At 41.0% G+C, this 144,179-nt stretch overlaps 3 protein-coding genes across 8 annotated transcripts; 2 read left to right on the top strand and 1 right to left on the bottom strand.

Moving 5' to 3' along the window:
- Positions 1 to 34,929: 34,929 nt before the first annotated feature.
- On the top strand, positions 34,930 to 97,486 carry SPIN1 (spindlin 1). 6 transcript variants are annotated; one of them, XM_068423745.1, is made up of 7 exons: positions 35,264 to 35,498; positions 54,594 to 54,837; positions 68,198 to 68,423; positions 84,077 to 84,125; positions 89,503 to 89,756; positions 90,908 to 91,141; positions 93,747 to 97,486. In XM_068423745.1, exons 3-7 carry the CDS (start codon positions 68,372 to 68,374, stop codon positions 93,944 to 93,946), a joined length of 789 nt encoding a protein of 262 aa, XP_068279846.1. In that variant the 5' UTR covers positions 35,264 to 35,498; positions 54,594 to 54,837; positions 68,198 to 68,371; the 3' UTR covers positions 93,947 to 97,486. The 6 variants fall into 6 exon arrangements, with proteins under 6 accessions (XP_068279843.1, XP_068279846.1, XP_068279842.1 ...); XM_068423746.1 differs by lacking the exons at positions 35,264 to 35,498; positions 54,594 to 54,837 and adding exons at positions 36,473 to 36,667; positions 39,310 to 39,341; XM_068423742.1 differs by lacking the exons at positions 35,264 to 35,498; positions 54,594 to 54,837 and adding an exon at positions 34,930 to 35,011.
- On the bottom strand, positions 45,608 to 47,269 carry LOC137676251 (endogenous retrovirus group K member 24 Gag polyprotein-like). Its single transcript, XM_068422948.1, has one exon. It carries the CDS (start codon positions 47,267 to 47,269, stop codon positions 45,608 to 45,610), a length of 1,662 nt encoding a protein of 553 aa, XP_068279049.1.
- Positions 97,487 to 114,494: 17,008 nt separating the features above from the next.
- On the top strand, positions 114,495 to 123,663 carry NXNL2 (nucleoredoxin like 2). The gene is made up of 2 exons (XM_068423651.1): positions 114,495 to 114,969; positions 123,095 to 123,663. The coding sequence occupies exons 1-2, from the start codon at positions 114,668 to 114,670 to the stop codon at positions 123,261 to 123,263; spliced, it is 471 nt and encodes a 156-aa protein (XP_068279752.1). The 5' UTR covers positions 114,495 to 114,667; the 3' UTR covers positions 123,264 to 123,663.
- Positions 123,664 to 144,179: the final 20,516 nt, after the last annotated feature.

The following is a 144,179-nucleotide window of genomic DNA, read 5'->3' as shown; positions in this document are numbered from 1 at the left end:
CAATCCCTAACATTCTGTGATTCTGTGCAAGGGACCTTAAAGATCATCTAGTTCCAACCCCCCTGCCACAGGCAGGGACACCTTTCCTCTAGACCAGGTTGCTCAAAGCCTCATCCAGCCTGACCTTAAACACGGCCAGGGAGGGGGCAGCCACAACTTCTCTGGGCAACCTGTTAACGTGTCTCACCACTCTCACAGTATAAAGAATTTCTTCCTAATATTTAATCTAAATCTACCCTCTTTCAGTTTAAAACCATTCCCCCTCATACTATCACTACATGCCCTTGTAAAAAGCCCCTCTCGCACTTTCCTGTAGGCCCCCTTCAGGTACTGGAAGGCTTCTAGAAAGTCTCCCCAGAGCCTTCTCTTCTCCAGGCTGAACAGCCCCAACTCTCAGCCTGTCTTCATAGGAGAGGTGCTGCAGCCCTCTGATCATCTTCGTGGCCCTCCTCTGGACTCGTTCCAACAGCTCCATGTCCTTCTTACACTGGGTACCCCAGAGCTGGACGCAGTACTCCAGGTGGGATCTCATGAGAGCAGAGTAGAGGGGCAGAATCACCTCCCTCAACCTGCTGGCCATGCTTCTTATGATGCAGCCCAGGATAAGGTTGGCCTTCTGGGCTGCAAGCATGTACTGCTGGCTCATGTTGAGCTTCTCGTCAAGCATCACACCCAAGTCCTTCTCCTCAGGGCTGCTCTCAATCCCTTCTCCGCCCAGCCTGTATTTGTGCTTGGGATTGCCCTGACCCACATGCAGGAACTTGGACTTGGCCTTGCTGAATTTCGTACAGTTTGCACAGGCCCAGCTCTCAAGTCTGTCAAGGTCCCTCTGGGTGGCATCTCTTCCCTCCAGCGTGTCGACCACACCACACAGCTTGGTGTTGTCGGCGAACTTGCTGAGGGAGCACTCAATCCCACTGTCCATGTCACCGACAAAGATGTTAAACAGCACCGGTCCCAATACCGACCCCTGAGGAACGCCACTCATCACTGGTGTCCACTTGGACTTCGAGCCGTTGACTGCAACCCTTTAAGTGCGACCATCCAGCCAATTCCTTATCCACTGAGTGGTCCATCCATCAAGGCCATGCCTCTCCAATTTAGAGACGATTTAGGTTGCAGCTGCATGTTTGTCAGTAGTGGGGCTTAAGCTATTGCTACCTCCCTCTTTGCAGGTTGTTCTCGTCTTCTCACCACCTCATACACAGTATTTGCACAGTGGCTTATGAATAGCATCAGGACTGCTGCAGGTTGCACACAGATGAGAATGCATGCATGCATACATACATACTGGAGAAGTGTGGGGCCAGCGACTGTGCCAACTAGCGCCATTGCTGGAAAGTCTTGACAAATGACTCATCATTTAGCTAGACGTAGAGAAATTTAATAGAAAGGTTTAGGTTGGTATCAATGGGAGTGTTGGTGTGGAAGCACCAGGGCAACAAAAAGCAGCAGGGGAGACGCAGGCATGGAACGTGTTGATGACACCTAGATTAGGAAATCATCGAGATCCCATGAAGTCTATGTGCATCTTCACAGGTCACCCAGATTGGGAGTCAAAGGACAATCGGTAAATTCCAGTGATTCAGAGAGGTGGGACAAGATGAAGGGACTAATCATTATCATCTCCTAAGAGGATAAAAAAGGCATGTCCAAAATCAGCATTTCACCAGTAACCTAAAAAGGGACATAGGAGAAGTGCTGAGGATCGATAGTCTGCATACCTTGTCCTTTGTATCATCGAGGAAGTCTGAATGCTGGGAAGATGCCTGGCTGTGCACTTGGTGGCACCTGATGCTTGACAGACCTCTTGGGCACACACTTCTTGGTGCTTGTGAGTATGTGGATATGATAGTATGGGTGAAATCAATTTTACTGTAAAATAAAACCACCTTTCCTTTCTGTAAGGTCTCATTTTGAGCTTGGCTGCCAGTGTTGCAATATTATTTCCTATATAGAGATCTATGTAGCAAAGGGAATATTGCAACCTGAAAGAACATAAGAGGAAACAAGGCTATAAGTAAATAAATTGCAGGCCTCTTTTATGAGGATGTCTGTTACTTCAACAACAGTGTTAAAAAAGGGGTGCTGACTGAGCACAAAAGGGTAGTTGTGGTTAAAGTCTCTTATTTCACCAGAAACAGAGGCAGATCATGTAATCTAGCCACAAGATATCTATGTACTTTAGATAAGGCCTGTGATAAGTTGTCAAATTCTTTATACCAACGTATGCCTATTGCAGCATAACTAGCTTCTTGAAAATTTTCTTTAGCTGATCATAATGGAAATGCCAAATATGTGGGAACAATTATATTAAGAAGAGTCACTTTTGGCAGCTGAGGTAAATACAACATGATTTACAGGTCACCTATTCTTTTCCTTCACAAGTGTCATCTTTTTTTTGCCATCTGTATATGTATTGTTTTAATTACGTGATATCTAAACTTGCACTTTATGCTCCAGTAAGCAGTTTTCTTCAGGATGGATGGGCATACTGTAGTTTTAACCAGCCAATCACTTCTCAGAGGTGCATGGCAAAAGGACAGGAGGCAGCAGTCATAAATTACAGCAGTGAAAATTCTGACTGGATATAAAGAACAACTTGCTCCTGGTGCAAGGGCTCAGGCCCTGGAACGAGCTGCCTGGAGACTGTGGAATTTCCATCTTCAGAGATTTTCAAAACTCAGCTGGACAAGTCCCTGAGCAAGCCCATCTAACTATGAAGTTAGCTCTGCTTTGATCAAGTAATTGGTCTACGTGACCTTCAAAGGTCCCTTCCAACCTAATTTTTTCTATGATCCTGATAAGAAAGTCCTAGTTCTTCAATGTCTTCATCCTGTCTCAGGCCTGAGCGTACTTCTCTGTGGAGGCAATTCTGACCTTTCCTAAACAACTGTTGAAAACAGCTCATATAAGCATATGAGGCAGAAACATTATAAATCAAGCAAGATCAGGGAAATGTCACCCTAGTTTTCTAGTAAAGTCAAAACAGTGCTAAAAATAAAAAGAGTATAAAGACAGGAAAGCTGTTATCTACACTGTAATTAGCTAACGTGTACAAAATATCTTGTCCAGAAATATTTCAGAGGATTAGACTGGACTCTCCCATGAATACAATCAAGATGTAACATTCATTTGCTTCTGCAGACAGCTGTTCCTTTCTTCTGCATGTTTCTAGGAAAGTGCTCACACCAGCAGGCTCTAGGACCAAGCAAAAGTAAGCCTCCTGCTATAGGCAACCACATTGTCAGTTGGCAGCGGCGGCGGCAGCAGCGGCAGCGACTGAGGTGAGTGCGGGCGAGGGTGAGATCAGGCTGTACCGGGCGGGTTCTGGACTCGGGGCCACCCGAGAAGCAGCCCCGAGTCCCGCCTGGACCCGGAAGTTCCCAGCAGCGAATCAGGCGAGGAGGGGGCGTAGCTGGAGGCACCGCGGGAGATTTGAAGGGCCTCTGGGGAGCGCGAGTGACCCGGAGTGGGCGAACAGGAGGGCGCAAATGAACAGGACTGTGCAAACAAACAGGAGCGCAGCAATTTGCGCGGCAGTTCGCGCAGGCAGGGCGAGCAGAGTAGGCGGGCAGGAAGGTATGGTTTCCACTCGGCAGGGCCCTAAGTCCTCTGCGGGTGCCAGAAAGGACATGGCAACACAAACGGAGCTGCCGCAGAAGCATGCGGAGGTGCAGGTGTCAGGCTGCAGGGAGTGCCAGAGCCTGGCCCTGGCACTCGAGGGTAACGGAGACCTCACCTGTGTGAGGTGTGAACAGGTCGACGACCTGATCTCCTTGGTGGCCCAACTCAAGGAGGAGGTAGAAAGGTTAAGGAGCACAAGAGCATCCCAGGACGAGGTTGGAGGGCAGTGCTGTTCCCTGCCTGTCCTGGGAAAAATGGACGGGCCTAATGCTCCCCGGGTAGTGGAGGATCCTCTTCCTCCTCCACAAGGAGCAGGAGGAGACCTAGGGGATGGGGGACAATGGAGGCAGGTCCCTGCTCGGGGTGGCAGGCGAATCCCATCCCGACCTTCCTCGCCTCCCCACGTCCCCCTGAAGAACAGGTATGAGGTGCTGGAGCCTGAGCGTCTTCCTGAGTGTCAGGAAGACACGAATCTAGGTGAAAGACCTTCTACGGGGCTACGTAAACAGAAGCAACCAAGTAAGAGGGTTGCAACCAGCTCCAAAAAGGAGAAAAGAAAAGTAATTGTTATAGGCGACTCCCGGCTAAGGGGAACGGAGGGCCCCATATGCAGGCCAGACCCAACTCACAGGGAAGTCTGCTGCCTCCCTGGGGCTCGGGTAAGGGATGTTGCCAGGAGGATTCCTGAACTGGTGAGGCCCTCTGACTACTACCCACTATTAGTATTGCAGGTGGGTAGGGATGAGATTGAAGAGAAAAGACCCAGGGCAATCAAAAGGGACTTCAGGGCCCTGGGGCGTTTGGTGAAGGGGGGTAGGTGCACAGGTTATATTCTCCTCAATTCCTTTGGTGCTAGGTGAAAATAGGGAAAGGACTATGAAAATACAACAGATGAATATGTGGCTAAGAGAATGGTGCCGTAGGTGGGATTTTGGGTTCGTTGACCACGGGGCAGCTTTCATGGCACCGGGCCTGCTTATGCCGGATGGGGAACAGCTGAGTCAGAAGGGGAAAAGGGTTATGGCCCAGAAGGTGGCAGGGCTGGTCAAGAGGTCTTTAAACTAGGTTCGATGGGGGAGGGAGATAAGACCAGGGCAGCCACAAATGAACCTAGGGGCGACAGGCCTGTGTCGGGGGCAAGGCCGCTAGCCCAGCTGAGGTGTGTTTACACCAATGCACGCAGTATGGGCAACAAACAGGAAGAGCTAGAAGCCACTGTACAGCAGGAAGGTTATGATGGGGTTGCCATCACAGAAACGTGGTGGGATGACTCTCATGACTGGAGTGCTGCTATGGATGGCTATAAGCTCTTTAAGAGGGACAGGTGAAGCAGGAGAGGCAGTGGGGTAGCGCTGTATGTTAGGGAGTGCTTGGACTGTGTCGAAATTGAGGAACATGGTGAGGATGACAAGGTTGAATGTCTATGGGTAAAGATCAGGGGGAAGGTCGTCAGGGGGGACATTACAGTGGGAGTCTGTTATAGACCACCCAACCAAGATGAGCAGGCAGACAAGGTGTTTTACAAGCGGCTGTCAGAAGCTGCCCGGTCACCGGCCCTTGTACTCATGGGCGACTTCAACTTGCCGGATGTCTGCTGGAAATACAACATGGCAGAGAGGAAGCAATCTAGGAGGTTCCTAGAATGTGTGGCGGACAACTTCCTCATGCAAGTGGTAAATGAGTCCACTAGAGGTGGGGCCCTGCTTGACCTGTTGTTTGTGAACAGAGAAGGACTAGTGGGAGATGTGAGGGTTGGTGGCCATCTTGGGAATAGTGACCATGAAATGTTAGAGTTTTCAATAGTGGTGGAAGTAAGGAGGGGCAAGAGCAGAACTTCTGCCTTAGATTTCTGCTGGGCAGACTTTAGCCTGTTTAAGAGGTTGGTGGACCGAGTCCCTTGGGAGTCAGTCCTGAAGGGCAAAGGAGTCCAGGAAGGCTGGACATGCTTCAAAAGGGAATTGCTAAATATTCAGGAGCAGGCTATCCTGGTGTGTAGGAAGACAAGCCATCAGGGAAAAAGACCGGCCTGGTTAAACAGAGAACTTAGGATAGAACTTAAGGAAAAAAAGAGAGCCTACTTGCTCTGGAATAAGGGTCGGGTAACTTGGGAGGTCTATAGGGACGTGGCCAGCTTGTGTAGGGAGAAGATTAGAAGGGCCAAAGCTCAATTAGAGCTTGATTTGGCTGCTACGGTCAAAGACAACAAAAAAAAGCTTCTACAAATACATTAACAGCCAAAGGAGGGTCAAGGACAGCCTCCACCACTTGCTGAATGAGGAGGGTAGTGTAGTGTCAGGGGATGAGGAAAAGGCAGAGCTGCTCAATGCCTTCTTTGCCTCGGTCTTTAACGTCAAGACCGGTTGTCCTCAGGAGACTCAGCCCCCAGAGCCTGAAGTTAGGGACAGGGGGCTGTATGAAGCCCCCATAATTCAGGAGGAGACGGTGAGTGACCTGCTGTGCCAGCTGGACACCCACAAGGCTATTGGCCTGGATGGGATTCACCCCAGAGTAATGAAGGAACTGGCAAATGAACTTGCCAAACCACTCTCTATTATCTACCGGCAGTCCTGGTTAACTGGAGAAGTTCCAGCTGACTGGAAATTAGCAAATGTAACGCCCATCTACAAGAAGGGTCGGAAGGATGATCCAGGGAACTATAGGCCTGTCAGCCTGACCTCGATGCCAGGCAAGGTGATGGAAGAGATCATCCTGAGTGCCATTATATGGCACATGTAGGACAGTCGGGGCATCGGGGCCAGCCAACATGGATTCATGAAAGGCAGGTCCTGCTTGACCAACCTGGTCTCCTTCTATGACAAAGTGACCCACTTAGTAGATGAGGGCAGGGCTGTGGATGTAGTCTATCTAGACTTCAGTAAGGCATTCGACACTGTCTCCCACAGCATCCTCCTAGACAAACTGGCTGCCCAGGGCTTGGATGAGTGGACTCTTCAATGGGTTAAAAACGGGCTGGATGGTCGAGCCCAGAGAGTGGTGGTGAATGGGGCAAAGTCCAACTGGCGGCCAGTCACTAGCGGTGTTCCCCAGGGCTCAGTTCTGGGGCCGGTGCTGTTCAATATCTTTATAGGTGATCTAGACGTAGGGATTGAGTGCACCCTCAGTAAATTTGCAGATGACACCAAGCTGGGTGGCAGTGTCGATCTGCTGGAGGGTAGGAAGGCCCTACAGAGGGATCTGGACAGGTTAGATAGATGGGCCAAGACCAACGGCATGAGGTTCAACAAGAACAACTGCCGGGTCTTACGCTTCGGCCACAACAACCCCATGCAGCTCTACAGGCTGGGGGAAGAGTGGTTAGAGAGGAGCCCAGCGGAAAGAGACCTGGGGGTGCTGATTCAAAGCCGGCTAAACATGAGCCAGCAGTGTGCCCAGGTGGCCAAGAAGGCCAATGGCATCCTGGCCTCTATTAGGAATAGTGTAGCCAGCCGGTCTACGGAAGTGATCGTCCCTCTGTACTCAGCACTGGTGAGGCCGCACCTTGAATACTGTGTCCAGTTCTGGGCCCCGCACTTCAAGAAAGATGTTGAGGTGTTGGAGCGAGTCCAGTGGAGGGCGACCAAGCTGGTGAAGGGTCTGGAGGGTCTGACCTACGAGGATGGCTGAGGGAGCTGGGGTTGTTTAGCCTGGAGAAGAGGAGGCTCAGACGTGACCTTATTGCAGTCTACAACTACCTGAAGGGAGGTTGTAGTGAAGTGGGAGTTGGCCTCTTCTCCTGGGCAACTAGCGATAGGACAAGAGGACATAGCCTCAAGCTTCACCAGGGGAGGTTCAGGTTGGACATCAGGAAAAATTTCTTTTCAGAAAGGGTTATCAGACATTGGAATGGGCTGCCCAGGGAGGTGGTGGAGTCACCATCTCTGGATGTGTTTAAGAAAAGACTGGACATGGCACTTAGTGCCAGGGTCTAGTTGACATGGTGGTGTCAGGGCAACGGTTGGACTCGATGATCCCTGAGGTCTCTTCCAACCTGGCTGATTCTGTGATTCTGTGATTCTGTGATTAGTTGATGAGGAAAGTAAAGTCTTCCATTACATACCACCTCTTTTCAACATGAATGTGGGGACCAGTTTCATTATTCTGCTCTGAGCTGCATGAAGCTGAGGGTTTGGGTTCACCTCAACTGGTAGCATAGCATGAGATACAGGGGAAAATAAGAACTAATACAATTAATTATACAGGCATTTTTAAAGATACAGGGCTAATGCAGTTAATCTGCATATGTTAAAGTAACTAATTATTTTGTTACTGGTAGGATATAATTTCGAAGTCACAGCACAAGCCTGTTGAAGTCTCAATATCTAAACTAGTAAGAGTTCACAATTATTTGTGAATGCCATCCAGAACCTGTTATTAACACTTACGTACAAGGAATTATATTCTCCCGAAGTCCTTGACTTCAAAATCATCATAATCCTGTGATAAACAGGGTTTAGTAAATACACCAAGTCAGACAATTCTCACGCGAGTCTGAATGATTTCAGATTTTCGTGACATACATGTTGCTGGCAGTGCAGGAAAGTTTACATTTTTATGGTGCTACTATGTTGCTTAAGATTCAGTGAAAGAAGTGTGAATTGGCCACACAACTCTAAAGCGAAAGGAGCAGAAAACAACAGGTTAATTGACACTTTGTCATAGAATACCAGGTTGGAAGGGACCTCAAGGATCATCTGGTCCAACCTTTCTTGGCAAAAGCATGGTCTAGACAAGGCGGCCCAGCACCTCATCCAGCTGGATCTTAGAAGTGTCCAATGTTGGGGAATCCACCACTTCCCTGGGGAGATTATTCCAACGGCTGATTGTTCTCATTGTGAAAAATGTTCTTCTTGTGTCCAAACAGAATCTCCCCAGGATTAACTTCTACCCATTACCCCTCATCTTTTCATGTAAAAAGGGAGTCTCCATCTTCTTTGTAGCCACCCTTTAAGCACTGGAACATGGTGATAAGGTCTCCGCTAAGCCTTCTTTTCTCAAGGCTGAACAAACACAGTTCTCTCAGCCTTTCCTCACATGGCAGGCTTCCCCCTCCTTTGATCATCTTTGTGGCCCTTCTCTGAACTCTCCCCAGCCTGTCCACACCTTTTTTGTATAGTGGGACCAGAACTGAACACAGTATTCCAGGTTCTGTATTTGTATAATTTTTAATTGTTTGGTTTATGTGGCTCAGTAGCGAACATGGAATGGAAGAAAGGGACAAAACATTATTTAAAGGATGGGATGGAGACCACTTGTCTGGTTTAAAAACTCCTTTGTTATGCTCAGTATAACACAATATACCTATTATCTTACAGAAAAGAAGGACATAAACTGGTAGTAAAACTGGATTGTAATGTCTCTTGAGTATCAACCTGAAAATAAATGCTTTTTACATACAGACACACATACGCACACACAGGGTTAATGGATAAAAAAACTTTCAAGCATCACGTAAGCAGGTGTGACTGATACTGGAGAAGGATATCACTTAAATGACTTGAGTGAATAGATTTGAAGGGCACTGAGTACATCCAGATGGGGAAAACTTAAAAGCATTTCACTGGGCCCGGACTCCACCCCAACAGAATGAGACCTGATGGGATTGTTCTGAGTACCCTGGATTCTTTCGTGGTGCAAAATCTGTGTAGTCGGGTAGGAGGAAGCCAGCTATATTTTTGTGTCTCCTGTGGTCTGGACGACTAGTGAACCAGAACTCTAGAATAGCCTACAAAGTACATCTGTTGGTATTTATAAACACTGGAAACAGATTTACGATGGCCATACACAATGTCTTTCCAGTCTTTTCAAGTGGCTTGCCTAGGAAGTACTCCTACTCTTCCAAATCTGAGGGTGGATAGAGTTATGCTCCAGGGGTCTTCAATGAAAAAATAACCTCTTTGGAGATACGGTTGTCACTACATTCTTCCATACCTTGACGTTCAGAATTACTGATTTTGTCTATGAAACGCCTGGCAGCCCGAGGGCAGGGCCAAAAGAGCCTACAGCTACCTCTCGTCTGCCTTCTCATGTTCCACGTACAGAGAACCAATTTTGTGAATATTGTTTATTAGAAGTGGTAACTTACTGTGTCCTTAACAGTTCTTAGATGGAGAGCTGTGGGTCTCTCTCTTATCAAAAGCAAAATCAGCAAAGGACATAACCTTTACAATTAGGTATTATTGGACATTTAAAAGTTTGTTTTTCAAATTATGAGATTGACGGTATTAGATACAGTACAGTTTAGAGGTTTCCACTATAGAGCAAACCAGATAAACCTTCTTTGTTTTTCTTTTTAAAGTCTTTCCTGACTAAATTTTGCATCTACATTACCTTGACTTTGATATTTGCAGTGTAAGACATGCCCTTGTTTTACATGGTGGTGTGACTTTTTTAGAGCTTTCTATCAACAATAATCAAGGACCCTATTGACTCTATAATTGTTTGTATTGCTGATTAAATGGGATGAGTAAAAAAAAAGGGTGGTGGAAACAATGCAGGTAATGACCTGTATGCATAAGCAAAATGTTGGGTTTAGATACAAAATGACTATGGCTCTACTGTTTTATTCTACACCCACTCCACCCCCCGTTTGGTGTTTCTTATAATGGATAGTGTTATGAGGAAATTAAGCTAGATGGTAATAAATAGAAGCTATTCATATTTATACCTATCTCAAAGAATCATATACTTTTCTGTATAAAAAAAGGCAAGTTGAAGAGCACAATCAAAGACACACCTTTGGAAGCATAGTAATTAGCAGATCTATTTGCATGAATAAATAGATATCCACATGGATTTGCTATCTTGATAACAAGGACTACTACTTAAAGTGATTCAGAAGGTGAAGTAAAGAAGAGCTATTCTGTGTGCAGTATTATTACAATAAGAAGATTAATATAAAATGAAGAACCATCCAATGTAAAGTGTGTTAGGAGGTGCATGACAAGTTTAAACAGGGAATTGACTGATCAGGAGCAAAAAGTGGGTGCCACAGTCTTCCAGTGTACCAGTCACCAAATTTCAAAGCTCTGTAAAGCAAAGAGCCTGAAAATTTGCACGCTTCACCTTTTTGCTTACACAACCAGAATATGCAGGATTTAAAATATGTAATTGTCTTCATTTAGCCTGTACCCAGGGCTAAACAATAACAGTTCTTCTCTCACCCGATGTCCCTTCCCCAACTGAGGAAGGAAATTGGGAAAAAGAGGGAGGCTCGTGGGTTAAAATTGAACAGATTTAATAAAATAAACCAATATCAATGATAACACAAAACACACAAAAGTATACTTCGCTACAGGGTTGCAGCAGGTTGTTCCAGGAATACCAGTCATTGGGGGAATGAGGAAAAGAGAGTGGAGGAGAGCAAAAAGAGCCCCACCTCTCCCTGGCAAGCCCTCCGTTTTATAGTGAACTTGATGTCAGTGATAGAGAATACACCTGTGGGCCAGCCAGGGTCAGCTGCACTGGATTTACCTGATAAGGGCCTTGATCACCATGGCTGGCCACAAACTGAAACCAAATCCCAATGAAACCAGGACAGTAATATAGCTAACATTGTTAAACTAAGATCACGCTATTAAATAGTTACGTGTTGCAGAAAAGAGGTTTGTGATACTGCAAGAAAAATAGTTTGGAATCACTTAGTATTACAAAATAGATATGATGGTATTACAAGAAAGAGGAAGGTGGGAAACTGATAGTGGAGGCTTGGGATGAAGAGTAAATAAAATGATGGAGGTCTGTACACTACTTTTCAAGAGTACTTACGGAAATATTCAGTCTTCCTTTGAGTCACAAATGGATTGACACATACAATAAATACATTCAAGTGATACCACAGTTAAAAGTGGCACTAAGAATATAAGCTACTATGTACTGCAAAAGAAGATGTGTATTAATGTGTTTTACACATGGCTATTAAAATAGAACCTAGAAATGTCAAAGGTAAGAGAGAGCCATAGGAAGATATGAACTACATAGTATGGCAGGAGTATATATCATGATTTTCCTAATTTGGCAGATAACTAATATTTCACTAGAGATGTTCTTTTACTTCAGTTTAATCTCACTAGCTGAATATTTACATTTCTTCAGACAGTATGGCTTGTACGGTGTGCTTCACGAATAACAGTGGAGGGATGTATTCCTGCTTTGCAACTCTACTGTTGTCTGAGAAATGGGGAACTTGCCTCAGCATGGTATATATGAGTTGTGAAACACAAAGATATATCTTTCTGTTGCACTTCTACTCTGCCAGCTGCCCAGCTGGCCAAAATAGCTCAATTCTGAAAACACACTTTTGAGTCATTTTATGTGTATATTCTGGTATCAACAGGACTATTCATGGTATAGCATTTGTAGGATTGGGGGCTGTAATTTTATGTGAAGCAATACGATATGCTTGCTCCAAGTAACTCTTGTTGACTTTGGACGTTTTTCCTGAAAGCAAGATCAGGCGCCGATTCCCCCCGCCCACATTAACTAATGCCTTTTTCTGCGTTTCTCTAATATTAGCTAGGTCTCCAATAGGGAGTTCAAGAAATCATTCTGTAAGAGGTAAATCTTGTCTTCAACAAAAAGGTTTTTTTCTTGTTTACAGTGAGAAGTGTTCTTCCATGACTCATGATGCAGGCTTTATTTTTTTAAGGATTTGAAATCAACACCTCAAATATTTATTACTTGCAACAATAGAGCAAAATAGTAGTTTTCTGGGTCTGGGAAATTTGGGTCAAGAATTAAGGAAGTCCTGTCTGATGAAACAGTTGAAATTTTACTGCTGTTTCACATGGACATTTGTTACAAAGAAAATCTGAGAGAATCATATTCCCCTTGTGTGAAACAAAATAGTACTAAGTTGTCGCAGTCGTAATATTTAAAACCACAGTGTTTTTTGTTCACCTCACCTAACTGTAACACTATGGAAATCAACAATCTCATGGATGTATTTCAGTGATTTTCAAGAAGTGGCAGAACACAAAATATCCCTGATACTAGTGTCTCAAAAAGATTCTGTGGATAAAAGTCCACCCCAGGCAGAGAGTGTGCAGAGGATCTCCACAGTCCTTAAGCAGCCCAAGAAATGAACAGAAAGAAAAAGAAAACAGTAACAAAAAGAAGTAATGGATTTCTCAAAACTTGATCTACTACAAAGGCTTTATGACGAAAGCACTTTCATACAAGATTTTTCCTTTTGCTTTTATATTCTTCTACAGTGCTGTTTTACAGTACTGAGGTGTTACTAGAGCGGCTTTAAACTGCAAGAGGGTAGATTTAGATTAGATATTAGGAAGAAATCCTTTCCTGTGAGGGTGGTGAGACACTGGAACAGGTTTTCCAGAGAAGCTGTGGATGCCCCTCCCTGACCGTGTTTAAGGCCAGGTTGGATGGGGCTTTGAGCAACCTGGTCTAGTGGAAGGTGTCCCTGCCTGTGGCAGGGGGGTTGGAACTAGATGATCTTTAAGGTCCCTTCCAACTGAAACTGTTCAATGATTCTGATTCTATAAATCCCATTTGGCGTTTCCTCCTCCTGCTCAAGGGTGCATGTTAATATTGCTACTTGGCCAGTCCATGTTACTTGTCTCCTCTGATTCGTTAGTTGTCTACACAAGAAAGAAAGATTTATTTTCTACCTACCTGAGGGAAAAGATACATTTGGATTTTCTGGAACCACATGTAGAAAACTTCAAGGATCACCTTTGTCACTCTGGATACAGTATACAAGAACCATGTCTTAAAACCTAAGATATTCAGATACTATAATGTTGCAAAGACTGATAATTTCTGCAAGAAGTTAAGACTGCATTGCACGGTAAGCTTTTCTGCAAGTTAATTCTAAACATCTCCTAACAGCAGAAACTTATAATGTATTTTGCTTTCCTAATGAAAACAAGTCCAGTCTGGATCAAAAATTAACAGGAACAATTTGCCTCGGTATTTTTCAAACAATTTTCTTTCTGCTGTGTCATTACTGGGAGGCTGGTTACCTTATTTCAGATTCATTTAATTAATTAAAAAGTCAAGCCAGAACTCTTTGAGGCAACTTTCCTATATTTTTCAATATTGATACAATTTCCATGGGATATTATTTATTCTTCCCAATGATCACCTGACTTCAGATTATATAATTTTTTTATCACTGTAGAGGAGAGTTAAAATAAAACTTTCACAAAATATTAAAGTGAAATTCTAGTTCTGCTTAGACAGGACTATGTTTTCCTCAACGAAACAGTTGAACAAAAATCCTTCAGGTTTGTTTAAAACACAATAGACTGTTTTGTAACCATCTATATTAAAGGGTCTGCAGGGTGTAGAAAATAGTATAAAAGAGTAAACTGATCGACTCTGTGTCATGAAATGTGTGTCCAGATTACAAATTCATGTTAGAGCTGAAACAGCACACTGAAGTCTTGTTGATCATTGCTCAGTACAGGCCAAAAACAGATGTTCAGGGAAGACCACCAGAAAATGCATTTTAGAGCCATTCACTTACCTATGAGATGTTCATGTGAATCTTCGTTTAAAAATAAACAGTATATGGAAACATTGAAGATGTGTAAAAGGCAAAGGTAACCCACAGAAATGAATGGAAGAAACTGTTGACCTGCAATTATAGTGACCACCAAATTCTATCACTTTGAGGTTGGGGTGAATGTTAACAATCTAGTTTCTTGATTTGAAACCTAAATGCTAGATATATTTCTCCTCCAAATTAAGAAAGAAGTAAAAGATTTAACATACAGGTGCTGAGAATCTCTGTAAGTTAATGAGCTCTCTTAATCCACATCAAGATTTACAATGTGATCTTTATACTCCATATTAACTGTATGTTAGAAATATATGTTGTCTGGCTGCTGTGTGTTGGCTCCAGACTATGGAAGAGTGCTCAGGCTGACTACTCCAATAGCGTTATTAAATATAAACAGGCTGAAAAGACTTATTTTTAGACCGTAGATTAAAGAATTTCATTACATGAATAGTGAGTATGTGTGGTAGTCCAGTTCAGTCTGGCACAGGGTGCATGGGAAAGCCTCAACAGTCTTCATCTAGGCACTTATGCCCACAAGAATGTTCAGTCACAGTGTCGTGGTTTGACCCGGCAGGCAGTTAAATACCACGCAGCTGCTTGCTCACTCTCCCCCTGCCCCCTGGGGAATGAGGGAGAGGATCAGAAAGGTTAAAGATATAAACAGTTTAATTATTGAAATAAAATAATGATAATAATAATAGAGTATACAAACAAGGGATGCACTTGCAGATGCAACTGCTCACTACCCACTGACCAGTGCCCAGCCCATCCCTGGAGAGTGATCCCAGAGGAGAGAAACCCCAAACTACAGTCTCGGAAGAGAGGGTCCCCGACTTCCTGGCCAGCCCTCATCTATATACTGAGCATGACGCTGCATGGTATGGAATATCCCCTTAGCCAGTTTGGATCCATTGCTCTGGCTATGCTCCCTCCCAGCTTCTTGTGCACCTGCACCCTAGCAAAGCATGGGAAGCTGAAAAGTGCTTGATTTTGAGCAGCAACTGAAAACATCAGTACATTATCAACACTCCTCTCATATCAAATCCCATACTAAATCCAAAACACAAGACTCTTCTAGCTACTAAGAAGAAAATTAGCTCTATCCCAGCTGAAACCAGGACACAGTAACAGTAACAGATATTTATATACAAAGTAATTTCTGCTATTGCATCTACCAGCATAACAGGGAGTAGGAAGAGAAACCAAACCAGATGAACTTTTAAGTTCTTTTGAGAAATAAAACAGAAATAGCACATGCCAAGCTAAGAACATTTACTCTAAGTTTAACTGAATTGTACTAATCAACATAAAAAATCAGAGAAAAAACAAAAACCCTCAGCACCAAGGGTCTGGCAAACGTTAGCAAGGGAGGGAGTAAAAGTGAGTGCTAGTAGTGAATATCTGCAGTGAAATTTTAGATCATGCATATAGAGAGAAACATGTCAAAATCCAGTATTTTTGTTCAATTTAGTTAGGGATTTTTAGTCCCCTTGTGTGAATATTTGCTCCCAAATTTGGTTTTGAAGGTATTTTTTTTCTAATCTCCACAGAACAAAAAGACTAAGGCACAAAGGATAGTAATTTTTTGAAAAATACACTACTATTCAACAGGAGTCTCCATCCTTCATTGGCTGGTTCAATACTGACAAGCAGTGTTTGCTCATTTTAACCCACACTGTTTCCATGAAGACATAGGATGGATGAAATGGAGTATATCACATTCTGCTAAGTGCATATATAGAATTCCTATATTTTGATGGTTCAGCTGTGGAAGGCACCTGTTGAAATGGTTGCGAAGATCTGCGGCTAAGTCTTTTATCCATTGCTCTGGTGCAATCTGGTTCCATTTGTTGTATGGTCTCCCGGAAGCCTGGCCGTGACGAGCCTCATTGGGCTGTGAGAAAATGGGGTTTATGCGACATCCAAACCTTCTTTAAACATACTTACTGAATTCTCACCGAATTTTCAAAACAGAGTTGTATAAAATAACTGTATGAATTATCACTTCATATTGTATTAATTCTATGTAGGTGTTTTTGTCTTTTTCTTGCAGTGCTGAGCCTCTCAAACTATATTTTCCTTGTGTCACACTTATTTCATGAATTCCTTTTAAGGTTGTGTTGCAAGTGCAGCTGTGTATAAAGTAACTGAGGCTTTTATGCAAGCATATGTTGTAGATGGCTGCTGGTTTTATGAAGGTGGATGTGTTAATGTATGGGTTTAAGCGCACCTAGTAGTCTAGAGGTTACTACTTCTTTTTATGATCATCATCCTACTCGAAGCTCACTGGATAATTATCACTGTAAAAGCAGCCTAATTTGTATCCTTAGACCATCACAGCTGAGACCACTAAAATACAGTAAATCATTCTACTAAGTTACATACATACTCCATCTTCAGTACCAACACAGAACAAAGTAAAGCTTAATTTTCTTTTTATACAACCCATGCATAAGAACTAGCAAATGTATCTAAACTGGAAGTGACATGACTGTAATTAAAGCAAAAAAAGTAATGAAGACATTATACATAAAAAGTGAATGAACAACAAATCAAAATAATAAATACAAAGTAAAAGTTATGTAAATACTCTGGAAAATCAAAACAGAATGAGGCATTATGCTCATTATGTAACTTTAAAATAGTCTGTAATATTTGCTAATTAATCCAACATTACTGGAAGCAAAATCACACAAGATTATCGTATTTTCCATCTTGTATGGATATAAACTTGGCTTCCTTAGAAAACAGATCAGTATTTTATCTTTTTTTCCTCTCCTCTCAGTGCTAAATCTTTGAAAGACCAGAGTTTTCCTATCTTCTTCAAAAGCTATTAATAAGTTGGGATGCCATGCCTTTTTTTCCAAGGTTTCTCACAGTGGTTTTTTTTTTCCTGCTGTGTACTTTTTTATATTATTCTTTGGTTCCCATGGAAAGCTTGAAAGCATATTACACAGACAGCACATGTGTCTCAAATGCTTCTGTACCTCCTTTAACACAAAAATTGTCAGGACGGAAATGAATGTCATGTATTTGCAAATTAAGTTGTTCATCAAGCGTCTCATGTTTCAAAGTTCATCTAAAGGAAATAATGAAGAAAAGGTATATTTTGGAGTATGTATCTTGTCTGTCATAGAGATTTCCTCTACCTACATGGAAATTTTCATGGGAAAAATCTGCTATACTTTGTCTACCAAAAGGCTGAGGACTACTGCTTTTGTGTGTGTGTGTGAAAGTGAGGAGGGAAGATACAAGAGTGGGAGGAGAAGGGTTTAAATTTCTGCAATAGCAGTATGATTCATTTGGTATTCTCTCTTGCTGTGACCAAAGTAAGTCTGTGAAGAAGGGTCTCATCTTACATGACAGAAAATCGTATCTGTTTTAAAGGAACGTCAGGTTAATACCTGTGACTCTACTCTCCAAGCACATTAGACTCTCCTTCCCCTTCAGTAGTTTATCATTCCTTGACACATAGTAATAGATCATTTGCTTATAAAATGGACATAACTCCACTGGTAAAAATGAAGACTTTTGTTGATAGGAAGAAAAATCGAATAATGAATTTAGACTGAGCTATGAAAAAAATAATTAATTGTGTCACAAAAATTTCCCCATCAAACGTCTAAAACTTCAGGTTTTGGATTTTGCTCAAATTGAAGTACTGATTGAATTTATTTTAAACACAGTTTTTTTCATTTACGTTTTACATATGTTTCAATTCTAAGCAGGTTCATTGTAAGCCTGCTCCTAGAAGTTAAATACATTGATCAGAAGTCACTCTGTGAGCAGAAGGCAGAAATACCTGGTAGATCTTGAGTTTTAGTTCAGTAGTAATTGGAGCATTTCCCTTAAAAGCTGAGCTTTATTCACCCCTCCCTGATGTATGCAAAGATTCACTTAAAAAAAAAACCCACAAATTTTAATGCAGATCACCTAAATTTGAAGCTTATTACTGTTTTACTGCAATTGTTAAAAGATAGACGTTTGGTTCCTGTAGGCATGATATTTCATAAATGTTGCAACCATGTCATTCAGCAAACACATTGGAAAGAGGCCTCTGTTTCTCTTAATTTTAAATAATTTCTGTATTAGCTTTATAGCAACTTGCTTAGAAAAGACAAATTGGCCAGGGAGCCAATTAAAGTTACAGAATCACAGAATGGCTGGGGTTGGAAGGGACCTCAAAAGATCATCTAGTCCAACTCCCTGCCAAGGCAGGTTCACCTAGAGCGCATTGCACAGCGTCGCGTCCAGGCAGGTTTTGAATATCTCCAGAGAAGGAGACTCCACAACCTCCCTGGGCAGTCTGTGCCAGTGCTCTGTCACCCTCAAAGTAAAGAATTTTTTCTCATATTTAGATGGAACTTCCCATATTTCAGTCTGTGCCCATTGTCTCTTGTCCTGTCACTGGGCACCACTGAGAAGACTCTGGCCCCATCTTCTTGACACCTGCCCCTAAGTTATTTGTAAGCATTGATAAGATCCCCTGTCTTGTCTTCTCAAGGCTAAATAGACCCAGCTCTCTCAGCCTCTCCACCTAAAAGAGATGCTCCCGTCCTCTGATCATCTTCGTAGCCCTCCTCTGGACTCTCTTCCAATAGTTCCTTGCCTTTCTTGAACTGGGGGCCCAGAAATGGACACAGTACTCCAGGTGTGGCCTCACTAGGGCAGTGTAGAAGAGCAGGATAACTTCCCTCGACCTGCTGGCCAGACTCTTCCTAATGCACCCCAGAATACCATTGGCCTTCCTGGCCACAAGGTCACATTGCTGGCTCATGATGAACTTGTCCACCAGGACTCCCAGGTCCTTCTCTGCAGAGCTGCTTTCCAGCAGATCAACCCCCAGCCTGTACTGGGGGTGCATGGGGTTATTCCTACCCAGGTGCAGGTCCCTACACTTGCCTTTGTTGAACTTCAGTAGGTTCCTCTCCGCCCAGCTCTCCAGCCTGTCCAGGTCTCACTGAATGGCAGCACAGCCTTCTGGTGTATCGGCCACTCCTCCCAGTTCTGTGTCATCAGCAAACTTGCTGAGTGTACACTCTGTCCCTTTCTCCAGGTCATTGACGAATAAGTTAAACAGGACTGGACCCAGTGCTGACCCCTAGGGAACACAACTAGCTACAGGCCTCCAACTAGACACTGTGCCACTGATCACAACACTCTGAGCTCTGCCATTCAGCCAGTTCTCAATCCACCTCACAGTGCACTCATCTAACCCACACTTCCTGAGCTTTCCTATGAGAATGTTGTGGGAGACAGTGTCAAAAGCCTTGCTGAAGTCAAAGTAGAAAACCTCCACTGCTCTCCCCTCATCTACCCAGCTGGTCATGTCCTCATAGAAGGCCATCAGATTGGTCAAGCGTGATTTCCCCTTGGTGAATCCAAGTTGACTACTCCTGACAACCTTCTTTTCCCCCATGTGCTTGGAGATGGCATCCAGAATGAGCTGTTCCCTCACCTTTCCAGGGATGGAGGTGAGGCTGACCAGCCTGTAGCTTCCTGGGCCCTCCTTCTCGCCCTTTTGAAGACTGGAGTGACATTGGCCTTCCTTCAGTCCTCAGGCACCTCTCCTGTTCTCCATGACCTTTCAAAGATGATGGAGAGTGGCTTGGCAACATCTGCCAGCTCCCTCAGCACTCGTGGATGCATCCCATCGGGGCCCATAGATTTGTGGGTGTCCAGTTTGTCTAAACGATCTCTACCTTGATCCTTCCCAACCAAGGGAAAGTCTTCCTTTCTCCAGACTTTCTCTCACACCTCCAGGGCCTGGGATTCCTGAAGGCCAGCCTTAGCAGTACAGACTGTGACAAAGAAGGCATTCAGTAACTCTGCCTTCTCTGTATCCTCTGTCATCAGTTACCCTTTAATAAAGTAATAAAGTTCCCTTAATTACTTAATCAAGTTAAAGCAGAACTGGCTGATTGATCCCAACATTTGAAGATGTTTGTTATCAATCACCTAGTGCTTATTGTTACCTAGTGCTTATTGCTGAGTTAAAACTTAACCATAGCTTTTACAGGTGAATTAATCAAGAAAACAATAAACAATTACTAAGTTCAGGTGTGCTAATAAAGAAAGACTATACACAATTGCTAAGGAAAGGCCAAGAATAGGTATATTGAGTTCTGCAACATCAAATTCAGAACAAAGACATAAGATTTCTTATGCAGGTGGTGAACTTGGCAAAGAAAGGAAAAATTTAAGTATCCTTAGTTGAACTACCTTCGTTATAGTACTAAAAATCACACCCAGAGGTCAAAAAGACCCTTCCCCAGGTGAAGACCCTTCCCCTGAGCATGTGCAGATAGTATGACTAAGCGTTTACGTTAATTGTAATCAGATATATTGACCAATGAAAAGTACATTATGCTAATAGAAGGCTGATTTCATGTAATCCTTTGTGTATAAAAAGGTGTTGGGGTTTGCAACAGGTGTGCTTGATTTCTGGATGATTCCACCAAGCCCCCTGCACAGAATAAAATACAGTATCTCTCCTGAGCGTGTGAGATTTCTTTATTGCACACCGGGCACGAATCCGCTTTTTAGACAACATTGTGGTGGAAAATCAGGCTCAAAGGCAAAAATGTCCTTCAAATTCAGATCAAGCAAAGACCTTTCCACTGGGATTTTGAGGGTTCTTGATTTTACCATCGAGTCAAGAGGGCTCTGGCCCTTCAGTAGTTAAGGCTGATTCTTATTAGGCTGGGCGGATGTTGGAAAGGTTAGCAATCGGGAAGAAAACTCATCCACACATAGCAGATAAACAGGCACTTCTTTATTGCAGCACTGGGGACACGGGGGATAGCTCCACCATACGTGTCCACCCAAACATTAAAATCCATCAGTTTTTATACACTTTTTCTGTCCAGTCATTATTATATAAGATCTTTTACATAAAAATGCATAGTATGCTCTTAAATTTAACCTTGGTTCCATTAATTATATAACCTTATCAATATTCTTACCCTAAAACAATCATTAGTTAGTTCTACTCTACTGATTGGAAACTATCCCTGATATTCAAGTCAGGATGGGAAGGGTAAGGGGGTTTCCAAGCAGCATAACTGGTGTCCGTGACAGTCTCCTTAGTTTCTTAAACAAAACATAGAAAAATCCAGTAACTTCCTGGTGAGGTTTCTGTGGTTACCTGTTTCAAACATAACAATGCAATTATTTCTATAATTACCTATTTCAAACCTGATTCTTCTATACGATCAAATCTTGATTATTTTATCAGAGTATTTGCAACAGAAAGAAAAAGTTTTTTGGAACTGGAGGGAACCTGATTCCCACTCAAAGCATCCCAATAGCCTTCAAAGCTTGTGCAAGAGTTCAGCCATTCTGTTCCCAGACAAACTAGGTAGCACTTAAAGCATTCCCAAATTCTAGGAAGTTTATGTACAGCACTCTTTTTTTAAACATTGGTAAGTTAAAAGACAGATCACATGATACTATTAATTAGGTTAAATTGCATTTTGATTTCAGAATATGATGGCCTCCAATCAAACTCTTCTTGACTCTTAAGGTACAGGAAGCCAAATGACGAGTGTTTTATGGCTGTCTTCATGCATTAAAGTTTCTTTGTCTTACGATGTTGTAACAGGAAAAGTTCTATATCGTGTCACGCTATACTTGCAAAGATCTAATGGAAGGCTTGCCAGCCTAATGGAAGCTAAAAGCTAGAAGCACCACAGACAAACCATCAAGACTGTGTAAAGAACTTGTAGACAGTGGTCAGCAGGGATTTTTGAAGTGTTCCCCCACCCTCTTTTTTGTTTCCCTGTTCCATACATGACAAGGAGGGCACATTTTTAAAGGAATCCTTTTGAAGGAACTATTTCTCCTCTATCCCAAGAAATAATGCTGTCTCTCTTCCATAAAGAAGACGATTTAGCACAAAATGCAGACTTTGGCTTGTCTTTTACTAACATCTGAGGGACTCTATTAGTTACAAACACTTTGCCTAGTCACATGAAATGCTATTTAGCTGTCAGGTAGCTGCATGCTCATGGGCTTCTCTGTACAAACACGACCACTGACACTTCGTCAGATAACCTGAATGAACATCATTTATGGGTAGTGTAATGCAGAGCTCCAAGCTTGTGCTCAGGCAGTCCACTGACTCACAGAGTCTGGCTGAAGCAGGTCAGATCCAAAGCTGCAAGGGTTAAGCAGTTAGGTTTGCCCTACCATGCTTACAGGGGAGTCAGGCAGAAGCTGTTAGCAGTTTAGAAGAACAAATGGCCTTGATGGGCAATCAATCTCAAAAGCTTCTCAATCAAATAGATGCTCTCCCATTCCAGCTCAGGGATCACCACACCTGTGATGGGCATGGGATGGGAATGCATGATCATGCATTTCTCCTTCCAGGCATGAAAATGCAGTCTCCTTCTGTGGACAATTCCCAGTACCCACAGAGAACTAGGAAGAGTGGTTAGCTCTGGAAAGAGTTGTTAGTACTTGATGATCCTGCTCTTAGAGGGTTTTCCAAGGTAATGGCTCTCTGGAACCTCACTTTGTTCCCAGGAGAAGACATCTACAACAAACCTGATTAACAGTAGTTAAATTTCCCCTTTTAAGTTGCCCCGCCCCCCTCCAACAGCATAAAGGAACTATACAGTGAGTAGGAGTGTAGGACTGATTGCAGTCCTTGTTCCTGGGCACAGACATCCCTCCTGAAATTACTCTTCCTTGACTTCACATTTGGTCTGACAACTTCAGGAAAAACAAGACAACACCTGGTTGGACTCAAACAGTATTTCATTCAAGAAGCAGACACATCCGATTTTTGTTTTGTGGCCTGTAAACTGAGATACAAGCCCTGTGGTAAAATTGGAAGGCTTGTGAGGGTGGTAACTGCAGTTACCAGCAGCACACATTTTGGTCTGGATGCTCAGAAACAACTGAACTCTGAAGTAGAGTGTATCTGGAATTGGTTCTTACAGAAAACAATGTAATTTTAACAGTCTTGTAATTTAGCCTGTTGGGGGAACAAAATTCTTGATAGTGTTTGTGTAAAGGCAGTATGGGAAGTGCACAAGATAAACCATACCATGCAGGTTGTGCTAAAAAATATGCTAAAGAGGAAGTGGATGTTGTCAACCTCAAGCCTGTGACTAAACAAAGGAAATACCCTTGGAGTATTGGCTGTTTTAAAGCAGCAGATCCCATCTTTGCTGCCTGTGAAGTATACATTAGTCATTGCAAATCAATGCAAATCATAGCAAAATTGAAAGGCAGTAAAAACAAAACTTGTGAAATGGTTGGGGGCCCAAGAACAAGGAGGATGTTGTAAATACCTTAATTATTCAACTATCCTGGGTGCTCAACTAAACAAAGGAAAGCCTTTGAATTTGGAGAGTGGTAATGGCTGTAAGATAAGGAGGCTCCCGGATGTTCTCACTTCAGATGGCTGGGTCTTGGAGGGGCGGATGCAGGGGAACACAGAGATAAGGGAATTGCAACAAAAGCCTCGAAGGACATGGCCTACAGGGCCTACGTGATCCCCAGACTGAGTTTGCGCAGAAGCAAAGGCCAGTCAGAAGATACAGTGAGGAAGACTACAAGCCTTCATCTGAAGACCCCCTGACAACCACCAGGGAAGATGACTGCGCATGCGGAACGAACATTTGCATATCTCATTGTTATGTAATTCCCGGAAATCCTATGACTATGTATAACTTTATGGTATATATTCTCTGAAAATCTGCCAAATCGGCGGAGCACTCATGGTGGATAATCCCCAGTGCTGCCCAGCGCTGCAATAAAGAATGACGTGTGGAAAAGAGACTCCACAACCGGCAAGGTTGTAAAGTAGGTATGTTTATTCAGCGCTGGGCAGCACAGGGGGTAGTCCCACCAAAATCGTGCGCTCCTTCGCGGTAATTCAGCTTGTATTTATGTACCAAAGTATTACATATTCATCATTTCAAGGACGCCTATATATATTCATGACTTTCCCCGAGAAGGCAGTCTTTATTATAATAAGTTCCTCCTGGTGGTCGTGGGCCGTGGTCTCAGGGATGAAGGCAGTATGTCTCCCTCGCTGTGTACTTCTCACCTTTTCTTCTTGCACAGGCGTAGTAACATCTTGCTCAAACCGCAAGACCAGTTCTCGATGGGTTTTGTATAACCTTAATGTTCTGCTACTTGTTCTGTTGAGATATGCTTAGGCAGTTAATTTACACATCAGGCTGATAAGATAAAGAATTAAAGAATTTCTCAACCCCTAGGATAGCTCACAGGCAAAGAATTTCTCAACCCCCAGGACAGCTCACACCCAGATCAAATAGCAAGTAAAAAAAAGGAAAACGAGTTATGTCCCTTATCAGAATGCCTGCTTAATAACACTCTGGTGTTATTTTCTTTTGGACTCTTTACCCAGCCACACCTAGCTTCCCACTTCGGTGAGGAAAGTTAGAAAGCAAGGGGGTTTGGAGAGCTCCGATTTTTGTATCACTTGGGAACTCGGAAAAAATGGCCCCAATTATTAACAGACACAGGAGTATCCATGAACATTCTTGAGATGTCTATGGTAAACTCAGGCAGAAAAACTCAAGTGCGGGTCACTCTAAGTAGTTAGGGTGGAGCGCACCAACAGGCCTCAGTTTGGGAAAACATTCCCTTTCAAAAATAGCGTAATTAAAGGGAGTAATGCATAGTGCCCTTAGCAAGAGCCCAGAAGGAGGAATTTTACGTGTATTACTTCTAAAGCAAAATCATCCTACAGTGGATTTGGAAAAAATCCATGTTGAGGGTATGTTGAGGGAGGACCGTCAGTCATTTCTGCTGTGCATAGTTGGGCTGCACTCAAGGTACAAGACCACAACTGATGATGCATCGGCAGGAAATCCATGAAAGCTTAGGACAGACGAGATCGAGTGTGGTAGGACTGAAGCAGATACGATGATCTTGTAAATGAAGGTGTTCTTATAGAGATGCTGTCTATCCATAATGCTCCCCTATGGCCTGTGGGCAAAGCAGATCAGATTTGGAGGCTTACAGTGGACTACAGAGCTCTGAATGCCTGTAAAACCCTGGAAGCACTTGTGATTGCCAAATACAAGGAAGTTGTGGCAGCAGCTGCACCAGGGTCATGTTGACACAGTGTGACAGATGTGGTCAATGCTTGTTTTCTGTACTGCTGAATCAAGCTTGCTGGTAGAAACTTGCTTCTTCCTTTTCAGGAACTAACTTTGCCTTCACTTGTACCCTCAAGGTTACCACTCTTCCCTCAGTATTTATCATACGCATATATCACATATGACAGAAAAATTGTAACCAGACTCCAGAAAGCATGTGGTCATAATTGGATGACATGTTAATCCAGTCACTCACCAAGGAGAGAAAAAAAAAGAACCTGTGGAAGAAGTATTGCCTTTCCTAATTGAAACAGGACTTAAACCCAGTAGGTAAAAGGGTCAGTTAGTTCAAAACTAAGTCAAATACATAGGGATGTCCTTGGACGAAAATGGGTCAATCCCTGCATGTTCAGATTGGAAATACTGTAAAATTTCAGCCCCAACCAATGCTCACTCATTATGGTAATTTTTAGGCTAAATTAATTTTCCCCAAGACTTTATTAAATCCTTTGCAAAAAACCACAAGCCTCTATATTGGCTCCTTAACAAAAAATGTAAATTAATGTGGGGAAAGGAACAGACTGAAGCACTCACAACATAAAAGATTTACATAGGGCCACTGCATTAGCCCACTCAGACCTTTCTCCTCCCTCTTACTTTCAGTTAGCTGGTTCTCCTGAAAGTGACCCATTCTTTCTCAAATTCAAGCAGGGAAATCAAGGGTTACTGCATATGCATCCAGACTTTGGGATGCAAGTTCAGCCCATGTGCAAGGGTTTGCCTTGCCCTAGTATGGAGCCTGAAGCATTGTGATTATGTAATTGGAAGGTCCAAAGGGACTACAGAACTGCACGCTCCTCTCTAAGATAATTTCAGGTAAAATCAAGGACAGTCATGTTAGCAACCCCATAATTGCACAGTAGACTCCAGCTTTAGCAAATTACAGCATCAGCTTCAAAACTGCACCCCAAGAATCTGTAGCCCCATATGAGTTGCTGATGGAGAGAGAAGTACACACTTTTCCCTTCTCCAAGGTAGAGAAAGTCTCTTGGCCTGCAAAATGCAGTGAATCACGAGGGGAAGCTGTAAAAAAGGGTTTCACCATCTGCTACACAGATGGGTCTCCGTTTTATGACAAAGGTATTACCAAAACAGGATACAAAGCGGTTATGTGCTAGATGGTAGAGTACTGTCTGGTCCAGCATGTCCTCAATCTGCATAAACTTCAGAGCTGCAGGCAGTGTTGGAGGTTTTGAGATTTGAATCGCCAAATGTCCTTCTGGCAGTTTATATGGACTCAGGCTGGACCACGTCTGGTAACAGTCTGGCGTCCTGTTTGGTTAGCAAGAAATCTGGAGTCCTCAGATGGCAAACCAGTAGCACACAATGATAAATGGCAACAAATACTTAATTTAACCTAGACCACAAAAGGAATAATCTGGATCACACACACTCCTGCCCATAGTGAAGAGCAAATGGCAGCAGCATACTGTAATAACACATATGGCTGAGATAATGTGGCCAAGCAAGCTGTATACAAGTCTGAGCCCAGCACAGAGCACAATCTTGACTCTGTCCCTGTTGCAGCTGTTATAATGTAGGCTCAGGGCAGAACTGAAAGAGTCATCATAGATTTAAGTACCTTCCAGAAAGGAGATGCAGAGATTAAAGAACTGGCTGTCGTGGTTTGACCCGGCAGGCAGTTAAATACCACGCAGCCGCTCGCTCGCTCTCCCCCCGCCCCCTGGGGAATGAGGGAGAGGATCAGAAAGGTAAACGTAAAGAAACTCGTGGGCTGAGATAAAAACAATTTAGTTATTGAAATAAACTAGAATAATGATAATGATAATAATAATATAATATACAAACAAGGAATGCACTTGCAGATGCAACTGCTCCCAACTCACTCACCAATACCCAGCCCACCCATGGGTAGCAATCCCGGCAGAAAGAAACCCTGAAACCACAATCCCAGAAGAGAGAGAGCAAGAATTCACAGCCAACTCTCATCTATATACTGAGCATGACGCTGCATGGTATGGAATATCCCCTTAGCCAGTTTGGATCCATTGCTCTGGCTATGCTCCCTCCCAGCTTCTCGTGCACCTGCACCCTAGCAAAGCATGGGAAGCTGAAAAGTCCTGATTTCTGAGCAACAACTGAAAACATCAGTATATTATCAACATTCTTCTCATACCAAAATCACAGAACCACAGAATCACAGAATCACAGAATCACAGAATGTTAGGGATTGGAAGGGACCTCGAAAGATCATCTAGTCCAATCCCCCTGCCGGAGCAGGATTACCTAGACCATATCACACAGGAACGCATCCAGGCGGGTTTTGAATGTCGCCAGAGAAGGAGACTCCACAACCTCTCTGGGCAGCCTGTTCCAGTGTTCGGTCACCCTCACCATAAAGAAGTTTTTCCTCATATTCATGTGGAACCTCCTGTGTTCCAGCTTGCACCCATTGCCCCTTGTCCTGTTAAGGGATGTCACTGAGAAGAGCCTGGCTCCATCCTCATGACAAAATCCCATCCTAAATCCAAAACGCAACACTATTGTAGCTACTAAGAGGAAAACTAGCTCTGTCCCAGCCAAACAAGGACAGGCTGAAGCAGGAAAAGACCGGTCAGGTCAATTCACCACAGTATAGGAAATAAATAGCTACTGGGCTGCAGCTGCACAAGACAGTAAGCACTGGGTTCTGTTTCACAACACACACTATCATCTAAACCAATTCATATATTAACAAGGCCATAGAGCTAAAGTAAACACTGAGCAGAGTGAAGGACACTGGCTGGTGCCCTAATAGGAGGAAGGATGTAGATAGCTAGCATGAGAATCACCTTTCTTCTTGCACAACCAATGCAGATTATGCTGGAGTAAATGCCCCGATACCAATGTATTAAATGCCCATGACTGCAGATTGACTTCGTGGGACATCTGTCAGTGACAGCTGAAAACAACAAACACATCTTGTAGTACTAGATCCTTTCAGAAAAAAAATAATACTGCAGCCACCACTGCAAAGCTGTTACTTAAAATATTTTCATGATGGCATATGTTCTGTACCATAGATTCTGATCATGGCACCTGCCTTGTCTGAACAGTTACACATGAGCTGTGCAAAGCCCTAGGAATAAAGCAGAGGTTCCACACTACGCGGCACCCCACATCTTCACATTTACTGCAACACATAAACCACACACAGTTAAGGAAGATTTAAGAAAATGGTGCAAAGCTAACAGCAAGAACTGGGATGAGAAATTCTACATTGTTTTCACAACATTGTGAGGATCTAAAGCAACTCATGGTTATACTCCCTTCCAAGTTATGACACAATGACAAATGAGAATGCTTGAGTCCTCCTGGTGGTTTGGGGTAGAGTTACCCAGCCCTTGGGAACACAAAGTAGTTACAGATGAGTGCGTAGAAACATAGGTGGAATACCCAAGGCTCACCAATACATAGGAAGACACCTGGGGACAGCCTAAGTGGATGTGGACAAAACGTTAGGATGTGATAGCAAACCAGTTATATGGAGTGTACATCAGCCCGTAATTTATACAAAATTCCCTGTGAACAAACATTCTCTGACACATTGGTGGGATGGACCAGCCTATATTATGGATAAAGTTAGTCCTGCTGTTTATCAGGTTGAAATTTCACAGAGCAAGCATGGCAGGCCATGGAGAAAATACTTCCATGCTTTTCAATTGAAGGAATAGAAACCTGAACCTTCAGGCACCACAGATAGTTGAATTTCCAGAACTGGCTTGAGTAACACTAATTTCATCCTTTCACAGCATGGTAACAGGTGTTTGAACAGAAAAATAGTTCCAAACACTTTTGTTATAACTTTATCCTTTACCCGTGAGTGAGGGTGGGGGACGGGGTTGGCAGTAACATCTTTCTCTAGTTCTATTCTTCACAGGAAAAATGCAATCATATATATGCAGCTGGTTGATATATGCAATGAGAGCAACAACAGTCAAGACCATTCAATCCACTGATAAGCAACTGAAACCTGTGCCTCTAACAGTCTGGAGCTGCTAAATGAAGTAGTCCTGTGTTGGACTGTCTTATGCAATGGTTCAACAGTCACAAGAGTGAAACATACCAACACTCCCATGTTTTCCATACACTGAGATGGACTGAAAGTACCCAGCATCCCTCTGGAGATTTGCTATGCTTTTGTCATAGCACCCATACTTCAGCAGGTGATCAAAAGGGAATTATTGTGGCTTGCAGAATTACGCAGGGGAAAACCCAGATGAAGCATCACCCATGATGTTTATAATGAGACTTGTGAGGTAGTGCTGTCAGCTATTGCTTAGGCTCCAAGTTCTCCTTTCAGTCTTGCTATTCTAACAGGGCCTCAAGTCTTAAAAAAGCCAAACAATGAACTGTACCTTCGTTTGATCAACCCCACCAGGCTGAAGACCATGAAAGTCATTGCAGAATGATTTCTGCAATGACTTTCATTTAACTGGACAATTAAACACAGAGTTTTGAATAAGAAAGGTCCTGCACTGCCTCATCCCGCTGAATGGAACTACACCTAGTAAAGCTATGTCAGTTATCCACTTCAAAAACTTTCGGAAAATGTCACTTAATGTTAGGGAGGATCTGGAAGGGAATTATACATTGGTTTTAGGAAGAAAGAATCAAACAATGCATGTGTTTTATCCTTTCATCATTAATGAAATGACCTTCTATGACTTAAAATATCCCACTATTGGTCCCCATGTACTTAAAACTAGATCAACCTACTAAAACCCTCAGAAACTCAAAAACTTCTCTTAAAGAAGTCCAAGTGCAATTAGATGGCTTGAACATCTCCATAACCATACCCCAGTGTGCTTCCTGCTTAAAAATACGCCAACAGAGAGGAATGAAATGGACCAACCCAGAGCATTCAGAAACACCCAAATTCAAGTTTAAGAGGTTGGAAGGTCCACATAGGTCTTAATGGAGCATGTTTGTCTCCTATTAATGCTGCAGAATTAAGTCATCACTAATAAGCTTTCTTATGCTACCAAAAATTAGGAAAACTGGATGTACCCCATGCCAATTCTTTCGACCAAGTGGGCACCAGACAGCAAGACATCAGTAAAAATCTTCCAACATGGGAAAATATTATAGAAAATTATGAATAGCTCATATATTACAAGTATTCAATATCTTGAATCAGGGAAAATAACATATCTATGGCTATAGCATATATGCAAGCTCAAAACATATTACAGACTATAATCATTGGCATGATTAGACAAGCTAGAACGGGTAACATTCTTACAGAGGTAGTATCATTGATCAAACCTCCACTGACCATGAATGAAATTTCTCTAATTGAATGCAGCAAATTGCTAAGTGCTACTTATCACCCAAACATAAATCAACTATGATTATTCATAATCTTAGTTTCAGATGCTGACAGATATATTGAATGTCTATCCTGTGATCTGCTCAGGTTTGCAAGCAAAGTAGGATTTAGTAATGTATTCTAGGGAGATGAACCACCTTCACACTGAGAAAGAAACAGCTTTTAAATTGTGAATGTTGAAGGTTGTCACAAACATGACTCTTGGATCAAAGGTCAGAGTCACAATCCTTGTTTGTTGCCACACCCCACTGATTGTTCCTCCTGTACATTTGATTTAGTTAAGCAGAATAACTCCTCTATAGTTTATGTTGGTACAGGTCATTTGTGTGTCAGAACTGCTTGTACTTAGGTTCTTAATTCTTTGGACGAGCTCGAGAAGTAAGCACACATGAACTTCATGAGGTTCAAGAAGGCCAAGTGCAAGGTCCTGCACCTGGGTCAGGGCAACCCCCGGTATCAGTACAGGCTGGGGGAGGAAAGGATTGAGAGCAGCCTTGCAGATAAGGACTTGGGGGTACTTGCAGATGAAAATCTGGACATGAGCTGACAATGTGTGCTCACAGCCCAGAAAGCCAACCGTGTCCTGGGCTGCATCAAAAGAAGCATGGCCAGCAGCTCAAGGGAGGTGATTCTGCCCCTCTGCTCTGGTGAGACCCCACCTGCAGTACTGCATCCAGCTCTGGAGAACTCAGCACAGAAAGGACATGGACCTGTTGGAGCAGGAGGAGGGCCACAAAAATGATCAAAGGGCTGGAACAATTCTCCTGTGAAGAAGAGAGTTGGGGTTGTTCAGCCTGGAGAAGAGAAGGCTCCGGGGAGACCTTATTGCAGCCTTTCAGTACCTGAAGGAGGCCTATGAGAAAGATGGGGACAGACTTTTTAGTAGGACCCGTAGCGACAGGGCAAGGGGTAATGATTTTAAACTCGAAGAGGGTAGATTCAGACTAGATGTAAGGAAGACATTTTTTACAATGAGGGTGGGGAAACACTGGAACAGGTTGCCCAGAGAAGCGGTACAAGCCCTATTGCTGGAAACATTCAAGGTCAGGTTGCAGGGGGCTCTGAGCAACCTGATCTGGTTGAAGATGTTCCTGCTCATTGCTGCGGGGTTGGACTAGATGACCTTTAAAGGTCCCTTCCAACCCAAACTGTTCTATGATTCTTTTCATTTCAGGAAAATTCAACCAATGGTTGCTTATCTCAACAGCTGTCTTGTAATATCTCAGTGATATACACGTGGTTACTAACTTTACAACTCTGCTTGGACAGTTTAGCGTTATTAAGGTGTACCCTCATCTTTACCAATATTTTTCCCTATTTCATTAGGTATAGGTCTCACCTTCCTAAAAACCTTACTCACTCACCCCAGCTTACACCAAAAGTTAGATCAGTTAAAGCAAATGAGAGAAACGGCATTCTTCAAAGTTTTCCAAACGACCAACAAATTTCTAGCATCACTGCTAAAGTAGGCAGGGCAGGCAATCTTGTGTGGCGGGAGACTGCTCTGTTGGTCACTCTCAGCTAATCAGATACTCTCAATTGTGCTTCATCTCATAATAAAAATTTTAATATTTCAAATACTCAGTTATTTCAATATTATGGCTGGCTTGTTGGAAGAAATGAAAACTTGTACAGCTTGAGACAGAGTTTTTGTCACTCAGTTATTCTGCCGGCAAAATTCCGTAAAAGGTGCTCAACCAACACAGAGCAAGGAGTGTAACCCAGAGCTCCAAGCTTGCACTCAGACAATCCACTGACTCACAGAGTCTGGCTGAAGCAGGTCAGATCCAAAGCTGCAAGGGTTAAGCAGTTAGGTTTGCCCTGCTGTGGTTACAGGGGAGTCAGGCAGAAGCTGTTAGCAGTTTAGAAGAACAAATGGCCTTGATGGGCAATCAATCTCAAAAGCTTCTCAATCAAATAGATGCTCTCCCATTCCAGCTCAGGGATCACCACACCTGTGATGGGCATGGGATGGGAATGCATGATCATGCATTTCTCCTTCCAGGCATGAAAATGCAGTCTCCTTCTGTGGACAATTCCCAGTACCCACAGAGAACTAGGAAGAGTGGTTAGCTCTGGAAAGAGTTGTTAGCACTTGATGATCCTGCTCTGGGAGGGTTTTGGCTGTCTGGAACCTCCCTTTGTTCCCTAGGTAAGAGGACATCTACAACTCCCCTAACTCAGCCCAGGATTAACAGCAATCTTTTATTCTCTGCTGGTACTGCCACAAACAGAGCTTTTAAGGCCCTTGTTTTCTTAATATATGTAAATCTTAAAATACTCGGTAAGAATCATTGCAAGTTTTTCAAATAACTATGGGGTCTGCATATAACAAGAGGGAAGCAGAAGGAAGGAAGGAAAGTGAGAAGGTCCAAACCAGACAGCAGGGCTTTTGACCCCACTCACTACAAAACTTAAAGACAGGTACAGTTCCCCCACTTCACTCCCATGAGAAAGTGTAGTTCTCTTTTTTATGTTTTCTCTCTCTTCCCACCCCCTTTTCCTAATGCTCTCAGAAATGTCTCTCTTTAGTCAGTCATCCTTGTTCTAGGTTTCTTTAAATTGGAAACGGATAATCTCCCATATTCTGGGGAACCCCTTTGTCAGAGGAATTACGGGGGATACAGTCCCTCTTTGACAAAACTGAGTTGTGAAACTAAGAAAGGGCTGACTAAAGACACAAGTCTTTGTTCTCCTGTTTTGTCAGTAATAATTTTAAGGAAAGTATGTATGCCTGTACATTCATGTTCCTGTATTTTATTTTATGTCAAAGACTCTGAATTTATGAATGACATGATTTGTGAGCATGAACTGGGAATTTGGGTCTTACCCTGTGTATTTGCTACTGTCAAACTTAAGAATTCCCAAATGTGTACCCATCCTTTGAACCAAATCATCCTTTCCCCAAATCAATTTTATTTTTTGGACTCCAAGTCTACATGGGGCTCTTAGCCACATGCAAGAGCCCTGCACATTACAATACTTCACAGCTCCCTTAATGAATGGAAGTTTGTCTTATGATGTTGTAACAGAAAAAGTCGTATCAGGTCACAATACCATGGCAAGCTCTACTTCGGAAAAAGTACCTATTTGATCTGTAAAGGCAGACCAGGCTCCAGTTGTTTACCTGTTTTCATTGTTAAGCAAATTACTTTGTCAGAGGAGAGCATAATCTTACTTACTGATGTTTCCCATTTTGTTGTCAGTCTGAAGCTATGAATGGCTCTTGGAAGTCTATGCTTGAATGATGTACCAAACTGATGGACTAGGATGTGATGACACTATATTCTATTTCCATCAGAACGTGTACAGATGATTTTACTCTCTTCTTTCCTATGATTAAGGGCTTACACACAGTTTCATCTGAAAATTTCTGGTATGGCTTACTGAATTTCCTCCTTGTGTTCAACTCCATCTAGATCGTGCACATTTCATTAATTAGTAAATGCTCTCCATGACAAGTAAGAAGCTTGCTGCTTCTCTTCAAGATGTCCCAGGATCTAACACTAATGGTTCAGAAGATGACACTTACCTGTGGTCTGGCAATTGCTGAACAGTCTTGACCACTTGCAGGTTTTCCATCAACTGCCCTCTCAGTATTTTTTGTCAGCCTAATAGAAGCCAAAAGCTGGGAGCACCCAGGACAGTCCATCAAGACTGTGTAAAGAACTTGTAACCAGTGCTTTTGTTTAGCAGGGATTTTTGAAGTGTTCCCCCACCCCCTTTTTCGTTTTTCTGTTCCACGGACAACAAACACATTCCTTATTAAAGGAATTCCTTATTAAAGAAATCAAGTTCTGAAGGAACTACTCCTTCTCCATCCCAATAACATTGCCTCTCTTGCAACGAGAAGGCAATTTAGTGCAAAATGCAGTGTTTTCTTTCAGAGATCACGCTATACTCAGCACATCCGAGAGCCTCTGTTACTTACACACACTTTGCCTAGCCAGGTGAAATGCTAGTCAGCCTTCAGGTACCTGCACACTCTCTGGCTTGTCTGTACAAACACAACCACCACGACTTTCCCAGACCACCTAAACATTGTCTGAGTGTTGAAAGATGACCAGGCACACCGCAGAAACCCGCTGGAAAATGCTGCGCACCATCAGCACCCTGGACGCTGCCAGCCACGGCCCTTGCCCTCAGGCAGGCCGCGGCCCCAAGGCCTGCCTGGGGAGGAGCCGCTGCTGTTGAGCGGCACCGCCGCCACGGACCACTGCGGCCCGCCCGTGAGGCGGCGCTGGGCGCGCTGCGGAGAGCGAGCGGGCGGGCGGGGCGGGGCGAAGGCTGCCTGCTGCTCCAGGGCCGAGTAGGCCGCGTTTCGAGGCGGCCCGGCAGTCGGCCGCCCATCGGAGGGCTCCGCGAGCTGCCCGCGGCACGGCCGGGACGGTGAGCACCGGGCAGGGCGAAACAGCGGCAGCAGAGCGGCGCGCGGCGGCCGCGACCGCGCAGGCGCGCTGGGCTCAGCGAAGGCAGGCAGGACGGGGGAGCGCGCGCTCGGCTCCTGTCGCAGTTTGGGAGCCGCAGTGCGCCTGCGCGCCGGCGGGGGGGGGCCGGGCGGGGGATGAGGGCGGGGCCCGGCCCTGTGTTTTGAACGGCTCGATGCGGGTGGCTCACTATTTGGCAGGAAGGTGAGGAGGCCTCTATCCTGGCAGCGGAGCTCGCTTAGGGAGAGGGGGATCCAAATGTGGCAGAGGCGAGCAGGAGGCAGCGGCGGCGGTGGAGGGGGGCAAACGAGACAAGGGGAGCGGCCGTCCCCGCTGCCGCCGCGGAGGAGCTGAGCGGCCCGCCAAGGCAGGGGGCTGCGGCAGCGGCTGCAGCGCTGGCACCCCCGGGCCGCCCGCCTGGCACCCCCGGGCGCCCGTCCCGCCGGCAGGTGAGCGAGCGGGGAAGGCGGGGGAGGGGAGGCGAGGGGGAAGGGGGGGAGAGCGGAGCCCGTCGCGCCGCCCTTGGCCTGGCCCGGCCCAGTACCGGGCAGAGCCGGAGGGAGTCGCTGTGGGGGGAGCCGGAGCCACTGCGCCCAGCCCAGCCTCGCCTCCCCTCCCCCGCGGCTGGCATTATGCATCCACCCGCGGCGTCCCGGCCCCGCGCCCCCTCCTCCACCGTGGTCCGGCGTCCCTGCTGTCCCGTACCGCCCCCGCCGCCCGCATTAGCGGCCCGCCCGGAAGCCGCGGAAGGCGGGCGGCAGCGGGGCCGCGGGGGCCCCAAGTTGCCGTCTCTGCCTTCCCTTCCTCCGCAGCGCCCCGGGTGCCTGGCAGCCCCCAGCCACCCTTCCGGGCTCCGGGGGGCTGCAGTCCTCCCCTGGCACGGGCGCCGCTCGGCAGCCACCCTCCGTCCCCTGCCGGAGGGGAGGGGTCGCGGCCATTCCCCCCCCCCCGCGGAGCTATTGTATGTGGGCTGGGGCCCGCCGAGGGGCTGACGGCAGATAAGCCTCCCCCTCGATAGCGCACGCTGGGGGAGGCGGGGGGAAGCGTGCCCCGACGCCCCCACCCCCGCCCCGTGGGAAAGCGGGGCGAAGGGGGCGTGAGTGCGGTGGCGGCGGGGCCGGACCGCGCCGCGGCAGCTGTAGGGGGAGCCGCCGCCCCGGGCTGGCAGTGGCTGGGTTGCGGGCCGCGCTGCGGTGGTGTGAGGCACCCCGAGCGCGGGTGTGTGTGCGCTGCGCTGGGGCTGCGCGGGGATCCTTTGTCTGCTGCTGCCGCCTTCCCCTCCTCCGTCCCTCCCTCTCTCCCTTCCCTCCCTCTCTCCTTGTGCCTGCCTCTCCTCCCTCCTCGCCTTTCTGTCTCCCTCCCTTCGTTCCCCGCTCTCCCAGACTCCAAGCGCTGCTGCAGCTGCAGGTTTGTAAATACTGGACCAACACACACAACATGGCTGACGCTCGCCCTGCTCCTCCACCAGGGTCTCCGCCTTCTCCCTCTGTCTCCGCCGCTTAGCCGCTTCTCCGTTTAGGCTTTTGTTTCTTCCCCCTCCCCCCTCATCTCCCATCCAAAAAAAAAAAGAGGAAAAACAATTCACCCTCCTTATTGCGCGCATGGCGGGATTTCAAGGGTAAGGATCCTCGCTTTGGACGCTTTCTCCTTTCGTTTTGCTGTTTGCAACAAAATGAAACCTAAAATCAGAGGGGATTTGGGAACCTGGCAGGGCCTGGGGTGAGGGAGGAAGGGAGGGAAGGAGGGGGGAACTGGGTGAGCCCCGCTAAGAGAGGCTTGATTGGAATGTGCGTATCTTTTTCTCCTCTCGGGTGGGGGGAGGCTGATGCACCAAAGTGCTAGCAGAGATAAAATACTCAAATTACACTTGAAGAATGATCTAGGGCCGTTTCTTTAATTTCAGGAGGTGGTTCGGTATGAGGTATCAACTCAGCACAGTCACATCAAAAAGACCTGAACTAGTTATGTCAGAATAGGCATTGTGTAGGTAAAAACCGTGGCATAGGCTTTTGGAATCTCTTTGCATTCCCTGTGTCTCCTTGTCCGTATCTTAAACTGCTTGCAAATCATGGGCTACAAAACTGGAATTAACACTTGCCAGGTCTTTGTGTTGCTAGTTTTTTGTCACAGATTAATTTGCCCTTGTGATGACAATAGCACAACCAAAGCATTTCCCTTTTGCTAAAAGGAGCATTCCTGCTTTTCAGATTCCTTTTTTGTAAAAAAGGCATGTCAGTGTGAACTTAAGTGAGCTCCCAAACTAAAGCAAGACAGCATGCTTCTGACCTCTCCTAACACAAGGCAAATGCTCAGTTCAGTACCCCCCACCGCAGTTATTCAGAGCACCCCCTTCTGGCTTCAGTGAACATGGCTTAATTTTTTACTTGCTTATGACATAAAACCAAAATAACGTTTGAAGGTAGTTTGTTGCGCATATCTAAAGTGTTCTGCCTTGGAACACATTTATATCTAGGTTGTAACTTAAGGGTGAATCCTGGAGAGACAAAAACATGATGCTTTATACTGCTTTCTAGAGACGTTACTGTAATTCATAGTAAATGTTTCATTTTTCAAAGATTGTATTTAAAGACACGCTCTTTATTCAGCCATATACATACGGATAGCCAGGGCTTCTGTTAATGCTGAGCACTGCCCTAAAATAACAAATGTCCTCGCTCCGTCGTCTTTGTCTGCTTTTGCTTTGGAAGCTTCTAGTGGAGAAGCACTGGCATGGCATAATCGTACAGCTTTTATGGAGCTAGACATAAATACTACACTTCAGTGCTAGAATTAAATATCATATATTAATGCTTTTTTTTCTGCTGCTCTTTCGATCCCCGTTAACAAGCGTTGATTAACCAGAGGTGAGGAGAAAATAATTTATAATAATGAGTTTACAACAACATAAAACTTGAGTGGAGTCATCCAAGTTACAAGATCATTTTGGAATGTGTATGTCATGGCTCCTGAGCCAGCTGTACTACTTCTAGATGGAAAAGTCCAAGCAAAAGTCTGTAACTTGATACATCAGTAGATTCCTGCAGTAGTCAGTTACTTTTTTTTTTTTACGTTTAACAACCTGAAGGCAATATTGACAGAGCCACTAGAAGAGTTTACCAGTTGTAGCTAATTAGCCATTCATTATGATAGCCACCAAATCTTGAAATTACTGCACTCTCACTAAAAGCATGCAATGTACTGAGGTATGCAGCTCCTCCCTCAAAATAGGCCTTTGGATACTCAAGCTGATTCTTAGGCTGAAGAGCAAAATAAAAATAGGCCATCTGCAACACATGTGTTTAAATATTGGGTCACTTAAAAATAGTCATGTTTCTTAGGTCTGGTACATTGTAGTTTTGTTGCAGAATTATTTTACAGAATAAAATTCAGCTCTACTTCATTAGCTTTGCGAAGTTTCTTGTTTATAGCACATTTGCTATAGCTTGCAATTGTGTTCTTTTCTATGACACCTAGAAGAATTTTCTTTGTGTCTTGGTTGTGTTGATGGCTTGGTCAAAAATCCATATTGTGGGTCTCAGTGTGACATGAGGAGCTGATCTAGTTGAAGAATTGGCCAAATCTTTGTGTCTTTGGTACCACTAAATGAAGACACTCCAGTGTTTTTTTGCCATTGCGGGTAATGCTAGTCTGTGTTTAACCAAATTAAAAAACAGGTACTAGTAAAATCTTTTCCAAAGTTTTTCATACTGGGAAGTGAGACTGAGGAAAAAGAAGAATGCAAGAAATGCCGTCTCAGTGGTCAGCGTGCTGGAAGATGTTAGAAATTAACTAATTTCTTTTAAGAAGAAATACTTTTCAGTCAATCTTTGATCACGTAAATCATGACTCAGTGTAGTTCTAAATATTTATGAAATTACCAATTAAAATATAAAGTCTTAAAGGTAATAAACACTTTTAGTTGATCTTATACTTAGATCGAGAAAATATACAATAAGTATTTGAGTAGTATTCTTCCGTCAACTTCTTACCCTGTATCTTTGCTTGCTATCTGTTGCCAAGCTGCACTCTTTGACCTGTTCAGTTCTGTAAACATATAGCTGATGCGATAGCTGTTTTAAAGTGTTTTTTAATATAATGCATAACTTGGTTAATATTTAATAAATTAAAGAATTTCAGTAAGATTTTATTTTCTGAAGAAAAGAAACTGCTTTTATTTTTTTTTTTAAATGAAGCCTGTTGCTGTAAACTTTTCATGCTTTCATTTTGGTTTTCCTTGCCTCCTTTCCTTTCTTTCCCCAGGTATTAGAAAGATCAAACTTGACTTCTTGATGGTATGTCATGAGAATATGTTTTCGTAGATTACTAAAACCAATTCAACAAAGTGGTTTAAAAGCCATCTTTTGAAAGCTGTTCACTGAAGCTGAACTGAGAGAGAATCGCTATTATGGAAAGTTATTTCCTGTTGTATGGTTAGCATGTTTCTCATACCAGGTGTGAGAGATTTTTTTGGTTTGTTTGGTTTTTTTTATTTTCTCACTTTCCTTCTCATACTTCTCTTCAGAGTTTGGTGGTTTTATGATTGGAAGGCACATGTTGATCTTTCTTGACACTAGTTTTCCTAGTGAGTACTTTCTGTATATCAAGATGTGTCCCACTTGGTATCCAGATATTACCTAGATGTCAGCATACCACATGACTGGAAGGAATGGGGAGTGAGACCTTCCTTGTGTAAATGTGCAGGCTGCTTCCATCCGGATCTCTGACACAGATAAGTGAGTTCCTTGAAACAGTGTTGTTAACTTATTTGCGTTTGTATATGAACAGTTGATTCTACTGACAAAGGGACTCCACCACTGATCCATTTCAAACAATGGTGAAATAATTTAGTTCAAGCTTACTCTTTTTTACCATGTGGTGGTTGCAGTTAACTTTCCATTGTAGTGTAAAATGGGAATTTGCTGATGGCATGTGGAATTCAGGAGGTAAATTGGTTTGGCTATCAGGTTGTGCAGAATGGTTCTACAAATGCAGGTAACCTTTTTGTTTCTTTCCTGTTGTAATGTATGTTGAGCACCTGCCGTAAATCTATGCTATGTGAGGTATTGTTTGATTCACTTGCAAACTGTACTGAAATGGTTCCACAAAATGCTGAAATACATAGAAATTATTTTGATTACCTGTGGTGTCTACTAGCCTTAACTATTACCTAATCATATTCTAATCTTTGCAGTGATTGCAAGGTGGTTGAGATGTTGTTGAAGTATCTTCTGATTATTTCTTTTTTTTGAAATCTGTTTGCAGAGTAAGAGTTACTGACAGTGTGCTTTGAGCACTTAAAAGAAGGTTTTTATAGTCTTTTTGATAAGACTGTAAAGCTTATGAACCCCTAAGAGCTGATTAACTCTTGGTTTCGTTCTTTTGTTTGCTCAGTTGGTTGGTTTGGTTTTTGTTTTGTTTTGTTTTTTAATGTTATTGTTGAATGTTTCAATATGGTGTTTGAGTTCTGTACCTACAAGTACTAGTGAGAGTAGATACTTATTTCAAGAGCAGTTCTGTGGATTTCAATGATTTAGTACTTACACAGAGTGACTGCTGAACTGCATACCTTCGGTTCCCTATGGTAGTTTGAACAAAATGGAATTGTATCATTTTGATTACTCCTTTGTTCTTGTGTTTTCCACTAGTTTTCCAGTCATTCTCACGTTGCCTTGCATAGGGAGTACATTTTTATCATGGCGATCAACTTTGAGTCCACTTGCCATCTTTGGAGTAATCTCTTCATTTTCGCTTTAGCACTTCGGGCCTAGCTGTATGCGGGGCCTGTTCTCTGACTGTGCTGTAGCCAGTGGTCCCCTTCTAACAGGGCCCACTACCTCAGCTGAAGGGCCCTGCGTTCAGTCACTGCGGCTGCCTTTCCTGAGTGATTGGTGGTGTGTGGTAACCGAACTGTTCTTAATGCTAGTTTCCAGAGTTGTTTGTTTTTGTGTCATAGTGTTGGGGAGCCCGTCTGGTGAAGTCAAAGACTGCTTGTATCTGCAAGTTTGGAAGTGCTTTAGAATTAAAGTGCTCCCGTAAAATGTGTTGCTTTCTTTAAGGTCACTGATGGATCTTCCATCCTTTCCAGAAAGTCATCCTAATGGTTTAGAGGTAGTCTTGATTCCCGAGATCCCAGTCTTGGCAAAGTAACTATGTAACTTTGGGAGTAGCCTATTAAGATGACAGTTCCCTCTGAATGTGTATCTCAGAGGCTTTTTTTTTTCCCTATCCATTGTGTTGCCTTGTTTTCTCTTGTAGATTCTTGTTAGAGGAGAACAATTAATGAATACAGGGAATATTTGTAACTTTATAATCTGTTTTAAGATTACTATGCTAGCTAGGTTGCAAAGTGTAACATTACCTGCCAATTTAATGTCCACTGTTATAGACGCTCATGATAAATCGGGAGAGCCAATCTATATTAATCACAAGAAATTTTATTAACATGAATTTAGCAAGCGATAAGTGAGCAAAACAGCGCTGGGCGACCGGGGGGGGAGTCACAGCTCCGCCAGCGGTTCGTGCCGAATCATATGGGAAACATCAATTTATTAGGTAAGGCTTACATATTCATTAATATGGGTTGGGTTATTATAATTACTTTTGGGAGTGGGTGTGATTATGTTAATTAATTTCAGGAACTCATTATCATAAGTCTCCTCCTTTTAGCACTTGCGCAGTGTCACCTGGTGGTCGTTTATAGGGGTCTTCAGGATGAAGGCGGTAGTCTCCCTCACTGTGTTCGCTGATTGACCTCGCTTCTGCACAAGCGTGGCTGATGCCTTGCAAAGTTGTTGCATATGTAGGCTGGCCCCAAGGAAAAGACACTATCCAGCCCCCGCAGGACTTATCTCTTTCCTCAGCCAGAGTTGTAAGTCACAACAATTAAGGCACAGCAGGGGTATTGGTGGTTTTTTTTTGTTCCCAAGGCCCAGGCATATGCATCCTGGCGCTTCCTTATCTATGCATTTGCTGTTTGTTGGTTGCGTTGGTATTTCCTTATCTAGTTACAAGCTTAGCATATGTTATTCTAAACCTACTATCCTACATAACAGGATGTTTGTTGCAGTAAAGCCTTTACATCTACGTGCGATTTCATGAACAAAGTTAACCCGTCCATTACATCCACCACGGATGCTGCTTCTGAGAGAGATACTACTCTAACCAGATGTGGGCAGTCATATATAAAATGAAAAAGTAATAAGCTTGACTTTTTTTCCAGTGATGTTCTTTGACTTATTATAAATCATAGTAAACTGTTCTAGTTAGTCTATGCCATCATGCTGAGGTCTGTAAAGTTTCACCTATATGGACTTTAATTTGACCCCCTTTCAAAAAAAAACCTTTTTTTCTTCTGAACTTGTATTAATCCAATTTAAATGCAAAAATGAACTTTGTTAGATCATAATCTCTTATACTAAGTGGGTAAGAAATGAAAGACTTATTAGAGGTTAGACTTCTGGTCTGGTATTTATTAAAATCAAATCATTATTTCTGTTGCAAAACTCATTTTCCTAATTTAGTATTTGTTTCCCTGTGCAGAATTCTTCCCTCGTATGCTGAACAAAGGTAGCTTAAGTCCAGTGTATAGTCTTGTGTTTGCTGTTGAGATTTTTAAATACGGAAATTTCCAGCTTTCTAAATTTAATGCAAGCGTTGTGAGCTGAGTAGCATAGGAGAAGGCATGTTCTAGGATAGTTCCATGGTGATGTTTGTGTTAAGTTTTCTCGGTAACCTTTTCCAAATGCCTTGACAGACATGTCTGCTAAAACACAGTACAGTGCTTAGGCTTCTAGTATGCAAAGGTGTTGACGCGGAGGTTACAGGACACTGCTACACAACCAATGTGATCAAGCAAATGCCGTTTATTTACGTATCTGAGGGTACATTTATACTATTCTATTGAGGATACATTTATACTATTCTATTTTTGTGCACACTCTGGGTAGGTATCATTTCTATTATGATTGGTGATTAGTAGTTATCATGCTCCCTGACGTCTACTCGTACATCCTCTTTGGTGTTCTGATCCAAGTCATGTACACAGTTTTTTCTTCCTCTCGTACCAGTTCTTTCCAGTCGACTCAACCGCAAACAACCTTCACGTTCCTTCTTCAAGGTCAGTCCATAGGCCCCTGCTACATGATTCTTGTCATGCAGCCAGGTCCTCATTTCCTGCAGCCTTTTACATCTGGCTCAGGAGGTGACCATTCTCTTCCAGAAACCCCTCCACAATTCCCCCTTTCTTTTCTTGAGCCAGAAAGGCTGTGTTTATCATCCGCTGCAGGGCCTTTTGCAAGCAGGAGAACAGACACGGCAATACCAGCAAGATAATACAAATCACAAACAATCCCATTAACAACATTTTAATCAATCCAACCAGCCACCCTCCAATTCCCAATTTCTCAAGCCAATCATCCAAAAACCCATGTCGTTCCCATATTTTTTGTGTTGCGTCCATGAGCTCTTTGATCTGTTTATGAATTGATTTTGATCGATCATTCAGACCCATACAACACATCCCATCAAAATCCTGACATCCATGACCATGTGCTAACAACAAAAAATCTATAGCAGCTCTATTTTGTAAGGTAGCATGTCTGATACTATCCACATCATTGGCTAATGCTTCTAAAATTCTAGAGGTTTGGTTAGCTCTTTTTGCAACCCAGCAAGCTAAGTTTCGCAACTGTGTTAATCCTCGAGCTACAGCGACACCTGGGGTGAAAAAGGAAAAGAGAACTACCTCAGTTCTAGACCATAGGTCAGCCTCATCTTTACAATCGCTCCCCAGGGTAGTGATGCTTCTTTTCTGCTTAATCTTATGTAGGTGAGTGTGATTTAGTATAAGCTTTTGCGAAGGCATTAGTAAGCTTAACTTGCCTATGGTACACGGGCCTCCCACTTTTCTGCTGGGTAGCCCAGGCCAAGCCCTATCTCCATAGATTAGAAACAATCCTTTCGGTAATTTCCTGGGCATGGCCAGATCTGGTACGGGCCGCGCTCGACTGCGTCCTAGGTGTGCACACCAGATCGATTCATTTTTCCACAACGGATTACTGGGTGTAACATCTTGCAATCCCAACTCTTTACTCTGATAAATGTCTGCATGTGGGTTGCTGTACCCAAAAAATACACAGGATTCTGCTCCTAGAGTTCCCAGTATGTCAAGTTCTTGGGGTTCTAGAGGACTGACAGGTAAGTTATCATCCCACGAATCCCAATGCTCACCACATTTTACTGCATTCTCACAGAGGTTCTGTTTCAGCCTACTCAACCCTGCTGCTATCTCTTTACTTTCAGATCCGTTTAGGGGAACCCCCACTAAATAAGTGTGAAAGGGTTGTTCAGGCTGAGCCAGGGAGGCACAAAAATGCGTCTGGTTTAGGCTCCGCATCAGAGTCACCCAAACGTTGTGACTTCCCTCCCACGGTGTTGGGGGAAGGACTATCGGTGGATGTCCTAAACCTGTTACCATCAGGAGGATGATGATGATGCATCCTGTTGTCCATCGTGTTCTCTCCATGACTTCACCCATCGGCTAGGAACCCACCCCGGTCCTTCCTCTGTTAAAACACAAGCATATCCTCGGCCAGTCATTTTTACCTCAACAGGACCTTTCCATTCTCCCGTTCGCAAATCCCGATACTGTACCTTTACCTGTTCACATTTTTGTAGGCCGGATTGCAATGACATGTGATGCACAACAATCGGGGGCGACTCTGTCCCCAGTGAGTCTTAGATAATTTAATACATAACGCGCTTTTGCAAGCCTGTCAGAGGGTACTAATTCTCCCCCTTTCTGTTTTTGCAAAAGTGATTTGAGGGTAGCATGTGCCCGCTCAACAATGGCCTGCCCTGTGGGGAAATGTGGAATGCCGGTAAGGCGGCGGACACCCCACAGTTGACAAAAGCGAGCAAACGTTTTGTGAAATATATGCTGGTCCATTGTCCATCTTGATTTCAAGAGGGACACCCAAAACAGCAATGGAAGCATGCATATGTCGCACAACATGTTTCGCAGTTTCACCTGTTTGTGCAGTAGCCCATATGGTGTGTGAGAACGTGTCAATACTGACATGGACATATTTGAAGCGACCAAATTCTGGTATGTGAGTAACGTCCATTTGCCACAATTGTAATGCACGCAAGCCTCGAGGATTCACTCCCAGGCCAAGGCCGAATCCAGTTTTCTGACAAGCGGGGCAAGACTGAACAATGCCACGCGCATCAGAAATCTTCAGGTTAAACTGTTGGGCTAACATCTTTGCAGATTGGTGAAGGAAATCATGAGAAAGCGGGCTTGCTCAAACAGGTTGACCGCAGGGTTTTGCCAAGCGGTAGCTACCAGATTGTCAGCTGCATTGTTACCAATTGAAAGACCGAATTGAAACTGATGACTGCGAACGTGGGTAATGAAATAGGATGTTTGGTGCTGATCCAATAAAAATAACAATTGTATTAACAACATATATAAGGTTTGATTTTTCACAGATTTAACCATGGCGCGTTCAAGGCTCAAGACGGTACCCCACGACAAACAATGAATCAGAGACCACATTCACTGGGTCTGTTGGAGTGACGATCTCACTGCAGCTCCAACTGCAGCTGCCATAACTGTAGCATTATCTTGGGCCAGCATCCGTTCGGCTGCCTCTATTAGAGTAGCAGTACTTGACCCTCGCGACAGCAAACTGAGGGCTTTTTTCGCTTTTTCATTGGCATTATCAAATGCTAAAAGATCCAAAAATCGGACTTTCATGTCATCATTCAAATCCGGATGCAATTGGATGGCATCATGCAGCCTATCAATGAATTTTCCATAAGGCTCTGTTGGTCCTTGTTTTACATTAGTAAAAGCTGGTGCCGCTTTCTCATCATGTATGCTAGAAAGCGCCCTAAAAGCCAAATCTTGACTGAGTTGTAACGCAGCTGCGGGAAGCTGCAGCTGTACAACTGTGCTTGCGTAATCGCCCGTCCCTATCAGTACTTCTGCCCGAATCCCAAATAATGGGTCGTTGTGTTGACTGGGGATTACTGCAGCGGCCTTGCAAGCAGAATGCCAGTGCTGAAAAAACTGTATTTGTTGGGAAGGTGTTAATAGTGCAGTAATTAGCATCTTTGTATCATAAGGGGTTAACAAGTGAGCAGAAAAAATATGTTGTAAAATTGATTGAGCATAAGGAGATTTTAACCCATATTGCGTTAGCGCAGTTTTCGCCTCTTTTATCATTTTCCAATCTAAGGCCTCCCACATATTATCACCATTTTGATCTATGACAACGGAGAATGCCATTGGATTAATCGTTTGAAACTGCCCTTCTATTATTACACCCCGCCACCTACGCCTCGGGTCTACAGGAGAACCAGATCCGCACAACCCTGTGTCCACATCTCCTCCTCCCACCGCCCCCATCCCCGGTACCACAGTCATGGGTGGTCGCTGTTGTTGCTCCGGTTGCGAAGAGTCCGGAAGAAAAGGATTTCGCGATCCGGTGTCTGGCGGTCTTGGAGCCTCAGTCTTCGCCTTGAGCGATTCCAATTTATGCAGGAGCTCTTGTAGCTGGGAGTCTCCCAAGCCGCTCACACCAGCCTTGGTGCAGGGTGTTGGGGGAGTTGATGGAGACAGAGGTGGGTACGGCCGTGGTGTCAGCGACGCTGAGCGAGACAGCACCTTCTCTAGTTCTGGTGGCGGTGGTGGGAAGTCTTCCTCTTCTTCTTTTTGTGGAGGTAACGGGGGTGCCATAGGTTGAGAGGAGCCAGGCTTTTCCTGATGATCCTGCAGCAGAGCTTGTCCCCCCGCTACTACTTTTGTTGGGGCAGATGGAAAAGTGGGCCCCAAAAAAAGGAGCGCTGTGGCCGAAGTAGCGTCCTTTGATTTTGATTCAGTTTGATTCTCGGGCGTCAGGGCTGCAAAAGCTGACGAAGCAGCCAAACGCTCGGCTTTCATACTCTTTAAGGTTTCAGTAACTACTCTCCACACAGTGGGGATTTTGCCTGTATCCTTGGAACCCAACGTAATTTCATCCCACAGCTTTGCACCCATATTTTCCCAGGTGGCAGCATCGAAAGCCGCACTGACTGTGGGGATTAATGCTCTTTCTTTTGCCCATAGCAATAGAGCCTTCAAGGTAGTCAGGTCATATTTTAAGCCTCTCGTGGAGAGAATATGTTGGAGGAGTTTCACGACTGCCTCTTCTTCTTTAGACAGCGTATTTCCCATTCCTCCCCGACCGCTCGCCTGGCCAGGGCGAGTTTCCACAAATTCATCTATTTAGGTGCCCAGAGCACTCACCATCGGTCAGCTTCTCCGTCCCCTTCAATTTCATCGGTTTCGTTGATCTTCTCAACGCCGATCTGAGGGTCCCTGTTCGGGCGCCACTTGTTGACGCGGAGGTTACAGGACACTGCTACACAACCAATGTGATCAAGCAAATGCCGTTTATTTACGTATCTGAGGGTACATTTATACTATTCTATTGAGGATACATTTATACTATTCTATTTTTGTGCACACTCTGTGTAGGTATCATTTCTATTATGATTGGTGATTAGTAGTTATCATGCTCCCTTGACGTCTACTCGTACATCCTCTTTGGTGTTCTGATCCAAGTCATGTACACAGTTTTTTCTTCCTCTCGTACCAGTTCTTTCCAGTCGACTCAACCGCAAACAACCTTCACGTTCCTTCTTCAAGGTCAGTCCATAGGCCCCTGCTACATGATTCTTGTCATGCAGCCAGGTCCTCATTTCCTGCAGCCTTTTACATCTGGCTCAGGAGGTGACCATTCTCTTCCAGAAACCCCTCCACACAAATGTAAGTACCTATCATATACCAGCAAGTATTGCGTCTGTTCTTCTGCATGTCTGTAACTTATCTCTGGTCTTCAACTTGAACTGTAAAAATGTTTGCAGATTAGACTGTCTTTATTCAATTTTCTAGGAGTGCTAAAAAACAAATAATAATAACACTTGGAGGATGTAGGTCGTGTAACTATACTTGGAAGACAGTTGGCTATGTCTCTATGATTCTGGACAATTGCTTGCCTGTCCTGTTTTATAACCACCAGTGTTTTAGGCAATTATCTGAACACAAAAGTGAAATCAGAATGGGAGCAGGTGTGTTAGAGATTAATTTACTACTTCCTTCTCAAAACCTTCCAGTTGCAGAGAGCTTTATTAAGTGGACATAATGACTTTTTTGTTCATAAAGCCCCTTCAGAAGATCTTTTTCTTAGTGGTGAAAGATAACACACAAATTCATTAATGGTTGTTTTGCCGTCAGTGAAGCTGCAGTTTTGTGAGATGTGATTGGTCGAAATCCGTGCTTTCACAAGAGTATATTAAAAAAATAGCTTAACAGTAAGTTCTGCCTTTCATGTGCCTCCATAGCAATCTAACTCTCAAGTGGTTTTAGGGTTAAGGAATATGCAGGTGTTTGATATAACTGGAAACCACAGATTGTTGGCTGCTTATGTGGTTGACATCATGTTGGTAGAGGAAAGGAGCATTCACAGTGGCTGAAGGGAGGAAGAAAAGGCTTCTTTAGGAGTGAATAAGGATAGGAATCTTTTTTAGCCCCTAGACTGCCAGGAGTGCACCTCCGGTGAGTTACATCTCTCCATCTTCTGCACCTCCATTTTGTCAATAAAAGCATACTTTATTGTTAGGTGCCAGCTATAAGACAGAGAGGACAAGCAAATTGTCTTCTGGTTCATGTGCTCTCCTAACTGTTGAAGTTGTGGGGAAGATTCACTCCTACCCTCAGTTATACCTGTGTGTACACCTGTGGCTTGTATGGAGAGAGATGAGACAAATTTGTATTATTTCACATCACTAGGGACACATGGCTGTATTAATAATGAATTAAAAGTACATTTTTAAATGGTAACGTCTTGCTGTGACCTTGATGGGGAACCAGGGGTGAAGGAAGCATTGCATTACAGATGGTTTTAGGCTAGATGTTTAAAGAACTGAATTTATATGGATTCATTTGAGGTAGGGGTTTTTTTTTGTTTTTCCCCATATGTATAAAATTAATTGAAGGAGGAAAAGTGATGGGGGGGGCAAACTTTGTTGTGAATAAACTTCCTAGTTTTCAGTCACACTCTAACCATATTTCTAAGAGACTATGTTTGGGTAGGGGTGGTGAAAGGTTAAATAGGAAGCAGGGATCAGTGTAAAAGGGAGAGGTGTGATTGTTCTTGTTTGTGCTCTGTTTATCTGTAGGACAGACTTCTAGAAAGTCTCACCTGCTGTTATGGGGAAGTATGTCTTACTTTTGCATTTCATTTCCATTCATGCTACATGCACAGTGAAGTAATTTCAAAGAAGGGTTTTTGATCAGAGCTTATTATCAAAGTCTAAGAAAGGAAAACATGTTTGCTATGGGACAAGCAAGGTGGGGTAGGGAACAAGTGATTCCAAGGTGGTCCTCATTCTTAAAGTCTTGACTTCCTTCTTGCCATCATTTTGTCACCTTTCTGCTCCTACAGAAAGAAGAAAAGAAGAGGAAAAGGAAAGAGGAATTCAGTGTTCTAAGGCAGCTGTTTCTGAGCAAAAATTGTCATATACTCAAACTCGTGCAGGTGTTCTCTTAAAGTACATTTTTTCACAGTCCAATAAATAACTTTTCAGAATAACGTGAAACAGTTTTCCGTCCTCTTAAATACTTCCAAGATCTTCTGATTAGTTTCATGATGCAGATACCATACCCGTTTCATAACTAGTCCTAGTACTTTATGCCTTTTTCTTCCATGTTTTAAAAAGCACCAATAGTATGAGGAATTGTCTGTTCTGATGTCTCCACTGCTTTTAGGGAGAGTCACTGGTTTCACAGCTTAATTATTTTTTTTCTCCCTATTGTCCCACCCCTCTTGCCCCCTCCCGACTTTTACTTATGCAGGATGTTGTGTTTTCCACCAAAAATATGAAAGACCTGTATGTAAGCAAAGAAAATACCATGTAATGTTACAATGCTGGTGGTTCTCATCTTTTATAGAAAAAGTAGTATGATCAGTTTAATGTTATCGTTGTCCTTGCTGACGAATCCAGTGTTGACTGCAGTATTTAAATTATTAATATTACAAATCTCTATCCTTGCTCTACAGCTATACAATTCTTCTATAAGTAACAATTTTTGTTTTAAAGTAGCGTTCTTTCACTACCCCTCCAAATTTATCATAAACAGCGTAGTTAGCTGTAGTTAGCTCATAATACAGTGCTGAATTTTGTTTTCAGTGCCTTGCTGTTACTACATATTACAACTTTGACATCTATTGCAGCTATGTACTATTTAAAGCTGATAATCTCTTTAGGTTGAGATTCATATTAACGTGGTAGACAGCGAGTGAAAATTCTGCAGTTGATCTGGAAAAACGGAAGATCTCGTTGGTTAGTAACCATGGCAAGAGACTTGCCATTCTTAACAGCAAATGCTTTCGCTTAATTGTTTTATGTTTCTAGTGTAAATAGTTACCTGAATGCATTTGTATGAGACCTGCTTTAATCTAAGCTGAAAAGGCTGAAGGTGAAGAAAATAGGCAAGACAATTCAGTTCATGACTGGTTGCTCACGTTTTTTCCAAGGTGCAGATTAAAGGCAAGAGATCATTTTCCCTGAGTCCTCTTTTCGGGATGTTTTTTTCTGATCATTGCAAATATGGGATGAAAATTACTACTGACTTAAATTGTCTAATCATGTTGAAAGAAAAAGTTGAGTCTGTAGGGAGAAGTTTTTCTATGCTTTGAGTATAGGCTTAGGATCTTTGGTGTGGCCGTGCTTCAGTTTGCAAAATGTTACTGTTTACTCTTTCTTTGCAGTAATTCCTAAAAAAATTATTTGTTCATTTTCTTGTGACTAGAGGGGGCCTTAATTTGCCCAATAACTTCACTCTTAATTCCTCCCCCTACTCACAGCTGGTTTAAGGAAGAGAAGTGCATTTTTATCGAAGTAGAGGCAGTCAGTATCTGTGTCCAGCAGAGACCCAAGTTAATACCTCTGATTCATTAAACAGTCAGATATGATTGTAGTTACTATGGTGTTGATTATGGGAGAAATTTAGACAAATGAGTCTCAAGTCCATGGATAAATGGACTCATAGTACAGCTTGTCATAGTTTTGGTTGTATACAGAGCTAATGTGGGTAACTATTTTCTAACCTGGTCTCTCTGAGTATTTTGTGGCCCTGCTTTTTTTGTTGGTTTGTTGTTGTTTTGGGAGTTTTTTTAAGTGCTGAATTACTACTTATTTGTCAATATCCTTATTGGTTACTTAGATTGAGGTTCATAACAATTACATTTTGACTGTCTAATCAATGCTGTGAATAATAGCTTGTCTTAATAAGAATTTTGAATGCTCATGTGTTTTGTGCGACAGCAACTACCTACCAGTTTTAAAAGGAGACAAGTCTTAAGTATTGATGTATAATTACTTGGCTTACTTTCCTCCCACGCTGTTTTTGTGGTCTTCTGGCCCTCTCCCCCAAATTGGTGGCGTGGCACTGCTCGTCTTGAAGCCAAATAGTGATTATGTCATGATTAAGTTGTAAAGCAGCTGCAGAAATTGGATGTAAACCGTAAGAATCAATGACTGTTAAAGCATGAACTGTTATCCCTCACTGCAGGAAACAAAATGTGTTCTTTACTGTGGGCCCTCTTGAATAAAGTTGTAGAAGCCTGCTGCGTTAGAGAGAAAAAAATGCTTCAAGTATGTCAGCAAAATATTTGCTCTTGCAAAACTAACTGATGTCACAAATTCTTAAGCTTGGTTTAGGAAAATATTTTAATTATGCTTATTTTCAATTTAGTGTTGCAGTGGCATCTTCTCTGTGAACTAGGTTCTGAGGTCTCAGAACACATGTCCAAAAATAATTTGTTATTTATGACCCACGGGATTACTGGTGAGCTAAAAAGCTTGAAAGTAGTCTGTCGAATGGCAGGGTTTTTTATTTTTTTTCCCTTTCTCTTTAAGATACGATATGAAACTTACATTCCCTCAGTGTTGGAAGGTGTGTGTAGCAGTGTTACTAGCCTGGATTGTTGAGAACTGGCTGTTGTACACTTAAAATTTCACTTGGAAATATCGGCCAGCCTCCCGAAGAGATGTAAACCCAAGAGTTTGATTTGCCATGATTAATTAACCTAACAGACTTAGCTAAGTGCAGTAACTTACCACTCAGTTACCTTCTAACAGCAGGGTTAGGTATGTTTGCCCTGGGCTTGCCCTTCCAGAATGTTTGGGTGATCCACTTGACTTTGGAACAATGTTTCTCAGACTAACACAATAGCAATTAAACCTAGTCTTCCACAAAGGGTGATGACCTAAGTATCCCCTATGAGGAGACACATAAGCAGAGAACAGAGAAATGTCTTTTTCAAATAGACATTTGCCTCTCTAGTTTCCAGAGACCTGTCTTTTGTAACTGTTACCAAACAAAACTGAGTAAACTTGCTTACAATTATAATAAATTATTTGAGTCAACTCCATCTGTAACGACAAAATACTTGCATTATACACTTAAAATTTCACTTGCATTTACCATAGAACGGTAGCAAGCATATGGCTTGTGCAATAATAAGGTGCTGCTGTTTTATCCTGGTTATTTATAACCTGTCAGTGGTTATTTTTGTGCATATGTTTTTTGGATTCAGGGGAAGAGGAAGATAGCTACCTATCAACAAGGAGAAGCTAAGCTGTTTCATATTTGCCACGATGCAGAAGTGTGCAACTTCAAGCAATTAGACCAGCCTGTGACAATTTGTTACCCTGGTGTCTGTGCATGTTCTTGCCCTGTGGTTAAATATAAGATAATTTGCTCTAGACTGAACAATTAGGAACGAGTTAAAATGTACCTTTGGATAAAAGGATGTCGGGATAGTTCTCCTGGCTTTGAATAAATACTAGATCTCTTCAGATTTTTTTATAAAAGCATTACCTTCTGAGATTGCTTTAAGCACGGAAGGCTGTGCATTTATTAAATGATCAGTCAGTAAGTTGGAACATACACAAGGTTTAGTCAGCAAGTAGTTTTGCATTGCATGTAAGAGGAATTATGTGGATACTTTAAAAAGTTGTTGTGCTTCCGAGTCCTGGTGTATTGTGTAAAGTCACAGGAAGAATCGTAGCAATGTGGTGAACAGAAATAAATAGATCTTAATATTACTGAGTGATAAACTAGCACTGTTTTTAAAGCTGTTTGGCTAAACTCTTAGCTGTTTATGATGGTTCCATAGTAGCAGGACGGAAGAATACCAGAATTGAACTAGGCCTTCTGTTGGCATAGGCAAATCATTCTAGAATAAACAGAAGAGGTTGTGCTTATCCATGCTGCTTGAGGGACGAGTAGAGTAGAGCTCTAAAACAACTCTTTAAAAATGTTCTATGCATATGTCTTTATTGTTCTTGTACTGAAGTTGTGTATAATATTGCAGTAATGGGCAATTTTTTTTTCCCAAAATTAGTTTTGCTGTGCTGAAGAATGACAGAAACGTTTGTGTGTAGATAAATGTTTCACTTGTTCTTCTCAGCTGTTGGAAAGGAAATAGACTAGCAACTGTTTTTTTATTTGAGAACCTGTACGTGAATTAATGTGGAACTTAAAATTTTACGTTGACAAGCACATTCTATTTTTTTTAATTAAGCTGTTGCAAGCTCATTTGGCACTAGTCAATTCTGTTATTCCTTCTTTAGCTTGCTGCCTATTCAGTAGAACAGCCAGTGTGTGTTCTTAGTACCAAATTTCAGATCCAGTTTTTTGGATTCCAGTGTTCAATTTTTGGTATGGTTTTTTTTTTTTTTTTGGACTAATATAGGAAACAAGGAATTTTTCAAAGGCCAACCATATGACAAGATGTCAGTGGGTCTCTTAGCCAACTATTATTGAATCTGGTTGTGACATTGCAGAGGTGGGAGACAGATCAAGTAAACTGTTACATTTAAATCAGTTTAATTATAGACAAGTGCTTAATACCTAGCTTTACTGTTGATAAGCCCTAAAAAACAGATTAGACCTGCAAGGCTTTCTGGAATACATCTTTGGAGAACTTAATTTCCTTTTGTTTTCTTATTTATTTATGTATTCTTAAAGAGGCAGACATATAGTTGTCCTTTCCCACTGAAACCTGGAGGGAATTTCAGAAAGCTACTTGTATTTAGCATGAGACTGAATTTCAAACCTGTAATTGAAAAGAGCTTTGTTTTGTTGTTACTGCATTCTTGATATGGCATGTGTATGTCATTTCCCCCTCGTAACCCCTTTTACCTCAGGAATTTAGTTTTTCTTTAATTATTTTGTCATTTTGGGTGTGTCAGTGCTTTTTTTTTTGCCTGTGCATGTTGATAACTAGCTCTTTTCCCTTTTAGGCAAAATCCTATGCCTATAGTTAATTGTAACCATCAGCTGATGTACTGATATCTTGTCTGGTTTAGTGAACATGTAGTGTTATCACTGTCACTTCTAATCGGCCCAGATGACTTGAGGTTTAGCATGTAAAGATTAGTGCTCTTTGGATGTTAATTCCATAACCACTGATGTACGATTCCTTTAGTAGGGGGTTATAGGCCTTTCCTGGCCTCCAGGAAACATACAGAGCAGCACATAATTAAACATAATGAAGAAGGCTTTGATCGGAGGTTCCCAAACTCTGTCCGGTTGATTCAAAGACCCAAACAATGGGAGAAGCATTGATCTGTGAACCGTTGAGTTGGACCAGCCAAGGGGATCATCTCTTCCAGGCGCACCTGTCTGTTCATCAAGGGAAGATCGAGAACTTTAAAAACCTCTGGACAGAGGTGAGCTAATTCCTCCACAACAGTACTGGTCTGAATGATGTATCCACTAATGGAACTTCTTCCTGCCTTTTATATGAAAAACAAAGGGTGAAAAATAGATAGTGATAAAAGTACACCTTTCTTCTGATGAAAGCGAAGTCAGTCATCCTTTTGTCCTTCTTTGTACATATTTAATTCCACAAATGGAAAATCCACCTGGCCTCTGGTTATCTTATTTGGTAGCAGAGGGGGAGGAGGAATCGGTTTCGTATGCCTGCACTTCCAGTGCTATTGCAAAGATCATTCAGTGTATCATGTACATGCAGTTGTGACAGCACCTGCATGCTATGCAAGTTCCTAAATTTCAGAGAGCTGTATTTGCTGGTTATACCCAACACAAAACTTAAGTATAAAAGTGGTTTTTGTATTCCTCTCACTTTAGTGACTTCTACCATGATACATAAATAAGTCTGCAAGTTGAAAGGTTGTTGTGGAGCTGTGCTAGAATATTTTATGGACAATTAAATATTCCCAGATTTTACTGAAGCATAATAGTTCTGATTATTTCCAGAATTTTCCCCCATGCTGAAGGATGATTCTTTCTCCTGTTAGTTCAGAGTTCTTCTCTGAACAGTTTAAACAGCAGTGTCGGTCACTAATGGGCTGGAACGATGCAAACTTGTTTACAATTATTTATAGGAATTTCTTTCTTTCTGATGAGCTTACATTAGCTTCAAGTAACTGCCAATCTTTTACCACTCTTTGGGAAACAGACTTAAAGGACTGATAGTGAATTGTCCCACATCTTGGATTGTTTTGGTCATTACAGCTAATAAGACACATTTCATTGCTGCCTGTCTGAGGATTGAGAGGTGTCCAGTCAATCACTGCTATTAAAAGCTTGTGAGGGCAAAACGGAGGAGTTCTTGCTGTTTAAGTTCATTGGGTTAATCTTCCTTGTCTGTTCATGATGCAGCTATTGAGGTATACTTACGAACACTTGTAATATGTCATGAGTTTTCAGGTGTTTGTGTACACAAGGTTGCCTATCTGGAAATTTGTCATTACCTCATCATTATTTACTCATCGTGGGTTTTAAAAAATTTACTGTATTTTTGCTCAATAAGGATCTGCAACAGTGGTTACAAGAGCTTTTGTGACTTTTCAGAAAGAAAATGTGTAATCTCTTAGGACAGAAGTGTTTTTCTTAAATACAGTGCAGTATTGTGAGGGAATTGTATCAGAACAGAGACTGATTTCATCAATCAGCTAGTCTTCGTCACATGAAAACATCGCTTCATTTAACCTACTTATAGAAGCTGTAAGTATAAGAAATAAATTGTAAGTGCACACTGAGAAGTAGTTTTTGTTACAAAGGTCAGTTTCTTCAGCTGTAGAAGATTCCTGTAGGTATAACTTCTTACATGCTTTCCTGGGAGCTTCTAATAAAACATGCTTAGTGTGTCCTTGGATTAGTTTTCATTCAAGTTCCATTAGTGATTTGAAAGATAAAATGGAAGCATGCTTACAAAACCTGAGAGAAGAATTATAGGCAGCACACTTCAAAAATAAAAATGGGTGGTGTAGAGGAATAGTAAATGTAAAACACAAGACTAGAAAAATATGCATTAGCTATAATCAATTTAACCTGCCATCAAGGAAATAGCTTAAAATATATGATCGTTTTGGGGACTTATTAAAGGACTACTTCTCTAAGATGCTGTTTTATTATTTTACATGTTACAGGGAGAGGGAAAGCACTTATTGTCTGTCTTTGAAGCCTTCGGCATACAGAATAATTCAGGACTAGTTGGAAAAGCTATAGATGAGCCATGTAAGCATTTTTAGAGAAACTGTTGCTTCGGTTTTGTATGAGTTGGTAACAGGTTTTTTTAAAAGCTATTAAAAAATGCTGATAAAACTCAAATACAATTTGAGAGTTCACTTTAGTTAGTTTAGGGGGTGTTGTTTGGTTAGGGGGTTTTTTTCAAACCATTTTTTTAATGGTGTGGGGCTGTATGGGTCATGTTTTCTACTGTTGAGGGAAGCAAATGTTGTTCTTCCATTGTTCTTCAAAAAAGCTAGAATGTTTTTCTTAAGCCATATGAAGAGAATTGTACGGTGTGAGAAATTCATCTGGCTTCGCAGGCCAGGATTGTCATACTCTATCAAGTGACTGGACTACCTACATATTACTAGAATTAAGTGTTAAGGCTTGTAACAGAAGATGTAAAATTCACCAACTTGTCAGTGAAGTTGTAATTTAATTGCCACTGTCCTGGGGAGTTAAGGGAAGAGAAAGCAGAGAGGTTTCTTTACAACCAAATCTTGCTCTTAGAGCAGGGTCATTAGCTCAATCACCAGCCCTGCCAGTACAGAAGAGCATCCCTTTGGAATACTTTTCACAGAAACAAGATCACCTTAAATGACACTCTTGCCTTTTCCTGTTAAAGCATTATACTGGGTTAGTAGGAGACCTCAGCAGAGAAGTTGATTCCAGCCAGTTTTACAGGTGGACAGATGTTAAATGTAACTGGAGAACTTCAAAATTTATGATTACATAAGCTGGATGTTAAAACGGGTGATCTGGAGAACCTTTCAGCATTGACATTTAAACCTAGACAAGTTAGCTTTTGTTTTAGAGGACTAGCAAGACCCAGCCTTATATATGGATGTTTTGTAAGGAGGTGCAAGTCTCATGCCTAAGGCTGAATTACAGTAATTTTTCATTTTAAAAAAAAAATAAAAAATGCAATGCATTGCTAGTGGAGCTAGCTACCATGAAGAATACTTGTGCTTCTGAAGGCCTTCTAGAAACAGCTGTATTTGTAGAGAAGCTTGAGATGGATTTTGCAATAGAGCCTATTAAAAACAGCATGAGAGGGAAACGCTGAGTTGCTGAAAAATTGGGCCAAGTGTTCAGTGCATTGTTCACAGCTGGAATATTTGGTATCTGCAAGGATATTGACAATGCCTGAAGCATTTCTAATATCAGTAGTTTTTTGTTGTCACAGGTTGCATACTGCGTAGAAAAGTCATGTCTTAATTGTGATAAAAGATACTGTTGGAAATAAGAAGACTCTAAATGAGAACTGTTCCTGCTCTGAAAACTTCTTTAGCTGCAGAAAACAAGGACAAACCTCCTGTGTAGTTAGTAGTCGTATTCTTATGTATCTATACTGTTTCAACAAAGCAATGAATAGTAAGCAGGTAAGAAAGTTTTCCTTTTAAAGGAGGCAATTGCATTATATTTTTCTGTGTTCTCTGCATACGTGGAACAGGAATGGATTTCCTGTAGATCTGCAGCTGATAGCCTTAATTATTTTGCTGACTTTAACAATAAAATAGGAAAACTTTTTGCTCTTTCTTTAGAAATGTTAGTTATGTTACTCATTCTGTATATCTCAAGTCTGTCCCTTGCTTAATGTGTGCAAAGTGTTTATCTGTTGTGTAATAATTGTGCTTTGTGTTCAGCTATAGTAGTTAAAGTTTGTCTGAGTTTAAAGCAGTTCTACCTTTTAAACCCATAAGGTGAAGAGGTCACCAGTATGGTTCTTTCTCTTGGTGTACGCAGTTGTGTGTGCATGGATACATGGGCTTGAAATTCATTCTGACCGGTGCTTTTTTCCATTAGCTGTCTTCCTAAGTGTTTGCTCCTGAATGGTGAGGAAAATCAACTATTTTCCGTTGCTTATTCATTCATCAGGGGAGAAAGGCTGGTGAAGTCAGGGCTAGTAAAGTGTTTGGCAGGACTTTGCTTCTTAACAATAGTAACTAATTTTTTGGTCGATTTGCAGAATTTGGTAAAATTACTTATTTTAAACTGGAAGGAAATCTAAAAAACACTTCCAAATCCTGTGCCGCCTCTTTTGTTCTTAAAAGTTGTGGCTAGTAACATCAAGTGTAGGAGCTGTTGATTATGTATTGTAATGGAATTATGTACATTATGTATTGTAATGGAAAATATTTCTGTCATTTAAAGTACAAAGGCAATAGTTTGGATAGCTTAACTAATATTTTAAGCAATGTTTAAAAAACATTTTCTCTTTTAAACTTAAGAAAGTGCAGTTTGCTTGCTTATGTGAGCCCTGCGTTTTGCTGTTGGATGGCTAAAACTGTTGAATACTTAACTGAAAATTATTTATGACTTCTCAAATATCAGTTAAAGTTTTCTGGCAAATATGGTTCATTAGTGAAGATGTAGTGCTTCATGAGTGTTTGTGAACTAAGACCTGCCAATATGTTAGAAAGCATATCCATCTTTAGATTTTCATTAAGGTAGTAGCTGATGAACTGAATTTCTGCTATAGGCTTTTTATTAATTTGGATCGCCTAATAAGTTTAATTCTAAATGAGAGATCATTGGGTGGAAGGGGACCACTGGTTCTAAAACTTTGTGGAGAAACATCCATCCTCTAACAAAATGATGGAAAGAACGGTGTGTAGGAGCTGGTCAGAATACACTGGTGTAAGATTAGGGGTTAAAAATGTCTTCCTTTTATTGCATTTTGGATTACTGGGATGATAATATAATTGGGAAGTGGTTCTAAAGAAGGCATATAAGGTTCTGTGAGTCACCCATGGTTCTGTTTATGCTGGAAGCTCCTTCTTGTTCAAATTTGGGAGGGCTTGTTTACAGTGGTGGCCAAGAAGGGGGCCAAGAGGGCCAATAGTACCGTGGCTTCTATCAGAAATAGTGTGGCCAGCAGGACTAGGGAAGCGATCATACCCCTGTACTCAGCACTGGTGAGGCCGCACCTCAAATACTGTGTTCAGCTTTGGGCACCTCAGTACAAGAAAGACATTGAGGTGCTGGAGTGAGTACAAAGAAGAGCAGCAAAGCTGGTGAAGGGTCTAGAGAACAAGTCTTGTGAGGAGCGGCTGAGGGAAATGGAGCTGTTAAGTCTGGAGAAAAGAAGGCTCGGGAGACCTTATTGCTCTCTCCAACTACCCGAAAGGAGGTTGTAGCGGGGTGGGAGTTTGTCTCTTTTCCCAAGTAGCAAGTGATAAGATGAGAGGAAATGGCCTCAAGTTGTGCCAAGGAAGGTTCAGATTGGATATTAGGAAAGATGTCTTCACTGAAAGGATTGTCAAGCATTGGAACGGGCTGCCCAGGGAAGTGGTTGGGTGACCATCCCTGGAGGAATTTAAAAGACATGTAGATGTGGTGCTTAAGGACATGGTTTATTGCTGGACTTGGCAGTGCTAGGTTAACAGTTGGACTTGATGACTGTAAAGATCTTTTCCAAGCTAAACAATTCTATGATTCTATGGCTTTTGACTGCCCAAGATTGGCCATTGAGACTTGCATCTCTTATTCTGGATGTGTGCTTTAAGCTCTTTGGAGTGAACTTCTAATAAAACTTCAATCAAAATAGCTTAATTGTCTTCATGATGATATAACTAAGAAAAAAATAGTTTTATATTTTCTGCAGAAGGAAACTGTAGCCTTCTTGATCCAGTACTTTAACCTTTAGATGAGAGAGGTTAAACTAAAGAGTACATATATGTCCTTTTATAAGGACATGGCATGTTTTTACTAAAAAAACCCTAGTGAACTGCTAATGAAAAACTTCAGCTCTGGACAAATAAGGACTGAGTAATTCCTGTTCACACATATGTAGCAGAGAGCAACTGGGGTTTGTCAGCAGAGCTCCCGAAGTTCCCGTGTATGTTTTCTTTCTATCCAGCATTGTGTGGGTTGGTTAGGATTGCAACCATAATTCAGTAGTGTGTCATTTGTTGTGCTGCTGAAGACATGACCAGTGAGACTTTTTCTGTTTGTATTCTGTGCTCTGCTTTATTTTTTTTTTTTTTAATGGCTTTGTTATTGACTGAAATGCACAGTTTTTCAGAGTCGGTGGCTAAAAGTTATTTGTGACAAGTAGCCCTCAGTGAGAAACCAGAAACTACAGGGAAGTATGTACTGCAGCTAGTTTTGCAAACAGGCTAGGACAGGAAAAAAAAAAAGCTGCAATGATCCCAAGAGAGTATTGGTACAAGGAACTATGTAAAAAAATTTGGGTAGCTGATTGAACTGGTCATTGTCAAATGACTGGAGGAATTTTTCCATAAAGCAATGGTAAAATGTCTTATGTAAATGCAAGGAAGACTGGAGGCTGAAGTCGGAGAGAAGGATAATGCAGAAAGAATGTAAGGCAGTGCTTGGGAAGTAAGATCTTTAAATAAAGGTTAGAAAGAAGTGAAAGACTTCTTGGTTTGCTTTAATTCAGTATTCTGGAGTGGCAGATAGCTTTTGAAACTGTGGTAGAGTGTTAAGTGGTTTTGATGGGTAAAGAGACATAGCCAATCTAGAAGGGTAACTGACGTGTAATGAATGTGGGCAGAGCCGGGCCAGCTCAGTGCTGACAGTGGCACAGCCTTCTTAACCTGGTACCCTCAACAGAAGTGCTTAAATGTACGTATGCAGTGTTAGTCACTTCTGTTGTATGCTCATTAAGGCTCATCTCACCTTTAAAACTGTTATTATTCATGTACTTAAAATGTTGTGAAATGTGAGAAGAGAACATGGAAAGAATTGATTGTGTTTTTATAAAGAAAGCCATATGTGATTAGAGTGAATCAAATGTAGGGGTGCATGACTTTGCCTTTAATATTTAACTCTTATTAGACAGCAGTGCATTGTGGCAAGTTCCAAGGATTCTACTAGGAAGAAAAGTTCGTAATGATTTTAGAGTAAGAGAAGAATTTCCCAGAGTCCTGTAGAATAAAAGTATCTAAAAAAAATTAATTTAGAAGCCTTTTTTAACTTACCAAGCAGTGTCTACATGCAAAAAAAAAGTTGAATTCAACTTTGATATTTCCAGGGTTTGATTTCTGAATTGTACTTTTCTTAAATGCAGTTTTTGGATAAGGTTCAAATAGTTTGGTTTTCAGGATGCACTCTATTGTATGGTGCTTCTTTGCTTTGTGTTTAGTTTGTGTATTTTTTGAGCAAATTTTTTTTTATTGCTCTGAAATAGCAAATCTGAGTAAAATCTAAACAGGAGTTACATTGTTATCTTGGAGTTTCCACAGCATGGGCTACAACAGTTCATTACTGCAGTTCTGTAATTTGATCATGGGCTGCGTGTTCTTAGTAGCACAGAATTTGCTGAAAGAAGATAAAGGGAAAACTGTCTCATGGTTTCAACATATATGTTGTGAAGCGAGCTTCTCTATCAGAGAAACTTCAACTTCTGTTTTTGTTTGCAAAGAATCTTTGGACAATTTGTTCTAAGGGCTTTTTTCCTGCCCCACTGAAGAATAAATAGAAAAACTGGACTGGTACAACCTAGGGTTTTGTAACCCTGAAGGTAAATACCAGCTCTCTTATGTGTTCGTACATACTTAAAACTTTAAGTCATGTTCGAATATGCTGTAAATACTATCATCCACATGAAAGATTCTGCCGAGGAAAAAAGCCAGATATTCTCTCTAAGGGCGTACCAGAATGGCAGATGAAAACCATGGTATTGTGCAAACAGATAAGGATTATATGAAGATTGGTGTGATGGAACTGAGAGAGGGAAATAAATAATATGAAGGACATGCAGGCTGCACTGCAGTACAGTATATGTGCCTAATTTTTGGCTGCTATTATCGTCAAAAGATCCTGCTAATTATCTGTAATAGCTTCTATCTAGACTGGAAAAAAAAAGAAGGTAAATTGAAATATACCTGAGGTACTTCTGTGCTCTCACTGTGCAGATGTTCAGATAGCTACTTCTCAGATATCTGTTAGGCTTTGCCAGGCTAACAAGTGACCTGCTAGTTGAGTCCTCTCCAGGCAGTTTATCTCTGACAGTTTACTATTTACTGTCTGCTTCCACTTGCGGCCCACTGAGTAAAATCTTTGATATGTGTAAATGCAGTGCATTTCATGGGGGATCCCTTGGCACTATGTTTATGGTATGCCACTTGTAGAGACTGCCCCTTTTTGAGGCCAGAATCCCACACTGATGTTGAGAATGCAATGCATACTTCTGTGAGTGTTTAAAAACAAACACCCACCCTTCATTGTAGGGTGCTTAGAATTAGCTTCCTGAAATTGATCTCTCTCCCAGTAATCCAGGGCTTTTCAAGGAGCAGATGCCAGCAAGATCTGTCCAAATGGGATGGATGTAGCGCATTCTTCCTGTAATTTAGAGCAGTTGTCTAAGATGGTAGTGTCAGATGTGGTTACTTGTAGTTTTGGTTTTTTGTTTGGTGTCCTTCCGTAGAAAGTGATAAATCCTACTTGTTTTGGGTTTTTTTTTGTGTTCCAGGCTATTGATGGACAGGTGCTCTGATGCACACAAGAACACACTTAACTTCTGTACTTTGCATCTCCCACAGTAACTATTTGTGTAAACATAAGGGTAATGCAGACAAGGCTAAAAATTATTTTATAAGCTCTTGGAGGAAATAACATCTTTTTAGCTCTTAACGCATAACTTTTTTTTTTATCAGAAACAAGTGCATTCTGACACGAGGGATGAGAATCCTGTGCTCTCCTGCTGTCTTCAATGGTGCTTTTATTACAATTTAGAACAGTAGTGTGAGAGTTCTGAAAATAGTCTCGCAAGATGATACTCTGGTGCTGGGAGGGTGGTCATTAAGTCCCTGAAATTAAAAAAGATAAGCAAGTTTATTTAAAATACTGTTTTATAGTACTGGCTCTAATGAAGTTCTTACTGCTGCCTTTACAAAGTGGCTGAATTATATACTGTCAGAGTTTATTTCAAATTACATCTGTTGCAAAGATAAGTGCTAAATTGGATTAAGTGAGACAGACTGCTTTAATGATGTATGTCATGAGGAAAATGCAGTGGAAATAACAAGCTATACTGTTGTCTCAGTAACAGCTACATTTTGCTAATTCAAGAGAAGAAAACAAGCGTGGGTAGGAAACATTGGAAATTATACTTCCAAGATTTCTCTTTGGCTGTTTTTCCCTTCTATTTTTTTTTTTTTTTTTTTTTTTTGTGTAAGAATTTTGAATGCAGTCTTGGACAGTTACCATTTGCATGTGTTCTTGTAAAACTGTACTAATGCTTCAAGTTAATGTAGTTAATTTTAAAAAATTATCATTTCACTTGAAATACTGTTTCTAACTTCAGTAGGGCTATGGTAAGGACATGTGCTGAAAGATGGTTTAGACAAAACTTGTTCAAACTGTTGCCTGAGGTTGAAGAATTCTGAAAGATTAGTATCCTTTGTAAAGCTGCCTATCTAATTCTGAACCATTGGGATAATTCTTCAAAACAATATTACTGTTAATAGTTGTTGTTCTACTATGTGTTGTGCGTTGGTTTTTTTTTTTTAGGATTCCTAAATTATGTCAGCTTCCCTGGTTTTATGCTATAATACAAAGTTCTTGTCTTCAGAACTTACGAGCAAACCCTTTTTTGTTCTATAGTATGGTAAATAGTATGTTGATTTGTTTATGCTAAAATGTTTTAATAAATAGTTATGTATAAATAGAAACTGCAATGTGCTATCCCTTGCATTCTCATGCTTAGGGATGTGGTTTAGTGTTGGACTTGGCAGTGTTAGGTTAACAGTTGGACTCGGTGATCTTAAAGGTCCTTTTCAACCAAAACAATTCTATGATTCTCTATTGTTAACACAAACTTAAAATACAGGAGTTTGCTGAAAGGTTACAAACATTTTTGTGCAATTCCAGAATCATCATAAAGTATCATAGTCTGATCCCTAGAATTCCTCGAGTGTACACATGTGCGGCTTCCTCTTTAGCAGAAACTATAGTATTTGCAGTCCCATTCTCAACAAAAGTCACTTGAATAGACACACTGTCACCAAGAGATAGTTCGCACAAATTTCAGATTCTTTCAGTCTTGTGCTAAATAATCTGCATTTGCATTGCTATAGCATTGTAGCATGAAGATAACTTAAAATTTTCTGTACGTTTTTATATCTATCATAGAATCACAGAGCAGTTTGTATTGGAAGGGACCTTTAAAGATCCTCCAGTCCAACCCCCCTGCCATAAGCAGGAACATCTTTCACTAGATCTGGTTGCTCAAAGCCCCATCCAACCAAATATACATGTATTTGTGTGTGGGGGGGTGTTTGTATATATGCACACACAGTTGCATGCCAGTGACGCTTATTTCTGTACAATTGTAGACAAATAACAACACATCTGTGGGTAGAGGAAAAACTGCAGAGGCTGTCATAGAGCAGGGATTGTAGTACTTGATTTGGGTCTTTCAGCTTATAAATCCGTAGTTGAAATGTGTTGCTCTTCATGGTTGTCAGCTGTAAAATCTGGAATTTGAGTGGCTGAATTCTTATACCACAGGAAAGTGTTTGGGGTTTTCTATTAGGGAAGGGGAAAAAAAAAAGTAACACAAACTAAAACTGGGCATATATTTTTATTCACCCTGTTATTCAGCAATACTTTAACATTAAGATTGCTGTTAGGGAGTAGGGTGCAGAAGACTTGCATAGGATGGTCCTTACGGTAAGAATTAGGGAGTCTAAATAACGTACATGCTTCATCCAACTTGTTAGTGCTGAAACCATGCTACTGCTTGAACTGAAACATGTACCCGCAGTTCTGAGCTGAGTTATGGAAATCAAAATACTACTTACCAAGGAATCTCTTAAGCTAATGCATTTCATTTCAGAATGACTCCTTCCACCAAACAGTCTTGTGACATTTTGTGACGTGCTGCTCCTCCACTGAACAACCACCCATGCAAACTTACAGTGGGGGAGTTGCGTGCGAGGGATGTGTTTTAGATACCAAAGTGGAAATGTTGGAGTCAGCCAGGTGGTGCCAGCAGGCCTGCCCACTGGTAGTTCCAAACACAGGAACAGACCTCCTGAGAAGGTGCAAGCCTGTAGTTACCATCAGAGGGTGTATAATCTGAATTTGCAGTTCTGTATCTAAGAGAGAAAAGCAACACATGCTATTACCCTCCCTCTCCTTCCAAACTTCTACCCCTAAAGCAATGTCTTAGCAGATCTCCTGATAGTTTCCTTCTGTGTTCATGATGGTAAAATTTAGATATGCTATTTAGGAGTGAAACAATTCACTTTGTGGTTTTGGTGCCATTAACACTAATGATCACAACTATGTTTTTGTGCTACTAACATTACTCTTCCATGGATGGTAGAGTCATGAAGGCTTTCACTAGAATGCAGTAAACAAAGTTGTGCTGTGTGTTGCAGTGAAATGCACGTGATTTGGTGGAAAACAAAGTTAACTGAAAGTTAAGCTAGAGAATTATTTTAGGTGGTTACATTTATTTTCATGGGGTTTAAAGCTCATATAAAAACATTTTAATGTTTCTAAACAGCTAAGTTTGTGGAGGGTTTCAAGCCTGATTTGCAGTGAAAGCTACAGTCTGTGTGCACGCTAGTTCTTCCTCCTTTTGCTTTTATACTGCAAAAATAATTTTTTAACACAGCTCTATTTTTTCTGTCTTAATATTGTGTCCTCCTCCCTACTCTGATAGTATGATTGTACTATTCTTATTAAAACTGGTACAATTAATAATTTGTAGTGCTTTTGGTTTTAGTCTAACAACCTTCTGTGAAACACTCCACAATAATTAGAATGCTATTGGACAAAGTAGTCATCTTATTTCCAGATTGGTTTTTTTTAAGTATGCTGTTGTCTAGAAGGTTTGTAAAAACAAACAAGCAAAACACCTGGGCTGGTGAGTAGTTGCAGCTCATGAGAAGTCAAAAGAATGCCTTTAAGTGAAGTCTTTAAGTGAAACATGCAGCTGTGCTGCTGATGACCTGTGCTGTCAGGTGTTGGGGAAATTGGTGCCTAACTGATAGGCAGTGGCACTTCTGTTCTGAAAGTTACTGTCAGTCTGTAAAGACTAGTATAACTTGTTTTGGATGTGTCAGTTTAAATCCAGAAAAGCTACTTGTGTTGTTTTGCTATATGGGCTGATATCAACAGAATTACCTTAAAAAGTCGATTGTTTCATAAGTCATCCTATGTACATCCAAACAAGGAGTTACTGTTGTTCTTAACAGTATAGCTTATTGCTACTGAGTGTGTCAGAAGCATGTTAAAAACTTCTTTTCTGCTTCTATGTGGAACATGACATTCTTCAAGACTTGTAGTAAAATTTTGTAATAAAAGGTTCTGCATTTTGTGAATTAGTTTTTTTTCTTGATTTTCCGTATTAAGAGTTTAAGATGTTTGCATGATGGCATTAAATATGTTGTTTTGTCATTCATCATGCTTAAGTCTCCTAAGTTTTATGGGTTTTGGTGTATTTTTAATCAAGTAAGTGAGACTTAGTTACATATGCTTTAAAAGTCAAGATGTCCTCAAAGTACATCGGTTTATTTTCAGAAAACCAGGTTTTATCCTGTCTTATTAATATCTTCAGAACTGTCAAGCATGAGCATAGGGTACACTTTTTACCTTAGCTGGCTCACTAGTTAGGGACATTCCTCTGTTTTTAACCCATATATGAAAATTGGCAGCAGGTTCCAAAACTGAAGAGGGGGAAGACCAGCACTGATTGACAGATTACAGAGAACATGATAGCAGCAATGACATTTCTTAGGGAAAGGAGGCTAAAAGGATGATCAGACCTCACTTGTCTTAGCTGTATGCAGCACTGAAGTACTGGATTAATCTGGATAAATGTTTCCTGTGCAAAAATTTTAGTCTGGATTAAGTTAACCTGTAATTCTTCAAATTTTCAGGTGATCACAAGTTTCTGTAATTAAAGCCTGAAAAGGACTTTTGAAAGTTGTTCTCACTTATCTCCCTCATCTAGAGGAATGTGATGACTAAATGTTTTAGGAATCTGATGAGTTTAGATGTAGAGAATTGCCAAAAACTTCTTCAGATCTTCTATGAACTGATGACTTAATCAACCAATTGCTGGCTTGAGCAGTCCTTGTAGTGGAATCAGTGTTTTTGATAGCTTTTACATGTTGGATTTTTTCAACAGACTTTTGAACTTCTATGAAGCACAGTTATTCTGCTATGTGGGTGTGATAGTTTCTAATAAATGGACATAGTTGATTTGTTCTTACCTCTGATGAAGGTAGTACATTTTCTTCTAAGCTAGTAGTCATTCTTCCCTGTACTAAGCTCAGTGGTTTTTAAGAAGCTTTCCTTTCTGTATGTAGTTGACTTTGGTGTGATACGGAACTTGCCTGTGAGTATGAGGGAAAAGTAGCATCGCCTAGTATGTGTTTTGCTGTGTTCTTGCCTCTATGCCCTCTGTTTGCTGAACGTTTTCAGAGTAGCAGAATATGATGCATCTTCCTGTTGAGTATCAAAACAACCATTAGAGTGAAACAATATTTTTATCTTAACCAAGTCAGATAATGCTTATCATAACCAAGTCTCAAATCAAGCTACTTATACTTTACCTGTTTTGTTTTTCAGAGTACTGTAATTGAAAGTGCATCTTCTACATTTGAGGAAGGACAAATTCGTGATTGAATGGTGGATTAATAAGTAGCTGTCTTATTCCAAGAGTAAGAAGATATCCTGGGAGTTGGGAAGAACTGGATTTTCACCCTAGTCCAGCAGCTTTGCTGCTCACTTAAACACAGATGAATGAAGACCCCATTTGGAAAATCACCAGGTCAGCGGTCCAGAGCTGATGCAGGTAAGGTGTTTTTCTGGGTGGTTTTGTTTAGTTTTAGTGGTTAAAAAGTGTTCTTTATAGATTTTTTTTTTTTATATGCTAATGGGTTTATGAAGGTGTTATCGTTTCTGTCTTAAAAGATTTGCTTTTGTTACAGAAGCTGATGAATTGAAAAGGCAAACATAAATTTGATTTAGCAGTACAGATGAACGTATAAGAACTGTTTCATATAGTCTATAATATCGAAGTTCTGTTAGAACTGAAGGTTACATAAAATTCTAAAAAGGAAAAAAATAAATGTTGTAAGTTTACATTGATGTATTAAGGAGAGAATTTCTCTTGTTCATCTCAGAAGTGCTGGAACATAAACAATTTTTTTCATCATATAAGAGTAAAACTTCATGGTTTTATAGAAGCTGATCAGCTACTAATTATAAAAGAATCTCTTGAGAACACTACAAAAATGCAAATACGGTTGCTACTGTTTGTGCTCTCTGAACTGAAATAGGTTAGTCAAAGTATTTGAAGCAATTTTTTATTCAGAGAAATGCAAAATATGAGTAAGCGTTCATCCTCTTCTTACTGGTTAGGCTTATTCAAAGTTTTGCTGCTTGAAAGACTAACGAGTCTGTCTTCTGTGCTCTGTCATAAGGATTATCAGCAATGATGCAAAAAACCGTCAAGTGACCAACAAAGAATCGTTCTGTAGTTTGATACTTGGTCCTGTATAAATTAAGCTAGGCTCTGCTTCAGCTGTGCATTCTGCCTGGACTAGTGTGGGACAGGGACTAGAAGCTACAATTTGCAAGTTAAGAATTCTGCAGACCAGCAGTTTGAGGATGAAGAGGTTGCAGATGAATGTTGTTCACATTTCTGTCAATTATTTGCTTTTTAGTTGAACTAACTTTGGTAAATTGTTTTGTATATATAGCCTTTTTTTTTTCTGTTATGAAATTACTTCATGTTTTTCAGTGGGGAGGAAGTGCTCTTCCTATTTTGCGCTGCAGCAAAACTCGCTAGTCAGTGACCCATGTGGGGAAAGAATTTGTAGACTCATGATGCAGCATATTTTCTGTCACCAGCCTTTGTGAATTGGTGCTTTTCTAAAAATCTCAAGAAACCAAGCAACTGTCATGGATAGAATCATAGAATGGTTTGGGTTGGAAGAGACCTTACAGATCATCTAGTTCCAATCCCCGTGCCATAAGCAGGGACACCTTTCCACTAGACCAGGTTGTTCAAAGCCCCATCAAACCTGGCCTTGAACACTGCCAGGGAGGGGGCAGCCACAGCTTCTCTGGGCAACCTGTTCTAGTGTCTCACCACCCTCACAGTAAAGAATTTCTTCCTAATATCTAATCTAAGTCTCCTCTCTTTCAGTTTAAAACCATTCCCTCTCATGCTATCACTACATGCCCTTGTAAAAAGTCCCTCCCCAGCTTTCCTGTAGGCCCCCTTCAGGTACTGGAAGGCTACTATAAGGTCTCGCTGGAGCGTTCTCTTCTCCAGGCTGAACAACCTCAACTCTCTCAGCCTATCTTCATAGGAGAGGTGCTCCAGCCCTCTGATTGTCTTTGTGGCCCTCTGGACTTGCTCCAACAGCTCCATGTCCTTATATTGGGGCCCCAGAGCTGGACGCAGTACTCCAGGTGCGGTCTCACAAGCACAGAGTAGAGAGGGAGAATCACCTCCCTTAACCTGCTGGCCGTGCTTCTTTTGATGCAGCGCAGGATGCGGTTGGCCTCCTGGGCTGCAAGCGCGCATTGCTGGCTCACGTTGAGCTTCTCATCAACCATCACCCCCAAGTCCTTCTCAGGGCTGCTGTCAATCCATTCTTCGTCCAGCCTGTATTTGTGCTTAGGATTGCCCTGACCCACGTGCAGGACCTTGCACTTGGCCTTATTGAACTTCATGGAGTTCATGCAGGCCCAGCTCTCAAGCCTGTCAAGGTCCCTCTGGATGGCATCCCTTCCCTCCAGCGTGTCGACCACACCCCACAGCTTGGTGTCATCGGCAAACTTGCTGAGGGTGCACTCAGTCCCACTGTCCATGTTGCCCACAAAGAAGTTAAACAGCACTGGTCCCAATACTGACCCCTGAGGAACGCCACTCGTCACTGGTCTCCAATTAGACTTCGAGCTGTTGACCCCAACTCTTTTGAGTGCGACCATCTAGCTGATTCCTTACCTGTCGAGTGGTTCATCGATCAAGTCCATGTCTCTCCCATTTAGAGACAAGGATTTCATGCAGGATAGTGTCAAATACTTTGCACAAGTCCAGGTAGATGACATCAGTTGCTCTTCCCCTATCCACCAGTGCTGTAACCCCGTCATAGAAGGCCACCACATTTGTCAGGCACAGTTTACCCTTAGCAAAGCCATGTTGGCTGTCACCAACTACTTCCTTATTTTCCACGCGGCTTAGCATAGCTTCCAGGAGGATCTGCTCCATGATCTTGCTGAGCATAGAGATAACTGGGATAATTGGGAAAGCACAGTTAACTTGTAAAATACCCAAGCAATAGTCCATTCTGGTGCTTTCAGATACTCATCTAATTCACTGAGAACTGAAGCAACTGATACTGGAAAATTTCTCTGAAACTCTTTGTAAACTTTCAAAACTGTGATTTAACTTACATTGATGTTAATTTGCTTTCACTCATTTGAAACATCTACTGATTTCAAAGGTAGCTGTGGCAAGTATTTTTAATTAGCGATTTCAAAGGAGAGACCCAGTACAAAGTCTTATTAAACACTTGGTTCAGTGAGTTTGCATTCAGTCAACCGATGAGTCATCCTTCCTTTTGACACTAGCTGAATACCTGTGGGTGTAGAATTATATTTTTAAGAGAAGGGAAAGGAGAACAGGTTTTGACCTGGCACTTAACTTTAGTCTTGTTGACTTATAAGCGTTAAGTGGGAACTGTGCCCAAGTTCAAAGAATTCAGACAGTAGGTTTTTAAGGCAACTGGTAGAAGGATTTTATCTAACTACTTCAATATGACATGCAATGAACAACAAAACTACAGCACAGATTTGAAGTGTGATAACATGGAACTTATATATATGAGAGTGATTATGTGGCTGGATTTTTTTTTCTGAAAACAGGTTAAGCTAGGACAAATGAGAGAATTCATAGACTTATTTTGAAGTCTCGCACTTCCCATTATTTGTTAATTATAGTTTGTCCTATAATTGGCACCATGCCAAATTGTCATTAAAATTGATGCACTTTACATGCTATTTTCGCTTTTTAATAACCCTATGCAACAGTTACAATTTGTCTTTATCTTTTTCTCTGTGAAGCTTTTTAATCTTAACTGAGAAGTCCTTAACTTATATTAATTTGATTAATGTAGTATCACTGTCATTTAAATACAACCTATAAATCATACACATTTGGTCTGCCTCAAGTCTTGGCATAGTTGTGGCCTAGGCTTGACTGTTGTCAGCTTTCAGCCTCTGGCTGTTGTATTCTTGAGGAAGACAGCTGTTGACCTCCTTGCTGTTGTTGCTCCTCCTCCTGGTCATATTTGGTGGACTGAGGCTAGGTAGCTTTTACTGCTTTTTTGGGGGGGTCGAGAAAGGGGAGGTATGGAGTTATCTTCTGTTTATTTCTTGATTATGGATATGCATTAGGAAAGGTGTAGCAGGCAGCTGTCATTAGGAGACTCTGTAGCCCACTCTGCAATGAAGATGGGGCATGAGACTTTGAAAGGTAGCTGATGAGCAAGAATGACACAACATTTGCATATGACAGCAGTAGTTTCACTGGTAGTAGTCAAATTCTTCCTTTGAAAAGAACAACAAATGCAGTAATTGAGTTCATCAGAGTTTATAAAATTACGATTTTGATGGCTGGAAGAGAGGCCTTGCAATGTGATACAAATAGAGATTATAGTGCGTTAGTTGTTTTTTTTGTTTTGTTTTGTTTTTAAAAAAGTGTCTCTCAGAGAGAAAGCTATCAAAAGTGCAACGAGATAAAGTGACAGAGCGGTTTAGGTGGCAACTCACCCTCTTCTTTTTAGGAGATTTTGGTTACAAACCAGTGAAGAGGTACTCTTTCTCAGTTTTATGTTAAAAGTTTATTTGCTAGGGAAGAATGGCTTTTAGTCCTGCAGTTGTGGCAATGTTCTGTGCGTTAGGGTGGCAGTGTTCTGTGCATTAGGGTTAACTACATGTCAGTGATCTTGTCACCGAAATCAGGAATTAACTGGTGACAAGAAATAATAACCTCCTTACGCCAGGTTTTAGCGTTAACGAGCAGGTATTACTTTATTCGGCCAAGGGACATGAAGGATCGCTCCACCTAACATGTCCACCGAGGGATAAAAGCACACATTATATATGTTATAGAAAAATGAATATTCATACAATTCCCGAGAAAAGCTCACCTATTCCAATAAACCTTATGCATATGCTAATACATTATGTAACTGTCTTTGCGCACGCATACTAAATTGGGGAAAGCGTATTGGGTGTTCTATGGTGGTCATGATCCCCCAATAGTTATGCTGTCCGCTGTATGACCCCGCTTCTGCACGAGCGTGGTTGATGCCTTTTTGTTGACTCATGACCTGTGGCTCCGACGAGAAGATACTGTTCTGGTTCTTACAGGATTTATCTCTACTTCTGGTGCCAGAGCTGTGAATCAAGTCATTTAAGACACTACAAAGGTGTTGTTCGCAGTCTTGTTTATCTTTGGCCTTTCTTTGTAATTAATGAGAAATTTAACAGAGACCTTGGATTCTCTAAAACTAAGTCAGGGATAGCTGTAACTTTAAGCATTATCAGTCCTAGAAACAGACACTGCAAAACATGCAGTTAGCTTCAGAAAGTGCAGTTATTTTAGCTGAAAGGAAAATTACTGAAAGGAGAATTGGTTCTGTCTAAAGGTTACACAAGTAGGACTTTTAGGGCTTACTTTGAGGCCTACTGTTACTAAACCGTCTGGTATCAATCCTTGTGACCTTTTATAGACTTGAAGTGGTCATGGTGATGTCTTGGGTTGGGTTTGGGTTTTTTTCTCTTATTTGGGAATGTTAAGGGTTTACCCTGGTTAAGTGATTACTGAACTTGACAGTTACTTTATTTGAAATAATTAGTAACAACAATAACAGTGGGAATGAGTATGACATTTGTTACCTACATAATTGGAGAGATATGGGTTTGATGGATGAACTGTTACATGCATAAGGAGTTGGCTGGATGGCTGCATCTAAAGAGTTACAGTCGACAGCTCAGTCAGTGTCCAGATAGAAACCAGTAATGAACAAGTGGTGTCCCTCAAGGGTCCATGCTGGGACCAGTACTATTTAGTATCTTCATCAATGACATAAACAGTGGGATTGAGTGCACCCACAGTAAGTTTGCAGATTACACCAAACTGAGAGGTGCAATTGATTCACTAAAGGGAAAAGGGTATCATCCAGAGGGACCTTGGCAGGCTTGAGGAGTGGGCCTGTGTGAACCATATGAAGTTCAACAAGACCACGTGTAAGGTCCTTCACCTGGGTTGGGGCAATCCCCAGTATCAGTACAGACTGAGGGATGACTTGGGGGTACTGGTGGATGAAAAATGAGCTGGCAGTGTGCACTTGCAGCCCAGAAAGCCAACAGTATCCTGGGCTGTGTAAAAAGACGCATGACCAGTAGGTCACGGGAGATGATTCTCCCCCTCTACTCTGCTCTTGTGAGACCCCAGCTGGAGTACTGTGTCCAGCTCTGAGGCCCCCCACACAGACATGGACCTGTCAGAGTGGATCCAGAGGAGGGCCATGAAAGTGACCAAAGAGCTGGAGCACATCTCCTACAAAGAAAGGCTGAGAGAGTTAGGGTTGTTCAGCCTGGAGCAGAGGAGGCTCTTTTATTGCAGCCTTTCAAATTATAAGGGGGGCTTATAAGAAAGATGGAAAGAGGCTTTTTACCAAGACCTGTAGTGACAGGACAAGGGGTAATCGTTTTAAACAGAAGGATGGTAGATTTAGATTGAATATAAGGAATAATTTTTTTCCAGTGAGGGTGGTGAGACACAGGAACAGGTTGCCCACAGAAGTTGTGGATGCCCCATTATTGGAAGTGTTCACGGTCATGTTTTCTGGGACTTAGAGCAAGCTGATCTAGTGAAAAGTCCCTTCCCTCAGCAGCAGGGTTCAGATGGGTGATCTTTAAAGGTGCATTCTGTGATTCGCTAGAACAGCTGTAAAAGAAAGTCTTTTACATTAACAAGTAACTCTTAAACAGGATTTGCTGTGCTTTACAGTGTTATTGATGCAAATATCTTATTTTGACATTTATTACCATCCTTTCTTAAAGATGGTCACCACTTCTAAGAAGCTACATGAACATGTAGTGTTTCAGAACAGGTAGATCCTTAAAGTGGAACACAAGTTTTTAAAAGCCTTGCCTATAAAATTGCTATCATCTAGGAGTAAATAATATTACATTAGTAGATTCTTTCTGTTACTCATTTTTCCTCCTGATTAAAAGATACAGTGAAAGCATGGAAATAGCTAACAGACTTTTTATTTGATCTGTTAATCATGTAAAATCATATAATCATGGGATTGGCGGAGACTCTTGAGTAGTGTACAAGCTATAAAAACTATCTAGAGTATAGATAAACTAGTGGTTGTGTCAGGTATTCGTATAGGCCGATATGATTACTGTGACAAAATTTAATGCATTACCAAAGCTTTTTGCAATTGCCTTTACTTTCATCCTGTTGTAGAGACTTACCAATCAGTGATATTACAAGTGTGGTGGCTTCTTTGAAAAAGCCAATTTTCATCTATCCTGTCTGTCTGCGTACAGAGGAAGTGCTTTTATTTGCAGCAAAGTAGGTGTAAAGGAAGAGGTGCATTTGATTACAATATCTAGGGTTTTGAAATCCGTCCCTACTGGAAAACATATTTCATAGTTCGATCTTGAGAAATAGAGTAGTATTGAAGTTGGAGAAAAGAAGGAAAGCTAGACTTTTTATTTTTTTTCGCAACAGCAGAGTACATGGCTACAGCCTCTATGAGTTTGTCAAAGTATAGTCGCTTTCCAGGATATAGTTTCAGTAGATCAGCCAGCTGCTCCTATGCATGGCAGTGTGCCTCTCTCTAATTAGTGTACGGCTGCCTCCAGTATAGGGGAATGCAGATTTTTTTTTTTCTAATTAACTTTTTATAGTATAATGGATTGTAAAATAAGTTGTGATTACCCTTGTGTTTGCACTTATATTTGGCCTTTTTTAGTCCAGTGGCCACCCATTCAATGCTGTGTAAGTGAAAGGCGTGGTCCTCTAGGGTCCTTCCTAGCAGTTATCTCCTAGAGGTATAGAATCCCACCAAACTGTCTGGTGGTCAGAAACAATTGTAATGCCTTTACAGAATGGTTTGAAAACATAAAGTAATTTCTTAGTAAAGAAAAGAACTAGGAGACGTTAAGTCACATACAAGCTTTTGTAGGTTTTTTTTCCCCATTTAAAAGCAAATATAAATTGTTTCAGTACTATCTTTGTGAACTAAAGAAAAGAGATCCCACTCCTAGGTGTGACTTGCTTAGGACTGCAGTGAAATCTTTTGGCAGAGTTGGAATTCATTTTATTGCTATACTTCAGACCTACGTTGGTTAAAAGAACTCTCTTCCTTCCCCTAACACTTTTAAGCTGAGGTTGGACAATACTAGGTGTGAATAAGCATGTCAGCATATTTTTTAGGTCCCTGAAAATAATTCTGAAATAGCCTCCAGATACAGGATAATTCCTGTGGTATTACTGCCATTCCCACAGAAGATTCTAAAATACAATTTAAACATCCAGTTTTTGCTGCTTCTTGTCAACACAAGGGATATTCAGAGAAATAAGATGTTGTGGTGTGTTTTGAAGAGCCTGTCTGATTTTCCTGGGTCCAATGGAGGATACCATCTGATGTGACAATAATAAAAACATTGCCAGTAGCTTTCTCACATCCTTCTGCCTATTCTCACCTCCTATACCCCTCAGCTGAAATGACATGTATACTTCCCTTTGAGTCAATATCCTGAAAGAATGTTTGTTTTAGTGTGTCTTGTCTTATCCTTTTTCTTTGCCTGTGTCTGGAGTAAAGTAGAAGTGTTCAGAAACATGGTTTCTAGTTTTGCTGTTGAATTTTAAGGATCTATTTTAAGGATCTGTTATGAGCAGAATTAACTGAGCCTCAAAAAACACACAGTCCATGTGACAAATGCTTCATTCTGTTGCTCTTGACTGGGAGTTGAAGTTTGTCTTTGCTTTCTATTACAAAAAGTGTGTTTCTGTGCTCTTATTTATGTCTCAGTCACATATATTTTCTCCTTCCTCAGATCCATTGAAGTTTAACTCTTCGCTGCTTATTGCAAAGATGACTAAAATTAATCCATTTACTTTGATTTTTGTTCAGTATTAATTTTTTCTATTTTTATATTCAGGGCAATTTAGTTGTACAGAGTATTTTGATTGTTATTTAAAATATGGAATTTCATGAAGTGTTCTAGTTAGAATGTGTCTTTCAGTAGTTAAAAGGAGGTAAAGAATGTGGATTTAAACCCATTCAGTCAATGGCATTCGTGCTGTATAGAATAACTCTCCTTTATTGTTCTCTCATTAGAATTAACATCTTTGAAGTCATATTGGTGCTTGTAACCAACTGTGCTTGACCCCAAAACACTTGGTATGCAGATGGTTTTTTCTCTTGAAAGATTTGCATGAAGATATGGCCCTTGAAATGTTTGGGATTTTTTAAATGCCATTCTGCTTTGAACTGGGCACTTGACAGAGAATGACTAATGCTAATTAGGCTTCTATGCCAAGCTGTTTTGATAGTACTGGAGGTTTCAGGAGAGTTTATATAAGACAGGTTACTGCTTTGTTATGTTCTGCAATCATTAGGTGAAAGAGAAGATCAGCAATATATGTGTATGTTAAAAGTTAATTAAAAAATTTCCTTTCAAAGAGTTTTAAATTTTAAGAAATAGCAATACAACATTGTAGGCATCACTCATTAAAATATCATGCTTTACAAATAAATATCTCTGTAAAGAAACTCTGCAAGCTCTTGGCAATTCTAAATTGGGAAAGAAGTCTTCTGCAGAGCTGATTTCTTGCCATATAAAGATAAGTTTCATGTCTGTTTCATTTTGTAGTAGCTTTACTTCCTTTAATCTTGCAAAAAAGGAAAGTACATGAGACTTAAGATATCCTCACACATCAGAAGAATTATAGTATTTCCAATTAATTTCTTAATCCCTGTAGGGAAAAGAAAAACAAAACAGCATTTCTAAATATTTTTATTGTGAATTAGATATAATGTGCTTTACCACTTCAAAGGAATAGTTTTTGCAGCCATTCAAAGAATACCTTGCATTAGCTGCTTGAAACAAATGTTTTGTCTTGGTGTGGGTTGGATGGTATTTTGCAAGGACAAGGTGATAGAGGTGCTTTGGGGTCCATAGCTATTCCTCTGTGTGACAGGGGCTGCTCAGCATACTTTTTATATTTTCACTTTTGGTAATTGTGTCTGTTGGAACATACTGTCTTTTTGTGCCATCACTGGACTTAAGTGTAAGCTTCTATTAAGGAAATGGTATTTCACATGCTGCTGTTCAATGGATAGAAGTGTGCACAACTTATTGATACAATTTTAAGCATTATGTAAAATATGGTCTTCAAGTGTGGAACTAGTTTCCTAAGGTACAAAAACTGCATTTGCTTGATTTTTTTTTATTATTGTTTTATATAAAATCTGTAATTGTTTTAGCAGTTCTTTAAAACATTACTTTATTTTAGATGCTTTTGGTATTAAGTAGGAGAAAAAGCAGTTTGAAACAGTTCTGATATGTTACTACCATTTTACCTGGACATCATCCTTGTTTTTCAGTGACTGAAAGGGGATTAGGCAGTGAAATTTGGGGATGTGGTGAGGGAGGGTGCATGTGTGAGTGTTTTAACAATGCAACTGCTACATCAAGCTGCCTTACTGTTACGTGTGCATGAACTGCTTAAGTGGGCTTCTGTAACTGTCTTGATTTCAAAATCCTCACTGAAGATTGCAAGGATTGTATGTGTACTGAGTATATCTTGTTAGCAGTAAGGGAGATGCTGTCTGAGGTGATAAATAATAGTGGGACTGGTGACATCTTGAACACTTCGTCTCTGCGCCATCCTCCTCCTCCCACCCTCGAAGATTAGACACAACTCCAAACTCTGAATGTTATTGAACTCTGGCCACCTTCAAGCATTTATCAGCAGTTCTGGCTAACCAGGGAGGTCACAACTGGCTGGAGGCTAGCAAATGATGTGTAGATGTGGTGCTTAGGGACATGGTTTAGTGGTGGACTTGGCAGTGTGAGGTTAACAGTTGGACTCGATGATCTTAAAGGTCTTTAGCAACCAAAACGATTCTATGATTCTATAAATGTGACGCCCATCTACAAGAAGGGCCGGAAGGAGGATCCCGGGAACTAAAGGCCTGTCAGTCTGACCTTGGTGATGGGGAAGGTTATGGAGCAGATCACCTTGAGTGCCATCACGTGGCACGTACAGGACAACCAGGCAATCAGGCCCAGTCAGCATGGGTTTATGAAAGGCAGGTCCTGCTTGACTAATCTGATCTCCTTCTATGACAAGGTGACCTACTTACTGGATGAGGCAAAGGCTGTGGATGTTGTCTACCTAGAGATTAGTAAAGCCTTTGCCATTTCCCACAGCATTCTCCTGGAGAAACTGACTGCTCATGGATTGGATGGGAGTACTCTTCACTGGATAAAAAGCTGACTGGGTGACTGGGCCCTAAGACTTGTGGTGAATGGAGTTAAATCCAGTTGGTGGCCGGTCACAAGTGGCCTTCCCCAGGGCTCAGTACTGGGGCTGGTTCTCTTTAATATCTTTATCAGTGGTCTGGACGAGGGGGTCCAGTGCACCGTTAGTAAGTTTGCAGATGACACCAAGTTGGGCCGGAGTGTTGGTCTGCTGGAGGGTGGGAATGCTCTGAAGAGGGATCTGGTCAGGATGGATCAATGGGCCGAGGCCACTTGTATGAGGTTGAGCAAGGCTCAGTATTGGGTCCTGCACTTGGGTCACAACAACCCAATGAAATACTACAGGCTTGGGGAATAGTGGCTGGAAAGCTGACTGGTGGAAAAAAAGGACTTGGGGATGCTGATCCATAGCTGGCTGAATATGAGCCAGCAGTGTGCCCAGGTGGCCAAGAAGGCCAACAGCATCCTGGCTTGTATCAGAAATAGTGTGGCCAGCAGGGCAAGGGAAGTGATCATCCCCCTATACTCAGCACTGGTGAGGCTGCACCTCGATTACTGTGTTCAGTTTTGGACCCCTCACTACAAGAAACACATTGAGGTGCTAGAATGTGTCCAAGGAAGGGCAACAAAGCTGGTGAAGGGTCTAGAGCACAAGTCTTCTGAGAAGCAGATGAGGGAACTGGCGATGTTGAGTGTGGCAAAAAGGAGGCTGAGTGGAGATCTTCTCACTCTACAACTACCTGAAAGGAGGTTATAGCGAGGTGGGTGTTGGTCTCTTCTCCCAAGTAACAAGTGATAGGACAAGAGGAAACGGCCTCAAGTTGCACCAGGGGAGGTTTAGATTGGATATCAGGAAAAATGTCTTCACTGAAAGAGTTGTCAAGCATTGGAACAGGCTACCCAGGGAAGTGGTTTAAATCCCTGAAGGTATTTAAAATATGTGTAGGTGTGGTGCTTAGGGACATGGTTTAGTGGTGGACTTGGCAGTGTTAGGTTAACAGTTGGATTCAATGATCTTAAAGGTCTTTTCCAACCAAAACGATTCTATGATTCTAATTCTATGAGTGGCTCATAGATTTCTTGCAGCTTTCCAATAGCAGCAGAAAAACTATTGTTGAAGGAATTCTCCTGGACCAAGAAAGATTCAGGCAGATTTATCAGATTATTCTGATTTTGACCTTGTTACTAGAATATGGTAAATGTAAGGATTTTGTGCTGTTCCATCCCCCTATTTGGAGCTGCTGTAGGGGACAGAAATGTTCATGACTCAGTGAACTCTTGCTACAATTTCTGCAGCTGTCTAGCTAAGTGAAGTGCTACACAGTTCAATAGTGTAACCTCAGATGTCTTTAAAAGGAGCTTGCATCTCCTTGAGACATTACTGAATTCAGACAGTACAAAATACAAAGCTGAATTCTGGCAAATAAGCTTCACCTCATATACAGAAGAGGTAGCTGACAATATGATCAGAAAGCTTGTTTAGTGGTTGTAGTCAAGTGCCAAAGTCTTTTGGGTTTCTTATCAAGCTTTTTGTGATGTTGTTTTTTAATTTCTAGCTAATAGTTCTTACAAACATGCAGTTTAATTATTTCATCTTGAGAGTCAAAAATTGCAAACAGGATCTTTACTGTAGTAGTTGTCATGTAAGGCTTAATTTTTGAAACCCAAACATTTCGGTTTTCATTACAGCTGGAAATACAGGTTCCTGAGGATTTTATATGAGCTTGAATGTTGTAAACATAAGATGTAGTATTATTTCAATTCTGCTATTTCGGTAACTTTATGTCCTCTTGAATTCTTCGTATGAAAATAAAAAGACTAGAATATTTATGCAGGCTTTGAAGGTTAATATACTTCTAGTGCTTGACTGTCTTGTGTGACTACCACCATGAAAGTTTTCAGCATATATATTCCAAAGCTGTACTTGGAACATGCACATAGTGTTAAATTTAAAATAATTGGTTTGTTTAGACTTATAGAGAAACTCAAATATTTCTCTGTAGGTGTTAATTTAAGCATCCATAGTTGAAATTGTGGGCATGTTCCTGCATATGCATGAGACATTAGAGTTACACATGTGTCAGTCCAGCACTCTGACCAGGTTCTTTTAGATACTGCAGACAAGGAGGGTTTAATGTTTTGATACCAATTGAAGACATTTGACATTACATGGGATTCTGATTTAGCAGAGCAATATACTGAAATCACAACACAATCGTAATATAGCAATTGCACTGTGACAGTGGCTCTAACAGTGGCCTCCTGATGGTGTGAGCCACCTCACTGCCTTTGTCCTGAGCCCTGTGAAAACCACCCTCATGGCTGGCCCACGACTGACCAAGCCTCTCTGCGCTGTAGCACCCAGGAGACTTGGCAGCTGCCTGTCCTGACCTAGAGGTTCAGATCTGTCCAGCATGTCTGAGATGGCAGATTTCAGCATGGCAATTCGCAACTATTGAGTATTCTCCCACTACCACCTCCCTTGCCTGCTCCCCATCCCTCCCTGATGGCTGGCAGGGAGCTGCCTGGCCCAGCAGGCAGCACAGCGCCACAGAAGTCTGCCTTTTGCAGTGCCGGGTTTGTAGGAGAATCTCTAGTCCTTAGTACTAAACCGTGAGCCTCCTCCGTGGTGAGGGTGACCTGACTTGCTCCTTTTCCTCACAGTCATCCATTCTAGGCATATATCTCCTGGTTTAGCTGAAAATTTAGTTTGGAGATCAGTTAACTAACTCTAAGAAGATAAAACCTATTAAAATGGGATGCATCTGGTGGTTGCTTGATTTTTATCATGGGAGCAACCACTTTAAAGTTACTGAAGTTACGTTATTTTCCTGGATCATATGAATTATCATCATGAGTGTTGTCATGTAACCCTGGCTGGCAATTAAGCACCACACAGACACTCGCTGCCTCACCAGGTGGGATGGGGGGAGAAGCGGAAGGGTAAAAGTTTGGGGGTTTTTTTCCCCCTTACCACCTCATGGGTTGAGATAAAAACGGTTTAATAATTAAAAAGATTATGATGATGATGACAATAATAATAATAATAGTAATGATGATGTAAGGAAAAGAGGAAAAAGAAAGACAAGTGATACAGATGAAAACAATTGCTCACCACCCACCCACCAATGCCCAGCCAGTCCCCAAGCAGCAGCCTCCTCACCAGCCTCCTCTGCCCTGTTCTGTTGCTGAGCATGATGTTATATGGTATGAGATCTCTTTGATCAGTTAGGAACAGCTGTCCCAGCTGTGTCCCTTCCCAGCTTCTTGTGCACCTCCAACCTACTCGCTGACAGGGTGGTCTAAAGGGCAGAAGAGGCCTTGGTGCTGTGTAAGCACTGCTTAGCAGGGACTAAAACATCAATATTTTATCAACACTGTTTTCAGCACAAATGCAAAACATAGCCCCATACCAGCTACTGTGAAGAAAATTAACTCTATCCCCGCCAAAACCAGTACAAGGAGGAAGACTGGGAGAATAGGGATCAAGCCAGACATCTCCTGGCCGTGTATCATCCTCAGCATATCTACCAGGATCTATTTGAGTTGACCGGAGTAAATGATCCCTACATATGTGGGCGTTGGCTGTGATCTGAGGCTGCAGTTTTCATTTTAAGAACTTTGATTTTTCTACCTGTGCTTATCACCTTCTATACATCATGTTATCTTTTGTAACTATTTTTTCTATCATATTGTGCTTGCATATCTCCTCTGCTGACTTCTTCGCTACTGCTCACAAGTAGCTTTCTAACAACCAGCACAAGCCTGCTTTCCCGTTTCCTTTCTCCAACTTGTTAGAAGCTTTCCATTGTTCTCATTCATCTGCAGATATCACTGGGATCAGTGCAGTGTTCTTCTATCCATGAAAAATCCCACTTAGGATTTCTCAATTCCTCTTTTTCCAAATTTTTAGCTAGCTTTTCCAGCCTTGTTAGCGCTCACAATGTTCTGCACTGTCTAAACAGTAAGATCTGCAGTCTTTTTGCTTACTCACAGTGCAAGTCACCTCTCTTAGGCTCTATTCATGATTAAAGTGCTAAATAGTAATTACCAGTATTATTGAACTATTAGTACATAATGTTCACTCTGTCGAGTCACAGACTGTCATGGCCATGAAGCCAGTTAGTGTCAAGAGTCCACCACTCTCTGACAAGGTTCTCTTACATATTGCACACAAGGAAGGTTTAATGTTTTAATACCTTTTTAATTTTTTTACATTGCACTAGTTTTTGATTTAGCAGAATATTAAAACAGTAAAATCACCAGTACTTAGGAGAATATAATAATTGCAATGTATCATTGCATCTCAATACAAATGTGATTCTGTTTACTGGTCACTATAATATTCTCGCTGTCATAGCTCTGGCTGTCCCCAGTTGCCGGGAAGGAATACTTGGGTTGAAGCTAGCTCAAACGTGTTGCTTTTCTCAAAGCTTTTTTTGTTCTTTGTTCATTTTTTATGTGCTCTGTTAGGCCGAGATGTGGATATACTGCCCCAGTGCTGGTCTGGCTAACTCAGGAGGTTGTATATTTTCACTGTTTTTGTCAACTCAAGGATGAAAAGTTACACAGACAGTTGATTCACTTAACTGTGGTAGCTGATTGATCATCTCAGCTGTTATAGCCATTTTCCTAGAACAAAGACTACACAGGTCACTGTTAAGTTCAGCTTTCTTAGTAATAGTTGTGGTCAGTCACTCCTTATGTACATCCCTGAGCTTCATGAGCATGTAGTCTGTGTCTGTCTCTGCAGAGCCTTTTCCCATTGTAGCAGTTCATTGATCAGTCATAAGATGAAGGGTTTGGATTCTTTACATCTTGACATTCAAAAGGAAGACTTTTGTATAAAATAGCTTTTTTGGCATTGTATACACACTTTGTTTTTCAATAATTCCAATATCATTTATGTCTTAGGTCATGCAGGAGTGTCTGCCAGCATGATGAAGAAAAGAACTTCCCACAAGTAAGTTGTTAATATTTTTACTAAAGCATAGCTCTCAGTAACTGAAAGTACTGTTCTAGAAATATACCTGTATTGTTCCATTCACTTTGTTCTTGAAAATCATGTGGAATAATATTCAGTCTGTATATGTGTGTAGAGTAAGACTTCTTTCAGGAGGGTGGTAGGAAAGAATGCTCCACAAGTAAAGTTTCAAGTATCATTTTGACTGTTAATATGAAATTATCTTTGAATACAATTTTGTAATTCTTCTGGAATTCAGAGAGAAGGAGTTGCAAGCCAGAAATTAGCCACATTTACTGTAGGATCTCTGTTCTCTGGCGTGGAGTTCATGTGTTGTCACCAGGCCAATAAAAACTGCAAAGCATGCTTATTGATAATCCAGTCTGGAAGTAATCTTAGAAATACCTAATCTTGCATTCACTACAACTGTCGTTTTGAAAAAGATTTTTCACTTTTTAAAAATAAAGAATATAGTGAAATACTTTTGTAAGGAGGCTGCTATTTGTGTGTGAAGGATACCTGCTTATTCTACACATTCTTGGCATGTATTTTCCCCTCTACAATGTTTTTAAATAGTAGCAGCTGAACACTGATGAGTAGCTCTGTGAAAATAGAGGTAATGTTCTGGGTATAATTGGTCTTAGTGTCAAACAGCAAGGTATCATATCTGGCTACATCTCTGGGGGGAGAAATCTAAGCTGGGTAAGTGTGAAACTTAATAAAATGTTACTAGTTGGATTTTAAGTGTAAAGTTCTGTAGTGGTGCATCAATCAAAGCAATTTGTTTGGCAGGTGTATCTTCCATGATTAACATAGTTAATAACTGCTAACAGTGTTAACTGTTTCCCAGGGACAACACCTGACGTAAAACTACTCTAATCCCTTCCACCAGCTTGTCATCATCCATTCTTGTCTATCTTCATAGAAGGCAAAGAGAAACATTTATTTGTCTAGGGGCAGGTAGAGTTGGTTAAAACTTAATTTCTCTTGTTCTCTTTCAACCGCTCAGAGAAAGGAGTGTATGATGGGAAGACTATCAGAGGTGGGTTGCCTTTTGTACTTGAGGGTGGCTAGATTTGTCTTTCTTGTGTTGATATTCACTTATTCAAATACCTAAATAGGCTGTAAATTTGTTAGCATAAAGGCTTTTATGGGGCATAAGAAGTTTTGATCTTAAGTGACATGATTTTGAGGCATTTAACTTAAGCATCCAGCTTAGTTTTATGTTGATTTAGCCTAGTTCAGTTTTTTATTAATTATTTAGTAAAGGTTTTTTGTACCAAACCAAGATGATTTCTTGTGTGCTGCTCACTGACTTGTCTGAGGCAGAGTAGTAGAAAATTGTTTATATTTGTAGTTTACCATAAATGAGTAGGATATGAATGACCATATAACATATGCTGATACTACTCTGAGCTGTTACAGTAGACTATGAGGTAGTAATGTATACTTTGTCACCGATTTAGTTATTTATTTAGTTACTCCTCATTTAAGGAAAAACAGGAACAAGCCTACTGGCACTCGAAGGCCATCAAGGAGATTTTAAACTAGCTTCAGAAGGTTTGTGGCAGAGGAAGGAGCCAAGAGGATGGAACAGGCATGACTCAGTAATTGAGGATGTGATAGAATGAGCAGCATGGATGAGTCTTCTGAATTCTTCTTTACTAAATGGTGGTTAACTGTTGAGCTGTTTGGAAACAGTTCCTATGGTTATAGGGCAGTTCTTCCAAGTGCTCTGTCAATGTGTAGTGGTGATCTCTGCCAATATGAAGCTGACCTCACTGGCATCAGATCAGTCAGTAATCTCCCAGATCTCATTATTTCCATCCTTGGTGCATAAGGAAGGAGCATAAGAAATATTAAGTATAAAACAATCCTTTCTTCATACGCTCTCCACATTTCTTGTAATTGGCAATTCAAGGACTTCGAGGTGCAGGTTATGCCTGCACTTTAACTACAAGTGATCTTAAACATTTTGAAATTCTGATCCCACTTTCAGCCAATTTGTAATCTTGGTTCCTGCAGCATCTGAAATTCATAATTGAATGATGGCTTTTGAGGGAGTACAGCAAATACTTTAATAAAATTTGCCTCAACTAATGTGCCTCATAGTCTGAATACTGTGAAAGTAAATAACAAGTCTCTCATCACCATTCTGCTATTAATGATAGTCTGTAATAAGATCACGATTGTAATAAGTTTTAGGTCCTATTTTTAATAACTTTTCTGCTTAGCACCATGAAAGACTTGAAATTTTACTAACCATTGCTGCAGTACTGCTTTTATACTGTTTTGTAGTTTTTCCTTCCTGTTTCTCACAGTTGTGCCTTTTTTGTACATCTGATGGGTATGGTTTTCATTCACTCTTCTGTTATTTTTTTTTTTTTCCCCTTAGTTTTCCTCTGTGGTGTTTTTCTGAGATGAGATGATGGGGGGGAGGGCGGGGAACCAAACAAAAAAAACCACAAACCTAAATGGATAACTTTACTTGATAGGTTATTGGGAATTGCCATTCTCCTTTTTATAAATGCTAGTTTGTCTCTTAAGCACAACCTTGAAGTAACAGTTGATTTTTTTTCTGCTACCAGTCCTGTGCAGTTCTGCACTACATTGGTTTCCCTGGTAGTAGCTGCCAGATAAAAGTTTGTGTGAGGACCATATAAATACAACTTTAAAATCTGGAAAGATGTCTTTCTGCCTGTGTAGTCTTAGAAGGCCTCTAAAGTATCTGGCTCTGATAATGAAACCTTTTCACATAACTAGGTTTCACTTAACTGTCTTGAAGATAAGGAAGAGGATCTGAAACCTTTGGGGACTGAAGGGCCATTTACAATAAGGATGTGTCTGATGTGTCAAGTGCTGTTTCCAGGACTTGCTATTTTCTGGTTTTCCTGGCTCCATGTTTTACCTGTCTAGGAAAATTGTTATCCAGTCTTCAAGAGCAAATCTTTGTGGAATTTTAAAGATAATTCTAATGAAGAAGAGGAAAAACTTGTGTTGGGCCTTCTGGATATAGCATCATAGTAGGTTATGTACATTTGTATTACTTGGTGTATCACAGAAATAACACACTGTTGAGGAGAGGTTTGAGCTGGCTGTCTGACATGGAAGTCTATTCATAGCTGTTACTTATTGGTAGTTAGAAACCTGTGCTTGCTTTCTTACCATGTCTTCAGATGCAGGAAGAAGTAGATTTTTCATGTAATTTACTAGTTTGAAAATCTCATTTATTACAGTATGAACCACTGCAAATGAGAGTGAATGGCTGTTCACTAATACAAACTTCAAACAAAAATTTGAACTGCAAGTACGCCTGGCGGGTACTTGACTCATAATTAAATTTGTAATGCTTTTTGCCCTCTGAGGCACTTTAAAGGTAGTTACTGGTTTGAACTCAGTTATGTAGTCTTTTTCCATCATATTTTTTAAAATGAGTGTGAAGCTCTTTGCTTAGCTGCTTCGATTTAAACATTAAAGAAGATTATGCTTTACAGGCAGAAAGTAGAATTGACTGTGAGGTTGAACATGAATAGTGTTATTTTTACCTTTTTCAACAATGAGATGATTAGTAGCATAGACAAACTGTTTAAAACTGACGTGGTTTTATCTATTTTAACTTTTTTATCTTCAGTTCATTTTATTCTGCTTTAAAATGGAACTGTGATTCATTAGAACTAAATAAATGAATCGCATGCAAAACAAACTCATTTTTATTGTGCCGAGAAGCAGATCTCTGATCTCATTTTGTAATAGTAAACTATTACTGAGATTATTAAAATTTTTTTAAAAAGAATGTGCCTGAGCAAGAACTAGAATGTGAAAATGCTTTTAGTTTCTGAATAAAATTAGAACCAACTTTGTGGGAGAGTACCTCTTAACTGGAAGAGATTGGAGTTCCTGTATAATGTGTGCTAGCAAAGTTAGGAATACAAAAACTGCAGTTTGATCTTTCTGAAAAGGTCAAATGATAACTGAAGTGAAATTTGACAAAACCCCCTGCTAAGATCTTCATGATGAGTGAAAGTCTGGAGGTGGGACAAGCTGCTGAAGGAATCATACATCTTGTTTTTAATAGTTTAGATTACATCTTCAGCATCGTGCATTCCAATGTCACGTAGTGAGTGCATTATTCTGAAAGACTGCTTCCAGGATTTCAGTGGTACGATTGTTATTTGTCTTTTTTTTGGATCATATAGGGACTTTTCTGAGAGCATTCATCACTCCTGGAGACATTTCTCTTTGGTCGCTATCTCTAAGCTAAGAAAGAGTATCGTTTTCTGCAGCTGATACTCTCTCTTAGATGTTGTGTTTAAGTATGCTAGTGGTGTGCATATTTTACTGCCATTTAAATGAAGTGTGCTACAAGTAGTAACACAAAAATTTATTTTACAACTAGTTGACGTTCATGAGAATTTTGATCAGGCGACCCTCTAAATAATCTTTTTTAGGAATGAATATGTGCATTGTAACATACCACAATAGATATAATATTCATTTCTTATCATCAATATACTGTCATCATGTTTCTTAGTTTCTTCCATTTGTTTTAAAATTGTCAATTTGTGTTTTTAATAACTGGGTAGAACAAAACTCGCGTAACACTTTCAGTGATTTGAAACTGTAAAATGGCTTACATGACTGTTGATCAGAACAACTGTTACTCACCGGAGGGAATTCCCATGCAACTTCCATGAAAATAGAGGAAGGACAAAAAAAGTATTTAATATATTTTCCCCATTAAGGAGTATCCCTTCTATTGACATTACTATTACATATAATTTTTCTTTTGCTATACTAAAAAGAAATGCTAGAGAAGTGTTGTTGCTACCATGTGTCTTTAAAAATACTTGGAGTCAAAAATACCTGTAAATGGAGAAGGAAGCTGAATTTCCTTCAGGTGAAAACACAGGTTAGGGAAAACAAATGCCTTGGAAGAATTTTAGTCAGCCACTGGTAATGTTTCCACTGACTGCTTCCTCCTGGGACAGGAATTGTGTTTACTGTTCTGCAGAGAGCAACGAGGTACTAAAGTTATAATACTGCCAGGTAACCTTGTGCTTTGAGACCTGATCAGGTGAGTTTTACTTTTGACATTCAGTGTAGCAAGGGCTAAAATAGTTCTTTTGGCTTAAGCAAATTAGTTTTAGAAATTGCTATTAGGAAACTGACCTTGTAAAGCACATCAAAAAATGTTTCACTACTTTTCAGTATGTTTTTCTTTTTTTCCAATACAGTGTAATATGCTTTATACCCTAATTTGAATAAGGCGCACTAAGCTATAAAATACATTGCCATCTTAAAGCATACAGCTCTTGTCTGGAGTAGAATTTTGAATATGTATGTACCTGTTTAATATTATGTTTGTATCTGTGTACAGAAAGCATAGAAACAATGTGGGACCAAGCAAACCTATTTCTCAGCCACGAAGAAATATTGTAGGCTGCAGAATACAGCATGGATGGAAAGAAGGGAGTGGGCCTGTAACACAATGGAAGGGCACAGTTCTTGATCAAGTTCCTGTAAATCCCTCTCTCTATCTTATAAAGTATGATGGATTTGACTGTGTGTATGGACTAGAACTGCACAAAGATGAAAGAGTTTCAGCACTTGAAGTTCTTCCAGACAGAGTTGGTAAGTGTTTTGGGTTTTCTCCTAGATTCGCATGCATATAAGCTGACATTTACTATTAAATGTTCTCTGCTAATCTCTCCAGACTTCCCCCAAGATAACATCTGACCATTTAAATGTTACCAGTCAATTTCATTTTTATCACATGGCAGATAATCTAAATGCTCTATGTAAATTTTCTTGATTGCACAAAGGTTTGATGATACCAGTAAGTGCAGTGCTGTCTTCTGACTTTAAGTAGTATGCAGTACGTTCTGTAGGGTTTTTTTTTTACAGTGTTATCCCTAAGAACCATATGTAAAGTTAACATTCATATTTCTGTTTAAATTTAAACTCTAAGCCATCTTGGCTGTGTTGTCTATTGTGTGCATCTGACAGTAATAATGTCACATTTTTCTTAATGTGCTTCCCCTAAGTACTTTTAATAATGGGGGGGAAAAGCATTTTCTAAGCAAAATAACTTGATTAGTAACACTTTTTGTTTTTCAGAATTAGCACTGGATTGTTAAACTGCATGTTTTTCAAACTGCAAAGTTCAATATTTACCTAAGTAATTACTAGTTTATAAACAGAATAAGTTGTTCCTGCTTCTGACTGCAAAGCTATTGGTAGGAGTCTCTAGAGTGGCATTAGGGGGAACCAAGCCCCAAAGTTTCATTAATAACTTCAGAGAACTGTGTGATTTGGCCTCTCTTCCTCTTTTCCACTGCCTGCCTCTCCCTGTGTCTAGTTAAAATACAAAGAAGTCTTCACTGCTGTGGTCTCGATTGATCTCCCTTTATTTTGCATTATGATTGTTTAATCATAGAGAGTACAATGATGTATTGTTACTTTAACAACATTCTGAAGTTCTGCAGTTCTTCAATAGTAAACTCTCTAGATTGGACAGTGTTTCTTTTGTATATGAGTTGACAATATGCATTATGATTGTTTAATCATAGAGAGTACAATGATGTATTGTTACTTTAACAACATTCTGAAGTTCTGCAGTTCTTCAATAGTAAACTCTCTAGATTGGACAGTGTTTCTTTTGTATATGAGTTGACTGTTCTTTATCCAATCAAATTTGTTTATGAATCAGGGTAAAGGTTATTTTTTTCACAAAGACATATATGTGTGCTTTTGAATGAACTTATGAAATGCTGTCATTTCAGCTTCATCTCGAATTAGTGATGCCCACCTGGCAGACACAATGATTGGTAAAGCTGTGGAACATATGTTTGAGACAGAGGATGGCTCAAAAGATGAATGGAGGGGGATGGTTTTGGCTCGAGCTCCTATTATGAACACATGGTTTTATATTACCTACGAGAAAGATCCCGTCTTGTACATGTACCAACTCTTAGATGATTATAAAGAAGGTGACCTTCGCATTATGCCTGATTCAAGTAAGTAGGCCAGTTACTGTTTTCTTCTGGAAAGTGGCATCTTTTTGTATTAATGTTTGGCTGTGTTTTATTTATGGAAAGGAAAGCTGACAAACAAAGAACTTGTTTGTTACCCACCCCCCTTTTTTTTAAGTATCACAACTAACAAAGGTTATAGCACAACAAAGAACATCTGTGTTAACTGCTGAAATATCTTACTTTTATCAGCAGTGACATATGCAGGGAAAGCATTTTCCATAATTACTTGTAATTGTCCTGAAAATATGTACATACTACTGTGGAAGAGGTTATGCTCAGATTTTTTAGTGGAAATTGACAAACCAGAAGTTTTCCACCGTTGTTTTCTTACAGAAGTATCACAGCTCGTTGAGACGGCTTTTGATTTGTGTTTCTAAAGCAGTTCTTGTGGGAATATTATTTTGGGACTAACTAATATAGTCAGATTAATTTCGTTGGAGTAGGTCTCTTCAGTGTGAAAAACTTTTGAGTAGTTTCTTGGGGGAAAGACCTACTAATCTTCTGAAAATTCATTTTCTCTCAGATGTTGCAATGCACTAGCAAGAAAAGTATTTCAGCAGATTAGGAGGAATATTTTTTCCTCCCTTCTTGAAGTAAAAGTCATCAGGGCTTTTCATATTAACTTAGAAGGATTTTCACAGAATAAATATTGTTCAAGAGATTGAGTAGTGGTTGGCAACATAGTGCTTTACATAAGTGTTAGTTACAATTAATCTGTTCAGTTTGAGACTGCCTTCAGATCTAGCACTGATAACAGTCTGCTGGCTGAATAAACCAGTGGCACTTATTTGCATAATGTCTGCAGTAATCATGTGTTTAGATTTTTTTTCTCTCCCTGCACTCTAACAAAAAGCAACAGGTCTGCTGCCTGTAAAGAGTGAGCCACAGATGTTAATGGAAAAAGTTACCTTCCTCTTCCTAAAGAAATGAAGCAAACTCTTTCAGATTTGAACCTTCAAATAATTTGTTCTTTGTCTTAACTATTAAAAAGGATTTGGAGTGTATTTTGAGTCTTCTTTGCTTCCTTCCACCTTTGGGGATGAGGGTAGGGAAAGAGCTTATATGCTTTCCATTGAAGAAATTCATTTTAGTGCACTTTTCCCTCAGTGCTTAGCAGGAGACTTATTTACTGCTTACCTGTTTCCAAAATACTTCTAAGTGTTTGCTACCTTCCCTGAATTTGAATGCTTTCCAGATCTTCTGAATTGTGTCTTTAAGTCAATGATCGGATGTTAAGAGTAGTATTTTTCAAATCAGATTTTAAAATACCTGGAAGTATATCTGTAAACTTGGTGGAATTTGCCATAGTGTTATAACTAAAATTTCTAGGGAGCTCTGTCTTCTCAAAGACAGCCTTTGCATGTGTGAGGAGACCAGAATTTAGATAACTTGTTTTAAGCTTATTTTTTGTGAGAAGAAAATGTATTGCTGGATCTGATACTAAAACTTTGTCAACACTTCATAATTCCTTCTAAACAAAAATGTCAGAGTTTAACTTGCATCTTTGCTGAGGAAGACTCTTTACATAAAACTGATATTAAGAGGATAATAACTATGTATGACAGTGTGTTTATAGAGAAACTGAAACAAAAATTGAAAGAGAAACTTCTTAAGTTTGTGGAAGAATCTTAAGTGTAAGTACAAGCCAATCTATTCATTCCTTGTTGGTTCTTTCCCCTCCTTTGGGAGTTCTTTCACAACTCACAGAATGGAAAAGAAAACAGGTGAAATCTCTAAGGGATTTTTAATGCAAACTTGGAAAAAAGACGTTAATTTAAAGGCTTAGGATTTCCAGAATAAAAGCCACATCAGGTGTGACCGTTGCTAAAAAAAATTCCTCACTAGAATACAGAACACAAGTTTATTTAAACTAATCCAAAAGAAGACAAGCTTAGAAAGGTGTGATTAGCTTCCAGTTCTCCACTACAGTGCTTTTACCTTTTATCGCATTTTTTTCTGTGATTGGTGTGTTACAAAACATGCCTTTTTGTGATTTAGCATAGGCATCATATAAAATATAAGGATATTTCTGGCAAGGTTTTGCTAGACAAGAAAATAATATTATTAGGCTTTACCAATATAGTAAAAAGCCTCTTTTAGTAAGGAGCTTACACTTACTAACATTTTAGACAAGATGTTTGTGTTGCAGTGGCATGCATGAACTGAAACTTTGAATGATGTGTGTGAGAAGAGGAGGGTTTAGTTTGGCTGCCTTTCTTTCTGTTAAGGAGACGCAGTGCCTTTTTCTGCTGGTGGCTTACATTTAACTATCCGCAGACATTTTCTGTAACTTGTTCATAAACCTTCATGTCAAAAGATTTACTTTTCTTACCAGTCAAAGTGCTGTTCTTGTCTTAATAAAACTGAAGACAGTATTACTTGAAAATTTTTCTGCAACTGTACTTTTTAGAAGTATGGCAATCGTCAGGTGCTTGTCTGAACAAAACTAATTTTCTATATACTCTGTACTTAAAACACTGTTTTCCCTGATTTTTTTCATATGAGTTTTAAAGAAGACTCTGCAGTTGTCTTCCATATTGAAAAATTCCATTAATGTCTACCAAAGTACACTGTTTTTATGTTGCAGATGATTCACCTCCTGCAGAACGGGAACCAGGTGAAGTTGTGGACAGCCTGGTAGGCAAACAAGTGGAATATGCCAAAGAAGATGGCTCAAAAAGGACTGGCATGGTCATTCATCAAGTTGAAGCCAAACCATCTGTCTATTTCATCAAGTTTGATGATGATTTCCATATTTATGTCTATGATTTGGTGAAGACATCCTAGACGTCATCGTGAACTTTTGCCAAATTTGTGGAACTATTAAATGTAAAATTTGTAGACACAAAGACTTGACTGCTTTCCAGTTTAATGAAAGCTTAAATGTCCCTGCGAACCCACAATCTCTGCCAGCAAAACTGTTTTGTTCTGAATAATACAAACAAACATGACACATTTTGTGTAAGAGAACTCATTTTCTTGAAGGAAGTCAATATATTTGGGCAGGAGGGAGTTAAAAGCAAAGAACAGCTGCAAATTCAAGCTGTGTAAAGTTGATCTAGTATTGTAATCATTAATCTAAATTTTTTCATAGATTTTAACTTTTTCTTCAACCTTGCACTCACTTGTTCAACTGCCACACGCAAGTGTAGTTTGGTATTTTGATATGCCTTCTTTTGTTACGTTAAATTTAATTTTTTGGCTACTGGCAGTCCTTGTTTTTAGGGTTGGGACAGAGGTGACTTTTCTGAAAGGTTTAAACAGTTTGTGCAGCATTGAGGAGTGCCTAACCCAAGTAACATCAATCTGCTGTGTTTCTACACTTTATTTCAAATTTAGCTTTTTAAGAACTTGCAGTACATGGAAACACTTGTGCATTTTTACTAGTCACAGGGTAGTAGGATATCAAGTGTTTGACTTACACACCTTTCAGTGAAAAGGCTTTAAACTAGAAAAATATATTTAATCTGTATAGCCAGTTAATTAGAAAATGCAGGTTAATGGCCCATATTTACAACTTGTAGGAACCAGTAAAACACATGCAACAAGGCTGCCTTCAATCCTAAATGTTGTACATGTTTCTTTCTTTGTTATACACACTTCTTAGCAAAACCCAAGTGCTTGGTGCCACAACTTTAACAGTATATATGCTACTTCAGAAGACTTTAGACTACGCATTGGCAATCAGTAGTCTCTTATTTAATATCAAAACCTAGCAACCTGAATGTGTGTGGATTTAGAAGTCTAACAGTAGTTAGTATTTCACATGGTAAATACAATCTCATGCCAGGGGAGTGGGAGGGGATGTCCTTTTACATCGAAGACTTACTTTAGAGAAGAAGCAGCATTTGTTGCCTTCTGCTCAGTCTGTTGCATTCCTTTGTTTGTTTGTTTTGTTTTTAACCATTTTGGTTCAAGAAGGCATCTTCCCAGTTTATTCTTTTCTGGCTTTTCCACATAAGGAGTGTCCGGACAAATCTACAGCTTCAACCTGTTGTTGCCTTTTGTGGTGTACATTGTTCTTGCTTTGAGGTATGCAGCTAATGTGAATTTCATTCTATGAACACTAGAGTTCTGCATGCCCGTGGTGTACTGTCTAATGGAAGCTATAGGCAGTCTCAGTGATTCAGTCGTCTGCATTAGATTGTGGATGTAAAGAGCAGCCCACAACAGCAAAATCCTTTCACAGTTTTAATCTTGCAAAATGTAAATGAAGATTAGGGTTTATAAGTGTGGCAGCTTTTAAAAGTATCAGAATTGCAACAACGATCAGCACAGCAACAGAATTGTCGTGTTACATTAAGGCAGAGCTCTGCAGGTTTCAAAGAACTTCTTCACAGAAATACAGTATGTGAAGACAGTCAACACTGTTGATGGAAGGAACAAATACTCTGATGTCCCACCTTTTCCCATTAGTGGAAGGATGCAGGAGAGGTGCTGTTAATCAGAGATCAGAGGTCCGGATGACCTCTACTGTGGGTGTTCTTGATATTGAAGACTCAGTGGTTTAAGCCCCTTTCTGTCCATTTTTTTTGCCTGATTTCATATTTTAGCCTTAAGGCTTGTGCCTCATTATGCTGTTGAATGGTAATAAATACTCTCCATATAAATATGATACCTTAATTCTTTGTCCATTGCTACTGTATTGCATTATGTCCAGTATTTCATCATGGGCAACCAAAGGCAGGCTATTGTCTTTCAGTGAATAGCTTCTCAGTGCAGTCCTTAAGCACTAAGTACCTGAGTCTAAATGTTCCTTGTGTTTTAGAACAAAGTGAGCAGATTTGCAACACAGTGTTTTCATCCTGCAGATCTGTTATGTGTTTTCTATTGACTCTTAAGAGTCCTGCATGTAAATCTCAAAGCTGAGCCTGGCTCCATGAGCCCAAGTTGATATTTGTGGAACAAGAATGAGTGAGTGTATTGATTATACACAAGATACAAGAATAACCTAGTACACTGAACTTTGGGCTATATGTCTGAGAAATACAAGGTTTGTTTTGAAATATCTGAGGTTTAGGTCTACTGGAACATTTTTAGCGTTAGGCTTGCATTTGTGGGTTTTCTGCAAGCCTCTTGAATACACCACGTGTTCTGCCAATTAGAATATAATCTATAATCTGTAAATTTTATGGTTATTTTTAGATATCCCCATTGTCTGTTGCGTGGGTATTTCTTTCCATCTTCTTTTTCCTCTTTTCCTCTTTTTTTTTTTTTTTTTTTTTTGGTGATAGCTTAAACCACCTTTTTGAGGCTTGAGACTAATTCCACTCCCTGCCCATCTGCTTTGGGCTTTGTTTTAGGCTCATGTTTCAGATCTGCATGCAGTGCTTGCGTTACCCTGGTAACTAAATGTTGGTTCCTTGTTATAGGGGTTCAACATTATTTTCCAAAATCACATAGGGCTTGTGATGGCACAAGCCATGGATCCATGGATCTTTGTATAAAAGTTACTCGCCTTTCACATTTACCTGCTGTAGTATTGTTGTATATTGTGTGTGTGTGTGTGATGTCAGGCTGCCATGTAAAACTTTTTAAACAGAAAAAAACCCTTAAATGCAGACCATCCTTTTTTGCATGCTTAGAGAGTTAGAACGTTCAATGTAACAAACTAAAGTTGCATGTTAAAATGTTTAGGTTTTTGTTTTGTTCTGTTTTTATTTTGTGTTCAGTTTTTTTGTGAATTTGCTTATTGTGCTGTTTTAATGGTTGTTAGTAGGATTAAATGCACCGGTGAGACGAGCATAGTGCCAACGGGAGGTAATTTTCCAGTTGTATGTGTCATACAGCATTTGAAGGGACCAGGTATTCTGTTAAAGAAAAAATAAAATTGCAGTTGATTAGCAAAACACTACACTTTTCTTCTTTCTTTTGAGTGCCAAACCCTAAACTATGTTGGAGTAGACTATGGGGAAAACCCTTTGTATTGTAACAGATAGAAGTCTTCTTTACATGAATTATTTAAAAATGGAGGCTTTATCTTCAGATAGAATTGACTGGTTGCTTCAGGGAAAAGAATTACGGTAAAAACAGTTTCTGGTTCCTTGAAAATGCTGTGCTTTTTGTAATTTTACATCATTAGTGCAATTTGGATGGTTCTTGGTATGTGTATAGTTCAAAGGTCTTCGTGTTCACATTCTGAAATTAGGTAATGACTTCATCTTTAGAGCTTGGTTTCATTATTTTTATTTTATTTTGAACAATGTAGACAGTTCCCTGTTTTCTGCATTTAGAAGTATAAACACTTTAAATCTGTTACTTAATTCTGTAAGTAATTTTTATAATTATGATGTAACTCTATCCTTAAAACATTTAAAATAAACCCTTTATGTGCAACTTATGACTGTAAACTTTGTTCTCATGAGCAAAATGCAGTGATGTGATTTCAGATTGTGAAGAAGCAGTTTCTTCAGTTTTCTAACTAAAAAGGATTTATTATTTTAATGCTGAGCCATATAGGCTGGTATGATACTTGCCCTATGAAATAAGTTTGCTTGCAAAGCCAAATCTTTATTCTTTTTTCCAAGTAAGTATAAATGTTGATAAGATGGAACTTGGCTAAGGTAGGGCATACTGCTTAAGTTATATTTTACCGAACACAGAAAAACTCCCCTCTGGGGGACTATGCAAGTTGTGAAGGAGGAGTGTTTATTTCTCGAGTACACAAAATATTTCAGCAGTGGGGAACAGCAGAAGCATTTGGCACGTTTCACTGATGTAAGAAAGCCGAGTTGAATCAAGTTAGAGGTGATGAGCAGAGAAGATAACATCACCACAGTGCAGATTTTTTAAGTCATGTAAATTGTTACAATTAATGCATGAAGACTTAATTATTTTGTGGTGTTAAATTACTAATGCAGACTTTCAATATTGAACAGATTTTCTTTATTCCTACCTCTTTTCTGATAATAAAGGGGAAAGTGTTATATGGATACCGCAAAATACGTTTTTTGGCACCAAGCTCATTAGATGTATACTGAAGATCTTGGAGCATGCCAGCATGCAGTTGGGATGAATACCCAAGCCTCTTCAGTTCCTTTAGTTCAGTATCCTGTTTATTGTATCCTGTTGCCTGAGAGACTGGTCCCGGTGAAGATTTATATTGCGTACATCTGCCGATTGGAGAGAGTCTAAAACTTTGCTTTAGCAAGAGTATCATGTCCAAAAAGCAGGTGTTAATCTGTGTGGGCTGGCTACATTAAATTATAGTTTAAAATAGATACACTAACATTTTGTGACTAATGCCTGAACCTGTTTTGTGTTACAGTGATAAACCAGCATCAATTTTGTGTTATCTCTTTTCATAGAGGAAAGAGCCATATAAAAATAAAGATTTTTTTTTTTTTTTTGTTCTCTATTACTGCAGTAATGAAACTTCCCTGAAAGCTGGTTACTTAGGAGCTCGTTTACAAGCAGCTCAAATGTCAATGCTTTGGAGACAGTAATGTCCCACAGATTTAGGAAGGTGAGAGTAGGAGTCCTTACCTGGAGCTACAGCTTTAATACTACTGTACTCTATTTTCACATCTGTCAGATTCCTCCTTGTGCTTATGAACAGGTTATATTTTCAGGAAAAAAAAAAAACTTTATCTCTCTGCTCAGCGAGTTATTTATTTGGAAATTAATTTTTTTTTTTTTAAATTCATGCTATGAGCAGTTGAGCCACTGATTACTTCAGTGGACTCAGTTGTGTTTTGGAAAGGATAAGCTTTAGTAAGGATATTTTGGAGGTTGAGCTGCTGCAATTTAAGATCATTAAGGTCTAAAAGGCGAAGTAAGAACAGGTCAAGGAAGTGACAGGTATGTTCTTTCATCTGCGAGCAAAGGATAATAAAAGATTTTCACTTTTTTTGCACATTTAGAAGCATTTTTTTTTCATCTAACTCTACGTGTTTTTTTCAGTTAAGTTCCTGCCTTGGCCTGTTACATCACTTAAGTCTTTCTCTGCCAATATCAATACCTTACCATTTTAATTCATTTCAAAAAGGGCAGCCTGGGAAAGTTAGCAGGCTACTAAGCATTTTTTTTTTCAGGCTCTGCTCTTACCATTTTAATAGTTTACTGCTGTGTGAATTCCTTGATTCCTCTTCCAAATTCAGAGTGCAGAGCTGCATGTGCACAATACACAGCTGTGTATGCACAACAGAAAGGGATGGGGCCTCAGCAGTCTAAGTCAGTCAATGTCTACTTCACACTTCCCTATTCTACTTAGATGTTAATTACAGATTTCTGCACATTATTTTTCTGAAATCAGTTATGATTTGCATAACTTCGTTTGTACACAATTTGTGTAAATGGTTTTGTAGCCTGACAGGTAAACCTATATGCTTTGGCACTGGTTCCACCCACCCCACCACTGTGCAATTAATCCTTAAATTTATTTGTATTCAATGGAGTCTGACTTTTACAAGTCCTTTTTGAACATTTTGATGCATTTTGGTGCCACGTTGTTCTTCAGGTCTCTGCACTAAAGGCCAATCTGTTCAAAGCTGATTTTGGTAATGAACATCGACATCTGCATATTTACTTTGATTTGAGCAAACTTCTTTTGTTACTTCTTAAGAATGTTCCACCCAGACGTGACATTTGAGAGGCATATTTTTGTTAATAAAATAATCAACACAACTTTACACTTCTTTTGAATGCACATTGATGTTAATCGAAGGGATTTCATATAAACAGCCACTATTTTGGAATGGGGGAGGGCTGGGGTTTTTTGTCTTATGTTAGTTAGTATGGAAGATTGCTCAGTGACAGGGCAGCTAGTCCTTTTAAGTGTGAGAAAGGAAAGTAAGATCCTTACACATTTCACTCAACTGTATTTTGGACTGAGGATTTTTAGTCTTGCTGCACTAACTAGAGCTACACATGGTGTATACTCACCTGGACTGTGGGATGACTTCTTAAATTATCTTCACCAAAACTTTTACCACTGGAGTCATGCATTGGGAAGACAAGTTGTCATGATTTCCATAATAGTTCTAACTAATTTGATTTTACAACACTGTTTACTAACTCCTAGCTATTTTTAACTTACAGAAGATGTCTAACTTAAACTCTCATGAATTTAATGAATTAAAAACCACAGTAACTTTTAAGCTGTAAAAACAAAATAAACACTAATAGCAGAAGCATTAGAGAAGAAATCTAGAATGATTCAAAGGTTATACTCAAAAGTGTAAAAAGGATAGCAACAGCAAGTTTTACAAGTAACTTCTTGCTACAGTGCCACACACTTCATTATGAAAGGTTGAAACTGTGTCTTGCTGGGAATCCTCATTAATCTTCAGCTTTGTTCACTCATTTTCAGTTTTCTGCCTTAAAAGGGTATTCATTCTGCCTGACACAAAATTCTATTGTTAGTGAGGTTCAGTATTGTCTACTCATAAGCTGGCAGATAGAATAAAATGAAAAAGTGGAGTTATGGTGCAGTTTTCTGAAAAAGTGAGGTGGAAAAGCTAATGACTGATTCAGAATTTCGAAGGGGGGGGGTGGGGGAGAAATGGACCCAGTATCTACTGATCGTGAACTGAGAACAAGAGTTCATTCCAAAAGAATGAAAGACTAACCAAGAGAATGCTCATAATAAAATAAACACCACATACTAGGTTTTACAGAGGAGAAAAGAGGTTAATTATTGCCTGGGATGGGCAATATTTTCTAATGCTGTAAATCCAAACATCATTATCCCTGTCTTGAACTTGATATTACAAGGCTAGCAGCGCACGTGAGAGAGGATACGTAGTGTCTTGGCTTCCACAGAATTAGTTTAACACATGGAAATTCTCTTATTTAAAACATAATCAAATTATGCAGGCATATGGCCCAAATTAACATCATATGTGCTCCAAAAACTGAATTTTTAGTTCAAAAAATAGCTACAAAGTTACAACTACCTAAAATTACTACTAATTATTACTAACCAGTCTTACAGGTAATCTGAAAGTGTGAAAAGGGACATGTGAATTGCTTGAGACTTTTATAGAACACAGTTGTGTATGGAAAGAAGAAAATGCTTAAGGAGTGCTAAAAATCTCACTTCAGAAAACCTGTCATGCACACAGCCATATCCCTGAAAACTATTTTTTTATTTCATGCTTTCTGCCGAGATGCTTCTCTGTGGAGTAAAACAGAGGTTCTAGATTGCAGAGATAAGCAATGCTGATGACTTTGTCCACTTGAATCAGTGAAGAACAAAGGGAAGTATGCACTGTGCTGCTAAAGACAGAAATTTGAATTCTGTAGATATCTGCTTTTCCGTAAACTAGCTGATTATATCACTGCCAAGCATCTTAGAAGTACCTAATGCAATTTTAAGGTTTGTGTTGTTTTGTGGTGTTTTGTTTTTCTTACTGGGATTAGTCATTAATCTTGAATGGCTGCTTGGCAGGGTAAAGGAGCAGGTTTTCTGGAAGGAACTGCAGCCCATGGGGGACCTGCACTGGAGCAGTCTGTTCTTAAAGGACTGAAGCCTGTGGAAAGGATCCACACCGGAGCAGTTTGTGAAGAACTGTATCCCATGAGAGAGACCCCACATTGAAGTAGGGAAAAAGTGTGAGGACGAAGGAGCAGCAGAGATGCAGTGTTATGAACTGATCACAACCCCCATTACCCAGCTCCCTGCACCACTCGGGGAAGGGTGGAGGAGGTAAAAGATTCAGGAGTGCAATTGAGCCTGGGAAGAAGAGGGAGACAGGAGGAAGGTATTGTTGGTTTTGTCTTTGTTTGTCACCATCCTACTCTATTTTTTATTGGTAATAAATTAATTTTTCCCAGGTCAAGTCTGTCTTGCCTGTGACAATAATTGGTAAGCAACCTCCCTGTCTTTATCTCAACTGATGAACTTTCTCATCATACATTCTGTCCCTGTTCTGTTGAGGATGGGGACTGAGAGAGCAGCTGGGTGGGCATCTGGCAGTCAGGCAAGGTTAACCCACCACAACAGCATAAGAATTTATTCTACTCAACAACCTTATGTACGATTTTTTTTCCCCCTTGGCTAGACTAATTTTGTATGTAATTGAAAATGATGTGATTATATGAAAATCAAAGTTCATGAGGCAGAGAGACTAGCAGGTGACACCTGAGTCTTTGACATCTTTCTCCCAAGTTAAATGTCATTTCAGAGCTCTAAAATACAGTCACTGTTTTTTTAACCCATGTTCAACCAAAGGAACAGGTCTTCTTTTTCTAGGCTTTTTCTTTATGTAGTGGAGCTTTCAACCTATGCCAGTTTTCTGGTGATGTTTCTTTCTCAGTGAAAAAAACACACCATGTTTTAACTATCTTAGTTCCTAATTATTTCTCTGTTTCTAATAGTTTTAAAATTAGAGAGCATGAGACTAAAGGCTAGGGGATGTTATGTATTCTGGGTATGTCTGTGCAAGGGGAAGGTGTTTGGGATTTTATAGTGGTTAGATAAAACATGTACAATGTAAATGACAGTGAATCCCAGCCTTAAAATAACATTGCCTTTATACAAACAGCAAAACCTGAGATTTCATTGAAAATGAGTGTGATATACAGAAAACTCTCTCTGGAGACTATCTGCAAACCTCTGAGACAAGTGGCTGCAGTGGGGTCAATGTGCTTTGCCAAAACTCTTATTAGGAGCTGAAGAGGAAAGACTGTCTGAACTCAAATGAACTTGAGCAGAATTTTATTTCAGTATTTTTCCACTGTTGCAGGCACAAATGTTGCTCCTGTTGCCATATTGCTGTATTAGATGACTCCAAATTGCTTCCTTGTTGTACCTGTTTGGAACTCAGAAGTGCTACAGCACTGATATCTAGACTATCTAATGCTATTTGGCAATTTCATACACACGAGCCAGGGTAAAGTTAGATGCAAAAGATGGCTGAATCAGGCTTTTCATACTGTTACAAATATTCGAAATTAAATGGAATTCAGTTTAATCACAAAATGATAGGTTTAGTAGGTTAGGTATAATGGGGAGGGGATGCTGTATTCTGCCTTACTTGCTATTTGATTTGCCTGTGAGCTGTTGCGGGGGTTGAGAAATTCTTTAAATTCTTTATCTTATCAACCTGATGCGTAAATTAACTACCTAAGCATATCCTTAGAATGGTACAGAACATTACGGTTGTGCAAAACCCAGCGAGAACTGGTACGGAGGTTTGACCAAGAGCCAAGGGACTACACCTGCGCAAGGAGGAGAGGTGAAAAGTGCACAGCGAGGAGACCCCAGCCCACGACCACCAGAAGAAACTGCACGTGCGCAACCAGGAGGAGTTAAAGGCGGAGGCTATGGAAATGATTTCTCGGAACTCATTATAATAAAGACCACCTTTTCAGGGAAAAGATATGAATATGTATAGGCGTCCTTGGAATCATGATGATTATGTAACATTTTACTACATAAATACAAGGTGAATTATCAAGGGGGTGCGCACGGCTTTGGAGGGTCTAACCCCCGTGCCGCCCAGCGCTGCAATAAAGGTGTGCCTGCTTCTTAATGCTACATTGGTGTTAAGAGGTTTTATTCCCGATTTTGGTGACAATGCTGCAAGGAGAAATTCTTATACCTTTGCTGTTTTCCCGATGTTCAGCACTGCTATGATTTCGAACCCAGGGAACAATGCGAAGAATGTAGCCCTAGTTGTTGCACTTTTTATAATAGATTTCTTACTTAGTTAGAATCTATAAATAGGTTTGAGTCTTTCCCAATTGAAAGAAAAAAATATTCCTTGCAATCTCTCAAATCCAGCTAATTTTTAAGTCTTTGTAATGGCATTCTTTCCTCCTTGCTGTATGTGTTATTGTTTCTTTATGCCAAGAACACACATTAAGCCGGGACCCAGGGATATGTTCCAAATGGTAGTATAACAATTGTTATCTATAATAATTATTACCTGTTATTTGTAACAATCTGTTGCTTCAAAAAAATGGGATATACCTTACCTAAACAATATCTTCTGTACTAAAATGTTTTGTTTAGTTGGTAGCTGTTAGAGCTCTTATTCAGTCCTGACTTGAAGCTGGATCTCTTCGTGGTAAGAATGATAAGCTACATCCCAGTATCTCTCTTATTCAGGGAAAGCAAGATTCCCTTCATCTAACCTTTAATGTCTGCAGTATGTCATTAGGCACTAGACAGTTTGAGTAACAGTAATAAAGTTGTATTTTGAAGAACCTATGCACTACTGGGTTAATTTTCCTACTTGAAAAAAAAGATATTGTTATTTCTTTTGTGTTTGGAGATTACATAGGGGAAGTAGATCAAAGAACAGTCATGAAGGAATGTTCACAAAGTATTTGTGTTACTGCTGACTATGTAATAATGACCTATGTGTTTGGGTCTCCTGGTCCCAGCTGAGGAAACAGTGTACCACATGTGGCAGCTCTAAGGAGTGCTATGAATATCCAATAACTATTTTAGTTGGCAGATTGTGTATGGTAAAATGGAAATTTTTTTGGCTCAGTATTTCTTTGTGCACTGGTCTCTTTTCACAGCTCATTGGTTAATGCATTGGGTTGAGACTAAGAAACTTGCTTTCACTTTTTTTCACTGGGTACACTGTGGAAAGTAATTTTACCTGTTTTCTCATCAATAACTCAGATTATAATAACTCTCTCCTGTAAAACATATTAATACTTGTAGAAGAAGATAAATTATTTGCTTTGCTTTACGTTTAGATCAAAGAATTTAGGCCTAGATAAAAATTAATGAGAATAATGAACAGAGTTAAGGAAACAATAGCCACAGGTGCTCAGAAAGTCTGAGAACCACATTGCAGCCATAATGCTGCTCATTGAGCCCTTGTATAGCCCCCTCCAGGGCTGGCTTAAAACCCAGTCAAGTTAACCAGTAGTTTCTTAGAAATTTAGATATAACAAAAGATAATTGTCTGGAAAATAAGCATTTATCAAAAGAGCATGAGACTATAAAGGTAGAAAACCGCTCAGTTTAGGCCTACATTGTGGTATATAGTTAATAGAACATCCTGAAGCCTTCTTAAAATTCAAGGGTAAAAACATCTGTGTGTACAGAAGATGAACAAGGAGATAAGTGACCAAGACGACCCTGAAGACTTCAAAGCCAGAATGATGAAGTGGAACAGAACGACAAGAACCAGCTGAGACAGGAGATTGTGGTGGATTTTTAACAAACGAGAAGATTCGGGAACTAAGCATTTGTGGAAAGTACTAAAGACTTTTGTATCTTACATAATGCTTTCTGAAAAGTATATAAGGTATAGAGTTTTTGTTGTTAACCACCATTCACTGCGGTGGTGGTCCAACTCTGAGTTGCTCAATAGAGTCAGCGAACCTAGAGACCCGGACTCTGCCAATTTTCTTTAACATATTTACTGTGAAAGTGAATTAAAACCCAAATATTTCATCTAGTTGTATCAATGATTGCTATATATTTAACTTTTTAAACCACTGGTACGTTTCCTGTCTTCTGTGTGTTCCTTCCCTTGATGTCTCCTTTGAGGTCTGATTTTCCAGCTGGCTAGTGTTAATATACAATGGGATTCTCCAAGGTCAGTTTCTAATCAGACTTCTTCAGGGATTTCATTCCATATAGTTTTGCCCAACCAAAGTTTATCTTGATTAGGTTTGTCACTTCTATTTTTTAATTAGGGTATAATTAAGTACATGGTGTGTTAGTGATTAAATTGAACACAGGTCTAACAAGCCCTCATCCAGGTAACACTCTCCTTTGAGTAAATTTAGTCAGCTTTTGCCTTGTGGCTTCACTGGATGTATGTATGACTTGCCAATGTCAATTGTGTTATACAGGTATGCATTTCCTAGAGACTGCTTAATTATAAGCAGATTGAAACCTTGTGTTTGATACCTTTTCACTTAAAAATCCAACATCATGCATATACTGCAAGTTATAAGAGACTGCTTATTGCAATAGCTTATTGGATCAAATCCTTTACTACTCCGAACAGTGTCATCTATGGAAAAGGTGCATGAAGGAGAAAAGGGTATGTTCATCAAAGACCTGGACAGGCTTTCAGAACCTCCTCCTCATTTAACTTGTATATAGCCTATAGAGACATTAGCTCTGCCACCAGAGGTGTATGGAATTACACTGCCTTGAGCATATATTATATTATATTGGAGTTAGCAGGTTTGAACATTTTTTACTTCCATTTCATTTCTTCTGTGTCTCTATCTTAGCATGCTCCCCCATATCATTGAAAACACAACTTTATTGATGCAAGCTCTTAATATATTTTTTAAAAATTCTTATTTGCTTGTCAAAACCTGGATATGTAATTAACTTCAAGGTTAATTGAAGTAAAACACACAAGGGAAGAGCAATGTGAGCACAAATAAACTGAAAGTCTTACTTTTAGATTATAAGATAGAACTAGATACTGGCAGATTAAAATAATATAGTAAATTCAATAATAAAAAGCTTGTTTTCTAGCAATATCAGAAATGCAGTATTTTGTGGTGGGAAGTTTTTATCTTAATTATTTTACCCTGAAATTCCCCAGAGGCTTCAACTGGATGAACATTGTTTACAACTTTTCTGATAATGTCATCTCAGAGCTAATACACTCCCTTGAGAAAGGACCACAAGTTCTGTATTAAAAGCTCCATTATTATCCCAAGTGGAGATTAGGAAATGGAATGAATCACAATAGTGTTAACACCTTTAATGAGAATAGTCCTAGAAAACATTTGCAGCTGAAACAGGCTCTAGCCTCCTTGTTATAAATCATGAAGTGAAACTTTCCATATTGGTCCATGCTAGTGTCAGACAACTGTCTTTGTAGTCAAATCAAAGGCAAGTGCAATGTAAGACGTTCTGTGATGTGCAGCATTTTCAGTGAATCTGTAATGTCCTGATGGAGTTACCACCTTAAGCTTCCCAAGGACTGGTTTCTCATGCTTAGTAGCTATTCCTTAAATAGTTTCAAGAAATTTAGTATCACTATCATTGAGACTTATGATCTGGAGCGCATCAGCCAATAAGTTATAATTTTCTTTATGAGCTTGTATGTGTGCACGTGCTGTTATAGAAATGTTTCACATAATTAATGTAAAAGTTCTTAAGAGTTAGGGGGACAAGGATCAATAAGGGTGAAATAGAATGAAGAATAGAATAATTAATATAAGTCTATCTGAATAAACACAGGTGGGCTTTCACAATCCATGAATATTGTTCTCAAAGCTCCTTGTGTAATCCTGACCTATGACTGAACAAATCATCAATCAAAGCTTAATGAGTAGCTAAGCAGGAGTAGGCCTAGAAGTATTACCTTCTGATGATTTTAGTAAAGGGGATGTATGGTTAACCTTTTCTTTACCTTAAAAGAAATATAGGACACTTAGAAATAAAAATTAGTATAGATAAGGTTTTAAATATAACTTCAGTTGTTTTTAAGGTTGAATGTTTAGGAGACACTGGCGGTGGGAACCGGACTCTGGTCAACCTGGATCAGGACGCGACGCTGATCACGGCAAGAACATTAAGGACGACGATCACAGCAAGAACATCAAGGACGCCGATCACAGCAAGAACATCGAGGATGGGGTGTCGACTGGAGTCGGAGCGGAACCAGAACATAAAGATCAGCTAAGCAATGGAAAAGAATGGACTTTTGTGGACTCTTGACGAAGGAAGAAAGAGGAATTGAAATAGTTAGTGGATTATTAACAGAAGCTTATGAAATGTTTATGATGTAATTGATTATTAGTTTCTATATAAACCAATAGTGAATTTGAGTCAGGGACCATTCACTGTGGTGGTGGTCCAACTCCGAGTTGTTTAATAAAACCAGCAAACCTAGAGACCCGACTCTGCCAATTTTCTTTAACACGTGCCTGCCTTCCGTACAGACAGGGTGCGGCTCAAGCCATACAGTCTTCTGCCCACCTTTTAAACTTTTATCCTGTCTTCCGTTGTTTGTATGCTTAGGGAAGGGGGAAGTGTACCCAAACTAAAACAATTTACAGAAGATGATAGTACAGTTATCTTCTCGTATACAAGGTCATGCTTTTTACCAGCTACAGGAATTACCTGGGGTAAAAAATAGCATTTGCTTTGCATACAGACAGGCTTTCAGTGATTTACACATATGGGAAGCAGCAAAGGACTGTACTAGTTACAGCTATACTCCCTGTCAGTTTGGACTCCTTTCTTGGCTTGTTACATTTGAGAACAAGCTTAGTACAGACAACTGTAAGCTCAAACTCTGTGCGCCTTGTACACCCAGCTCTTTCTCCCTATGGAGTCGTAGGGAGCTAGGAGTCGTAGGAGTTGCAGAGCTGACCCCCATCACAGGGAGGTCTGCAGCCTGCCTGGAGCCCGAATCAAGGATATCACCAGGAAACTCCCCAACCTGGTGAAGGCCACAGACTACTACCCGCTGCTGATCTTCCAGACAGGTGGGGAAGAAGCTGCATCCCGTAGTCTGAGGGGAATGAAGAAAGACTACAAGGCCCTAGGACGGTTGGTGAAAGAGTCTGGGGCACAAGTTGTTTTCTCCTCCCTCCTCCCATTTTCAGGTGATGACGTGGGATGGAATAGTAGGATTCTCTCTATTAATGCCTGGCTACGAGACTGGTGCTACAGGCAGGGCTTTGGGTTCTTTGATAATGGCTGGTTTTATAAGACAACAGGTGTGACGGTAATACATGGGAAAGGTTTATGTCGTAGGGGCAAAAGGGTTCTGGGACAGGAATTAGCAGGGCTCATTCAGAGAGCTTTAAACTAGATTCGAAGGGGGATGGGGTAGTAGCTGGGCTTGCACCGCTGGGGCAACGCTCTAGTGTTGAGGTAGACCAGGAGGCCTCCCATCCTCCTGGGGTGAAATCGGTGTGCTCAGCTCGCTCCCTGAAATGCCTGTACACCAATGCACGCAGCATGGGGAATAAACAGGAGGAGTTGGAAATCCGTGTTCGGTCGGGGGGCTATGATCTAGTGGCAATTACAGAGACTTGGTGGGACGCCTTGCATGACTGGAATGTGTTCATGGATGGCTATGTCTTGTTCAGGAAAGACAGGCCGTAAGGAGAGGTGGTGGAGTTGCTCTTTATGTGAGTGAGCAGCTAGAACGTATTGAGTTCTGTCCAGGGGCGGATCAGGAGCGAGTTGAGAGTTTGTGGGTGCGAATTAAGGGGCAGGCTGGCAGGGGTGATACTGTTGTGGGTGTCTATTACAGGCCACCGGATCAGGATGAGGAGGGTGATGAGGCCTTCTACAGGCAGCTGAGAGCAGTCTCGCAATTACAGGGCCTGGTTGTTGTGGGGGATTTCAACTACCCTGATATTTGCTGGGAGGCCTACTCAGCCAGCCATCCTCAGTCCAGGAGGTTCCTCCAGTGCATTGATGATAACTTTCTGATGCAAATGGTGGATGAGCCAACTAGGAGAGGAGCGCTGCTGGATCTTATCCTCACTAACAAGGAGGGTCTGGTTGAAGCGGTGAAGGTTGAGGGCAGCCTTGGTTGTAGTGACCATGAGATGGTAGAGTTCAGGATCTCATGTGGCAGGAACAGAATAGCTAGCAGAATCGCAACCCTGGACTTCAGGAGGGCCAACTTTACTCTTTTCAAGCAATTGCTAGGGGAAATCCCATGGGACAGGGTAGTAGAAGGTAAGGGGGCCCAAGATAGTTGGTTAGCATTCAAGGACTGCTTCTTCCGAGCTCAAGATCAGAGCATCCCAACAAGTAGGAAGTCAAGGAAGGGTACCAGGAGACCTGCATGGTTAAACAGGGAACTGCTGGGCAAACTCAAGTGGAAGAGAAGGGTGTACAGATCATGGAAGGAGGGGCTGGCCACTTGGGAGGAATATAAGTCTGTTGTCAGAGGATGTAGGGAGGCAACTAGGAAAGCCAAGGCCTCCTTGGAATTAAACCTTGCAAGAGAGGTCAAGGACAACAGAAAGGGCTTCTTCAAATACATTGCAGGTAAAGCCAGCACTAGAGGCAATGTAGGCCCACTAATGAATGAGGTGGGGGCCCTGGAGACAGAGGATAAAAAGAAGGCGGAGTTACTGAATGCCTTCTTTGCCTCTGTCTATACTGCTGGAGGCTGTCCTGAGGAGCCCCGGACCCCTGAGGCCTCAGAAGAAGTCAGGATAGAGGAGGAATCTGTCTTGGTTGATGAGGGCTGGGTCAGGGACCAATTAAGCAACCTGGACGTCCATAAATCCATGTGCCCTGATGGGATGCACCCGCAGGTGCTGAGGGAGCTGGCAGAAGTCATTGCTAGGCCACTCTCCATCATCTTTGCTAAGTCGTGGGCAACGGGAGAGGTGCCTGAGGACTGGAGGAAAGCGAATGTCACTCCAGTCTTCAAAAAGGGCAAGAAGAAGGACCCGGGTAACTATAGACCGGTCAGCCTCACCTCCATCCCCGGAAAGGTGATGGAACAACTTGTCCTTGGTGCTGTCTCTAGACACATCAAGGATAGGGGGATCATTAGGGGCACTCAGCATGGCTTCACCAAGGGGAAGTCATGCTCAACCAACTTGATAGCCTTTTATGAGGACATAACCCAGTGGATAGATGATGGTAAAGCTGTGGATGTGGTCTATCTCGATTTCAGGAAAGCGTTTGACACGGTCTCCCACAGCATCCTCGCAGCTAAACTGAGGAAGTGTGGTCTGGATGATCGGGTAGTGAGGTGGATTGTGAACTGGCTGAAGGAAAGAAGCCAGAGAGTGGTGATCAATGGGACAGAGTCCAGTTGGAGGTCTGTGTCTAGCGGAGTTCCGCAAGGGTCGGTACTGGGACCAGTTCTATTCAATATATTCATTAATGACTTGGATGAGGGATTAGAGTGCACTGTCAGCAAGTTCGCTGATGACACAAAACTGGGAGGAGTGGCTGACACAACAGAAGGCTGCGCAGCCATTCAGAGAGACCTGGACAGGCTGGAGAGTTGGGCGGGGAGAAATTGAATGAAATATAACAAGGGCAAGTGTAGAGTCCTGCATCTGGGCAAGAACAACCCCATGTACCAGTACAAGTTGGGGACAGACCTGTTGGAGAGCAGCGTAGGGGAAAGGGACGTGGGGGTCCTAGTGGACAGCAGGATGACCATGAGCCAGCAGTGTGCCCTTGTGGCCAAGAAGGCCAACGGCATCCTGGGGTGTATTAGAAGGGGTGTGGTCAGCAGGTCGAGAGAGGTTCTCCTCCCCCTCTACTCTGCCCTGGTGAGGCCGCATCTAGAATATTGTGTCCAGTTCTGGGCCCCTCAGTTCAAGAAGGACAGGGAACTGCTAGAGAGAGTCCAGCGCAGAGCCACGAAGATGATTAAGGGAGTGGAACATCTCCCTTATGAGGAGAGGCTGAGGGAGCTGGGTCTCTTTAGCTTGGAGAAGAGGAGACTGAGGGGTGACCTCATTAATGTTTATAAATATGTAAAGGGCAAGTGTCATGAGGATGGAGCCAGGCTCTTCTCAGTGACATCCCTTGACAGGACAAGGGGCAATGGGTGCAAGCTGGAGCACAGGAGGTTCCACTTAAATTTGAGGAAAAACTTCTTTACGGTGAGGGTGACCGAACACTGGAACAGGCTGCCCAGAGAGGTTGTGGAGTCTCCTTCTCTGGAGACATTCAAAACCCGCCTGGACGCGTTCCTGCGTGATATGATCTAGGTAATCCTGCTCCGGCAGGGGGATTGGACTAGATGATCTTTCGAGGTCCCTTCCAATCCCTAACATTCTGTGATTCTGTGATTCTGTAGGTAGCTGGGAACTTTTCCCTGAGTGCCCAGATAATCTTGACATGTCCTTTTCTTGTGGAATAGTATCCTATCTGGTTTATGAGCGTTCTAACCTTTACCTATGGGATGGTTGCAAGTTCCTCCAGTCGCTGCTTCAGTTCATAGTATCTGAGAAAATATGCTTTCATTGTTTGAAGGAGAAATTGGTAGGAATATCAACAATGAACCTATGGTAGCCTGAACATATATGGAAACTTTTTTCCACTTTTCCTGTGACTCCAAAGGCTCCGACTCCACCCTGTTTCACAAGTGGTCTAACAAAGGCAGGCAGTATGGCAAATCAAAGGCTCAGGTGAGCTGAACTTCCCTTTTGTGCTATTTTAAGAAGTGTCAACCTTGCAGATACTTGGATTTGAAAACAACATAGCTCAACAGTCCATGAAAATGGAGAAATATTGTATTCGAATAAAAAACACTTTCCAAACACCTAAGCAATTCTTTTTTTCCCCAGCAAAATATTAAAATAGTAATTACAAATTAGTCAGATATACTAAGAGATAAATAAAAAGACCTGATTTGTAAAGATTAATTTGCATGTAACCAAATCTCTTAGAAAATAATAATGGCTGAACTCTTATGCTTTTTAAAGATGTGTGAGCTTTTGCATAAGAAGAAAGCAGTCTTTTAATTAGCAGTATATCTGCACAATAAAAGGAAAAAGGGGTAAGAGAAAGGGCAGGTGAACACACCTCCCCAGTCAAACTGATCCTACAGACAGGCGGTTACTTTTGATGAGGCCTACTGAAAAAAAACTATTGCTGTGTTACTTCTGTGGTGCTTCTTTGGGCTTTCTCTCACATGGTCAAATTTTTAAAATAATACCTTGTTTCTTTCTACTCATGACAGAAAGTGGCAGTAAATAACCAAAAATTTTGGGTCAAGTCAATGGAACAAAACATTTCAAAAAGATCTTAAAAGGAAAAGTATGTGTGAGAGAGGAGACCTGTGCTCAGTTTATTCCTATACAAAATTAAATTTGAATTTTTGACTTCCAAATATTTCAGTTCTCACAGCACATGCTATATGGCATTAGATGGTCAGATGTAGAAATTGGACTTCATTTCAGCATGAACTTAGTTAAAATTTACCTAACCAAGCACTCATCATGATTAACATTAGTTCCATTCTAGTGTTCAGTGTTTGAATCATGGTATATACTTGTCACAACTGTCTTTTTCCGAAAGTAAAATTGACAGATTTTTGAGAGGCTGCAGCTTAGAAAAGAGGACCAACCAAACGGTAAAAGCCTAGAATGCATTTGGATATCCAGTTTTAATGTGAAATATTTTCTATGGTAGCTCCAGGATTAGACGCTTGAAGTATCTAGTATAAGTACTAGAATTTGTTTTGGGGGATATTGATAATTTTTGGTTTAAGATAAATTCTCTTTGAATTGGGTATTGTGCAATTAATGAAGATGAGCCAATGTACCCAGTGTGGTTATCACCCTATCGACCCTTTCATTAAACTGTAATTTAAGTCTCCTACAGCCACATCATCTTTCATTTCCGTTTTGCAGGTTGCTTTAGGCAGAAGAGAGGTTGCATATTTGTAATACAACGCTATTTTTATTAAATTCTAACTCAGTATCAGCTGGAGAAAAAAAGCATTATTCAACACAAACACATGACAAATGCACTGGAATAAAATGAGAATTCCTCCTCTGCTTGGACAGAGAACAGACAGCCCCTTTTACAACCAGAATTCAGATGACTTTCCACGCTAGAAAAAAACCTCGGTGCCGTATGTCTGACAAAAAGAACAGTTTGGTGCCAAAGCTGACTGAGCCTTGTGATGAGATCTTCAGGGGAGAGAAGGTGAAATCCACGACAAGCTGAAGAGGTCTGACGTTGGCGTGAATGTGATTATTGCTTAACCTTATTAAAAGTTCAGTGTCTTCAGTAAGCTTAGTAAGTCTTGAAATATATTTGCCTTCTCAAAAAGGCGATTTGGCACTTAGAGGAGCAGGAGAAAAAACATCTCCAGATCAAACCTCTTGCTTTGCGCAACAGCCCAGCGAGGCAATGCCACAGGCCCGGGTGGGGAACGCGGAGTGTGCCTTTCCCCTCTGGAGGAACGCCCTGCACCCCTCTAAAAACAGCACCCCGCACCGCAGCCGCCGCCGGCTCCCCTCCTCGGCCCCGCCGCCCCCGGATCCGCACCCCTCCACGGCCCCGCCGCCCCTGGCCCCGCACCCTTCCGCGGCCCCGCCGCCCCCGGATCCGCACCCCGCCGCCCCTGGCCCTGCACCCCGCCGCCCCTGGCCCCGCACCCCCACGGCCGCCTCAGGGCAGCACCGCGGCTCCCGGGTGCCTGCCGGGGCGGTCCCCAGGCTCGCCTGACACGGCGGAGCAGGGCCAGCCCCCCAGCACAACCGGTGCCTTCAGAAACTCTTTTAAAACAACAACAAAGAAGCCCGGGCGCGGTGCTGCCCGCTCCGCCGCTGCCGCCGGCGCCCCAGCCCGCCGGGGCCGGCACCCGCCACTATCGACGGCACCGGCAGGGGGTGGGGCGTGGCCTCGCCCTCCTGACGCGTCCATTGGCAAGCGCGGCTGTCAGTCAGCAGTGGGCGGGCCCGAGCGGTGGTGGGTGGGTGTAAAGGTGGCGGCAGACGGATGGGGCGGGCGCTGAGGAGTTTCCCTGGGTGGGCTGGTGGTGCGGCAGGAGCCGGAGGAAGGTCCCAGCGTGGAGGTGCCGCGCACCCGTGCCGGGGGCCGCCTGGGCTCGCAGCCCCCGGTGTCACCCTTCTCTCTGCCGCGTCCCGCTGGGTCCGGCCGGTGGCAGCATGGTGGACGTGTTCAGCGGGCGGCTCCTGGTCAGCAGGGACGGCCGCAGCGTGGACCCCGAGGAGGCCCTGCAGAACAAGGTCGTGGGCTTGTACTTCTCCGCCGGCTGGTGCTCGCCGTGCCGAGACTTCACTCCCGTCCTCTGCTACTTCTACACGGAGCTGGTGGAGGAGACCCAGCCGCCCGCCCCCTTCGAGGTCGTCTTCATCTCCTCCGACCACAGCGCCGAGGAGATGGCGGGCTACATGGACGACTTGCACGGGGACTGGCTGGCCCTGCCCTTCCACGACCCCTACAAGCAGTGAGTACCGCCGGCGGCGACGCCCGGCCCCGCCCGGGCCTTCCAGCGAGGGGCGCCCGGGCCGGGGCTGCGCCCGCCTCGCAGGCCGCGGCCGGCGGGGTGGTCTACCCGCCCCCGCCGCCGGCTCCTCCAGAGCACGGGAGAGGGCAGGAGGTGCGGGTGCTTTAGCAGCAGCATAATGTGACGAGGAAGTCTCTGGTACGGAGGCTCCCCGGGACGCCCACCTGCCCTCTCGATCCACTCCCTCCCTCCCGCTGAACGCCCTGAGACCCAGGTCGCAGCGTCTCCTGTCGGGTGAAGCGCACAGCGCGGTGTCCCGCCGGTCTAGTCCTGCCCCCGCCCTGTCCTCGGAGCAGCGGCCGCTGCTCGCTGGCTCTCCCTGCTCTCCCGTGGAGCTGCACCACAAACCAGCGTTACACTAACAGCTTACTTTCTTCAGAGAAGTAACTTGGATTTAGTCTGTTATATCCGTACAGAACGCGACGAAGGAAAATTAGTTTTGCGTGCTTAATTTAGGATTTAAAAGATCTTTGAAGAAGCGTTAATAAAGACCCTGAGTATTAACCAGGTGACATGTATAGTGAGTCAAAAACAAACTAATGGCAAACGAGGATCAAGTGATTGTTTTTCAGCACAGCAGTAGTTGTTACTAAGGTTGTTCTGGGTTGTCTAGCTTATTAATGGTCTGGAAAAAAAAAGCAAATGACGAAGTGGCAGAACTCATAGCTGAACAACTTGGAGGAGAGCAGAGCAAACTATGAAGAATTTCAGACAGGTACAGGTAAGCTAGGTGAAAAAGAAGTGTAATAACAGCTGGAGTTTAGCTGTAGCAAATGCACGTGGTAACAGGGATGTAAAATTCTTGTGCTGGTAGGTTTCTAAAGGGGCATTCCTGTAGGCAGCTTGCTCAGCAAAACAACGAAAGGAAAAGACACGACCATGTGTAAGTGACAGGGTGAAGGATAATACCTGTTTTGATGACCTAAGTCAAGGGTGCAGACTCATTTGGATGGCTGTCAGAAATACGATTTAGCTCATATCAAGAAGTATAGATTGGGATTACGGGGACATAGCTAAGATGTTTAGGGCCACTGAAATGCCTATAACTGGAGACTTAAAATATGTGTAAATACTGGTAATGGGATTTTAATTCCCCTTTAAATAATGTATAAGTAGATTGTGGAAAATACTGTTACAGATGTCATAGAAGTCAAGGAGTTAGAGTGACTTTTATACATACATGAGGTAATTAAGGTCAACATTTTTCTTCTAACAAAGAACTCTATTCTAGTGCTCTAGTAACTTCTAGCATTCATTTAGATACATCCCTGTGTGTTACCCAGGATAGAGCTGTGTAACACTAGTTATTCACTCAACGCAGAGCAGGTTTACTAATCTTGTTTTTGTTTTGTCAGTGCACTTTGACAACCTGAGGAGCAAACAACCTGAAGCCAGGAACTATTTCATCCTTCCTTGGCTCATTCCTGGATGTTAGCAGCCAATTGATATTAGGCCTTTTTAACAACAATTTCTGACTTAAAAATAAATTGAAATAGAAACATTGTTTTCCATAGTTCTTCAAAGGCTCCTCAGGCAGTAATTGCATTTGATAACTACTAATCCTGGTAGAATTCAGGCAAATTTCCTGACGGAAATGTAGGGCTTGAAGTTACTGCATCCAGTAAGCTGTTCAGCATAGACCATGGGAATGTGCTTACAGCTTTAGCCTCTGTGGATTAGGGGTCTATTTCTGACTCTGCTCTTGCCCATGTCATGTGGAATGGAGGTACTGAGAGAGTTTAATTGGCTTTTCTGTAGCAGTCCTTAATGTCCTTTAGAATCCTGTAAAGAAACACAGCTTGTCCTGTGAGGGACAGCTACGAGATCATAGCATCTGAAGTGGCTTACTGAAGAACTAAGTGCAGAAGGATAGGAAAAGGCAATGGTTTTGAGGTCGTGTTTCTTGCGTATAATAATAAAGGGCTGTGTGGAGATGTTCAAGGTGCTTAGGTTGAATTAACTGGTAGTTTGGCTTCCGGGATAGTGGTGAATCATTGTAGACTTAAAGCAGACGGATGTATGTTCACTAAACCAAATTATAATTCTGTCTAGATACTAGTTCTAAGACAATACAATTCTAAAATGTACTAACATCAGTTAATAATGTGATTATTAATATTTATTATCATTCACATATTTATTATAATTTATTATTCATTAATATTTTTAAAGTTCCATTGTAAATACTTCGAATTGGTTGCTCTTTGGTGGACTATGCAAAGAAGGCATTTTAGTATCTTCAGTGAAGTTAAAATATTCTAGCTGGTGACTTCAGTGTTTAAGATACATAATTGCAGCATAGACTGAAGTCTTCTAGGCACAAAAGAGCCAATTTTAAATTTGCCATATAAAACACATTTCACAAATGGAAGCATGGAGTTTCCTGGGGATGAATTTTGTCTGGTTAAGAAATAGCCTGCATTCATACTTGTAGCACATGAAGTGTGACGTCTTGCACGCACCTGTGGAGAAGCAAAATACTGAATTCAGAGCAGGATCTCAAGACTCTTCCATGCTGTCAGACCTGACTGTTTCCCGCAGGTGGGACTGCACTTTTACTACTTCATGTAGTCTGTGGCATACCTAACAGGAAATGCTGCTCCTGATGTTGTGACTGTTTGCAGCTTTAATGTTTATTTTTTGCTACCTGAAGCACAGGCTTCTGATCCTTGCAGGAGTGTGGGAAGACAATCTAGCAGGAAGGGAGCACTAGGAGGAGAAAGGGAATTGTAGAGGGGAAGAGCAAGAGTAGGACAGAACAGGTCGACAACAAACGCTAGTGAATGGAGACTGATGTTTTAATTATAATACACAAAGACATACTGCTGTGTTTATACTGAGCCCTGCTGTGAAAGGCATCATTCTCTGTGTGGGTGCCCAGCGCATGCTGGTAGTTCTTGCAGACTGCCAGATAGACAGGTATTTACTAAGTCCATGTCCTGTACACCTCAGTGAAAATTAGAATCCTGAAGAATTCCTGAAAAATGAAAATAAAAAGGGTATGCCTATGTTTTATATTAGGAAGCTTTAGGTATGAGGGTGGATTGGTACCTATGGGAATATATGGGGGGGAGCCAAAAAATGGAGGCAGAAGGAGAAGAGTGAAAGTATCTGAGCAGTTAAGCTATTGCCTGTTCTTAGTCTTTTTTAGACTGCTATCCCAAAATCTCAACAGACATTTTAAAATTGAATCCCATCAATATGATGTGCTTGTTTATGTGACTAGCACTTAACAATGCAGAAAGTTCACAGCTAAAAGAAAACAGACGTACAGCTGTGTATTACAGGGTATACTGCTAGAAGCAGATTACCAAGGTGTCCATCACTTCCAAGTGAAAGCACTAACAAGTGAAAGCTGTTTAAATTCAAATATTGTCAGATATCATATTACACAAGTGTGTAAAATGTACCATTTATGTTCCCAACAGGATGTTAACATTGCTCCGTGTTATCTACATCTCCAAAACCCTCCTGTGTATAGATCGTAAACCCTAATATAAAAATCCTCACCTATGTTGTGAGTGAGCCCTGGTAGGCAGCCAAGCCCCACCTGGCTTCTGGGTCACTCTCTGCCCCAGTGGGATGGGGGAGAGAATCTGAAGGGTGTAAGTGAGAACGCTTGTGGGTTGAGATAAAGACAATTTAATAGATAATGCAAAGGTGAACACACAAACAAAGCAAGATAAGAAATTAATTCACTACTTACCATTGGCAGGCAGGTGTTTAGCAATTTCCAGGATAGCAGGGCTCCATCCTGTGTAACCATTGCTTGAGAAGACAAATGCCCCAACTCCAAACGTTGGTCACTTCTTCCTCCTTTGTTCAGCTTTTATTGCTGAGCACAATGTCATATAGTGTGGGGTATCCCTTTGGTCACTTGGGGTCAGCTGTCCCGGCTGTGTCCCCTCCCGACTTCTTGTGCACCCCTAGCCTGCTTACTGTGGGGACAGCACGAGAAACAGAAAAGGCCTTGGTGCTGTGTAAGCACTGCTCACCAATAGCTAAAACATTGGTGTGTTATCAACACTGTTTTAGTAACATTTAAAACACAGCACTATGCAAGCTGCGATGAAGAAAATAAATAAACTCCATCCCAGCCAATGCCAGTACTACCCAGTAATATAAAATCTGTGCTCTCAGAAACTTTCATCCAGCCTTTTCATAAGAATCAAAAGACCTAACAATTGCAATGACTTAGAGTTTGCCTCAATCTTAATTTCAACTTTTTGATATTTCATATGGAAATGAAGGTTGCCCTCTCATGTTCTAACCTGCATGGCCAAGGTCTGATATCTCAAAGGATTTGGCTAAAAGATTCCCTGTGTACAAAGGTTACTCATTCAATCTTATGTAGCTGTCTTTTATTATAGCTTCCTCTGCTGCTTTTTCTGTTTGGGTCTTAGATTTTTCTGGTCCGTAAGACACTGTACGTACCTTTACACTTACCTGGGAGTAGCTAGGCAACTGATTTTTAAGAATGTCATTAGTTACATCACTGTATTTTACTGTAAGAGAATTGAGTTTGCCATTGTAGTACATGTAATGTTTCTATTTATGGTTAATGATTTCATGAATTGTCATTGGAGTTAGTCCCATGCTGCATATGTAGTTTGTGCGGGTGAGTCACAGGATTTGAGATCCCTAAAGGAGAGGATGATCTTAACAGGTTTTAAAAAGTTGTTTTTGTAAGCACCTGTACACATGTACACAGTGATTAAGAAGCATTGTCTGCAGAACTGTTCCTGAGCCACCTTCAGGTCTGTCCATTTTACAAGTTGCACACAAATGTAAGCAAAATCTGTGCATGCTGGTTTGATGCAAGCAACCTTCAGCCCAGAATCTGTGTAAACAAGATGCCGTGTGCTGGAGTGGATAAGCTGTGAATGCATTCCCTTATGAAAGCAAAGTGTTAAGTTTCTAGTCTCCATAGCAAATTACCTTCAGTTTCCTACTGTTCTGTCTCTGCTACAATTGTGTTAGGCTTTTCAAGCTATCTTAATGTCCACTGAACCAGTAAAATGCATCTTCCATTCATCTTGCTTGTCATACAAGTGGTATGAGGTGGTAGTCTTTTATGTGGTTTCTACGTGAATTTGCTTTGGAATGTTTTTTTTCTCCCATTTTAGCAGACTTTGGAAAGGTCTGTGAAGGTTCTTGGTTGCTTGATTTTGTTTAATTCACTGCGAAAGCAAACCTTTTGCTAGACTGTATAATTGCTGCTTCTGTAACATTTCCTGCATTATTGCTCAGCCAGTGTAATGTCAGAGCAGTATCCTTCGCCTGTTGATTTTTGTTCTCTTAAGGAAAAACACAGAAGATGTGTTTCAGAAATGCCTTGTCTGGGCCAGTATTTCACTTAAATCTTATTTTCTGTATTTTTAAGACTCCGCCTCTTTTCCAGGAAATCATAGAGAATGTCTATATATTAATGTCTATATATTAATGTCTCGGGCTTTTTAACAATGTCTACAAATCTCTTCTACTCAGTTGAAATTCTTTGGCATTTGAACCTCACACAGCGATGTTCTTGCTTGTAGTGATGGCACTCAGGTATTACGTTTCTATTTAGTGTTTTAAGTTTTGTCTTGAGAGTGATGTTATTCATATTTTGGAAGTTAGCTATTCCATTATTGCTTGTTGTGTCTCTGTCTTCTGGTTCTTCTAAAGGTGCTTAATTTCTGCTCACTTTGATATAAGGCAATGCAGGGAGGTAATTTTCCATACATCAGATTACATTTGTTTTGGGGAGTAACATTTGTTACTTTTAGCTGATCCATTGCAGTTCACTTAACCTGTTTCTTGTTCCCCTTCTGAAACACATGATGTCTTCCTCAAAACAGATTACATTTTTCTGGGATTTCTTTTAGACTGCACAGCTTGCGTCTTAGGTGTAGACTTTTGTTCCTCACTTTTCCTATTAGATACCAGCAGTCTGTCACCATAGCTTGCATTCCTACTGCTAAAATTGTGGAACTTCACTTGCAAGGACAATGTGCTAGAAGATATTTTCTTTAATTTCTGCCTTCCAACATGAACATTACAGATTCACTAGCATCTATATTGTTTCATTCATGGCTCTCTAATGTGAACATCTAGTGCGACGAATAGATGTGCCAAGCATGACCTATGAATAGCATGACATGGTGGGATGTAGGTAATAGTTTTCCTACCTTTTAGCTTAGTTTGAAAAGGGTAGGGAAACACCCTGGTGTGGTTCTGACTTTATGACCATCAGTCTAAACCCATTTCTCTGCTTATTTGTATTCAACAAATGGTTTCCTTTCTTCAGATATTTAGTGTTAATGAAAGTAGTGGTTTTGCTGTTGCCGTGTATTTGGAAAGAATTTGTTTTTGCAGTGTCCTGATAAACATGGCAGGAAACTTCAGACATTCTTTATCTGCTTTTCTTTCTGAGTTGGAGCTGGAGCAGTGAACTGGTTCTGGAGTTCCTGGAAACACTTGAAGCTCCTCCTGTTGAGCAGCACTCTCAACAACTAACTCTTGATTTTTATCTGATGTGTATTGAGATGTTTAATGAGCTCAGAGCTCAGTGACTGCCTTTTAACTCCCTCTGTTGTGAATTAATACAATTCATGCCAAAAAGTTGTTTTCAGTGCTGGTGATTAAGTCTTCATCTCAGGATTGTTTTTTCTGGCTCATTTGTGTCCTGAATTTTACTTTTTACTTGCACTGAAATGTCACCCTTCCAAGAGAGGTGAATTTCTTGTATAGAAGATACTGTCTTTCTATAAAGATAGATCTATGTGCTCTTTTTCTCTTCTAATAGACAAAATAGTCCCTAACAAACTGTGTCATAGCTGTTAAACTGTTTTCCTTGGAAATGTTTTTCGTCTTGCAATTTCTGTTTCCTGCGTCATGCTCAACTGAAGTGGCTTACTACATGGTATTCTTTGATTCTCTCCTGTTTTTGCATATTCCTTTTGTTTGCATCTTACTCATCTCTTTCAACTCATCTGTATAAATAGTGAATTCTATTTTACTGCTTTGTGTGGCTGATAGCCTGCTATATGTGCACTTTCATCTCTGTGGTGCCTTGTTACTTATCGTGTACCAGTGTCAGCAAGTATTTTTGTTTCTCTTTGGATGTTTTGTGTCCTCTAGGTTTTTCCATCCCAAATGTTATTTTTATTTCCAGTATTAATAAGCTATTTCTTAATTTTCCATGTATCTTGAGTTTGATCCCATTAAATTTCCATCCTTCGGAAGTCTTTTCTTACTGATTTTTCCTGGGTTACCTACTTATCATCTGTTTGAATAGATCCTGATTTCGTTCATGGAACATAACTATTTGTATGGCTTTTTAATTTTTTAACTGTATTTTAACTATGTTTTATTATAAAACAGTAGGCTATTCAAGATCAAGTGATTTGTAATCTATCTGGATTTTTCCATCTCCTGACATAGAGAAATGGCCACTATTGATAGTGTGATGGACACAGGAGGAGATGAAATGTTATTCTTAGACAGCTTCGGTGGGTGGCCCTTATTCCAGATCTTTCATTTACTTACATTTCTATATGTAGACGGCCTGTTTCACTGAGGGATTTTAAGGCATTTCTGCAATCTCTTCTGTTTACGCTGAAGGATTAGGTATCATGCTTTAATGGAGATTACAGGAAGTAGCTTTATGGGGTTGGCAGACTTGAACATCTTTGTATGGGAATAAATGTCTAATGCTAATTTAAGTGAGATCCTCCTTCTATCCAGTAGAAAGGAACCAGAAGGCATCTGTTTCTGGCTAGTAAAAACAAGGTGGAAGGGTATGTCACACTTTCCTGCCATGGACCTCTTTATGGTCTCTAAGAGTCACTCTCTGCAACTCTCTGAACTCCCTGAGCCAAGTTTCGCTATGTAAACTTCTGGCTGCAGCCTTGTTTGTCTCCCTGTACTACCCAGTGCTCTGCCTCAAGCTCTGAGGAAGCCCGGGCATTCATCACTTCTGGTCTCCCATACATTCTGACCAGAGTACCCTTCATGAGAGACTAGAATTTTTCTTAAAATGCTCCCTAATGGTGTGTTTTATTTTTAATTTTTTCCCCCTCAGTGAGCTGAAGAAGAAATACAACATAACAGCAATTCCTAAACTGGTGATCGTGAAACAAACTGGAGAAGTCATTACTGACAAGGGAAGAAAAGAGATCAGAGACAAAGGGCTATCCTGTTTTCGGAACTGGCTTGAGGGTGCAGATATCTTTCAGAATTTTTCAACCTAAAAGTTGGCAGATGAAAGCAAGACAAGACATCATGGGAAACTTTGTAGAGCTCTGAAAAGATTGTTGCCTTGTTCAGAACAGGAAGGGTAAGGCTTATTTATCTTTGCTTGTAAACAAATTTTCTTTTCAACTTGAAGATTAGCTATTCCAGTAAGTCATCAAATGCAATTGTTTTATTTGTATTGTTCTAACTACTGTATTCAGTATGAACCAAAGCATTCCTGATAATACTGAAGAACTTCAGGAGGATAGTCTGGTTTAGGCAGTAATAATGGAGCACTGTGAAATCTATGCAAACACTTACTTTGCAAAATCTGTACAGTAAAAATTATATATATGCACAAACCTATTTTTCTTGATGACAGTCTTTTTCTGGTGATTAGCACATATTTTATTAAGACAAGGAAATTGTTTGCTGTAATAAATAACTGTTTATGAAGTATGTGTCTAATGTGTCTTCCTTATCCATCTTAACAAGCTAATCAGAAAATGTCATGATTTTGAATAGGACACATTTGCTTGTCAGTACTGAAGAAATGGAGGAAAAAAATAATTCTTCCCTGAAGAGAGTGTGTGTGTGAGGGAGTATGCTTAAAAGAAGTCATGAACTCCTAGCAATCTGTCAAAAAGCGAGTACTCCAGAGAAACTGAATTTAAAATGAAAAATACTAGATCTAGGAAGTGTTCAGCAGAGTTGTGAGTCAGAGTATCTTATAGCTGTTCTTTAAATGACATCTGGGGATACTGCAGACAATTTCTAATTTTTGCTACCTAACCATATAAATAAAGCTCAGGTTCTTTTCTAATGAATACTAAGCTCTCTGGTGAATTTTCTGTGCAAGTGATGTGTAGGCACTGCCTGCTGTTCTGGGACCAGCTAGTGGCAAATGTATTTCAAACATAAGATGAGAAAAGAATAATAAAAGTGCTACGAAAAGTTTTTACAAATAATGTTGCCTGAATGTGGAATAAATTTTATAGCAAAAGCATCCACTGTGACCTATTACCAGATAGCAGGCATCACTTAGGCCAAGATAGCTTGGTTCATTGTTTGTCTATATATATGTGTATGGAAGAATTCAGTAGTTTGACTGAGATGGAGTTAGGTCCTTTGAATAATTGACACACTGTTTCAGTAACACAGATTGAAATTAAAATTCAGCTAGGAAATTCATAATGATGAAGCAAAGATATACACTATACAAAATACCTGGTTTAATTTCAATCAAGGGCTGTTAGTTTTGCACATCAGTGTTTGGAAGCTCAGAAAATTTGTTTTCCTTGTCAGTGCTAAAATAATGTGTTTGATATAGATGAAGTACAGAGTAGGGGAAAATATTTGCTTATTAGCAGCACCTTGTGAAATTAGAGGAGCAGGCCTCTGTGGGACAGCTGTAAGGTTTGTTAGTACTTTGAATGTGTGTCCATTGGGAATGAAACTTACCAGCATACTATTATTTGAATTTACAGATTTGTCCCTTTAACTTCCTTAAATATCTTCAATTCACTAGCAACTTTCTACCCTCCATCTTTAGTCACAGTTACCTTGAATATTAGTGAATACTAGTACTTTTTCTGAATGAGGAGGACAAATGCATTTTTTTTTATATATAACAATGGGCAGTAGCATAGTGATGTTGCCAGATGCTGCACACTCATAAAGGAATCAACTAAAAACCAACTAAGATTAAGAGGAGGAGTGTTCTCCCTTATTCCATTGGACAAGATGTTGCCCATTATGAGTAAATGATTTATGGAGCAATGTATGTCAAGATGGCTTAAGAACCTACAGTGTTGATTTTTTTTTTGTAGAATTTATGGAGAATTATTTTGCTAGGAAAAATGGTAAGGATTATAAGTTGATACTTTGTGAATTGATCCATACTGTGAGTTTTGATGAGGATGACCCGCTGCAGGTGAATGCTGCAGGTTTTCCTGTGACCACTGAACGTATCATTTGGGAAGAGGCAAAGCATGGTGGCAGATTCAGACATGAAATAAACATTATCATGGCAAATCCAACCAACATCTTTCTCTTTGTTAATTTTTTATTTCTGTAACTTTCCATCATGTACAGCCCTGCTATCCACTAGGCATTCCTTCTTCCTCCTGGAGAGCTGCTGTTGTCAAACTTCAGTAGTTCTATTCCCATCCAATATTGTCAAATAAATAAAATGCTTTTATTAGTAGACTTTTTAAAGGCAAGATTACTTACCAATGCTATGTGTTTTAAAAGGTAGAACAGTGCTATATGCCTAAGATGCAAAAATTTCACAGATAATTCTTTTTATTACTGGTGTCTAAAAGACAAACCCTCAAGCACCTTCTCTCTGGCATTATAGACATGCATTAATTTTTAATCTTTCTGCATTTTTGATTCTTTCTGAGTTAGGGTCACGACAGGTCTTTTCAGCCTTAATCACCAAAGCCATCTCCCTACTGAAGAATCTTTACTGCAGGAATATTCTTCTGTTGCAGATGCCAAACTCTTGACTTCCTCTGAGGTATAATTTATGTATATGTGCCTTCTAATAAGCAAATTCTTCTGTGCTGTACCAAAATAATTCATATTTCTGTCTAGTTTTTCTCTTAGTGTCATTATTGTAAATAGTACTGGTTAAAATATTAAAATCAACATCTGAGAGTATTAAAAAATAGATACAAAATTATGTGGACAGTTGCCTATGCAGTTACAGAGACCCTCAGAACAGAGAAAATGAAATAGCTAAAATGAAGGGATTTGAGGGCAGCTTAAGCTTGCCTTCATCTCACTGCAATGGCCACTGGCATTTAAGCTTGTACTTATGTGGTTTGCAGAAAAGGGCTCTAAACCAAAAGTATCTTTAAAAAATTGTCATTGGCTGTCTACTATTGCTTGAATGCTGTTTGGCAGCACCTCTTTTGCCCTGCTACTGCTGCTAATTGGCTTGTGGAAGAACATAGACCTGGCAGAACTGCTGAGTTGGTCTAACATCTATACTGACTTAAAACTAGTATCACATGTGCATACCTGAAGATTATATTTCAGGCCTTTCCTTGTGATCAGCAAATAAAAGTTAAGCTTGCCTGTGAATATAGTTCACTTAATTTCTAAGAACTGCTCATTAACTGGCTGCAGATGAAATAGTAATAGTGAACCAAGTAGAAAATGTCAAGGTCATCTTTTCTGTGCATTACAGAGTCAAAAGCAGTTCATTGATCTAGTTACAGAATTTCAGGTCATTCTCAATTGTGCTAAAATCAGATATCATTTAGCTGTATTATTATGCAATAGTAATAGTCTGTCATTGGATCTAGCCACTAAAAGCTTGACTAGCCTGAATGCACTTAAAAAAAAAAAAAGGCAAAGAAACCACTACATTACAAAGGATACACTAATGTTGCATTAATTTGACACAAAGTTGCTTTTTCCTTTCAGATTTTTTGCGAGACAAGGTTCACCTGTTTTGACTAAGTAGGAAATGATTGAGTTTGTTTTGTTCCTAGCGATGATGCTTTACCTGGGGCTGCCACTTTTACTTGTGTGATCTGCATGCCAGTTTTTGTCTAATAAAGGGAATTCCTGTGACTGACAGACACTTTTCCATCCAAATGATTTCTGAAATGCTGCATACCTCTGTCCACTGAGAACCTTTTCTCATTCCCCTAGAATTGGGTTTTGGAATGAAAATTGAAGAACTTTGACATATATCAAGCTAGATACATTGGGTGCTTAAGGCAATGTCATATTTCCAATTTGTCACTGTCCTGGTTTCAGCCAGGATAGAGTTAATTTGGTTCCTAGTAGCTGGTACAGTGCTGTGGTTTGGATTTAGTATGAGGAGAATGTTGATAACACACTGATATTTTAGTTATGCTAAGTAATGCTTATACTAAGTCAAGGACTTTTCAGCTTCCTGTGATCTGCCGGGCAAGGAGGTGTACAAGAAGCTGGGAGGGAGCATAGCCTGGACAGCTGACCCAAACTGACCAAAGGGATATTTCGTACCATATGACATCATGCTCAGTATAGAAACTGGGGGGAGTTGGCCAGGGGAAAACATGACTCGGGAACTAGTTGGGCATCAGTCAGTGGGTGGCAAGCAGTAGTGCTGTGCCTCACTTTTTTTTATTCTATTATTATTGTTATTATTAATTATTATCTTCATTTTTGTTCTATTAAGTTGTCTTTATCTTAACCCACAAGTTTTACTTTTTTTCTGATTCTTCTCCCCATCCCACTGGGGCTGGGGGAGAATTGAGCAAGCAGCTGCATGGTGCTTAGTTGCCAGCTGGGGTTAAACCATGACAGTCGCTTGCATAGAACGTAAATTGCGGCTGCTCTTATTACTAAGTACAGTTATATAATATACATTAAACAGTATAGAGCAGCTCAGTTACACACACATTCTGCATAGTTCAATAAGACTCAGAATGCATTAATAGCACCAAAGACGAAGCCAGTAGAAAGTTTTCTGTTCTCTTACTTCTAGCTTGTATGAGGCTGCCTCACACAGAGTTAATACAGGATCTCTTAAAGAGATGATGTCCAAAGAACATATTGAAATATATGTGCATAAATATAATTTTTTAAAGCTGTGCTTACTTTTTCATATTACTGCAATTTTTTTGATGACTTGCAATTAAAGGAGTTTTCAGGCTCAGATATTTTAACCTTTGGGTGTGTTACCTAGAAGATTCCTTTGGGAGCTCTGGGAAGAAAACTGCAAGTCTTATGTGGGATGTGATAGGGCCATGATAAATACCTACGCAGAAAATAGTTATGGTTATCAAAACTCCTACATTTTCCCTGGGAATATAAAAATGGAAATTAACAAAGTTTTTATCACACCTAAACAGGATCATTTTGAGATTTGGGATGAAGAATAAAGATCTAAAGTGGGTACTTGGAAATTTCTTCAAATGCTGTAATGATTTCTTGAATACACATTTTTAATATAAACTTAATCTTTCACTTTGCATCTGAGAGTACATCAAAATGAAATATCAGTAGCTCTTTTTGCAGTAAGAGGAAAAAGTAGACTGCAAACAGGTGTTCTTCAGAAAACAGTTAACAGTTGACATGACAGCTTTTTGCTTTTCATACCATTTCCACCCTATGCGTAACCTGATTTTGCTTTTTGTACAGCTGAGTTATTTGTTAAGACCAGACACTGATAAGAGTCAGCTCTAGCTGTTATGTGTTCTCTGTGTAGGCAATACCAATAAATGGGCAACCCTAAATTTTCTTCTGACACTTTCTATGAAGGTGGACACGTAGATGAGCAAATCTGAACAGAGGTGGATTTAAGCCTTCTACCTCCTCAATTTCATTTAAATATCCCTAGATCAAGTTCAGTACAATTCATGACTCTCCAATGTTTATAAATTCTGTCAGTGTCAACTGAAGAAGTTGCTATGGAAAGTGCTGTTTCTATCAAACTGAACTTAAGCACAGTGGTACAATCCCAAAAAAATACTTCAAATACAAGTTGAAATAATTTAGCCCAGGAGTGTTCTCAGATTCCTGTCTGAGTAGGAACTGAGATGTGAGCCCTGACGATTCAAAGAGATAAACAAAACTCTGCAGGCAGGTTGTGAATAGATACAAGTACTGTCCTGGAAATTTTGTACTATGCTGATCCAGTAACTGTGCCTACTGAGATGTGTAAGATGTTGATAAATGAATAGATCCTTGGAACAATAACCATTTTGTACAGTCAGTAGCTAAACCTCCCCAACACTTCTCATGCTAATAACCTTAAATGCATGCACAGGGCATCAAAGAAAACATTTTTCAGAGATGGGTGGTTTTCTGAGTATAACATGAGGGCACAGTTCCCATGCAAACATAAAATTTACCACTATTACTATGCTTGGATCAAATTGTTTTCAAAGGAAATTATCTTACTCAGGTAAGTGGAGCTTTTTCCCAAAACAAGGCTGTTTAGTGTGATTCTGTGCTTTGGTAGTAGTTCCAGTTTGGTGTTGAAATACACTCAGATTTCTATCATCAGGACTGTCTGAGGCCGAAGCTTTCCTTAACAGATAGACTGCCTGCTTAAACACAGAAGAGGATATTTTTAGTCATGTTTCATTTATGCAGCCATCTACTGGTTAAGTTTATCTCTTACTCCGAGATTAAAAACAATATTCTGAGCCTCAAATGGTTACCTTAGGGCTCCAATCTCTATTTCATTGTGCAAGTGACTCAGTCTCTCTGCTCCTAGTTTCTCCCGATAAAAGATATAATAACACGATGAGTGCCATCTCTGAAGACTGAGATGTTTGAAGGGTGCTCTGGAGCTCCAGGTAAGCTGATGCAATGCCAATGCATACACATTTTGTGACCCAGTACAGTCTATATATGTTGGAGGCGTGCAGCTGTGTCTTGTCAGCATCACCGAAGCAAAATTCCATCATCTAAGTCTAGATATCTTCTTTTACAACTTCCTTGAAGTTGCTATCACATGTAGTCCTGTGTGGACTGAGAGCAAAGACTATGTGGAAGAAAGCAAATGCTGAGGGGCAGGCAACAAGAATGAGTTGAGATCTTGATTGTATCTCCTGGTGTCCCAGTCCTGACTTGCTTATCAACCCTGAAACACACATGCTCTGTTCACTGGTTCCATATACAGCACTGCAGCTCATCTGTGGTTATAAAGAGTGCTGCTTTTACTAATACCCTTAATTAACACCTATCACCAGCACAGTATTCACATTAACAGTATTTCAATTTAGATTTGAAGTTGGCACACTGTCAGGCTCCTCCAAGAGAATAGACCGTTCCTTTCTAAATGGTATCTGTTTTGAAATTTAAACAATTGCACATTTAAGGTCACACAAGAATTTGAATATATGGAGGATTTTACTGTGTGTGGTGCAGAAGGAGAGATCGCGTGCAGAGACCAAGGCAGAAGTATCCCAGATGTGGAAAGAAGACAGAACTGAACTTGTTGTAGAAGTAGCTGTAACTGCCTTGAAAGTAGCTTAATTAGAAAGTTGTTGGGACTCTGGGCTGAAACAGGTGTGAGGCTATGACAATAAAATTCTACTGCATTTGTTTGAGTCATCCTACATTCAAGATAGTGGGACTGACTTTGAAAATGAACAAGATTGGCCAAAAAAAACCCCAAACCTTTCAATTAGATGGTGGTAAATTACAAAACGTCAAAACTTTGTCTTTCTGCTCAAGCTGAGGGAGTAAGCACCAGCTTTGTCTGAATCATCTAGCAAATATCCAAAACCAAGCAACTTTCTGGCAGGTATGTGGAAGCAGGCCTCACCATCTTAAAACTGGGTCAAGGACACAGCAGCATCACAAGTGACAGATGGAGGAGCTGGACAGAGTTATGTGGAGGTTGCATGGCTGCAGCTTCTCAGTTATCAGGAAGAAATGGGTATATCTGGTGGAACACAGTTCCCTTCTATACACTTCCTGCCCTGCCATATCAAACCCCTTCGCACAGCAGTTTATATCTGCTGTAAAAGTATATGAACCCTAGTACTGTGTGTGTGAACTCAAACTCTATTGTGTCTATAGAGGGCTGAACCTCTGTCTGCCCTCTCTCCTATAGCTGTAGAAATAACCTTCTGTTTGGCCTGAATCTGCAAAGGAGACTGTGTGTTTACACTGTGACAGGTATTTTGTGTAGCAGTGCACAAAAGCATAATGGGTCACACCACTTTTGGCAATTCATGTTCTGTTGTACTTCAAGCCTGGGAATTTCTGACCAGCTGAACTCGGCTCTGTGAATCCAGGCAGAATGCTCCTTGCTCACAAATCAAGCCACGGTTTGTAAGCTGCTTACCAGATTTATTTTTAAAAGAGTTGACACACTTGTCCTTTGAAGTGTGTCAAATACCTGTTAATTTGAGGTATTTGTTTTCAATCTCATCCTAGAACATTCTTATCTGTCAGATGCCAAAGCACAATATGCAATATAAAATCTGAGGGCACTAGAAGATATTTTAGAAGTATTTGATCAGTTGGAGCTTAAAGGAAAGAACTTAACGGGACCATCAAGTGCAGCCTGGCTATGCCATGGTATATTCCCAGCTGTATTTGTTGACAAACTGTATTTGTTGACAAATTGTGCTTGTTGACAAGTAATTTGTTGCTACACCCCAACTGCACTTAGCATGTAGATGATCCATTAGTGCAGGCCTTCCAGAAGCATTCCTGTGGCTTTCAGAAGGGTGGTGTAATTATCACACCAGATAGAGCCAGGGGATTATTGAAGTGGGATGGGGGAGGGTATCTGCTGCTTAAAATAGTAAGGGAGCGGGTGTTGGAGAGTTAAGCAAGCTAACAAGAGACACAGCCAGCTGGAACTGCTCCAGGCTAGGAGGGAGAGGGGGGACGTGTATTAGCCTGGAGCTGCTGTTAGCCTGGCCAGTTGCCTTCAGACTGGTATCTCTTGCTGTAGACCCAAGGCCAAGGGTAGCTCCAACTAAGAGCGGTAGGGGGGGAGAAGAGAGGAGGGACCAGTCCTACCCTCTGTATTGCCTGTGCAATACAATCTGTGTATGGAACAGCAAGGCCAGGATCCAGCAGCAGAAGCCAAACCTGAATCCCCATCTGAGGGTAACAATGAGACAGGCTCGGTCCTCTGCAAGGCAAGGTGAAGGAGGAAAAAGTGCACTGTACTTGTTACATCCCCCTCTCTCTGCCCCGTGCTACACCCGCGTTGGGGAATCCTGTCTGTACTGCTGCCTTAAGTTGTTCAGATTCCTCTCCAAATCCATCAGTGTTTTATGTAAGGAAGAGAGTCACAGTTCCTGAGGACTCATGAGAAAGGCTATTTTACTCTCACGAGGTGTTACACCTCACTAAACACAGGGCCAGTTAATGCGGGGGTTAGCCCTGGGGCAGCAGGCACCTGCTGGTTTTCAACATACAGCCTTTACTTTTCCATGTGTTTCTCCGCTTTTTGTCATCCATATTTATCACTCTTCTATTTGCCATTTGTACTGAAGTACGTTAGCTCCTAAATTTTCACACACGAGTAAGATAAAATCTTCTAGCAAACTTATTTTGTTTGTATTAGGTGTAATTTACAAAGCCTGTAGTAAGTAAAATGGATTCTCTTTTAAAAATGAATGCATAAAGTTATATGAGTGAGTTACAGTCTGGAAGTTAAGAAGGAAGATAAGTTTAAAATTTAAGGTCTGTGTATGTATGTCTGATTTAAATATGCAGAACTGTGATTTATATCACTCTATATCAAGTGATCTCCGCAGAAATAGCTCATCTTTAAGCACACAAAAACTAAGCTATCAAACAGTACATTACTCCATGGAGATAATTCCTCATTTTTCTTTTGTAATACTTCAGAAAATTTCTTGACGACTTAAACTGTCATTACAGGACCTTGAAAATAAACATGAATAACTGATGGTTGACCACAGATAATAAAGAACTCTAAGAAAGCAAAGAGGTTTCTCAATCAGACAGGAAAGCATTTCTTGTTCATATCAGTTACCCAGGATTGGACACTAGGTAACAAATATACAATTTAACAAAAAATAAATTTAAAAAATTTAGCAGCTCTCTCATGCTGATTTAGTGGTGCATTCATGACCTTATGTTTATTAGGTTTTATCAGCAAAGCACCACTCTTACTGGTTTTATTCCTGATACACACCACACTAAGAATCCCTCTATCCCCTAGCTTATCTTGAAAAATTAAACTGTTACTTAAGAATCTATTTTATTGAAAAGAGAATATGGACTCCCAAAGCTTGCACCTTATTATGGCCTTCTGAGATTTTAAAAAGGCACAAAAGCTATGCTACTAGATTTTTAACAGCCTTGAAACACAAAACCTTTTTCTCCCATGAGTGATTGCCCAGGATGAAATACCACTTCTTTAAAGAAATGGTTTACTTTATTCCATGAAAGGTTGCATGAAGATCCAAATTTCTTTGATTCTCCTAAATCTGATGCCAAATTGCAACAAGAAAATTGCTTGTCAGTCTTTCATTTCTGTCTCTGGATGATAAATACTTAAGGAATTTCACTGACCTGATGCCCTACAATGTAACTGTCTGATCCCAGTGCAAATACTTCAAGTGGTTTCTCAGTCTTGTAGTTTATCATAGCAGGAAATCTGTTGCTGTGTAAAACAAAAGCAACTATAAAACAGTGTGTCTATTTAAAATTAATTTAACGCTTAATCTTTTTTATTTCCTCCCCTATTTTCTTTCTAGTTCAGAGGTTGAGATAAGACATTATCAGTTACAGGCATGTCTGGAACTGCTGACAGTGTTCAGGAAGTTAGCGCATCACCACTCTGTCTCAGGCAGGTGAAAGTCTCCAGAGAAAATCTAAACCACATTCATAAACCATCCCTGGAATGCAAAAATATCCATATGAGACCAGACAGACTCTTGAAGAGAAATTCTACCCTATGCTAGAACAGGGTCTATTGCCCATTTAAATTAAATTTAATTCTGAAAAGAGGATTTAAGTGGGATTTAAATAATTCAAGGGTGATTTGCAGCACAGCAATTAAATTTATCTTTCTCTCCCGGCACTGGTCTCTCCACAGTCATGACATTTATCTCTATGGACACTTTTCTCGGTTTACCCCCCGTTACTGGTTGAGAACATCTCCAGAATTTACATTAACATTAGACATAATTTTAGAGGAAAATACAATGTAAAGTAGCTCCCATTATGTACCAAAGTAACTATTATTCTCCATGTAAAGTGTACAAGTCTAAGCATTTTTATCAGCATGCTCAGAAATAATGATTCTTGTCATTGAATATTGCGACTGTGGGCCAGCGGTACTCTTGCATTATTTTGCACTAGGTGGAAGCTTTCAGCTCAGCTGCTATAGACTGTAATAACATCAAAAGCAAATTGATGGAAGTAGCAATGATGAAAAGCAGAATGTTTTTTCTCTTAGGACTCATAACTGTAAAAATTAATAGAAGAGCATTGTTCTTACTATGAAACCAGCAAACAGATTCAGAAATCGGAACTACTAAGCACAAGGAAAAAAGCAGATTCCAGGGCAGATTTTTAAGGTTCATTTCCTAGCCTTCAGTTAAACAACATGATTCGTCCACTAGGAAAAAATCTGTTATGAGAAACGACGCAGCAATCCTTTTTAAATTTAGCCTTGTAGAAAAGCCTTTCCTTCCAAATACTAGAAGCTGTAAAGCTGTAAACTAGCCAGGGAAATTACAGCTTAAAAGTTGTCCCAAACAAAAGAAAAATGAACATTATTCAGTGGCTAAAACATTCTGCTTTTTAAAACATTGTGACAAATTATGTCATTACACAGCTCCAGGGAAGGCAAGGCAGTAGCTAAAGGCAGAATTATTTTCTTCTTCATGGCTGTTTGTTTGTTTTGACTTTCTTCTCTTGTAGATGAATCTGACTCTTTTCTGTGACTGTTAAACGAAGTCACTTTTTCTCAAACACCTAATTTAATGAAAGACGATGAGCATTCTTTGCTGTTTCATCCTTGGCTATTTTTTTAATTTCCTAATCCTCTTTTCTTAAAGTCTGCTGAAGTCTAACTCTAAACTGAAGGGTTTATTTGATGGTAAAATATGATAATGACACTTTGTGCCATCCACCCAGATTTCACCATCATCAAAACACCAGTCATCCCAACAGTCCCGGGAAGAAGCTGATACGATCTGTATTCATTTTACTGATGGGGAAAATAAGACATAATAAAAGTGTCTGGAAATGTTGCCTGTGAAATTCGTGTCAATGCCAGGACCTGAACACAAACTGTAGCGTGATTTGATTCCTAAGACAGTGGTTACCAAACTCTGGCTGTGGATTCACTGCACAATTACAGTAAATAATCTACATGTGATTCACAAAACCATACTACCTTTATAATTTTTCAATTAGAAAAGTTGATCGTAAGGGAATGTGAAAAGTTATGCTTTCTTGGTCTGAAATATTTGGAAAGCAGCACCTTTTGCTGTGAGTATGAAACACAATACAGCCAAAAGGCCTGTAGCTCTAATTGCTAAATCAGCTTGTGCCTTCATGCGTCTGTGTTTTTCTCTTCAGAGATGTACAAATGAAAAACACCATGATAGCAAGATATGTTAATTACATACTCACCCACAGCACCAAATTATGTATATCCTAAAAAAGAAAAAGGAGAGAGAGAGAGAATATTTACTGCAAGAAAGATTTTATAGTTCCAGTATATGAAAAGAATATTTAATGCAAGGAAAATCATGAAGTTCCAGCACAGTCATGACACCAGACATAATGCAGGACATGGGAAGGATGCAGAGTCACTGCAGGTACCTTCTAAGCCCAGTTTAAGGAGACAGGAATACTGGCTGCTTATCTTAACGACATACCGAAATATGCTTGTGCTATGGCTACTGCACCCATTTTCCCAGGACACATTCTCCTTTCCTGCTCTCAGAGTCTTGCCCAGGCGGATTTTTGGTAAAAGCAGCTTGTGCCTGTGGTTTTTAATCTCTGCGAAAGCAGGAGCCAGGGTGGTTGTGGGGGAGGGGGAGCAGCAGTACCTGGGCCAGTAGAGCAGGAGGAGCTGAGCAGCAGGCATCTGGCTGGGAGAAAGAGAGCTCAAGCTGAGATGAGAAGACACGGTAAGACTGGCAACCCAGGGTGAGGGATTTAAGGAGACATTTGAAAGGAATTGGATGATCCAGAGCAGGAGAAATTGAATTTTCGTCTTACAGCCATATAATTCTGAGTTGGGACACACTGGCAGTGTCAGGACAAGCAGGGACTGGAGCAGAAAAGTCTCCAGTGTTACGTGAGGGTCCAGGAAGGATGGGGTTACACTGGAACACCTCCAGGAAGCCAGGTGCTACCTGCTCTTCTTTTTTGGTACTGGAAACTTGTTCTGTGACCAGCAGACATGGCAGGAAGGAGCCACGAGGCCATTGCAGTGCCAGGTTACGGTCACTAAGTTCACAGAGGGGATTTTTTCTGGCTATTTGTGGTGTTGTGGATGGACCCTGGGTTTTCCTGATGCCCAGAAGAGATGCTGAGGGCTACCAGCAGGCTCCCAGGCCAGCTCTGTTTTTGCAGCTGGGGTGCTGCTTGGTTCGTCTGTTCTGCAGTGCCGTGCTGTGACAGTGCGCAGGACATGCAGGGGACACGGGTGCTGTATAGCTTGTCATTCAGCCCCCGAGCAAACCCAGGCACTGCGTTGCTTGTTGTCACCTCAGCGTGACATCATTCCCTTAGCTAAGCTCTGGCAATGGTATAAAAGTGGACCTGGAACAGCTCCTTTTGCTCATAACTTGAAGCCAACTGGCTTCATCTAGAGATGCACTATTGCTACCATTCTCCCCTCTTTATACATGCAGTATCCAACCCAATAAAGGTAGCTATTTTTAAAAAGTGCTTGCATTCTCCTCTATTGGGTTATCCAGAAAGACAAGCTGCCTGAATGTCGTTTCTTTTTGTGTGCATTGATCTGTTAGAGAGTACTCTTATCTCCCATCTCACCTTTCCAGCAGTCAGCTGAATCTTCAAAGCACTGTTTGTTCTCTGAGCAAGATATTGCTTGTTTTCTTAGTATTTGTCCTCCATCCCAAATAAATTGAAATTGGGAGAGTTTGAACAAGGACTTTGATAGATTAAAGTTTTACTTAGTTGCTGCAGTTTCTACCAACATTTATATGTATATATATATATGGGGAGAATGGGAGATTAACAAGTAATTTTAAAACCAGAACATTGCTAGTTTAATGTATTCATGTAGCTTTGATGTGGTTGTTAACAGCTGCTCTTCACAGTGGATAACAGGAGCAGGGGATATTCTTCCAGTGTTGAGAAGAGAATGTTTATTAATGAGTAATAACCTAGTAGCCATGCTTACTGTAACAGTGCTGTGTACACCGTTGACAGTGACCCACCTCTATAAACAATGCACCTCCTTCATAAAGGTAGTCCGAGATTAGCGATTACAGCATTTTTGTCATTGCAGCAATGTGGACTTCAGAAACACTTCTGGGCACAGGGAACACACTGCTTTGCTTAAGGCAAAACCAAGCTAGGTTGTTCTCAGCCTTACTGTCCTCAGCCTGCTCTCTGCTGCTTCCTTTTGCTCCCTCTCCTCTATCCGCAGTTTACCAGTTGAATAGTTCATCTTCTACAACCAGATTCTCTGAAAATATCTAGGCAAAAATCAAAGTCAGATCTCTTTATACTATGTAGCCCCTCAGGACAGCCCATTTTTAATGTCCACAACCATAATGGCAGGCCAGTCACCCACTCTATACCACAGATTTTCAATACAGTCCATAAATAGCTTACATGTCTCCTGAAATGAATCCCATCTGTCCTCCATCTCTCCACTCTGTATTCTATGAGCTCCTCTTTTAGGAGACGTGATCTGAACTACTTAGGTTAAACTATTGGTGACGAACAGAAAAGAAGGGGCATTTTTAAAGCAAAGCAGTCCTAGCCAGATTTGACTCTCAGTAGCCTAGCCCTGTGTCTAAACTCTTAGGATAAAACATTGCAAAGCAGTGCTTTTCCTTGCATTCTTCCAGTGAAGTGAATCCTGAGCTCAAATACTTGGTGTTCACAAGGATGCTTCTGGGCCACAGCCTCAGAGGTGTAGCCCTAGCCAACACACTGAGTTTTCTAACCAAGACTAAGTCCCAGTCCTGCAGCATGCCACGATTCTCAACTCTGAATGACCTGAGCACATGGCATTAAAATATTGAGAGGTTTAAGCCCCTGCTGTAATGAGACTTGCAGGATTAACAAGCCAGACCGGCAGCAGGGCTGGAGCTTGCCGTTTTCCATTTCAGCGATTACCCACGAGAGGGCAATGTCATCCCTACATTCAACGGTTCAGCAGCAGAACATCCAGAGCCTCTGTCATCCTGCATATTGCCACCTCCGCTGAGAGCTCCATGCCCTGTTCACTGAGTTGCTCTTATATAAATAGATCTATTTAACAGTATGGTTATTAATCGTCAATAACTGGACTGCTATTTGTTGGCAAAGGTACTGAACCATCAGTAACTGGGAGGCCATTCACTGGCAAAGGTTATGTAAGCCCAAAAGTCATCTGTCATTACGTGAGTCCCAAACTTGTGTGCTCTGCTGAAATCTTGTAATTTACTTTCCAAATACATTTATAAGAGGAAAGCAGCTTCAGACTTTGGTGCTGGCCTGCTATCCTTAAGTAACACAATTATCAAGCAGATGAAAGGAACATGAGCCCAGTGTGTATTCGTTACTGGTGGGGAGCTGTGGCACGAAAAGGTTTAGGAGAGGAAGATGGGAATTACTGTTCAGTGCCCTGGCAGGTGCATTGGTACACACTTATGTAAACTGCCCTGTAAACCAACCTTGGGTTTCATTAATGTGCTGTAAGAGCTCTTCATACATAACAGTTACAGAATGTGTTTGCTTATTTGAGCCCAAGGTGGGTCAGTCGTGCCTAACCCTTCCAGGATGCGTACCTGCCTGTCACGGTTTAAAGCTGGGCTGGCGATTAAACCTGTGGCAGACGCTCTCTGTTAACCCTCCCCTCCCCAGAAGGGAAAGGGAAAGGGAAAAGGGAGAGAGACTTCCGGGTTGGAAAGTTAAAACAGTTTTAATAAACTATAATAATGAAAAAGAGTATAATAATAATATTGGAATAATCAAATATATGCAAATATATACAAATATATACAAAACCAAGACAGAGCTCCCCCGATGACGATCATGTCACCACCGGCACTGCAGGGCAGGCTCCAGGAAGGCCCAGGCTGGGCCCAGCAACGGTCGAGAGCTGGATTCAGGGATGCACGGATCGGGATCAGGGGCAGCAGAAAAACGGACAGAGTCCTCTTCGGACACCGGCCATGGCAGAAAGAGAGCGAGACCCTCGTGATCCCCCCGCTTTATACCGAGAATGACGTGTATGGGATGGAATACCCTCGTTGGTCAATTTTGGGTCACCTGCCCTGTCCATTCCTCCCTGCAGGTGCGACCCCCCTTCGGCTCTTCACTCATAATTAGTGAGGAATTTAGCAGTGACCTTGGTTTCTCTAATGATAAGTACAGCAAGAGCCTTTCTGCATAACATCCCTACTGGTGCCTCAGTGGTAACTACAAACTTTGAGTGTTATCAGTCCTGGAAGCAGACACTGTGTCCAAAACATGCAGTTAGTTTCAGAAGGTGCAGTTACGTAGAAGAGACTTAGCTGAAAGTAAAAATCACCGAAAGGAAAATTGGCCTGGTTTAGGCCAAATGAGGACGCTGCCTCTTTGAAGAGTGAAGACTTTACAGCTGGTTTTTGTTCTCTTTGCCTTTATACACAGAGAGGACAAGCTAGCAACGTCATCCATCCCAGTGCTACCAGTTGTTTTGCCTTCTGGCATGTCAGCAGTGCAAGCAAAATATTGCAACATCCAACTCTTCCACCTCATTGTCTTCTCACCACAGCGGCAACAAAGATAAATGGTATTCCAGAAGAGACACCTCAGCAGAAATCCATGCCAGGGCCACATCTCTGAGTCTCACAGGAGACATTTATCTTTCAGGATCGAGCCTACACGAATTACCCAAGTGAATCTGTGTCGTGTCCAGGGCTATGTACCAGGTCTTCCTGGCTCCAGGCCTTCTGTTTTGACACAGCCCTTTGGAAAGGAAACTGTAGACACATCCAGATTGTGAGCCGTCAGTACCGCAACTGATGAAGCTCACATGATACTTTGCTTTACTCAGAACATGCATGCTACAAGTTTTAAAACCCTAACATCAAGGGTGGGGGGGAAAAGCATTCCAGTTTGCGTTACAGCATTCTAATTATTCTAATTGAGTTGCATTTTAATAGCCAAAAAAGCTCTTCAAAACAGAGAAAACACTACAATTGGAATAATTTATTTTTCTCTGAGATATTTTTGGGATTTGGTAATTTGGGGATCAGAAAAGTTAAAACTGCTGATGTTTTCTTTTCCAACATTTGAAAATTTTCGCAGCAGATGCCTTTTTTGCATTCCTTGATGCCTCCTGCCATTGTAGATAATGTTCGTTCAGTGCAGTCTTGGCTGGTGTGATTATTCATGTGCTGCAATGGTGATGCTCTCTGAAGCATTCAATTACACCTGCAGACATGTGATGGAAAAGAAACTCTGTTGTTTGACTCTGAACAATACACTGTGGTCTCTTTTGGCTGCTTTGTGGTTTCCACTGCCTGAACATCCTTCTACATCTATCCAAAGCCTCTTCTGCTACCTCAGTGGTGTAGAAGGATTACAAGTAAGCCATAAACATCCATACAATTTGTGTTATAATTGCCATATAGATCCCCTTTCATTTTATCTAGTGATTCTGCATTAGTTTCATTCTCCAGTATGGTAAAAGAGCATGAACACATTTACAGAGCTGGTTTTTCTCCTTTTTTTTTCTTTGTTTTGTTTTTTGGTTTTGAGTGTTATGCTTATTAAAACAAGCAAAGGTCATTTTGTTGCCACTTAACTGCAGCTCCCCATTGCTTATCAGTTTCATATTTTGTCTGGTCACAGCCTTGACAAAGTAGCAGTTAAATGCAGAGTATTGCTCTAACTGAACAAGCTAAATGTGGAGAGAGTACTCTCCCAGCACCTTGTTGTTACCCATGGAGTACAGCCAAACTGAGACAGGCGGTGATCTGGCACCTAGGCTGAGATGAACTGGGCTGCCCAGCACACGGCTCTGCAGCAGCGGGTACCTGTGGTACAGCTGCGTCCTACGTCCTCTGGTCTTCATTTCTTGCATATGGACTAAGCCTGATGGGAAAGAATAAGAAGTACATTTCAAAGTTTTCTTTGTCCTACTAAGACAAATCATGTTTCTTACATGACTTAACTAACTTACTGCCCCTTGCAGTCTTGCTGCTTTAACTGTAAAGCACATGTTTGGGGATTAAAGAAAGTTGTTTTCCCAGAACCTGTGCTCTAGATTTGGGAGCCTGGCTTAGAGATTTGGGATGTGTGAGACATCAAGAATAAATTTTCTTTTTCTCCTACGGGGTTCTGTTTTCAAAAATGCTAGATTGCATCGCCAGTGGCACAGAACTATGAAGCACAACACCAGTGATTAAGAGAGCCTGTCTGCTAGATTTGGCAAGTCACACTACTGTAAAAATTTTTAAACAAGACCATTGACTAGTCCAAACAGTGACACTGTGGTTTTGCTGAATGTCTTTTAAGTCTCTGTCATTGTTCTAGACTACCTGGATGTGCTTTGAAACAGAACCCTTTGAAATAAACATTAAATGCACTTTGGAAAATTATACAGTCTTAAATCAAGTGATTTAATTTTTTTAAACTGGATTCTGTAATAATTAACCTCTCTGTGGCTGGGAAAGAAATCTAGATAAATGTGTCAGTCACTCTTATTTGCACTCAGCTGATATAAGCTGACATGTTTTCATTTTGTCTTTCACGGATTTCAGCAGAGGAATTCAAATGTGCACTTTGTTCTGTTCTTTGAACAGAGCACAGTACTGACCTGGGAAATAGTTGGTTTGAAAATAGTGTTTTGAAAAGGTGTGTGTGTGTGTGTGTGTGTGTATATAAAGAACAAATTATGTCCCATCAAAAAGGCAAATGCATTTGACAAAAGGTCTGCAAATGTACTACGCTTGTTATAGTTCCACGTTCCTGAAGTCTTTGAATTTTTTTTCTGTTTCTTTTAACTACATCAGTATTTATCTAAGAGTATGAAACAGAAAACCTATGCATAGAAAGACAGAATGTAATAGAAGTTTTGTTTCTTTAACATATCTGCAGACAAACGATCTGTACAACAGATCATTCAGCCTGCAATGATAAGCTGATGGTTGTTACTGGTGCAACAGTCCCTACAAATGCTGTGAAGTGTCATCCTTCAAAACCAACACACTAAAGGATTAAAACCTTGTGATAGCGTCATAACTCATTATTTTCCTATCATGACAAGTAAGGGAGACAAGTCTGCTCCTTGCCAAATCCGAGTCCTGCCTGTCTCCTGGTTATCATACCAGCTCCAAAGCACCATTCACAGTTCATTCCCATTCTTCTTACCCACTACCCACTTCCCCTCCCTACTACAGGTGGGTGTTGCTGCACTGGAGGATACGTTCATGATGCTCTTTGCCAGTGACAACCTGATAAGTGGCTACCTTTGGAGTGATGTTGAAGACATATGGTAGTGTTGTGCTACTTTGCTGGGAGCTGGGACTGCACAAGTCAGAATATTCCATTTCTGCCAGGTGTCCAAGATGGAAGAGGTGGAAGCTGTATGCCTCAAAACAGTCAGCCACAGCACAATACTGGACAAAAGTGGGTTGAGCACAACAGACAATGCCTACAAGTGTAAATTAAAAAGCAATTTCCAATGACTTGTTCTGTTCACAGTAACAAGGATATGTTTAGTCACCACAGGTATAGTCTTCTTCTGCCACTTGCTGCCAGATGTTCCATTTTGGTGGCTTGACACCTGTGAGTTTCCACTGTTTTCTGGAGGCTTGCTTGAATCATGAACACAGGCTATTCCTCTTCTGCACTCTACCTGGTGAAAGCTCCTTCTGGCAAAGTGTAGTAGAGCAATTCACCTACAGAGATATCAGGACTGGATGACTGAAGGGTGACAGTAGGCTCAGCTTCCTGGGACAGGGTCCTGGGGAAAAGAAGGCTCAGCAGCATCAGCCACAGTAAAGGAGATCTGGGCTTCAGGGGTTCTTTGATGATGACGTTGATGCAGGAGGGTTAGCACACAAGAGTGCGCTCAAGCCCCCCCATCCTGCAAGGTGTAGAACAATTCTTGAGAGACATCGATGTTTGGGAGAGGACACTTTTTTTTTGTGTGCTTTGTGTGTCAAGGATCAGTTCTCTGCCTGAAGCTTGTAGTGACTAATGCAACACAACAAGCCACCCTAATTTCATTGCTAGCCTGTGGATTTTGGAACAGATGGATTATACTTAACAATTCAAATCAACAGTTGATTAAGAATGTGAAATCTTAGTGTGACTTAAAGCAGCTTAACAATGTAAACTGCCTGCAAGACGAAGCCTCAACATTCTCACGGAGAGTTGTTATTTTTGTCATCTGGGCTGTGTGAGCTTTTTAAAAATATAGTGTGAGTATAAGAAAGCAGTTTCATGACCTTTATTATAGCAATAAAGTGTCGTCCTTCTTTCTCAGAGAGTTTTTATAGAAAGCAATGAGCTCATCCTATTGTATGTTCTGCAGACCGTGCAGCACTCTCAGGGAAGCTGTCTTGGAAAAAACAGGTGCAGGTTTAAAAGCCATAGCTGAAGTGGGATGCAGACAGGAGACTGTTTCCACCTCCCATTAGATGCAGAGCCTGTCCTATGACTGAACAGACAATGGGAGTCTCTGTCTCCCAAGGGAAAGCTGCATGAGCCAGTTATTGGGGAGGATACTCAAAATCATACTGGTATATTTTCTTTCCAGTTTCTGAAATTCACTTGCTGTGTGACCTTGAACAGAACTTCCAGCTGCTGTTTCCCATGAATTAAATGTGGACGATATTTTTTTCACCTTGAAAAAATGCTTTGAAATCAGAGGACACTAAAAAATGTGGAATTTATCTTAGAAATCAAAGGTGATGTGCTGTGCCCAGGAAGGACACAGTAGAAGTAGGCTTTCACTTTTCCCTCAGTTGAACATTACTAGCACTTTTATAATAGAGTTCTGAGGACTTCCTGTCCTGGTTTGGCCTAAACCAGGCCGATTTTCCTTTCAGTGATTTTTACTTTCAGCTAAGTCTCCTCTAAGTAACTGCATTTTCTGAAAATAACTGCATGTTTTTGCAGACAGTGTCTGCTTCCAGGACTGATAACGCTCGAAGTTTGTAGTTATCACTGAGGCACCGGTAGGGATGTTGTGCAGAAAGGCTCTTGCTGTACTTATTCTTGAGAGAAACCAAGGTCACTGCTGAATTCCTCATTGCTTACGAGTGAAGAGCCGAAGGGGG

The sequence above is a fragment of the Nyctibius grandis genome, chromosome Z (genome assembly GCF_013368605.1).
Source record: "Nyctibius grandis isolate bNycGra1 chromosome Z, bNycGra1.pri, whole genome shotgun sequence".
NCBI lineage: Eukaryota > Metazoa > Chordata > Aves > Nyctibiiformes > Nyctibiidae > Nyctibius > Nyctibius grandis.
This window is presented reverse-complemented; position numbering and strand designations above follow the sequence as displayed.

Bases quoted from the DNA above. Each gene is read 5' to 3' on its own strand.
- SPIN1 (XM_068423742.1), top strand. From the start codon at position 68,372: ATGAAGACCCCATTTGGAAAATCACCAGGTCAGCGGTCCAGAGCTGAT. The intron at 68,424-84,076 runs GTAAGGTGTTTT...TTTATGTCTTAG, and splicing joins GCGGTCCAGAGCTGATGCAG to GTCATGCAGGAGTGTCTGCC. The intron at 91,142-93,746 runs GTAAGTAGGCCA...TTTATGTTGCAG, and splicing joins TCGCATTATGCCTGATTCAA to ATGATTCACCTCCTGCAGAA.
- LOC137676251 (XM_068422948.1), bottom strand. From the start codon at position 47,269: ATGGGAAATACGCTGTCTAAAGAAGAAGAGGCAGTCGTGAAACTCCTC.
- NXNL2 (XM_068423651.1), top strand. From the start codon at position 114,668: ATGGTGGACGTGTTCAGCGGGCGGCTCCTGGTCAGCAGGGACGGCCGC. The intron at 114,970-123,094 runs GTGAGTACCGCC...TTTCCCCCTCAG, and splicing joins TTCCACGACCCCTACAAGCA to TGAGCTGAAGAAGAAATACA.